Genomic DNA, 144,179 nt, shown 5'->3' with positions numbered 1-144,179 from the left:
TGACCCTAATGTTTTCGTTATTGCCCACCCCCTTCCCCTGCTTGCTTCTGTCAGGGTGTGTCTAGAGCCCCACATAATGTGGCCTAGTTGGAAAATGGAATGAAAAGTAATGGGCAAATGCCAGGAGGAGGGAGTCAGGAAATAGGGAATACCTTCCATTACCCTGTTCTCTAGAACTAGAATATGAAATATTCATTTAAGTCAAGTGAAAGACATCGCAAACTTGATGTTCTTGCTGAGTTCCAGAAGCACACTGCTGATAAGAAACAAATCAGAAATTCGAGTTTTTCCCCAAGGGCTGCCAAGATGTGTGTTTCCAGGGGGGCTGGTCTTTCCCTGCGGGTCAGTTAGGCTCTTCCTGAAGCATAAATTTGGATGGAAATGATGACTGCGTCTGATGAGGCCCTGAGAGCCCACTGTTGGGATTTGGGAAAGGTATTTGAAGTCCCGTTTATTTGAACCATGTGTAAACGCACTTTGCAGTGTGTCAGGTTGCTCTTTAGCAATGAGGGGGCCGGAAACGGATATTGACTCAGTGGATTTCAAATGTAGATCAGCTGGCCAGAGTGGTTGGTTACCCTGGATGAAAAGACTCACAGAGCTGTGGACTCACAGCAGGAAGAGCCCCTAGACATTTTCAGGAACTGTTGGTTTTTTTTTTTTTTTTTTTTCAGGTAAGGATACTAAAGCCCAGAGAAGGGCGTTTACTTGTTCAAAGTCACACAGCTTTATCCAAAAGTAAAGCACGGAAGAAATTTGGTAGGCTTTGCGGTCAGAGAGAGTTGGGTTCAAATCCTGGATCTGTCATTATGTTCCTTGGGTAAGTTACTTAATTTTTTAAAGCTTCAATTTCCTCCCTTGGGAGATGGGGCTGGTAGTTGTTCCTACTTCATAGGGTGAATACGAGGATTAAAAAAAATCCACGTAAAATAGCACAATGCTTGGTACTTAGTACTTGGTAAATATTGGTATTTTGTCGCATTGATGATAATACCTTTTTGGCACCCCAGGAGCCGATAATAGGACAATATTTCTATTGCTAACATGCCACAGGACTCTGGTTTGATCCTTATTGACCCCAAAAGATCTGTTCAAGAAATTCCCGCCACCTGTGAATGTGACCTTATTGGGACACACGGTTTTTGCAGATATAATCAAGTTAAGATGCAGTCACACTGGAGTAATGTGAGCCCTAATCCAATGGCTTTTGTTCTTTTAAGAAGAGGAAAATTTGTCCACAGACACGGGGGGGATAATGCTGTGTGAATGTCTGTGAAGACAGAGGCAGAAACTGTAGTGATGCTACCATGAACCAAGGAATGTCAGGCGTTACTGGTAACCATCAGAAGCTAGAAGAGGCAAAGGATTCTTCCCTAGAGACTTTGAAGGGAGGATGGCCCTGGCAACACTTTGATTTTGGATCTCTAGCCTCCAGAACTATGAGGCGACCAGTTTATGTTGTTTTAAGCCACCAAGGTTGTGGTAATTTGTTATGGCAGGCCTAGGAATCTAACACAGAGGGAATCAGTGGGGGTGGGGGAGGGTTCTGGGCTCCCATTTGAGCATACACGATTAGGACTAGTAGCTATAGAACATTCATTTCCTTATTTACGGATAGAACATTTACCTACTGACTTAGTGATGCTGGAGGGGTGTGTGCGTGTGTGTGCGTGGGTTAGGTGGTAAGCCCAAGTACTGAGATTAATGAGAGCTAGGAATCTTCACAATCATGAGTGGATATTCAGGATCACAGAATGCTAGGAGCATGCTCAGAAAAGACAGGAGGGGTCACGGTAGGATAGATGGCAAGGGCTGTTTTGTTTCATGTGCCCCACTTGTCCTGTTAAGTCTCCCCCCTTCCCCTTCCCTGTCATGTGAATATAGGTATTTTCTTGTTGGGCTGAGACACAGAGAAAATGGAAACTGACTTGGGAAACTGTTGGGATTTGTAAGCCCTTGGTGCATGCCTCTTTCTTCGAGTCAGGTGAGGACGAGGGGAATATTGCCAGGGGGTGTGTCTTGTGCCCATATTTCCCAGAGACGGCAGGTGGTCTCTGTCTTAATTCACGTTTCTGCAGGATGGTCTTGAGATGTGTAGGAGCCCCTTCTCATAACAGAATCCCTCTACCCCCTGTTGACCTCATTGGTCCTTCCTCTCCATCAGTCATTCCTTCTCTGCCTCTCCCATTCTGCACTCTGGCCTATCATTTTGGGCAGCTTTGAAGTTCTCTTCCTTTTTCCAACCAGAAGGGAAAACATTCCCAGGCGGGCTTGATAAATGAGTCTTACTGCTCTCTGCTGTAGCTACTATGGAAAGAACTAGCATTCATCTCGAAAGAAGAGGTGACACATTATAAGGATGTACACAGTTTTCAGGGCTCCTGTGCCAGGAGGGAAGGCAAGTGGGGGCGGAGGTGGAGGGAGGTGACAGTTCAACTGTGGGCTCATGGACTGAGGACGCCTGTAGGAGCCCAGGCTAAAAGTTGTATTTGAACTGCTGAACCCCAATAAAAAATCAGTGCTATTTGGTCTTGACCCTCTTGAGCCAAGGGAAAAAGGATCAAACCATTGGATTTCTCAGGTTATCTGCTTAGAAGGAAGCACAATCCCTGGCTCATTGATTGGGAAGGATTTTTAGAGGGAATGTGAAGGGGAGGATGGGGGAGAGGGTGGGTGGACAGTCGAGGAGAGAATAGCCAAGAGGCAGCACCATGGCAAAGTAGGAAGACAAGATGGCCGGTGAAAGAATTCTTTCCACCGTGTGCTTTGAGGACTTCTCCCTTATCTACAAAAATGAATAACTTGTGAGAGCTGCTGTCACCCATGAGAAATCTCCTACAGGTGATTTCATTTGTGTGAAATATTCAGAATAGGTAAATCTACGGGGATGGAAGGCAGATCAGTGATCACCAGAAGCTGAGGTGAGGGGGGAATGGGAAGTGAGTGCTTAATAGGGTTTCTTTTTAGGGTGATAAAAATGTTCCGGAACTATTGCGAACGTACTAACTGCCACTGAATTGTACACTTTAAGATGGTGCATTTAGGGGCACCTGGGTGGCTCAGTCGGTTAAGCGGCCGACTTCGGCTCAGGTCACGATCTTACGGTCTGTGAATTCGAGCCCCGCATCGGGCTCTGGGCTGATGGCTCAGAGCCTGGAGCCTGCTTCCGATTCTGTGTCTCCCTCTCTCTCTGCCCCTCCCCCGTTCATGCCCTGTCTCTCTCTGTCTCAAAAATAAATAAAACGTAAAAAAAAAAAAAAAAAAAAAAAAAAAAGATGGTACATTTAATGTCATGTGAATTTTGTCTAAAAACACAGAAGCCCAAAACACCCCCTCTCCACCCCAGGTCCCTTGTGACCCCGTTGATGCTGTTGGGGTGGCCTCCTGAAAGGTAAAGACTCTGGCTGGACTCCGAGTCTGGTGGCATCACCTGAGCTTAGAGGTGTGGGAGTGTGGGGGTCCTCACTCCCTCTGTCTGCCCTTCCTACCTCTCCTCAGAGGAGCTTCACCAGAGCTGAGAGGTTAGGAGCACAGGCTTTCAGGACCCTTAGTCTAACTGTGAATCTGGCCACTACCGACAGTGTGAATCCAGATGTTACAGCCCCTCCTGGGCCTCAGTTTCCTCTCTTACAAAAGGGAGGTGATGATATCTACTTCGTAGGGTTTGTTAGCATGAACGGTGTAAGGCGTTTAACACAGCACACGGTACGTTATCACTGCTTGATAAATGGTAGTGGCTATTATAAGTAATAATTCTATTATCTTTGTGTCTGCCCGAGCATAGTATTGATTGCTAAGATCCAGTGGTGGCAAGAAGTTGTGCCTTGAGCCATATGCTCTAAACAGAATCCCAACCCCCAACAGCTGACTTGTGGGGTGGGGAGAAGTGATGCAGCAACAGTGGAGGATATTATTGTCTTAGTCATGGTTTGGAAGGCGTCTGATAAATAGCATCCTTCCCTGCCTGAGTCCTACACCAGTGAAATAATAAGACAACCTAAGAAGATCAAAATATCACCTTTATACCAATTAAACTGATTTTGGAGAATAAAGGGGCTTCATATGGCTGAAACCCAGAATGAGACTTCACACGCTGTCATAGACAGACAGATAATGGCCGGGCTGCCCAGACAGGGCCCTCCCCTGCTAAACTTGCCACTTGAAGGGACACAGAGGGGCGCTGGCTCTCATGGAGGGCTCCTTCCCAAGCCCAACAATCATGGCGGGCACTCATCCTCCAGGTGGAAAGAGGCCTTCCAGCAATTCTCCTTCCTGATAGAAGTCATCAGAAGGATAGAGGCGGCTTAACAGTGGGTAGATACAGTCACCGTGAGTTATCTGCATGGAAAGGCAGAGGCTTCCCCCATGTCTAGATGGTACTCCTACCGCCTTCCTTATGTGATCTGACATAGTGATGGCCAGGGGTGCTGCCTCCTTCCTTTCCATTCCGCAAGGAGCCGTTTGTTACAAAAGGAAATAAAATAGCAAAATAACCAAGCAAGCAAACAAAAGCAAAACCTGGAAACATCCTCATTTTGTCTAACGCTTGGGGAATGGTAAAATAAATTCTAGAATATCCATTCAACAGAATGTTAAGAAGCCACTTAAAAAAGGCTATTTACAAAGGGTTTGTAATGATGTAGGAATTATGTGATAATGTCAGGTGAAAAAAGCATGATAAAAAATTGCACATACAGTTTGAACTCAGCTATATTAAAACCTCTCAAAGATTATACACAGAAAAATGAAAACATTGAGAGGAAATTTCCAAAATATTAACAATGGTTGCCTTTCTGTTTATTTTTCTGCTATAGTTTACAAATTTTCTGTAATAAGCATGCATTTTTTTTGTATTGGAAAAGCTCAACTTTATTAAAAAAAAAGTAACTACTTTTTTACAATGGCAAGGGTTATACATTATCATATTAGCAGTTAAGCCAACAATTTTGAACTTCATAGATTCGTAAGATTACAGAGCGCTAATGGTATTCATAGTACTAAATTTTCCTAGTTTCTTGTACTGAGATTTTCCTAGTTTAAGGATTAAAAAGTTTTTTGAAGATTTCCTAGAGACTATGGCTTCTCTCCTCAGAACATCTCAGATACGAATGTACTGTCATTGAAATTGCTTTTAATTTCATGTTACAGAAAGCCCTATAGAAAGCAGCTGAAATAGTAGAGGTTCATGTAACTAAAACTTTAGGGATATCAGGTGAAGCTTGATCCAGCAATTCAAGAATTTCACTAAGACTCTCATTTCTTCTGTTTCTTTTTTAAATTTTTTAAAAAAATTAGAGAGAATGAGAATGAGTTGGGGAGGGGCACAGAGGGGGAGACACAAAATCCAAATCAGGATCCAGGCTCTGAGCTGTCAAGCTCTGAGTGGGGCTTGAACTCCCAGACCATGAGATCATGACCTGAGCCAAAGTCAGACGCTTAACTGACTGGGCCACCCAGGTGCCCCTCCTTTCTTCTGTCTCTATGCTCAGTCTCCTACAGTGTCAGCCTCATCCTAGGACTGGCTACCGTGTGGGTTCCAAGATGGCTCGTGGGAGTTCCTGGTACTTCATTCTTTCTTGTTCTCATCTAGCTGGAAAGAGTGTCTCTGTTTCAGTATTCCCAGCAAATGTTACAATCCAGATGTGATTGTAAGGTTTAGGTACATAGTTCGTCTATCCTGGCCAGGAAATAGAGAGCACTGATTGGCTTAGCTAGATCACTTGTCCTGCCACCGACAAGTCCTGATCTGGAATCAGTATCCCTGGGACCATGTTATTTTCTAAATAGAAACTGGGGACATGGGTGTCCCTTATGCATATGACTTACTGTATATAATTTAGGCTTATTCTTAAATTCCTTGGACCTTGCCCATGTACCCAGCTTAAGAATTCCTGGTCTAAACCAATCCTCTTATTTTAGAGATGGGGATTCAAGACCCAGAAGTCACAAATGCCCAGAGCCTTATAGTCACCTCACTGTCCGTCTGCTGCTTGCCTCCCCACCAAACTCCCTCCAACTTCACATGCAATAGTAAGTCAGAGATGAATACGTGGGAAGTAGAACCCTTAGCAAACCTCTAAGCCCCTTTTGGACCCAGGACGGATGAATTTTGATGAAGACGACCTCATGCCAAGGGAGGCAAGTATCCAGAGTGGGAGAGGTGGCTGCATTGAGCCTCCCATCTAAGACAGCATGGAAGGGAATGATAAAAACAAGGAGAGAGGAGGTATGATTATATTATTCATGCCTATATCTTGAAGATAATCATTGTAATTTCCCTTCTAAAAACGCCGCTTGTTCCGAGGAAACAACTATATTCTAATAAGCCCTTGTTTATGAAACTCGCAGTAATTGGATTGGAATGTGAATTATTAAACTGTATGTGGGACGGCACTTCTTGCTAGGTGTTTAATGATTATGTTCAAATGTGCGGGGCTGGCCTGTCGGCTGGGAAGATAATACTCCTGGGAAGAAAATTGTTTCTTTCTGGGTCAGGGCCAGGGTGTCTCTCACAGTTCTATGAAATAGCTGGGCTGAAGACGCCCTTACAAATCCCATACATCAGCCGCCTCATTTTGGAGATGGGGAAACTGAGACTCGGCATCTGCAGGCGCTTGTTGAAGCCTGTACAGTGATCACACAGGCAATTAATTTTTCTTTTACCTGGTTTCTTGTAGTGTGTGTCCGTGACTTGTCCTTCTCCGCTGCCACTTCTTCTTCCTTCTATCTGGACAAGCTAGAAAGCTAACTGAGCTTCCTTGCAACGAGGATTCCAAATGCAAGGTAAGTTCCACCAATTAGTTGCCTTTGCACAGGTGGTAGAGATGTGTTAAAGGGTCGCCGTGGTGACTGGATTCAGTATTCCAATGGCTGGCCAGCAGCCTTCAGGACTTTAGGGCGCAGTGACAGCAGCAGGTTCCTGACTCTGGGACCGCAGCTCTGGTAGCATGTCCTTGAGCTCTATAGTCCCTGGGAGAGCCCTGACTTCTGCCTCTTCTAGCCTTCCAAAGCCTTTCTTCCCCCGTGAGTACTTAATTCCCTGCATTAAACCTCTTTCTGCTTGACGTACCTAGAGTGACCTATTTCCTTCCCTGAACTCTGACATATCCCTCTGTGTTAGCACAAATCACATTTATGACAGGTAATGATGTTCCTCTCCTGGCTCCTGTTCTTCTGCTTCCTATGTCCTAGAGAATATAGCCCCATTCGGGACACCCTAAAATATTAAGCTTATGGAATCCAAAACTAACTTTATTATTTTCCTTCCAAAACCTGCTTTCTTTATAGACTTTCATTTGTCTATCATTATCTCTACTTCCTCCCCATGACTCAGGTTTGGAGGCAGCTTTGCCTTTCTTCTTAGTGTTGTCATATATTTGTCAAATCTTACTGGTTCTAGTTTCTCTGTTTAGTTGGGGCTATTGGTTTTAAGCTATCTATCCAATTAGACTGGGCCAATGAACACAGAGAACATAATAGATAATATGTATATAATAGATTTTCTGCATCACTGGAGAGACCAATATCAGGTATGGTTGGATCCAGGGGCTCAGAGAACACCATGAGGACTTGTTCCATCTCTCCTTCCTTAGGCCTGCTTTTTGCCAGTCCCTCTCCAATGATGATGGGCCCTGATAGCTTCAGGTTTATATAATTTTTACATCAAACCTTGTGGGGATAAAGTTTAGTTTTTCTTCTTATTTCCAGAAAAAGTTCTAGAAAAAAGTCTTCTTGGATAAGATTGAACCAGCCACTTGTTATGGGTTGAATTGTGTTCTCCTGAAAGACACAGGGAAGTCCTGACCACCAGATGGTCAGAATGTGATGTTTTACGGGCATAGTTTTGTTTTGTTGTAGATGTGATTTGTCCAGTTATGATGAGGTCATGTGGAAGCAGAGCGGGCTGTGAATCCACTGTGACTGCTGCCCTAGGAAGGAGAGGAAAGTGAGGCACAGAGAACAGAAAGCCACACGAAGATGCGGAGACCCAGCAAGAAGATGGCTGTGAGGCAGAGATTGGTTTTTATGCCACCACGAGCCGGAGAATGTCTACAGCTACCAGAACTTCTTAGCTGGCCATTTTCACTGGCCTCTGAGCTTTTTCTTTATCTCCACTAAGGCATTTGTAGTAGTCAATTCTTGCTGCCATAACAAAGTACCACAGTTCTCTGGAGGCCTTTCTCTTGGGCTCGCAGATAGCCTCCCTCTTTCCGTATCCTTGCCTGGCCCTGTCTCTGTGCCTATGCTTCCCTGGTGTCTGTTCCTCTTCTAAGGACACCAGTCCTATAGGACAGGGCCCACCCTAATGTCCTCATTTTAACCTAATCACCTCTCTGAAGGCCCTATCTCCAAATAAGGTTACAATCTGAGGTGCTGTGGGTTCAGGCTTCCACATATGAATTTTGGGTAGGGGTATGCAATTTAGTCCATAGACAGTACTTAAAACTTTCTCTTTTATTTTACTGACCCTTGCGTGCTTATTTTCACTTCCTTAGAAGATGGTAAGTTTCTTGAAGGCAGGGACGATATCTTGTCTATGTCCTTTTATCTCCCATAGTGTTTAACATACTTCTTGGACTTAGGAAATGCTCAGCATTTCCTGTTGAGGGAATGAATGGCATATAAAGTAATTCTTGATTAATAAGAATTTCTTATTCTCCAAGCTTTCGGTGTAAAAAGAGTTAGATAGTGCAGGCAGCATTGGACTTGATGTCAGAGACCCAGGTTCTTTTCCCAGCTCTGTCTCTTTCTAGCTGTGTCATCTTGGACAAGACACTTAACCACTCTGGGCCTCAGTTTCCTCATTTGTAAAATGGGAACATTAACACTTTCCCGTCTGTTTTACGAGGTGGTTTATGAGTATTAATGAAAGAGTTTCACCACTCAGAAAATATTTTGGGGCACCTACTTGTAGCAGGCACTGTTCTAGGCACATGGGATACAGTGGCAAATGAGCGAAACAAGGTTCCTGTCCTCATGGTTCTTGTAGGGGAGCAGGTGATTAATCAGATCATCAGTATAGACGGTAATTTCAGAGAGTGCTAAGTTCTGTGTAGCCAATGAAGTAAGGGATGTGACCGTGAAGTCTCGCCTCCTAGCAAGAGTAGTCAGGGAAGATTTCTCTGAGGAGGTGACATGGAAAACAAGATGTGAGTAATGGGAAAGAATTGCCTATTCTTTGCCTAGGGGAGGAACATTCCAGGCAGAGGGAGCCGCAAAGGCCCTGAACTGGGAGACAGTGAGTGATGTCATTACAGCAAAGTAAGGACGTTGAAACATGAGGCTTAGTAATGGGGAAGGTTTCCAGGGCATTGCAAAATGATTCCTGGAGTTGGGACTTTATCCCTGATTCACCCACAGTGTAGACTTGGGACATCGCTTCCCACGTGCACAGCTTTGGGCACATGATTGCCTCTTCTGGCTTCCTCTTCGCTGCTCTGCCTGGCTGCCAGCACTGGGGGACCGTGCTGGTGAAGGCACTTTGAAAATGTAAAGTGCTGTACGATTTCCAGGTGGTATCATTATTTGGAAACGTGTTACCCACGATTAAGGGATTTGGACTTTGAATTCAGCAAGTAGCTCGCTGATCAAATTTTCTGAGGAGAGCGGCAGTCACCTCCATTGAGGGCTCAAAAGTGCCTGTGTCAGGCTTTTCAAAGCAAATTGATAAGAATTAAGTAGATGCTGGGGCGCCCGGGTGGCTCAGTCAGTTAAGTGTCCGACTTCAGCTCAGGTCATGATCTCATAGTCTGTGAGTTTGAGCCCCGCGTCGGGGCTCTGTGCTGACAGCTCAGAGCCTGGAGCCTGCTTCAGATTCTGTGTCTCCCTCTCTCTTTGACCCTCCCCTGCTCATGCTCTGTCTCTCTCTGTCTCAAAAATAAATTAAAAAAAAAATTAAAAAAATAAAAAAAAAAAAAGATTTAAGTAGATGCTGCAGCAGGGAACTGCAAGCTGTCCTTTGTGGGGGTTGAATTCCAACGTTCTTCCCTATCCCTTCCCTACTGAGCCTCTATACACAAAATTGGATATGGACAATCACCTTGTTGGGGCTTTTGGGTACCTATGAGTGTGTGTGTGTGCGCGTAGTATTGTGTTTATATTGCAATAGAATATTCCAGAAAAAATACCTTAAGCATTCCACTGCTGCCAGAGCTGACATGATTGAACACGATACACATATTTCTTGAGTAGTGATGTTGCAGCGAAGACACATATAAATGACATAGTAACAGAGCTTCTTTTAAGAAGAGCGGATTGCCTCAAAGTTCTTGGTAGTGAAGTGTATTGCCTTTGAACTTGTTCCCAGGTTTTTTCCGTACGCCGCATGAACGACCTTCCTTTCCCCCAGTCTCACCTGCCTTACACATAGGCTTTCATAACTTAAGCCTCCTTAAGTGTGCAGCGACTTCCCCCGTATTGCTTGCTCTAAAGGTTGCTGGGTGCTGAAGCCTTTAAAATCATGAATATGCATGCTGGAAAGGTCACTGTCAGAAAAAAGGGAGCACGTCTTCCTATTTTCATCAGTGGGAAGTGCCAGGGGAATTTTACCAAAATTGAGTTTAGAAAACAACTAGGAATGTGCTAAAAAACCTTGGGTGATGCTTGGGCTGTTGGAAGTTTGAAGAATTCATCCTCTCTCTCTCTCTCTCTCTCTCTCTCTTCTTCTCTGTGCCTATATGCTGGACTCTAGTCTCTGTCTCCATTTACGTCTCTTTCTTTCTCTTGTTCTTCCCCAACCCACCCCTCTCATCTCTTATTGATTTGCCTCATTGGAATAAATTCTATTCAACTAGTGGGGCTTCCATAATTGAAGCTCTGGGGCATATCAAATGGAACAGCTAATGGTGACTTTTTTTTCTGTTTTCCAAAGGCAGGTTATCAATTATGAATGGCTAGGCAATCAGAGATCAAAAGAGTCTTGTTTTCCCAAATGAAATAGTGGATTTTAGAATGAGATGAAATGAAATAGAGCTAATAGGCATTTTTTTTTTTTTTAATAGAAGGCTGAGTCATTTGGAACTGTAGGTATGAAACTCAGGACTGTGGAAACCTCCTTGCTTTGGTTTCAGAGCTTTGGACATCTTGTGCACAATGCCCGAGGGCTGGCAGGGTGCTCCAGGATGAGCAGGAAGCTTAGAACCTGGGAAGGTTAGCAGACTGGCAGCTGTGTGAATGGGTCTCTGCAGTTCAACGGGCTGATGTGAATCTCACACGGGCTGCCAGGGCTGTGTCCTTTCTGTACCTCACTCCTGTTAGCCATCTCCAGGCTGTCCCAGTGGCCTAGGGCTGGTGACTTCCAGAGGAGAATGGCGCCAGAAGATTCTCCAGATACCCACCAGGAGGAAACACCCAGGGTGTTATCTTTGCTGCGTTCCTGGATTTACTCTCCAGGGAAATTGCAAAAGCTCTCCGTCACTGGCTGGCTGGCTGACTCTTTGTCTCTCTCTCTCTCTTTTTCTGTCTCCCTCTGTCTGCCTCTCTCTCTCTCTCTCTCTCTCTCTCTCTCACACACACACACACAATCTCTGCACAGTAGCTTTACTTCCCAGAATAACTGGGAACCCGCATACTCTCAGCTGTGGGGACAGAAATTCTGCAGAAGTGCATTGGGCTAATTAGTTAGGGGAAGTGACCGGTGACTAAAACTTTTATAACTTTCTGAATTCACTAGAAGTGAATTACTGAGAATGTACTAACAATGGATGTTCAACATTGAAAAATTAGAAAATCTAGATCAACCACAAAAAGAAGTTCACTCTGTGTTAGGAATTTCTTATTAAATAGAAAAAGTTCTTAAATTGAAAAAGTAATCTATACACAGTAAAAAAAAAAAAGCCACTCAAACACTTCAGAAGAGCATGAAATAGAGTAACCTCTCCTCTCACTGGACTCCCAGAAAGAGAAAATTCCAGACAGAACATCCAGAAGTTTACTATGACTGTACAAATGTACATATCTCTAGGTATATGAACTTTAAAAATACCCCACAAATAAGAACATAATGTACTTATTGTTTTGTACCTTATTTTTAACTTAATATATTTTGGCCATCTTTTCGGGATAGTATGTCCAGATGAATTTTTTAATACGGCAAATATTCCTTAGCCACCATGTGCTTGGATATTATGAATACCGTGCTGATTTGTGAATATTCTGAAATAATATATTGGAACACAAAAGAGAAGCAAAAAATGGACACTCAGCACTACTGGGAAATGATACTTCACTATTCACGAATCTATCATGTTTATGCTATCTTTGTGGAAGAATCTGACACATTAATTAATTTGTCTTTCTCCAACCTGAGCCCTCTCTCCACACAAATCCCGCTTGCACTCTAAATTCCTGTCTTCGAGGTCAGCAGAGCCGCAACCCACAAACACTCAGACTCAGTCATCTTTTGTTCAAGAACTTAGGGCCAGAGCTGACGAGAACTGCTTCTCTCGGCCTGAATGGTGTTGGTCTTGAGAGCAGGTGTTTAGGGAGTGGGCCATGCTTGCTAGTGTTGAATACTGATGGACAAAGGTGTCCGTGTGTTCTTTAATGGTATATTTTTTGTGACATGTGAGGCCTTCTAAAATGTGGGGGCCAGGGGTTCCCTCCTTCCCAGGTCTGTGGGTGGTATTTTACATTGGTATGACCATAGTGGTTGTTAAAACATTAAGTCACATCCATACCATTGGTAATAGATGCTGCTCTGAGACCCAAGTGATCTTTCCCAGGATTCCTGATGCCCTGGTCCTCCTCAGAGACCCCCTCCCTGGTCTTCCCCATGATCTAACAACTAATAGGTTGATGGCAAGCACAGCAAAGGCCTCCAGAACACTCCTCTAGAGCTGCTGCCTGTACCATTCTGATTGGATGGTGGATATACCAATCTGGTTGTTAGATATCTGACTATGACCTTTGCCTACAAGTAAATAGCCAATGAAAACACTGCCCTTGCTTCTGTAGAGACAGTTTTGTGAGAAAGAGACCAGTGATGATAAGAGCAAGGTGGGTACTATGACAAGACCAAACCCAGGTGACAGGCTGGGTGCTATTGGTCACGTCCATTTGATCAGGTGGCACATTGAAGCACCTTAACCACTTTGGTTTCCCCAGAGCAGGCATCTTTGGCAGGAACCCAGCAGCAAGGCATGCTAGAGTTATGAGGGGTGAGTAACTACTGCTGGCCATATTAGTTTGAGGGTGATGCTTAGGCCCTTGAAAACGTCCTGCCCAGGACCAAGAGTAGAACATTTATAAAATCATGGGGTTGATGCCAATTTTTTCTTATTTGTCTAAAATGCTGATAAATACGTCCCTTTTGCTTTTAAAGAAATCTGACATTTAGTGTGTTGAATTTAATTGGGTGGATTAGGTAGAAGTGGAGCAAGTTGATTTTCCTTGTCCTTGATTCTGTTGTGTAACGGGACTAACTGGAACAAAACAATAGTCTGGCTAACAGGGATGATACCTTGTTAGCACAGTTTTTCATTCTAGTCTTTTTTTCTATGCATATGCATATAAGTAGGTATCTATACTTTTACAAAATTTGGATTATTATGTTTTATATAGTTTTGATTATGACTGAATTTAGCATTATATTAAAAACAATGGTCAAGTCATTAAATATTCTTCTAGGACAGGATATTTAATACCTATATAATATTTTATCAGGGGCTCCATCAAAATTTATTTAACACCTCTCTTATTTTGGACATTTAGGTGACTTTTCCTTTTTCCTAACAGTATAAATGACTGTATGATGGACCGCCATACCTTACACACATCCTTTCCTTAGAATCAGGAAACTCAGCTCCAGAGGTAGTATTCTTTGTTTAGTTCGTATGCCAGTGCTTAGTTGCCACCAGTAGAGTGAATCTTTTTTATGGTTTCTGGACTAAACACTTCCTTTACTATCTCTGAATTCCCAGAAGCTCTGTAGAAAGTCTGGAGGCTGATTAGCAACCTTAGTCCTTGGGCACCTCTGATTTATGGATTTTCCAGTCCGTGGGGCAGACAATGGCCAGTGCCAATAGCTCCTAAGTTTGTATGAATAGTACAAGCATCTAATAGCAGATGGGATCTTTCTTTTTTTTTCTTCTCCTCTTCCTTCTCTTCCCCTTCCCTCTCTCATCTCTCTCTTCCCCCACCCTATGTTTCTTTCTCCTCTCTCTTTCTCTGGAAATGACAGATAGGCAAAATCTGAGTTAGATGCCCACCTCTAGATCCATAAACTGTAGGCCAGGTATTGTAGGTTACTTTGATGGACTGTAGCAGCTTCTACTACAGCCCTGTGCATAATTGGATAAAGAAGAAATTCCTAGAAAATAAACACTGGGCGAACAAAACAACAGGGTTCGTAACAATCGGGTTTGATAAGACAGAGTTCTCAGCCAGACTCTGTCACTTGCTGTTTGAACTTGAGCCAGTCTTTCCCTTTCTTTGGGACTCAGTGTGCTCATCCCTGAAAAGAGGCACTTCGCATGATGGGTTCTAAGATTCTTTCAAGGATTCTTTAGCTTGCTTGGTGAAGCTGAGGGTCCAAACCAGACCTTCTGTCTTAGGATGCATCTACTCTCTCTTGTGGTCATCTCCAATCAATACTGTTCTTTACCATGAGTTCCCGGATCCCGCCTTTGCTCCATGGGGCCAGAATGAAGAAACTGACTTTGGCATTTCACTTCCAAGAAAGATGTGTGTGAGTGTTTCTTGATTTAGCTGCAGGTGAAATGTGAATCATCAGAACCTTGGGGACTCATTTTTCCCCATTGACTTTGTGATTGTGATCCCAGACGTGATTTTTTCTTCAGAGAATTCAGAGAATGTGAACTATTGGCAAGCCCTTAGAAGCCATTTAGTCCAGGAATTCTTAGTCTGGATCGTGTGAACTTTTGGATCTGGGAACATGCTAAAATTACAGGAAGAATGTTGTGTGTATGTACGTACAGGTATGGATCTGGTGAGAGGGTCCATTCTTAAAGCCAGATTATTTGGAATTAAGGTATACATTAAAAAATGAGCATATTAGGTATTTAATTTGATGAGTCTTCACAAATACATAATTTGAGCAACCACTATCCTATGGCTCTTCCGGAAAGGCATCTCTTGTGTCCTTTTTTAGTTAGTCTTCCCCTGTCCTCTGCCTTGGCTATGACTTTCTGATTTCTATCTCCACAGATTATTATTTCCAAATTCTAAAATTTTATGTATATGGAATTATACAGTTTTTACTTTTTGGCATAGTATTTTTTGCTCTGCACATGTTTTTGAGATTCATCCATGCTGTTTCGTCTATTAGTAATTGGTTCCTTTCTATGGCTGAGTAGTAGTCAATTGTACGAATATATAACAATTTGGTTATCATTGTCCTATTGATCGGCATTTGGGTTATTTCCATTTTACCCTATTATGAATAAGACTGCCATGAATATATTTGTATGGGTCTTCTTGTGGACATATGTTTTCACTTCTTGTGAGTAAATATCGTGAGTAAATGCCCAGGGATGGAATTGCTGGGCATTGGATAGATGTATGTTTAATTTTAAAATAAACTGGCAGTCTTCCAAAGTACATGGACCGTTATACATGCCCACCAGAAATGTACAAGAATTCCAGTTGTTCAATTTCTTAGCCAACATTTGTTGCTGTCAGCTGTTGTAATTTTAACCATTCCAAGAGATGTAAAATATCTCGTTGTGGTTTTAATTTGTATTTCTCTTACGACTAATGATATTGAGCACATTGTCATGTGCTTTTTGGCCATTTGTCAATCCTTTGTAAGGTGTCTGTTCAAATTGTTTGCCCCTTTAAAGCCAGTTTGAGTGATCTGTTATTTGCAAGTGAAAGAGTTTTGATTAAAACAAAATCCATATATGAATATGCAGATACTCTAGAGTTAGTTGACCTTGGTGTTGGGTGTTGGTAAAGGGATGGCTGTTTATCATTTGGACAAAGTATAGGTGATGCCAGGCAGAGGGAGCAGTGTGAATCAAGATACAGAAGTATTCCATTCAGTGAACGAACCATAAATAGTGGAGTATGGCTGCAAATGGAATGTTACAAGCAAGGGGTAGAGTTTCAAAGCATAGCAAGGTAGGGGGCTGGAGAGACAGGCATTGCTAACCTTACAAATCATGCTGAGGAATTTGGACTTTTTTTCCAAAATGAGTACAGAATGACTTAAGTTTTACTCAGTGGAGTGGCATGATCAGATATGCAAAATGCACACACAAAAAATATACCGACTTTATGACTATGAATAGACTGAACTATGGAAGACCCCTGGAAAGATACTCTTTATGGAACCTGAGATAGCTGTCATTGGAAGGTAATAATTTTTCCTTCTAGTGGGAAGAGATAAGTTTAACAGACTATGACTACTGTTGTCAAGCGAGCTATACTAAGGTTTTGGTGCCTCTCATTAAAGATAGGCTGCGTTTTTTTGTTTGTTTGTTTTTTTTACAATAGGGGTTAGATTACATATTTTCTGAAAAATCATCATGTAACGCTCTGTTATCTAGAAATTATGCTTATTGCATTTATGTCTTCTTAACATATTACGAAAAACGTCTTTCAGGTTTGAAGGGGGATGCCAACATGGATTCTAAATTGCTTTCAAAAGGCAAACACCAAAAAGGGGTCAGAGCAGTCCTGTCACTTGCATTTGTGGCTCTATGAGACAAGGCAGCGCAGGTGCTCAGGACAGTCTAGATGGATGAAGAATCCCATCTTCGGGCAGAGGTTGGAACAATGCCAGAAATATTGTGTATCAGCCAGTATTCTCAGTTGCAAGAAATTCAATCCACGTTTGCTGGTTTGTTCAAGAAAGGAGGTCCTTAAAGGATGTATAAGGCTCACAGAATCTCAGGGAAGTCTAGAGATGAAGCTTGAGACTGGCCATTCATTCAGAAACAAAGCCCAGATCACGTTGTGGAGGCACCACCATGAGGACCACACTACTGTTTAGCATAAATACTGGCGCTTTCTCTGATGATGTTTGGGACTGGCCCACAGAATCTGTGCTATTCTTGCCCCCCTAATCTAGATACTTTCATTACTTAGCTCCATTAAAATAGGCGTTTGGAACAGAGCTTGCTTCCTCATGTGCGTGGTTCATTTCCAGATTGAAGGTTTGCATTGATCTGATTGGCAGAGCTAGGTCACATGCTTTCTTGAGTGCAAGGGATGCTGGGAAAGTGAATTCTGGCTTCTATCTTGGAGGAGATGACTTAGGACGTGGCTCACAAGATACTGGGTGGCCAGAATGTACCTTATAGATTATGGTATTACTAAGCACTACAGTTACTTGAGATTAAAGAGAAATTGAAAACACTTTGAGCCGTCTCTGTTTCTCTGTTACTTGGAAAATTGAAAAACAAAAAATGAAACACAAAAACACAGAATGGTTTGAATAGAGAGGGGAGAAATGCCTAACTTGACTTATTTGTATGTGGTTTTATACATTTACCTACTTATCTACTTGTTCTGCAGCTGAGTTAGCAGGCTAATAACATTGCATGGTTAAAGAATCTTTTGTAGGCTGGCCTGGGAACCTACCCACCGTGTATTGAATGGGGACAGCAGCAACATACAGGGCAAGGCTTCCCACTTCATGACTGACACCTTCCTGTTACAGCCCCAGCCAGGCTGGCCTCAAGAAACATTTTGGCAGTAAAATGAAGTCACCTCTGGCTTTATGGAAGTCTTTTGGTTGCAGGATAGAGAATCCACTCAAACTAACTTGCACCAAGGAGGAAAAGTTATTGCAAAGATACGGAAGTATCTCCCGGAATTCAAGGGTAGGAAGTGCACGCTGGTCCCATAAAAGGACTGAACGAGGGCTATGAAAACACTCAGCAACCAAGGCAGAGTGTCTTGGTGTCTCTTGGCTTGTTGGTCTGTCTGTCTCAGCGTGCTCTGTGTGATTTGTTATTGCCACTTCTCTCTGAAGAGCTGCTTTGTTCTTTTTCTCTCTACAGACCGACTTCCTTTGCTTTTATATAAATGGCAGAAAATGGCCAGTCTAGCTCCTTACATGTCCTTTCTGTTCAAGAATCAACAAAAGCAAATAGGTATTTCCAACTCTTGTTTGTAAATATGTGGGACAGAGAATCTCTGTACTAGGTTGAATAGTAGCCCCTCAAGGTGCAAGTCTACTTGGAACCTCAGAATGTGACTTTTTTTTGGAAATAGGATCTTTGCAGATGTAAGTCCTTAAAATGAGGTCATACTGAATTAAGATGGGCTCTAATCCAATGACTGGGGTCATTGGAGACACAGACACAGGGGAGAATGCCATGTGAGTACAGAGGCAAGCCCTGGAATTATACTGTCATGAGCCAATGGATGCCAAGCATTGCTAGAAAACACCAGAAGCTAGGAGAGAAGAATAGAACAATTTTCCCCTAGACTTTCCAATAGAAAAGTCTGCCACCTTGATTTTAGACTTGTAGCTTCCAGAACTGTGAGAGAATAAATTTCTGTTGTCTCAAACCACCCAGTTGTGGTACTTGGTTATGGCAGCCCCAGGAAACAAATACAACGTCTTTGGCCTAGCTGGGTTAAATGTCCACACTGTCCATCCATCTGATAAACCCTGAAAAAGGCTCTCTAAGAGCGAGGTGTGAGGGAAACTGATGGACAGAAATAATAATTCTTTTCTCTGTTCCTCCTAACCAGAGTAATCTGTGGGTACGTGGCAGTGACCAGAGGGAACGGGGGAACTCTAGGAAAATGCCTGGCCATTACTCCTCTTTAGAAGATCTATCTCTTGCTATTGGTGGGAATCAGATTTTAGTAGATTGCAAAAATGGCAATAATCCTTCATTCCTCCCTGTATTCATGGCCTTACAATGTGTCTTTGTGCCTCTTCCTATCATAAAGTAGAATCTATTTCCCTTCCCCTTGATTCTGGGCTGATCTTGTCACTTGCTTTGGCCAGTAGAGTGTACTACAAGGAATACCAGTTCTGAGCCTAGGCTTCAGGAAGCACGGTGTGGTTTCACTTGCTCCCTTGGAATGGTATTGTTGCCGGGTAAAAGACTTCAGCTAGCCTACTGCATGGCCAGAGATATGTGGCCCGGTCAGTTTCTATGCCCCAGCCATCAGCCCACTGCCCAACATGTGAATGAAATCCTCCCAGACCAACTGGATCCAGTTGACCAGTCAAGTGACTGCAGACACATGAGCTAGTCTAGTGAAGATCGCTGAGTCTGGTCTAGGTCAGCAGAGTCAACCAGCTGTTCCATAGATCCCTGAGCAATATTGAGTGTTGTTTTAAGCTACTAAAACTTGCAGAGGTTCATTATGCTGTGATAGCTAACTGGTCCAGATTGGTAATCTGGATTTTGGTAAACCAGATGTTTGGCAAGTGGGGAGAATTTGTTCATAAAATTAAGGTAATTCCTAGCTAGGTTCCATGTTCATAAATGTGTCAACTTTGGCAAGTCGGTTTAACTTCCTGTGTGTCAGTTGCCTCATCTGATAACTGAAGTTATCAGTTAATAAAACCAGTTTCCCTGAGTGGGTTGCTAGGGTAGCAAAAGGGAGACAGTGTGGGGCCGCACATTATAAAGCATCAAGTAAGCTTCACTTCTCTATGCTCTGCCTTTTGTTTCTTCATCAAAACATTGATAACTTGAGTGGTTGGCAGAGTGATTGCGCTTGATAGAGTTGAAAGCAACTTGCTCCTTACTCATGGACATGGCCCTGAGGGCCCTGTGTGATCTGACCTCTTGGTTCTATTCAACCTCTTCTCCTGCCTGTTGTGGCCTCCCCTCACACATGTCTAGTGGTTCCCTCCCCTGGGATGATCTTCCCATCTCTCTCTCTCTCTCTCTCTCTCTTTCTCTCTCTCTCTTTATTTGAACAGGGTTTCAGGAACAGTTTGTTATAATCTAGATAAGATCAGATTAAGTAGCATTCTTAGTAATTAATATGTGTTCTCTGTTTTGAGTGAAAGCAATCCAAGGGGCGCTGGCCTGGGTGGCTCAGTTGGTTGAGTGTTGGACTCGTGATTTTGGCTCAGGTCATGATCCCAGGGTCATGGGATGGAGCCCCACGTCTGGCTCTGCACTGAGCGTGGAGGCTCCTTAAGATTCTCTCTTTGCCCCTCTCCCATGCTTTTATGCTCTTTCTCTCTCTAAACTAAAAAATTAAAGAAAATTAAAAAACCAACCCAAAAGATAAGTTTAAACGAATCTCTGTTCTCTCCTACCAAGTCCCTTTAATTCGGGGATCAGAATCTTGAGCAACCCAGGATAAGCACTGGAGAGTTTGGTGAGGGCTGGTCAGGGGACCCTCAGAAAAGATTGTTTCCTGGGACTTATTCTCTCTGTGTGTCAATCTGTCTCATTCCTTTACCTATCTACTTATCGATCTTTTGCTTTCTCGAGGTCAGTTGATATCATAAAATGCACCCATTTAAAATATACTGTTCAACTGAAGGTTGATGGGGGGTGGGGGGGGTGACGGGCATTGAGGAGGGCACCTGTTGGGATGAGCACTGGGTGTTGTATGGAAACTAATTTGACAATAAATTTCATATTTCAAAAACAATAAATAAATGTTAAAAAATTAAAATAAATAAAATATACTGTTCAGTGATTTAAATGTATTTACAGAGTTGTGCGATCACAGTCACAATCTAATTTTAGAACATTTCCCATCACTCCAGAAAGAAACCTCAGGCTCATTTACACTCCCTCCTTATTCCCACCCTCAGCCCCAGCCAACCCTCAGTGTACTTTCTGCATCTACAGATATGCCTTTCTGGATATTTTATATACTTGGAATTACACGATGCCACATCTCTTTTAAGGGCTTTCCTTTCTTGTTCTTTGAGGCTCAGCTAAACTGCTCCCTCTTCTTTCCTCAGACTTTACGATTATTCTCCACGTCAGCTCCTCCTTTTTCCTTGCTCGAACTTACTGCAATTAGTGTTTATTTCTTTGTCTACTTGCTTTTGTCTGTCTTTGCCACTAGCATATAACTTCTCCAGAGGATGGAATCCAAACTCCTGTGTTCTTCGCTGCTGCATATTCAGGAACTAGCTCAGTGCCCGACAGAGAGTCTAGTAAATATTTGCTGAATGAATGAAGGTTTTAAGAAGTGGTGCCTTTTGAAGGGCAGCACCAAGCTTTTCCCTGGTAGAGGTCATAAACTACGATAGGTAGCACTCACGAATTGTCCAAAGTATTTGGAAGTGGCTCTCCTGTTAGAAGGTCCAGTGTAGCACATGTCCCTGTGCTAAATGACTTGGAAAACAGAACAAAGACTGGGGATTGATTTGTAGGCAGCGTTTTCCAACCTTCTGTCATCCAGTCTGTGGTACTCTTGGTTTGGGGCTTTGTTTATTTTTCAGTTTGTGTGAGTGTTATGGTACCTCCTATTGTTCTATTATTACTGTTAGGCTATTTACTTACCCTGCTGTCAGGCTGCTCTCCTTCATCAGCCCCTGGCTTGTTTCTTCTGAGGTTTTAGTCCTGAACTAGAAGCATTTCTTTTGTTCATATGCAAACTAAGGATTAGCAGCATCTAGAGCTATTCACACGTGATCCACCAGCAGCGTGTAAAACGGAGTGAAGCTGCAGGAACCCATGGGGGTTGAGAGCAGATTAGGAATTGAACAGAAGTGGGGGTGAAGACTTTCAGGGACTTTGAATGGGATTGTGAGTGCCTCCCCTCTAGGTGGGGACCAGTCTGAGCAATTGGGTCTTTGGAGCCCCTGGTTTGATACACCTGCACTTTAAAATGAGGAGCTGTGAAGAAGCTGTGCTTCCTTGAGCCTTTACCATTTCTGGGGGTATGGCGAGGGGACCTTGGTCTGGAAATGTTACATGCAAAATGCCAATATTGTACTGACCTCTACAGCAATCTCTCACTTAATCCTTCTGACCTCTGTGGAGGTGGGAACTAATACCCTTTTTGTAAGATGAAGAAATATACGAAGAAACCCACCCAAAGTTCCTGTCAGTGAGTGGCAGGGGTGGGATTTGAACCTTCTGGTTCCAAAGCTCCTTTCTTAAAACAATTGTTTTTATTTATTAAAAATAATAATAATTTCTTAATTTTTAAAATTTTACCATTTTCAAAAAATTTTATTGTGGTAAGAAACATTTAACATGAGATCTGCTCTTTTAACAAAGTTTAAAATGTATAATACAGGATTGTTCACTATAGGTACAGTGTTGTACAGCAGATTTCTAGAATTAATTTATTTTGCTTGATTGAAACTGTATGCCCATTGATTAGCAGTAACTCCTGGCTTCTCCCTTTTCCCAGCTCCTGGCAGCCATGATTCCACTCTTTGATTCTATGAGTTTGACTATTTTCAGTACCTCATGTAGGTGGAATCATGCAGGATTTGTTTTTTGGTGACTGGCCTATTTCACTTACGATAACCTTTTCAAGTTTCATCCATGTTGTAGCATGTGTCAGAACTTCGTTTTTTAAGGCCAAATATACCATTGTAGGTGTATATCACATCTTCTTTATCCATGGACATTTAGGTTGTTTCCACATCTTGGTTATTATGAATAACGCTGCAAATGAACATAGGAATGCTAATATGTCTTTGAGATCCTGACTTCAATTCTTTTGGATAAATACCCAGAAGTGGGATTGCTGGATCTTTTGGTAGTTCTATTTTTAATATTTTGAGAAAACTCCATACTATTTTCCATAGCAGCTGTACCATTTTGCATTCCCACAAACAGTGTATAAGTTTCTTATACAATTTCTTCACATCTTCACCAACCCTATTAGCTTTTTATTTCTTTTGATAGTAACTGTCCTGACAGGTGTAAGCTAATGATATCTCATTGTGGTTTTGATTTGCATTTCCCTGATGATTAGTGACAATGATCATTTTTTCTTTTATTTGTTAGCCGTTTGTATGTTTTCTTTGGAGACATGTCTATTCATCCTTACCCCATTTTTTAATTGGCTTAGGTTTTTTTTTTTTTTTTTTTTACACTATTGAGTTTTAGGAATTCTTAATATATTTTGAAGATTAACTCCCTATCACATATATGGCTTATAACGAATTTTCTCCCATTCCATTGCCTTTTCCACTCTGTTTATTGTTTCCTTTGCTGTTCAGAAGCTTTTTAGTCTTGTCTATTTTTACTTTTATTGCCTATGCTTTTGTGTCATACCCATGAAATCACTGGTAAGACTAATGTAGCAAGGTTTTTCTCCTATGTTTTCTTCCAGGAGTTTTACAGTTTCTGGTCTTATGTTTAAATCTTTAATACATTTTAAATTGACTTTTGTTTGTGATGTAAGGTAAGGGTCCAATTTCATTCTTTTGCATGTGGATATCCAGTTTTCTTAACAGCCTTTCTCCATTGTGTATTCATGGCATCCTTGCTGAAAATCATTTGACATGTACATGGATTTATTTCTGGGTTCTCATTTTGTTCCATTGGCCTATAGGTCTATCTTTATTCCAGTACCATATTGTTTTGATTACAGCAGCTTTGTAATATACTTCAAAATCTGAAATTGTGATGCCTCCAGCTTTGTTGTGTTTGTTGATATTGACTTAGCTGTTCCTGGTCTTTTGTGGTTCCATATGAATTTTAGAATTGGCTTTCTACTACCATAAAGACTGCCTTTGGGATTTTGGTAGAAATTACATTGAATCTGTAGATTGCTTGGTGTAGTATGGATGCATTATCAACATTAAGTCTTCTTATCCATTAACAGTAGACATATTTCCATTTGTTTGTGTCTTCTTTAATTTCTTTCTTTAGTGTACAAGTCTTTCCTTAGTTAAGTTAATTCCTATATGTTTTATTCATTTTGGTGCTATTGTAAATAATGAGGCTGTTTCCTTAATTTCCTGTTCAGATAATTTGTTGTTATTGTATACAAACACAACTATTTTTTTTTGTATCCTTCAGCTTTATTTAATTTGTTTATTGGTTAGGATTGTTCTTTGGTAGCATCTTTAGGGTCTCTATTATATAGGATTATGTTATTTGCAAACAGGGACAATTTAACTTCTTCCTTTCCTCTTTGTATACCTTTTATTTATTTTTCTTGACTAACTGCTATAGCTAGGACTTCTAGCACTATATTGAGTAGAAGGGGTGAGAGTGGGCATCCTTGCTTTGTTCCTGATCTTTGAAGAAAAGCTTTCACTTTTTAACCATTGAATATGATGTTAGCTGTGGGCTTTTCATATATGTTCTTTATTCTGTTGAGGTACTTTCCTTCTATTCCTAGTTAGTTGAGAGTTTTTATCATAAAAGAGTATTCAATTTTGTCAAATGCTTTTTCTGCATCTATGGCGCTGATCATGTGATTTTTATTCTTTATTCAGTTAATGTGGTATATTGCATTAATTTTTATTTGCATGTTTAATCATCCTTCCATCCCAGGGGTAAATCCCACTTTGTCATGTGTTAGATCCTTCTAATGTGTTTTAGACTTGGTTTGCTAGGATTGTGTTAAGGATTTTTGCATTTATATTCATCAGAGATACTGCTCTGTAGTTTTCTTGGGGTGTCTTTGGCTGCCTTTGGTATAAGGATAATACCTACAGGGGCGCCTGGGTGGCGCAGTCGGTTGGGCGTCCGACTTCAGCCAGGTCACGATCTCGCGGTCCGTGAGTTCGAGCCCCGCGTCGGGCTCTGGGCTGATGGCTCGGAGCCTGGAGCCTGTTTCCGATTCTGTGTCTCCCTCTCTCTCTGCCCCTCCCCCGTTCATGCTCTGTCTCTCTCTGTCCCAAAAATAAATAAACGTTGAAAAAAAAAATTAAAAAAAAAAAAAAAAGGATAATACCTACATACCTCATAAAATGAGTTAGGAAGTGTTTCCTCATCTTCAGTTTTTTTTTTTTTTTTAAGAGTATAAGGATTGTCATTAATTCTTCTTTAAGTGTTTGGTATAATTCATGAGTGAAGCTGTCTGGTCCTGGGCTTTTGTTTTTTGGGAGGTTTTTAGTTACTGAGTCAATCTCCATAGTATTTATAGGATTGTTCAGACTTTCTATTTCTTTATGGTTTAGTCTTGGTTGGTTGTATGTTTCTAGGAATTTATTCATTTCTTCTGGCTTCATTCCATGGTCATCAGAAAAGATACTTGGTATGATTTTAATCTTCTTAAATTTAAGACATGTTTGTGACCTAACTTGTGGTCTATCCTACATTGTCAATGATAATTCTTAATAATTAGATTTTCCACTGCCTCTTCAGGGGTCAGACACTGTGATCAATTCTGTAAAGGAAGGGCCCACGGATGGAAAACATGTGGTTCAGGTCTTCAAGGAACATAAAATCACTGGAATAATTGTCAAAAGATCAGATTTTATTACAGTCATCTATATGGCCTTGGGAATGTGACCTGAAATTTTTTTAATTAAGTTTTTAATTTTGATTCCAGTGTTAACATACAGTATTATATTAGTTTCAGGTGTACAATATAGTGATTCAACAATTCTGTATATTACACAGTCCTCATCATGGTAATTGTACTCTTTAGTACCCATCACCTATTTCACCCATACTCTCTCCCATCTCTCCTCTGGTTACTCTCTGTTTGTTTTCTATAGTTAAGAGTTTGCTTCTTGGTTTATCTCTCTCTTTTTCCTTTGCTTATTCCCCCCCCCCCTTAAATTCTACATAGGAATGAAATCATATAGTATTTGTCTTTCTCTGACTGACTTATATTGCTTAGCATTATACTGTCTAAATCCAACCATGTTGTTGCAAATGGTAAGATTTCATTATTTTTTATGGCTGAATAATGTTTCATTATCTGTATATACCACATCTTCTTTATTCATTTATCTATTGATGGATACTTGGGCTACTTCTGTAATTTGGCTATTGTATATAATGCCTCAATGAACATAGGGGTGCATGTATCCCTTTGAATTGGTGTTTTTGTATTTTTGGGGTAAATACTCCATAGTGCAATTACTGGATTACAGGGTAGTTCTGTTTTTAGCTTTTTGAAGAAACTCCATACTGTTTTCCAGAGTGGCTACACCAGTTTGCATTCCCACCAGCAGTGCAAGAGATTTCTCCTTTTCTCCACATCCTCACCAACACTTGTTTCTTCTTTATGTGTGTTTTAAGTTTCTATTTAAATTCCCGTTTGCAAACATACAGTGTTGTATTAGTTTCAGGTGTACAATATAGTAATTCAACAGTTCCATACATCACCCTGTGCTCATTATGACAAGTGCACTTTTTAATCCCTATCACCCATTTAACCTATACCCTCCACCCCGCTTCCCTCTGGTAACCATCCAATTGTTCTCTGTGATTAACAGTCTGTTTCTTGCTCTCTCTCTCTCTCTCTCTCTCTCATTTTTTTTCCCCTTTGCCTGTTTGTTTTGTTTCTTAAATTCTACATTCAAGTGAAATCATATGGTATTTATCTTTGTTAACTGTTTTTGATTTTAGACATTCTGACAGTTGTGAGACAATATCTTAAAGTTTTGATTTGCATTTCCCTGATGATGAAGGATGTTGAGTATCTTTCATTGTGTATGTTGGCCATCTGTATATCTTGTTTGGAGAAATGTCTGTTCATGTCTTATGCCCATTTTTAAATTATATTATTTGTTTTTGTGTGCGTGTATTGAGTTGTATCAATTCTTTATATATTTTGGATACTAACCCTTTATTGAACATGTCATTTGCAAATATCTTCTCCTATTCAATAGGTTGCCTTTTAGTTTTGTTGATTGTTTCCTTCACTGTGCAAAAGCTTTCTATTTTGATGTAGTTCCAATAGTTTATTTTTGCTTTTATTTCCCTTGCTACAGGAGATATACTTAGAAAAATTTTGCTACGTCTGATGAAATTGCTGCCTGTGCTCTCTTCTAGGATTTTTATGATTTCAGGTCTCACATTTAAGTCTCTGATCCATTTTGAGTTTATTTTTGTATATGGTGTAAGAAAGTGGTCCAGTTTCTTTCTTTTGTATATAGCTGTTCAGTTTTCCCAATACCATTTGTTGAAGAGACTGTCTTTTTTCCACTGGATGTTCTTTCCTGCTTTGTTGAAGATTAATTGACCATATAGTAATGGGTTTATTTCAGGTTTTCTGTTCTGTTCTATTGATCTATGTGCCTATTTTTGTGCCAGTACCTTACTGTTTTGATTACTAAAGCTTTGTTTTTTATAAATTTTTTTTTCAACGTTTATTTATTTTTGGGACAGAGAGAGACAGAGCATGAACGGGGGAGGGGCAGAGAGAGAGGGAGACACAGAATCGGAAACAGGCTCCAGGCTCTGAGCCATCAGCCCAGAGCCTGACGTGGGGCTCGAACTCACGGACGGCGAGATCGTGACCTGGCTGAAGTCGGACGCTCAACCGACTGTGCCACCCAGGGGCCCCACTAAAGCTTTGTAGTATAACTTGAAGTCTGCAATTGTGATACCTCCTGTTTTGTTTTCTTTTTCAAGATTGCTTTGGCTATTCAGGGTCTTGGATGTTGGGTGGCCCAGCTTTGCCACTGGCCTTAAGTGTTGCCTGGACAAATCATTTCTCCCCTCCAGAATGCACGTGCCATGAGGACAGAGATTCTGTTTATTTTGTTCACGAGGTATCCCAAGAACCTACACAGAGGTTAGCAAATAATGATAAGTGTACAACAGCTGATAGTTGACTGACTGATTCTTTGGGCTCTCATTTTTTGCTTCTGAACACAGGGATTGGAACTGGAAGGGTATTGAACTGTTTGATCTCTAAGTGCTTTTCTGAATCTGTAGTTGAATCACTAAAAATAGTGAAATCCAAATGAAGGAGCATAGCCATGTGGTGTTGGAAAGCTTCATTAACACTTGAATGCCCAGTAAACAAGTGTCTAATTTTAAATTCTTTAGTTTTTGGCTTTAGCTTTTCAATAGAACGTACCTGTCTCACAGATGTTATTTTTCCCATTTGCCCTTTGTGGCATCTCTTGATGAGCTTCCTGAATTTGTTAGAAATAGTTTTGGAATAATAATACGAAAGGTAAGGAAATAATACACTTACTACCATTATTGCTGTTGGAACGAACAACCTAAAAGATATGACATTTACAAATAGTAGTTTCCAAGAAAAGTAAAGACAAACATATTTGAATAGATTTCTTTCCACAGTAGATGGCTGCAAACTTTGCATTAGCGTGGATGATGATGGAGTGATTATCCTTAACAAGCTTATATGTTGTTCAAAATAACATGATATGATTTAAAATTTTTTTTTAACGTTTATTTATTTTTGAGACAGAGAGAGACAGAGCATGAACGGGGGAGGGTCAGAGAGAGGGAGACACAGAATCTGAAACAGGATCCAGGCTCTGAGCTGTCAGCACAGAGCCCGACGCGGGGCTTGAACTCACTGACCGTGAGATCATGACCTGAGCTGAAGTCGGCCGCTTAACCGACTGAGCCACTCAGGCACCCCAACATGGTATGATTTTAAAAAGTGCTGAGAATCTGTAATGTTGCAGTTAGTGTATTATGTGTGATCTTATTCATCATTATTGTAGATATGGTAACTGAGGCTTAAGTGATGTGTTACAGAGGGAATAGTAGAGTGTTGAATTTGTGACATATAGGTAGTACTCAATGGCCATTAATAACTGTTATTATAATCAATAAAGTCATATCTAGTGATTGGCAAAGCTGGGCTACAAACTTGAGTCTGAATCCAATAATGGCATAAACTAATGCTGCATCCTAACACTCTATAGTGAATTAAATATATGTATATTTATTTTATATATATATCTATATATAAAATTTTCTGTTTTATATGTGGTTTCTAGAGTTTGTTTCTGTTAATAGAGATTTTTTTTAAAGCCTCTTTTCCTCTCCCTGACCCCACTGATATAACACAGAAAGATCTGTTTTACTTCATGGAATTATGCCTTGTCAGAGAAGAATGAGGTTTTTTTTTTTTTTTTTTTAATTTAAATTTTAATTAGTTAACATACAGTGCAATATTGGTTTCAGGGTTAGAATTCAGTGATTCATCACTTACATTATAACACCCAGTGCTCATCACAAGTGCCCTCCTTAGTACCCATCACCCACCCAGCCCATCTCCCACTCACCTCCCTCTATCAACCCAGTTTGTTCTCCATCATTAAGCGTCTTTTGTGGTTTGTTTCCCTCTCTTCTCTTCCTCTCCTTCCCATTTGTTCATGTGTTTTGTTTCTTAAATTCCACATATGAGTGAAATCATATGGTTTTGTCTTTCTCTGATTGACTAGTTTTGCTTAGCATAATACATTCCAGCTCCATCCACGTGGTTGCAAATGACAAGATTTCATTCTTTTTGACGGCTGAGTAATATTCCATTGTGTGTGTGTGTGTGTGTGTGTGTGTGTGTGTGTGTATCACATTATCACATTTAGAGAAGAATGAGTTTTTAAAGCTCATGTAGTTTAACTTCTTTTTTTTTCTTTTTTAAAAAAATTTTCCTAGAGACAGAGAGAGAGAGAGAGAGAGAGAGCAAGAGAGTGAGCATGAGCAGGGGAGAGGGGCAGAGGGAAAGAGAGAGAGAATCTCAAACAGCCTCCACGTTCAGCATGGAGTCTGACATGCGGCTTGATTCCATGACCCTGGGATCATGACCTGAGCCAAAATCAAGAATCAGATGCTCAACCAACTGCCCTACCCAGGAGCCCAGTGGTTTAACCTCTTTTATGTGATGGATGGGGAAACTGAGGTCCAGCTTGCATGACTTACTCTCGGTGTTGTGAAGAGTAGTGCCAGAGCTGGGGATGGGAAGCCAGTTTTCCATGATGCCACTGAGCCTCTCTGAGAGGAGGAAAGAGAGCCTTGGTCTCTGCATCGTTCCACACTATAGTCCAGCTGGGAGGCGGGGGGAAGAACTGCTGGAGGAGGGCTCATTGACCCTTGGCAGGGCTGAAGTAACTGACTCTTGTGTTGTCAGGTGCAGAAAACTAGAAGTATCAGAGAACACTGTCTGGAAAATGGTTATGATAGGCAAATTTTGTGCATTTGTATAAATACCACCGTTGTTTAGTGACATAAAATTATTAATGCGATAAGCTTCTCTCAAGGTACACATTTGTCAGTTCTAAAAAGTCCTGTAGGACAAAGTATTAGTGTTAGTTTAATCTTTATTTCCTATAGCTGAAATATCTGGGTTTTTTTTTTTCTCTCTCTGTACACTGTATTACAGCATAATCCAGCACAGAGGAGTGAAAGGAATTCCGGGTTAAATCCCATTATGGCTGGAAGAGAGAACATTATGAAGACAGACATCCCAGGTGGAGACCCAACCCTGCCACTTCCTGGCTGTGTCAAATTGGGTGAGTCACTTAACCTCCCTGAGCCTCTGTTTCCTCCTCTGCAAAACGGGATAATAATGGAATACATTGTGAGGATTAAATAAAATAATACATGTGAAGTTCTTAGCAAGGTGCCATGAGGAATAAGCTCTCAGTGAATGTTAGCTCCAGAAGAAAATAAATCCGAACTCTTTGAATGTTGCTGTGGTAAATGAGAAAAGTGAATTCGTCTTCGAAGCTCAGGCTTTTCAGGTATAAATAAGAGGGTTTGATATAGACTCTTGGTGCTTGAATATTCTATGACTTAAGGCTTGCCCTTGTCCCCCATCAGCAATAATCTCTCTTTTGCTAACTCACAGTCCTGCATTTGGGTCCCTGGTACGATACATCTTCCACTCTTTGTCTGTAATGCTTTGTCTCTATTTTTATCTGTGCCTCCTTGAGAGCCTGTTAATGCCAGTGATTTGCTCATTGCCAATGCTCAAGAAATGTTTGAGTGGATTGACAAATATTAATCTTTTTGGTCCCACTGCATCTCAGTGACTGGTCAGGTAGGTTTGTTGTGCCTTTCTTTTTTAGTCTTTTATTATGGAAAAATTTGAATATACACATAAGAGATAGACTAATAAAATTGACATCCATGGACTCATTCCCAGAAACATGAATTACCCACTCATGACTAATCTTGTTTCATCTAGCCCTCATATTTCACCACATCCTTCCAAATTTTTTGAAGTACATTATACACATAATATAAAGTTATCTCGAACAATTGCAGAATGTGCCTCTAAAAGAAGTCTTTCTTTTTAGGCATAACTACAATACCCTTATCACATCTAAAAAATTAACAATAATTCCTTAATATCACCAAATATCCAGTCTGTGTTCACATTTCCCTGATTTCTATTCATGTGTGTATGTATATATATATGTATGTATATGTATATATTTATGTATATGTATATATGTATATATGTATGTATATGTATATATATATGTATATATATGGAATATACACACATTTCAACATACACATGCCTATGTATAAATAGGCGTGTGTATATATATTTACAATATTATTATACATTATATATATAAAATATAACATTATAATTAGGACAGCCACTCTAACTGCCTTTTGGCTACTATTTGCACGAAATATCGTTTATAGTCCTTTTATTTTCAACCAATTTGTGTTTTTGAATCTGAAGTGAATCTCTTGTAAGCAGCATATAGTTGGATCATTAAAAAAAATCCACTCTGCCGGTCTCTGCCTTTTAGTTGGAGTGTTTAATTGATTTATATTTAATTCAATGACTGAGAAGGTGGGATTTATGTCTGCAATTTCACTATTTGTTTTCTATATGTCTTATTTTTTTTGTTTCTTTTGTTCCTTTGTTATTACCTTTTGTGTTAAATACAGACATTTCCTAGAGTAACTTTTTAGTTCCCTTGTTCTTTATTTTATTATATTTTTGAGTTATTTTCTCAGTGGTTTCCTGGAGATTATAATTAATATCTTAATTTATAACAACCTAGTTTGGATTAATACCAACTTAATTTCAATAGTATACAAAAACTTTGCTCCTTTGTAGCTCCATTCACTCCCTCCTCGTTTGTGCTGTTATTGTCACACAAGTTAAATCCTTATAAATTGTATGCTCAATTACACAGATTTATAATTATTACTTTATGTGGTTGCATTTTAAGTCAGAGAGAAGAAAGAAGAAATTACAAACAAAAAATCCTTTTATCTGTCTTTTATATTTACCTACGGAGTTACTTTTAGTGACGTTCTTTATTTCTTCATGTGAATTTGAGTTGCTGTTGAATCTTTTCATTTCAGCCCGAAGGATTCCCTTTGGTATTTCTTGTAGAGTGGGTCTGCTAGCAACAGATTCTCTGTTCCTATTTATCAGGGAATGCCTTTATTTTTGAAGGATAGATTTACTGAACATAGAATTCTTGTTTAATGGCCTTCCTTTCGGCTCTTTGTATATGTTATCCCGCTGCCTTCTGGCTTCCCTGGTTTCAATCGAGAGGCCAGCTATTAATATGACTGAGAACCTCTTGTGCATGCAAGTTGCTTCCTTCCTATTACTTTCAAAGACTCTTTCTTTATCTTTGGACATTGATTATGATTTGTTTAGATATGGATCTCTCTGAGTTCATCCTATTTGGAATTTGCTGAGACTTTTGGATTTGTAGATTAATATTTTTCATAAAATTTGGGAAGTTTTTGACCATTGTTTTTTCAAATACTCTTTCTGCCTCTGTTTCTTTCCCATTATGCATGTACTAGTATGTTCGATAGAGTACCAGGGTTCTCTGAGTTTTTATTTTTCTTTGTGTTTTTTTTTTTCTCTCCATTCTTCAGACTGGATAATCTCAATTACCTATCTTCAAGTTCACTGATTATGTCTTTCGGCAGCTTGCATTTGCTGTTGAGTGCTCTAGAAAATTTTTCATTTAAATTATTGTATTTTTTTAACCCCAGAATTTATACCTCATTCTCTTAAAAAATAATCTCTATCTCTTTATCAATATTCTTTATTAGGTAAGATGTCATCTCACTTTCCTTTCCTTATTATTTAAATGTAATTTACTTTAGTTGTTCGAATATGTTTAGAATACCTGGTTTGAAGTTTTTATCTAGTAAATCCAATATCTGGGCTTCCTTGGACAGTTTTTATTGATTGATTTTTTTCCCCTATGTTGGGACCATATTTTCTTACTTATTTACATGTTTCATAATTTTTTTGTTGTTGAAAACAGGACACTTAAAATCAGATTCTCTTTCCTTCCCATAGGAAGATTTGTTATTGCTGCCATTTGTTGTTTGTTTAGTATATTTGGGGAGAGAACTAATTCTGTACACTTTGTATTCTTTGTCATGTTTGGCCACTGATGTTTCTGTTTGATTAGCTTAGTGGTCAGCTAATAATCGGATAGAGATCTCCTTAAATTTCTGGAACCAATAAGTTGCCCAGTCTTTGCTGAGGGTCTCTGTGTTTGTGTCAGGGCACATGTTCAGTCCTGAGCCAGGAAGTTTAAAGCTTTCCTTAGCCTTATCTTCCTGCTTGAGTAGAGCCTCAGTATTAGCCATAGATGAGAACCTAGGACATTTTCAGGTCTTTTTTCAGCACACACACAACTCTGTAAATTTGCAGCAATGTTTTAGAGCTCTTCAAAGCCAATTATGGACATCTCATTTCTTATTTTTCCCTTTAAAGCTTTTGGTTAGCTTATTGTTTGCCTTAAACATTATCTATACTCTCCCACCTCCCCCACCTCAACAGCTGTGATGTTAAACAACTGTGTTCAACAGATGCCCGTGGGGAAAAGTCAGGCTCCAAGTCAGATCAAAGAAAGACATGCTCCTACTTTCAAGTGGAGTCTTCCAAGGAACCAGAAGATAGGTCAAATAGTGATAATTCTCTGAAAATGAGACTTTGAAGGAGCTCCAACTCCATGCTACCCTCTTCTGTGGCTGCTAGGTTGCTGCTTTCACCACTGTTTTTTAGGCATTGCTGAGCTGGGCAGAGGGGATGGGACAAGGGCAAGTTAAAATACCACAAAGCTCACTGTTCTTAATGAGATTCAATCATTTATCCCGAATAAATCTTCCCTAGATTGCTGTAAGCCTTTGGCTAATTTGCAGGTGATTTTGACAATTTTGCCACTGTTCTTTCTCACTGCTTTTATGGAGAAAATTTGCAGAGGTTCTCATTCTGCTACTCACTGACATCAGTTTCTTAAGTTTATTTTCATCTGTACACTCCTCCATTATCACATTTTTTTCTTTGCAATGTTTTGTTGATGAAACCAGGTTATTTTCTGGTATCCACTCTGGATTTTGCTGATTGTGTCCCTGTGGCGTCATTTAACATGTTCTTCTGTCCCTGTATTTCCTGTGAATCAAGAGTAGGGGGCACGATTACATTCATATTTGTCTTGCTTTTGCAAGACTCTCATAGGTGCTGTGTTCTTCTGTTGGGAGGAAAGTAAGTGTGGTTTCTTTCTTTCTTTTTCTTTCTCTTTCTTTCTTTCTTTCTTTCTTTCTTTCTTTCTTTCTTTCTTTCTTTAATGTTTATTTATTTTTGAGACAGAGAGAGACAGAGCATGAACGGGGGAGGGTCAGAGAGAGAGGGAGACACAGAATCCGAAGCAGGCTCCAGGCTCTGAGCTGTCAGCACAGAGCTCGACGTGGGGCTTGAACTCACAGGGTGTGAGATCATGACCTGAGCCAAAGTTGGAAGCTCAACCGACTGAGCCACCCAGGCGCCCCTCTTTCTTTCTTTGTTTCTCTATGATTTCAGTAGCCATTGAAAATCATTGCATAGATCCATAATTCATTAGGGAGAGCAAAATGGTGATATTCCAATTCCAAATTTCTCCACAGTTTAGTAACTGAAATTCTTGTTTAATGAAAATGTTCCTTCATCAACTATTCAATATACTGACATACAGCTTATAAAGGAAAGACATGTTAAGTTGTTATTTTTACACACTGAAAATACAGATTCATGAAGATGAGTTAATCATGTAAGCACTGGGCACAGTATCTAGAATAAATGTCATGTAGGGTGGTAAAATTATTATGATTATGTTGGGAGGTGAAATATCTTTTTAGTTGGTGCCATTGTTCCTCATCTTACTTTAGGGAAATATGCTGGAAAACCATTTGACAGGAGACATGAGATTCTAAGGTTATCGGTCACCGAAGAAGATGCATAACCTGTTTTACATTTAGATTTAATAGGAATGGGTGGGGGTGAGATTTCAGAGGCCATCACAGTTTGGATTAGGGTTAGCAGTAAGTAATAGAAAATAAAAATAATAGCCATTTAAACAAGGTAGAAAGGTATTTCTCTCATGTGTAAATGGTTGCAGTTAGGTGGTATGGTCAGATATCTATGCTCCTTCCATCTTATTTCAGGATCGCCTCTTGTTCCCAGTGACTCTTGGAGTTCCAGTCATGATACCCACACTCTAGCCAGCAGGAAGTAGAAAGGGCAGAGGAGAACGCATCTCTCCCAATATGGATATTCCTCAGGGACCATGAACAAACTATTTCCTCTTATATCTCATTGGCCAGAGTGAAGATGGCTGCACCCCATTGCCAGGGAGGCTGGAAAGTGTGACCTTACTTAGATCATGTGCCCAGGTAAAAACCAGGGGTTCTGGAAGTGAGGAGGGAGAGAGAACAAGTATTGAGAACAGCTAGTCATCTCTTCCACAAAGGGGGAGGAGGAAAGGAAGCCAAGAGATGGCATAAAGTTGGAGTGAGTGAGTTGGAATTTTCTTGAAGTGGAGTACACAAGGGCTTTTAAGAACAAAGACGTTGTCTTAATTTGTACTCCCCTAGAAAGAGGCCTTGAGGCAATAGTTTGAAGGCATGTAGTTTATTTAGGAGGTGATTCTAGGAAGCACCAGTAGGGGAGTGGGGAAGTGAGACAACAAAGGGAGGGCAAAAATAAGCTGTGTTTTTCTAAGTTAAAACTTTACATTAAATTTTTTTTTGAATTTCAGCTTTCTTGAGGTATAATTAACACATAAAGTTGTAAGATATTGTAGGTGTATGTTGTGATGATTTGATATACATGTACATTGTGAAAGGTTCCCCGTATCTAGTTCATGAACACATCTGTCATCTCACATATTTGCATAATCGTTCAAGAGCTGGAATACTAGAAAGTGGGAATCATTGGGGCCAGGTGATAAGTCTGCCTACCTCAGATGCTGCTGCTGCTGCTGCTGATGGTGTGTGTGTGTGTGTGTGTGTGTGTGTGTGCATGTGTGTGTATTGAGGCAATCTTATTTATTCAAAAATATTTGATGCAGAGTGAGAATGCACTACTCCAGGCACTGAGGATACAGCAGTGAGAAAAGAAAGGGCAAAATGCCTGCCCTAACCGAGCTTACATTCTGACTTCTCGGGATGACAAGTACGGAGAGATCCCAGCTGACATGTGAGCCACTGTTAGCTCTGAGATGTTGATTGTCTCTTCTGTAACTGGAAACATGCCGGATGTGATGTAAGATCAAAGCATGTCTTTCTAGGCAGGCGGTCAGAGGGGGAATTGGATGGAGGTTGTTGAAAGGTACACATTCTTGGCTATAAGATAAATAAGTAGTAGTACAACATGATGGCTATGGTCAATACTCTGTGGGTGTACTTGAAAGTTGTTAGAGTAAATCCTAGGAGTTCTTAACACAAGGGAAAAAGCATTTTGCTCGCTCGCTCTCTCTCTCTCTCTCTCGCTCTCGCTCTCGCTCTTGCTCTCGCCCTTTTTGTGTCTATAGGAGGTGATGGATGTTAACTAAACTTATCAACGTAATCATTTCACAATATATGTAAATCAAATCAGTATGCTGCACACCTTAAACATATCCTGTGCTGCATGTCAATTATATCTCAATAAAAACTGGAAAGAAAATAAAAAAGACAATCAGGAAAAAAATAGAGTGTATCTTTCTGTTTCTCTGACCTGTCTACGAGGATTTATTTCTCCATAGAGGAGTAGATAGTATTTGGCTGTTTTTGTTTTCTTGTGCGGAGAACCTTGAGAATTCAGGACAGACAAATGGAGAGACTGCTCACCCTGAAGCTGTGTGAGAGCCAAGCAGGAAACAGGAAATGGAAAGTGTGAGTTGATTCTTGGCAGCGGGGATGATGGCAGACAAAGGATTTCAAAGAGGTTTCCCCAAATTTATCATAAATCTCCACCTTTAGGGGCTTTAAGGCAGACATTTCCTATTGTTCCTTCCAGAAGCATTTGAAGCCTAAACTTTGATACCTCTTGCCAATTCTCTCTGCACATCTTAGATTTCTGTTTTTAAAAATCTCTAGCCACGATGATGGGATATGGATTTGTCAGCGCCTTTGTTCCAGAGCTCTGTGAACTTGCTGGACTGGGTGGCATCTGAGGTGTTCCGGGGTTAAGCCTCTTGTCTTAGGTTTCTGAAAATGGTTCCAAGAAGTCTGCAGCTGGGTTAGGAGATAATTCGGGAGTGGTGGGGTAGGTGGGGGAGGGGAGGTGAGGAAGCCAAGTTCCAGCCAGATCAGGCGGGGCCGCTGCCAGGCACATTATGAAGACAAAGACCTGTCGGTGGCTTTGCCCTTTCCTCTTTCACTGCCACTTTTATTCTCTTAAACACAAGTCAAGGGAAGCCAGCCTGCAGCTAAGAGGGTGGAATTTGGAACATGACCGTTCTGCCTTTGCTGGTTATGTGAACCAGGACTGGCTGTGTGAACCAGCTCTATCTTTCTTTCTTTTCTTTTTTTTAAACAGTTGTATCTTTTGGAACCTCAGTTTTGTCACTTATTAAAATGGGACCATCATCTCTACCTACTAGGGTTCTTTAAAATAGTATGGAAACAGGGGCACCTGGGTGGCTCAGTCAGTTAAGCATCCAGCATCAGCTCAGGTCCTGATCTCACAGTCCATGAGTTCGAGCCCCACATCCGGCTCTGTGCTGACGGCTCAGAGCCTGGAGCCTGTTTCGGATTCTGTGTCCCCGTCTCTCTCTGCTCCTCCCCTGCTCATTCTCTGTCTGTCTCTCAAAAATAAATAAAAATAAAAATAAATCTTTAAAATAATATGCAAACGTGTTTAGCACATTGCCCATGCTTGATAAATGACATCGGTTTCTAGGCAGGACAGTATGAGGATCCCAGCTTTACAGACGAGCATGCTGAGTTGCACACAGTGGTTCTCTGCTCTCTACCTTCCCACATTTGCCTCTTAAAATCCCATGTCCTCTCCAGGCTCAGCAGGGCTTAAAGCCTTGGCCATACTTGCGTGCTTTGCTCACCACCCTGAGCCAGGAGGGGCTGTTGGCAGAGAGATCCAGACTCCTGCCCACCAGAGCTGCTTCCAGCTCTCCTGGATCTGCAAGGAGCAGACTGGGTCAGAACTGAAAGGGAACCTGAATGGGGCTCCCAGGGAGGCATCCAGTGGGTAAGTGCTGACCTGCTGGTGGAAAGCATTCCAAATGATTCTCTGGAATTTCTTAAGAGCATTCATATGCAATCCAGGGCAGGTGGAAATGCATCCCTGCTGCTCTTGGGAGGGCACATTTGGCAGGCTCTTGTCCAATTAAAGTATTACAGAGCCCAGCTATTCCTCAAGGTTATTTCAGAAGAGGGAGGGGTTGATTTTTGTCTCTTTGTAGGGTGGAAATGAAGCAGAGGCCAGCACCTGACAAAGAACAACAGGATGCCTGAGTCTGTGCTCATGTAGCTGGCCTGAATTCTGTGTGTGTGTGTGTGTGTGTGTGTGTGTGTGTGTGTGTGCATGCACACATGTGCACACACCTTCCCTCAGTGTCTGTGTTTGTTCTGGATCTTTCTCTCTCTCTTATCTCTTAGTGGCTCTGAAGATTCAGACTACCTAGGTGTGAATCCTGCGTGTCCTTGAGCAACTGGAGATGATAATTGTACCTGCCTCATTGACAGCAGGTGCATGTAAAGCTCTTAGCAGGGTCCCTGGCACATAGTAGATATTCAATAAACTGTGTATGTTTTCTGATAACTTTTCTTTCTGTGTGAACATTTCTCTATAATGGGGCAAGTGTAGGGGCTACACTACAGGTCCTGCGTTGCAGATAACAAAGTGTTTGTAGGTCAGCTCCGTGGGATCAGGAATGGGTCTGTTGTGTATACCGCCATCTCTCCAGCACCAAGGGCAGCCCCTCGCTCAGCTTAGGGGCTCAGCCAATAGTTGGTTGAGTAATTCTGACTGGAGCTAACTTAAGTAGAAAAGGGCAATTAATGTAAAGGCGCCAAGTGTCACATGGAACCCACGGGTGGGCGTGAGGAAGGACTCAGGAAGAGATAAAATCGGGTCTTGAACGCCACCCGGTCAGGCTTGTCAGGCTTGTCAGTTCGCTTTCCACCTGGGCATAGTTACTTTGTTATTTTTTTCTGCTGTGGGTTAGTTTCTTCTCCTCAGGCTATCTGGTGAATTTGGACTACCTCATAATTATCAGTCTAGCTAATTTCAGATATTGACTAGATGCCTCTGAATCTTGATTTCACATTCCCAGGAGTGAATCTGATTGGCCTGGGCCAGGTCTGGTCATTCCTGGTCTAATAAGAAATGGTGGTGAGTAGTGCCAGATGGCTCCCACCCTGTCCCATGGACTGGGGTTCTTTTCTAGATGAGATAACTCTTGAGAGCTGGCAGATGACTGGTTCAGTGGCTGCCTTGCCCTGCTGAGTCTGGAAGAAGGGACCAGTCCACAGAAGGGATGAGAGTGAGCTGGGAGCACAATCTTAAACTCCAGAGCATGGGTAGGAGGAAATGTGCATGTAGAATTTAGAGGACAAATAGCTTCCCTGGTCCTGGCTGGGTGGTTTGTATGGAGTGGTATTTGGGGGGATAGAGGAGAAACTCTTCCCATTGAGGCCTGAAATTCCCTGGGCACCAGCCTTAAAACATTTGCCATTCTAATGGCAATGATGAGTATTAATAAATGTAAGACCTGTTCTTGAGCAAGTGTGCCAAAGATCCTTGCATTCTGTCCTGTAAGATAGCTGTAAGTGTACCCTAGGGAGAATGAGTTACAGACGCAAATCCCTCTTACTTTACTGTTCCTCTTGGCGCTTGTATTGAACTGTGTTTTTCATTAATCCACTGGTTCTCAGAGAATGGTCTCCCACTGACCACATCAGAATTACCTGGGAACTTGTTAGAAATGCAGATTCATGGTCCCTACCCCAGACCTACAGAAGCTTTCCCAGGAGTCCCATGCGTGTTGAAGTTGGGAAAACCATTGCCTTTATCTGTTTAGGGAGAGGCGTGTCCCTTGGTTCAAAGCTTCATAGGATATATCTCTCTGAAGCCTTTTCTGAGCCAGGCTTTTGAGATTAAGCCCTGAGGAGGCTTTGAGTAGATATTGCCATTAGTTCCAACGATTGCTTCTCTCAGCCTTGGGAAAAGTTACAATTCCTGAAGAGACGTTGGCCTGCAAACTCCTTTTAGAGTCTCAGCTAAAGAAGTTGACATTGCTCTCTGATCTTTCAGAAGAATAAGTGATGTCAGCATGAGGTTCATGCTGAGACAGTGGACATTTTCCACCTTTAGGCAGAGGTGGTGTGTAAAGCACTCTGAATTGAATTACAATGGGTCACTGTCAAGTTTCAGCCTTTATTTGTAAGTGGAGGGGGAAGGAAAAGACTGATTCAGTACCTGTATCCCTTTATCTCACTGACTTCCCACAATGGCCCACGAAGGGAGATAGGATGATAGCTCATCCTTGAAGAAAAGTGGAATTATTTGACCACTGCTAGCAAGTGCTAAAACGTGAATTCAGACCTAGACAATCATATGTCAATCACCAAACCTTTAACTCCAATGCTACCACATTTGCACGTGGCAGTTAGCCGCTTCCTTTTTCCCCTTCTCTTTTCCCTCTTCCCCATCCCTGCAGCCTGCCTGTCCCTGCTCAGCACTGAGCTTCCTCACCTCAGGGGAGGAGGGTGAGGCGGAGCTTCTAGGTTTTTGTGCTCCCCTCCACTGACTTCGGGGAGTTTGGGAAGACAGAGGGATTTACATCTGCCCCCAGGAGCCCTATCCAGACTGGAAAGATGTCCTGTGGCATGGAGAAGCGATAAGAGCAGTGTGCTCTGTGGGTCTGGGAAAGAGACGTCCTGCCCCCTGCCCCCTGGGCTCAGTGCCAGGAAGGGAGGAGCAGGGGAGCCACTGGGGCAGCTAGGCTTGTTGGAGAGGCAGGGCAGGCCGTGCAGAGAGGGCCCTACTGGGAAGCAAGGGGGAGGTTGCAGGGCCTGAAGAAGCTGAGGGCGAAGCCCCAGGCATCTTGAGGAATCCTGTGTGGACCTGATCCCACTCCCAGCACCTTGGCCCACGGAGACCCCACCCGTGAACTTTGGCATGATCCTGGTGTTATTTGTGGGTAAACCGTGCGTATTGGGAGTGATGGTGAAGATAGAGCCAGGGGTACTGTGTTGACGGAAAGTAAGTTTCTGTTATCTTGGCAGAGTAAGAACTCAAAATGCAAGTTTAGCTGAGTTATAAAAATAAAAGAGGGGCACCTGGGTGGCTCAGTAAGTTAAGCCTCTGACTTTGGCTCAGGTCATGATCTCAGTTTGTGAGTTGGAGCCTTGAGTCGGGCTCTGTGCTGACAGCTCAGAGCCTGGAACCTGCTTCTGATTCTGTGTCTCCCTCTCTCTCTGCCCCTCCCCCACTCCTGCTCTGTCTCTCTCTGTCTCAGAAATAAATAAACGTTAAAAAAATAATAAAAGAAATTGTGTTTCTTGCACACATGAGTGCATGAACTGGGAATCATAGCCTCTACACATACTCAGCTCAGTTTCTTCTCTCAATGACCCGTGAGGTAAGCAGGGCTCTCTAGGGCCCCTTTTGTCACTAGTCATTGTGCGGCATTTAGCTATGAAGTCCGTCACATGCGTCCTCCTTTTGCAAAATGGTATTTCTCTAATGGTTTGGGTGCCTGACATTCACCCGTCTGCCACTAGGTGGGGTTATAAATCGCAGATGCTTGGGGTCTTGCAGGGGCGCGTTGGAGATTGTGGGATAAGCCTATTAAAATGACAAGAAGTGAGGGTGACTCACTCCTACTTGGTGGTCAGAAATAGCCCTCTCTTCTTCCCCAGTCGGAGCATTTAGTGCTCTTTATTTTGCTAAACTGGGTTTTCAAAATTACAAAAATAATGAATGTTAGTTTACAAACAGTTCAGAAGTTTGTCAATTTAAACCATCCTTGTTCTACTCTTCAGAGAGATCCACTGACAACAGTTTGGTCTGTATCCTTGTTTGTTTTTTTCCCCTTTGAGTTTACTATGTACACATTCATTGTACATACATGCCTGTGTAGGTATATCCACATATCTTTGTACACAGATATGTCCAGTGTATACATTGTTTTCCAAATTGCTTGTTTTCACTTAGCATATATACACATATATATTTTTTTAATTTTATTTATTTATTTTTGAGAGAGTGAGAGAGAGAGAGCAGGAGTGAGTGAAGTGCAGAGGGTAGAGGGAGGGACAGAGGGAGAGTGTGGAGCCTGGAGTGGGGCTTGTGTTCACCCGACACCGGGCTTGAACACACAGACTGTGAGATCATGACCTGAGCCAAAGTCGGATGCTTACCTGACTGAGTCACCCAGGCGCCCTCACTTAGCCTATTTTATAAACATTTTCTCAAGTCAATACAGATAGATGCCTCATATTTATTGACTCCCTAGCAATCAATGGTATAAACGTACCATAATATTTTAAACCATCGTCCTCCTCTTTTGTTTTCTTCCTCTCTCCTTGCCCTTCCTTCTTCTTCTTTTTTTTTTTTTTGCTATTACTGACAATGTTGAAACGAATATTTTTATACTGATAACTTTCTGCCCTTGCATTAGTATCTGCTGTTTTAGTGTAGTTTGCTTTGTTTTCATCTGCTGGGGTCCTCAGCTATTCACATTTAAAATTTCCATAGCCACTGCCAGAATTGCTCTTCATAAAGGTTGTACTATTTTAAACTCCCACCAACAGGGTTACAAAGAGCAATGTTTCTAAATCCTGCCCTGTACTTACCTGTTTAATAAGCCTATGAAACATGTAAGACGCCCTGAGGACAGGGATCTTGCCAGCCTGGTTCTCAGCACTTAGCACAGCACCTTCCCACTGCAGGTGCTCCGTGGGCATCTGCATAAGTGAAAGAGGTGTAGAGTAGACACCTGCCAAGAGCTCAGTCTTGAAATTATGCTTGGGAGGGTTGCCTGGGGGGCTCAGTCAGTCAAGGGTCTGATTTTGGCTCAGGTCATGATCTCACAGTTTGTGGGTTTGAGCCCCACGTCAGGCTCTGAGCTGACAGCTCGGAGCCTGCTTGGGATTCTCTCTCTCCCTCTCTCTCTTCCCCTCCCTCAGCCTCACTCTCTCTCTCTCTCTCTCTCTCTGTCTCAAAACAAAAAGAATAAAACTTAAAAAAATATGCTTGGGAAGATTTTAAAGCAAGAAATTTAACTGACAAGAAAAATATTCCATTTTGCAGGATGATAATTCCCTAAGTTCACTTGGGATGGTGAAGTTAAAAAAAAAATCTGTTGTTTTATTTCAAAATTTTCATCTGTTGCTTTGGCTTGATAGCAATACAAAGAGGAGGGAAAAAAAACCCCCCAACTTTGGCTTCTCCAGGTGTGTTCGATGTGGATAATAAATTTGCAAGAGGTGCAGACATGAGCTTCCTCTGGGAGACCGGTCATTCCTGCTGTGATGCCCAGGCAATCCCCCCAGGGCAGGACCTGGATCGCTTGTCCTACTAAGTATAAGGCACACTGTCAAGGCATGGCTGAGAGGCAGCGAGTGGGGCCATTTTGTGGCAGAGAGGGCCTGGCTTATGTCCTGCCCGGTTTGCTCTGTGACCTTGGGCAAGTCACTGTGCCGCCGTGGGCCTCAGTGCCCTTGCTTCGAGAGGCAGTGCCTGCCTCTCGGCTGGTTGTGGGCTCCAGAAGCAGGTCGTAAATTACAGTGCTATGCAAATGTGAAATGTTAGGTGCAGACTCGTTTGCTGGCCTCTTGGGAAGACTAGACATAAGCAGGTAAGAAGTTCGGTGGGAAGAGCGAGAGTCATCTGATTCTGAAGGAGAACAGTGCGCCATGGGCCACTAGAGAGAACATGTTAGGTGACCAGAAGGAGAGATTGAGAGGAGACTGAGGGCAGGGTGGGCACTGAGGACTGAAGCCTCCGGGGGGAGAGAGGGATGCAGCCCAGCCTTTCAGGGACACAAAGGACCTTCCCTGCATCTCACAGGGACCTGTCTCCTTGGGGCTGCTTTGGCTTGATTTGCTGTGTTGTTAACCTTTGCTCAGCCCCAGGCTGTGTTTAACCTGGGGCCACGGGCAGGGGGAGAAGGTCACAACAAATTCAGTGGGAGGCATTTTAAGTACCTCAAAGCCGTAAATCCTCATGTACCTCGAGCCTGCCCAGGCTTCCCCAAACCTGGGAATTCAATTTTGTGCAGTGCACACAGTTTGCCAAGCACGCTAAGTCACCGGGAGAACAGCTTGATGTATTGCTGTGGGGAAAAAAATGGCCGTGTCCCTTTCTTCATTCAAATTAACACCTTTTCATACCGGGCTGACAGGTGACTGATCACCTGAGAATACATCCTGGCTTCAAGTGATTCGATAGCTCTTCCTTCTCTGTTTCCCCGTCTTTATTTTCACGCCTTAAAAAAGTCAGGAGAAAACATTATTATTATTATTGCTATAGAATCAGGACCTGATTCATAAGCCCTAAGCCCTGGGGCCTGGCATATGGTAGGCATTAATAAATGATGAACAAATAAATGACTAGATTTGGTTGATGTCTGCAGAATGCCCTTTTTCCTTCCCAGAGGGTCAGAGGAAGCTTTTGCTTTGTTTTCTGTTTTGTTTTCTTTTTTTTTTTTGATTCTTTTTTTTTTTTTTGTATGATGGACACCGCATGTCAGTGCGTGGGTGCCCTGCTCAGACGCCCCTCTGAGGAGGTAGAGGACTTGTCCCAGCTGTTGGCAGTGCTGGCGGCCCCTTGAGGGACTGACTGCCTGAGTTGTGAGGAGTCCTCTTGCCCAAGGTGAGGCCTTCCTTGGGGTGACCCATATCTAGTGATTGATCCACATGGGGTTATAAAGGCCCAGTCTTCCCAGCCCAACCGGGGACGGTTCTGAAGAGTCAGTTTAGCTCTGCATCTCTCCCCGTGGGGCTGGCTGTTGTTGGGCCACATCACAGCTCTGCCGTCTCTCCCTTCCCACCCCTCCCTTCCCTTCTACAGATGTCGGCCTCAGGAGCACTCCTCGATAAACCTCCTGTGCTCGAAACTCCATTTTGAAGTCTGCTTCCTGTGGAGCCCAACCTGTGATGCTTTGTTCTGTTTTTAAATAGATTCTACTCTGACCTTCCTCCTCACTGGCAATAATGCCAGTCACCATTTATCGAGTGCCCATATGAGGTAGGTCCCGCTGCCTCCTTTCACCCAGTCTTCCTGAGAGCCCGAGGGGACAGGCCCTGCTAGAATCTGCGTGTTACAGGCAGGGAAGTGAGGCTGGGGGGCTCAGTGACTCACCCAAGGCCACAGCTAGTAAGCCAGTAAGTGCTGGAGCCAGAACTTGAACCCACTTGGATCCTAGAGCCCCTGCTCTTAACTAGCCTGCTGTCCTTCTAGCGCCCCTGCTGGTAACTTTAGATGAATGTGGGGAGAGGAGTCATTTCCTAAAAGGCAAACATTTCCTAAAAGGTTATGGAGGACTCAAATGCTTTTTGTTAAAGGGGTTCTAGAGTCAAATAGGGAGGAAGTATTTCATGTTGAAGGCGCTCTGTGCAGTTCACCAAGTGCGTTAGTGTCGTAGAAGCTTCCGAGAAGTCCTACCGTAGGGACACCTGGTGATGTTTTCCAAATTTACTCGATCACAAAAAACCACGGTGTTCTGGGGGGGGGGGGGGGGGGTAGGAAACACTGGCCTAGACCTGAATTGCTTGTTTTGCTTTATGGGGGATTGGTTAATGTTTGCTGAGTTACCTTTTCTGGTCCTGTCTAATCATTATGCTACTAAACGAATTGTTTCAAAGCTGTAAAGTAGAAGTAACTCGTTACCTCATGAAACCCACATTGTCATCAGATGAGGAACGAGATACAAAACCTTTGAAAATCGTTAGTTACTGTACAGATGCCAGGAGTTTTAAAGATGTTAATATTTTCAGGTTCAGAAACGTTAGGTGGTTGGTCTATCGAAAGCCATCCCTCATACAAATTCTAGCTTTGGAAAAACTTCTGAGGGGAGTCTGGTCTACACATATGTGTATTTTTTTTTTAATGTTTATTTATTTTTGAGACAGAGAGAGACAGATCATGAATGGGGGAGGGTCAGAGAGAGGGAGACCCAGAATCTGAAACAGGCTCCAGGCTCTGAGCTGTCAGCACAGAGCCCGACACAGGACTCGAACTCACAAACCGCGAGATCATGACCTGAGTGGAAGTCGGATGCTTTACTGACTGAGCGACCCAGGCGCCCCTACACATATGTGTATTAAGAACTGTTTGAAAGAATTATAATTAGAATACATATGATGAATGCATTAAAGTTAGGTCATTGTTAAAATGGGAAATAGTCTTCAAATAATTTTCGGCATGCTTTGTGTGCCTATGCAAATGTTCCTGGGAACATGAGCAAGTTTTCATTATGGACTTGTACATTACTGTATATAGCAAAGAGGGCAGACATATGCCATATATTTTCCTTCTCCACCTGGCCATGCCTGTGGCAAGACTTTGCTAATCAATAATTACACTTTTTTTTTTTCTTTTTTCCTCTTTTTAGAGAGAGGGTGTATGAATGGGGGAGAGAGGCAGAGGGAAAGAGAGAGAGAGAATCCTAATCAGGCTCCACACCCAGCGCTGAGCCCGATGCGGGGCTCAGTCCCAGGACCATGGGATCATGACCTGAGCTGAAATCAAGAGGTGGACACTTAACCAACTGAGCTATCTGGTGCCCCAGTTTACACTCTTTTTTTTTAAGTTTATTTATTTATTTTGAGAGAGAGTGCAAGCAGGGAGGGAGAGAGAGAGAGGTAGAGAGAGAGAGAGAGAGAGAGAGAGAGAGAGAATGCTTGAGGGGCAGAGAAAGAGAGGGAGAATACCAAGCAGGCTCCACACCATCAGGACAGAGCCCAGTGCAGGGCTCTAACTCACAAACCGTGAAATCATGTCCTGAGCTGAAACCAAGAGTTGAACTCTTAACCGGCTGAGCCACGCAGGTGCCCCTAAATTAGACTCTTAACCACTGAGCTCAGATGCAGGCTGAGAGTTGTTGCTGTGGCCCTCTAGGGCAGCCACTACTAATTGATCAGTGGCAGGTGACATGAAACCTATGTCTACAGAAACATGATCTATAGAGTCCAGACCTGCATACATGAAGAGTATGCGCCAGGTGAGAATGTGAAAGGTGCCAGTATAATTGTAGTCAGAGCATACAGTACACATGTCTGGGCTAGGGTAGTCAGGGAGGGCTTCCTGGAAGAAGCAGCAATTAAACTGGGTCGTGAAGGATGGCAGGGACATGGATGGTGATGAGGATAGGGGAGGGTATCCCAGGACACCGCAAAGGGGAGGTAAGTCCCAAATACCCAAAAGGCAGCCTGAGTCTAAAATCTTTGCTGATGGTTTCAGTGCTGAGTGTGGGCATTGCTGTTTCTTACCCTAGATTCTAGAAGACTGATACATTTCAGAGTCACTTTGACCTTCTGATTGGCTGCCAGGCTCCAGATTGTGATTTTGGTCTGTTGCCGAGTGGGAGACAGAGAACCCAAATTCCAGGTGCCCGTAAATTACTTCTAGTTATTGCAATGACAAAAGGCCTCTTCGAAGGTGATTTGCTCACTCCCTGTTTTATAGCCTCATACATCAAAGAGGAAGATGGAGTGGAGTCAGTTACTGCAAGGAAATCCAGACTGCAGGAGAAACGGGTGGCAACTGTCTGCGAAATTGAGCCCTTTCTGTCAAAACTTAATTAAATTAGCCTCGACTCTATAAATAACGGAACAGGTTTCCCTCCGCTCCCCCTCCGGACCCCCCTCGACGTCTCCCGCTATCTCCTGAGAAGACGCAGTTCTGCGTGCGTTGCACGAGGAGACAGTTTGTAAAAATGAGGCGATGATGAGTTTAATTCAGACTTGGCATTAATTTACAGAAGCAGAATGTGCTTCAGGTTAGAGGGGCAGTGACCTGCGAGATGTGTGACGTGCTCGGTCAGGTCTAAAGGAAAGACGACTTGATGGGAAGCGGTGGGGGGTGGGGGGGCGTGGCTCGGAATCTTGCCCCTGGGTTCTTGTAGGTAGCCAGCTCTGTGATGCTGGGCAGATCTCTTTCCTTTTGGCTCCTCGGTTTCCCTATCCAGATCACATTTAAGGCTTTGTGTCAGCCAGGTTTGTGTCTCATTCATGCCGCATGTCCACTGTGGGTCAGCACAGGCTCCTTTCTGTGTCTCCTTGCTCTGGGGCTCGGGGAGACGGCGTAGCCAGTTTCTGTTGCTGCAGAGTGCTGGGATGGAAAGTGACAGAGGAGAGCACTCTGGGTGGGGGGGTCTCTCACTGGCAGTCACGTGGCCTGGGAGTGACAGGTGCCATGTCCTCTCACGGTTCCCCTCACGATTCCTTCCAGGCCCATGCAGGCACAGGGGGCCAGGGAGTACCGCGGACCTGGCATTCGGTGAGCAGCCCTGATGTCCCAGGCCTCTTCCAACACGGACATTTCAGAATTCTCTAATTTTCATCAAGCTCTGAGTTTTTATTTCTACATTTCACTTTGATTAGGATTCTTGTCCACTCACTTTCATCCACCAAGTGCTGATTGATCATGCTTTAATTTCCTCAGGAATGGTGGGACGCCTGGGTGGCTCAGTCGGTTGAGCATCCCACTTCAGCTCAGGTCATGATCTCATGGTTTGTGGGTTTGAGCCCCATGTTGGGCTCTGTGCTGACAGTGCAGAGCCTGGAGCCTGTTTTGGATTCTGTTTGTCTGTCTGTCTCTCTGCCTCACCCCTGCTGTGTCTGTGTCTGTCTCTCAAAAATGAATAAATGTTAAAAAAATTAATTTCCTCAGGAATGGGTCTACTTTCTTTAAAAAAAATTTTTTTTAATGTTTGTTCATTTTTGAGAGACAGAGAGAGACAGCGTGAGCAGGGGAGGGTCAGAGAGAGAGGGAGATTACAGAATTCGAAGGAGGCTCCAGGCTCTGAGCTGTCAGCACAGAGCCCGATGCAGGGCTCGAACTCATGCATCAGGAGATCATGACCTGAGCCAAAGTTGGCTGCTTAACCAACTGAGCCACCCACGCATCCCCTGAGTCTACTTTCCCTTTATGGTTCAATTAGCCTGTGATCCTGGGCAACTGTGCTGTGATCCAGTTGTCCCATCTCTGCAACAGGGGTAATAAAGGTACTCTCTCTAAGAAGGTTCTTGTGAGGATGAAGTCAGAATGCAGAGCAGTGCCTGACATATATTGAGTGCTCAAAAAATGTCAGACATTAATGAGGAAGACAGTACAGTCTGGTGGTCGTAAGTGCCAGCTGTGAAGTTAGACTGCCTGGCTTTGTATCCCTACACTGCCTCTTACGAGCCATGGGATGGGGACAGGCTAGTTTTCTTATTTGTCAAGTGGAGATAGTGTCTACCTCATGGGAACTTTGTAAGGATTCTGTGAACTAGTATCCCCAAAGCTTTTAGAATAGTACATAGCACTTAATAAGTGCTTGGAAATATTAGCCTCTATTATTGGATACGTAACACTTGGCACCACTAAATTTATGTGTGTGTGTATGTGTGCATATGTATTTATTTATTTTTTTAAAGACCCTTCTAGCCTTTAAATTTTTTTTTTCAACGTTTTTATTTATTTTTGAGACAGAGAGAGACAGAGCATGAACGGGGGAGGGGCAGAGAGAGAGGGAGACACAGAATCGGAAACAGGCTCCAGGCTCTGAGCCATCAGCCCAGAGCCCGACGCGGGGCTCGAACTCACGGACCGCGAGATCGTGACCTGGCTGAAGTCGGACGCTTAACCGACTGCGCCACCCAGGCGCCCCCCTTCTAGCCTTTAAATGTTGAGGCTCCCCAGGGTTCATGGATTTCAGGGCTGCTGCTCCAAGCATTCTCTCCTTAAGTTTGTTTGTTCTCATGGCATCAGCTTTCACCGGCTCACAGATGGCTTCTATAGCTCATCTTTACCCCAGCCGTTCTCCATGTTTACTGGATTCGTCCGTCTGGATATCCCATGGCATTCCACATTTCCGGAAGTGAACTCATGCTCTCCCTCTGTTGTCGTCCTCATCATCCATTTAGCCATCACCTTTTATTTAAATTTTTTTGTCTTAGCATTTATTTATTTTTGAGAGACAGAACATGAGCAGGGGAGGGGCAGAGAGAGAGGGAGACACAGAATCTGAAGCAGGCTCCAGGCTCTCAGCTGTCAGCACAGAGACCGATGCGGGGCTCGAACTCATGAGGTGTGAGATCATGACCTGAGCCAAAGGTGGACGCTTAACCGACTGAGCCACCCAGCTGTCCTTATCTCTATGTCTTCTTTGGAAAAATGTCTGTTTATGTCTTCTGCCCATTTTTTTTTCTGCCCATTTTTAATTGGATTATTTGTTTTTTTGGTGTGTGTGTGTGTGTGTGTATGTGTTGAGTTGTGTAAGTTCTTCATATATTTTGGATATTAACCCTTATTAGATGTATCATTTGCAAATACTTTCTCCTATTCGGTGGGTTGCCGTTTTGTTGATGGTTTCTTCTGCTGTCTAGAACCTTTTTATTCTTTTTTTATTTTTATTGATGTAGGCCCAGTAGTTTAATTTTCCTTTTGTTTCTCTTGCCAAAGGAGACATAGCTAGAAAAATATTTCTACAACTGACATCAAAATTACTGCCTGAGCTCTCTTCTAGGAATTTTATGGTTTCAGGCCTCACATTTAGGTCTTTACTCCATTTTGAGTTAATTTTTGTGCATGGTGTAAGAAAGTGATTCAGTTTTACATTCTTTTGCATGTAGCTGTCCAGTTTTCTGAGCACCATTTGTTGAAGAGATTGTCTTTTTCCCATTGCATATTCTTGCCTCCTATGTTATGGACTTGTAAATACATTGTGGATTTATTGCTGGGCTCTATTTTTGTTCTATTAATCCGTTTGTCTATTTTTGTGCCAGTACCATACCGTTTTGATTACTATAGCTTTGTCGTGTATCTTGAGATCTGTGATTGTGATACTTTTAGCTTTTCTTTTCTTTTTCAAGATTGCTTTGGCTATTCAAGGTTTTTTGTGGTTCCATACAAACTTTATTAAGTGTTCTAATTCTGTGAAAACATGCTGTTGGTATTTTGATAGGGATTGCATTAAATCTGTAGACTGCTTTGGGTTGTATAGGAATTTTAGTAATATTTGTTCTTCCAACCCATAAGTATGGAATATCTTTCGATTTGTTTGTGTCATCTTTAATTTCTTTAATCAGTGTTTTATAGTTTTCAGAGTACAGGTCTTTCACCTCCTTGGTTACGTTTATTCCTAGGTATTTTAGTCTACGGTGCAATTGTAAATTAGACTGTTTTCTTAATTTTTCTTTCTGTTACTTCACTATTAGTGTATAGAAATGCAACAGATTTCTGTATAATGATTTTGTACCCTGTGACTTTATTGAATTCATTCATCAGTTCGAGTAATTTTTTGATGGAGTCTTTAGGGTTTTCTGTATATAGTATCATGTCATCTGCAAACAGTTAATGTTTTACTTCTTCCTGACTGCTTTGGATGCCTTTTATTTCTTTTTGTTGTCTGATTGCCGTGGCTAGGACTTCCAGTACAATGTTGAATAAAAGTGATGAGAGTAGACATCCTTGTCTTGTTCCCAATCTTAGAGGAAAAGCTCTCAGTTTTTCACCATTGAGTAGTGTTAACTGTGGGTTTTTCATATATGGCCTTTATTATGTTGAGGTATGTTTCTTCTAAACCTACTTTGTTGAGAATTTTTATCATGAATGGATGTTATATTTTGTCAGATGCTTTTTCTGGATTTATTGAAATGATTATATGATTTTTATCCTTTTGATGTATCATGTTGATTGATTTGTGAATATTGAACCACCTTGCGTCCCAGGAATAAATCCCATTTGATCTTGGTGAATGATTTTTTAATGTATTGTTGGATTTGGTTTGCTAATATCTTGTTGAGGATTTTTGCATCTGTCTTTATCAGAATTATTGGCTGGTAGTTTTCTTTTTTGTAGTTTCTTTATCTGGTTTTGGTACCAGGGTAATGCAGGCTTCATAGAATGAATTGAGAAACTTTCCTTCCTCTTCTACATTTTGGAATCGTTTCAGAACAGGTTTGACTCTTCTTTAATTGAATTCTTGCTAGAATTCACCTGTTAAGCCATCTGGTCCTGGACTTTTGTTGGTTGGGAGTTTTTTGATTACTGATTCAATTTCATTGCTGGTAATTGTTCTGTTCAAATTTTCTATTTCTTCCTGATTCAGTTTTAGGAGGTTGTATGTTTCTAGGAATTTACCCATTTCTTCTAGGTTGTCCAATTTGTTGGCATATAATTTTTTGTAATATTTTCTTATAATCATTTGTATCTCTGGGGTGTCAGAGATACTGTTATTTCACCTCTTTCATTTCTGAATTTTATTTACTTGAGTTCCCCGCCCCCCCCCTTCTTTTTTATGAGTCTAGCTAAAGATTTCTCAATTTTGCTCATCTTTTTTTTTTTTTTTAATTTTTTTTTTTCAACGTTTATTTATTTTTGGGACAGAGAGAGACAGAGCATGAACGGGGGAGGGGCAGAGAGAGAGGGAGACACAGAATCGGAAACAGGCTCCAGGCTCTGAGCCATCAGCCCAGAGCCTGACGCGGGGCTCGAACTCACGGACCGCAAGATCGTGACCTGGCTGAAGTCGGACGCTTAACCGACTGCGCCACCCAGTCGTCCTTTTTTTTTTTTTTTAATTTTTTTTTTTTTTTTTTTTTTTTTTTTGCTCATCTTTTAAAAGAGCCAGCTCCTGGTTTCATTGATGTATGTATATATGTATGTATGTATGTATGTATGTATGTATTTTAATCTCTATTTTATTGATTTCTGCTCTAATCTTTCTTATTTCCTTCCTTCTGTTTTGAGTTTTGTTTGTTTTTCTTTTTCTAGCTCTGTTAGGGGTAACTTTAGGTTGTTTGAGATTTTTCTTGCTTCTTGAGATAGACCTGTATTGCTATAAACTTCCCTCATAGAACAGCTGTTGCTGTATCCCAAAGATTTTGGACTGTTGTGTTTTCATTTTCATTTGTCTCCGTGTATTTTTGGATTTCCTCTTTGATTTCTTGGTTGACCCATTCATTGTTTAGTAGCATGTTATTTAACCTCCATGTATTTGTGCTCTTTCCAGACTTTTTCTTATGGTTGATTTCTAGTTTTATAGTGTTGTGGTTGGAAAAGATGCATGATATAATTTCAGTGTTTTTTGAAATTTTTGAGACTTGTTTTGTGGCCTAACATGTGATCTAGTTTGGAGAATGTTCCACATGCACTTGAAAAGAATATGTTTTCTGCTGGTTTTGGATGGAATGCTCTGAGTACATTGGTTAGATCTATCTAGTCCAATATGTCATTCAAAGCTGCTATTTCCTTGTTGATTTTCTGTCTGGATGCTCTATCCACTGATAGAAGTGGGGTGTTAAAGTCCCCTACTATTATTGTATTACTGTTGATTTCTTCCTTTATGTTTGTGAATAGTCGCCTTATAGATTTGGGTGCTTTCATAGTTGGGTGCATACATATTTACAATTGTTATATCTTTTTGTTGGATTGTTCTCTTTGTGATTATGTAGTGTCTTTCTTTGTCTCAGTCTGTACTTTAAAATCTATTTTGTTCATTATAAGTATTGCTACCTTGGCTTTCTTTTCACTTCCATTTGTAAGGTAAATGTTTTTCCATCCCTTCACTTTCAATCTGCCTGTGTCTTTAGGTCTGAAATGGGTTTCTTGTAGGCAACAGATAGATGGGTCTTGCTTTTTTATCCATTCTGTCACCTTATGCCTTTGGATTGGAGTGTTTAGTCTATTAACATTCAAAGTAATTATGGATAGGTATGTACTTATTGCCATTTTGTTGCTTGTTTTATGGTTGTTTTTGTAATTCTTTTCTGTTCCTTTCTTGTTCTGTTCTCTTACAGTTTGACGGCTTTCATTAGCGATATGCTTGAATTCCTTTATCTTTATTTTTGTGCATATCTATTACAGGTTTCTGATTTGTGGTTACTATTAGACTTACATATAATATCCTATTCATAAAGCAGTCTATATTAAGCTGATTAGCCAGCTACCTTCTTTTATTCATTTTTAGCATGATGGCTCAGTGATGAGATTTGAAGTTTCATGGGTTGAAGTTGAAATCGTTGCCACACGGTTGCTGTGTGACCTTGGGCAGGTGACCTAACTCTTCTGAACCCTAACCTCAGAAATGGGGATAAAAACAGTACAGACCTCACAGGCTTACTTTGAAATTGAATGGGGCCATTATGTAAATCACTAAGAAAGCATATGGCTGTGCCTTAGTTTAAGCATTTATTTTTCCCATCCAGCTGATTGTAATTGCCTGTTAACTCATTGATCTCCCTGCTTCCTCTGGTCTTGCTCACCTCCACTGATTCTTATTTCTACCAGAATTTTCTTTCTAAAATATAGCTCTGATCACATCATTCTACTGCTTAGGACCTTCAAATATCTCTTTATTGCCTAAAGGAGAAAGGCCAAGCTTATCAGCTTCAGGTGCCTCAACAACGTTAACCTCTAAATAAATATCTGTTGAATACAAATCTGCTTATTTTACCTGTGATCCACTCCTGACATAGGCTGGCTAATTCGTGTAGGAGGAGCTGTGGCTATCCAGTAAGGTTTTGAGCAGGACTGGGCACTGCACACCTCCAGGGGCCACTTTTTACATTATATCCTATTGAACGGCACCCCTAGAATCCAGCAACGTTCCCTGGAGTCGCGCAGGGCAGTGACTGGAAGAATCCTGGATTCTTGTATAATCTCTTGGGCAAGTCCCTTATCGGCTTTGAGTCTTGATTGTCAAGTGGGGGTAGCAAGGCCTATACTACCTTCCTTCACGCTTGTGGGGAGGCTTGTGTATACGAAAGGGCTTATAAACTGGGAAGTGATGTCTCTCCCAAATTCTCTTGCTGTTATTATCATTGGTAGGGACTATAGCAGTAAAGACTAAAAAGAACCTTATCGCCTGCAGTTAGTTTCTAAGATAAAAGCCCCATTATGTGCAGTGGGTGGATGATAGGCCCAAGCATATTATTTATTTATAATTTAAACTACCTTGTTTTTCTTATTTCAACAGCAGTACTCCTAATAGCAGAAAATGATAGTCTGGCAGAAAAGAGAAAATAAAAACATCCATAATCCCACCCACAGAGGAGCCACCGTTAATTAATTCCTTGATATATTTTCTTCTAGAGTCTTTCCCAGGCATATGTGGTGTATGTACCATTTTATAACCCGCTTTTTTCCCTCACTTAATGTACCACAAACCTCTTTCCATATTAATAAATACACCTTCATGGTGTGATTATTAATGGATGCATATTATTCTGATGTGAGGCCGCACTTTAATTTATTTAACTAACACGCTATTGCTGGCATTTAGGCTAATTTTCACTTTTTCCTGTTAAAAATGGGCTGCAAGGAACATCTTTGTAGCTAAATCTGTGTGCATATCCATGCTTATTTCCTCAGGTTAAATCACAGAAGTAGAATTACAGGGTCAAAGAGTAGGCATATTTTTTTTTTTTAAAAGGATTTTGCAAAGAACTGTCAGTTGCCTCTAGAAAGATTGTATGCTCAATTGGATTTTGAAGGTCATTTCTGTCTAATAGTGGAACATGCAAAATAAATAAACTTTGAACTTTCAAATGGAATTAGTCTCTGCTGGGTTGCAATATGGGTTTAGTCGGAAATGTGAGGGTGGTGTTTAGTGATGGGGTAGTAGGAAAGCCCTGTTAATAGGTGATAGGCTACTTTCTTTTCTATAGATCTTTTAAAAAAATGTTTATTTATTTATTTTGAGAGAGAGAGAGAGAGAGAGAGAGAGAGAGAGAGAGAGAGAGAAAGCAGGGGAGGGGGAGAGAGAGAGGGAGACAGACAATCCCAAGCAAGTTGAGTGCTGTCAGCACAGAGACCGATGCAGGACTCAAACTCACACACTGTGAAATCATGACCAGAGCCAAAATCAAGAGTTGGATGCTTAACTGACTGAGCCACCCAGGCGCCCCTAGATGATGAAGAAGATGATGATGATGATGGTGGTGATGTTCTTCTTCTCTTCCTTCTCCTCCCTCTCCCCCCTCCCCTCCTCCTGTTTATTTATTTTGAGAGAGGCAGAGAAAGCATGAGTGGGGGAGAGGTAGAGAGAGAGAGGGGGGGAGAGAGAGAATCTCAAGCAGGCTCCACGCTGTCAGCACAGAGCCCAACATGGGGCTTGAAGTCATGAAACTGTGAGATCATGACCTGAGCCGAAACCAAGAGTCGGAGGCTTAACCGACTGAGCCACTCAGGTGCCCCTAGATCTTAATTTTTAAAAATGGGGGTATAATTTTCATAGAATATAGTTTTATTTTAATTGAATTTGGTAGAGATGGCTAGAGGTCACACATATATGATTCTCTTCTCCTTCCAAACCTGTGGAAGATGACATTCTCCAATTTTTGTAGTAGGTGGCGTTGGTGATGTGGTCTAGCCAGGGGGCTATGAGCAGAATGATATGGGTCACTACTGGAGCAAAGGACTTAATTGCCAGTAGGAGACCCCCTCCTCCCCTCAGAGCTCACCCTCCCCAGAGCTCTCTCTTTTCCATGTTGATTGAGGAGACCCTGTGTGACACCACAGGATGGTAGGGCCTCTATCGACCTGGGTCTCGGAGCATCTTCTTAGGACAGTTGCAGTGGGCTTTGTATGAGTGAGAAACAACCTTATGCTGAATCACTAAGATTTGGGAGGTTATTTTTTAACTGAAGCATAATCTCGTTCATTCCAGCTAATACAGTACATAATTTGATTCCAGAGCTGAGTTATTAGTCACTTCACAAACACTCCTTAGAGGGCCTGTTCTATGCTGGGCGCTGTGGAGGATAGAAGAAAGATAATCTTAATCTCTGTTTGCAAAATCTATACAATTTATGGTTCATCTCTATTGTTTGTCGAATAATGTGTACCTGTTGAATATTATAGATCTGCAGAGGTAGTGTATACTCTTTAAAGGGACTTTGTTCAGGGGCGCCTGGGTGACTCAGTTGGTTAAGTGTCTGACTTCGGCTCAGGTCGTGATCTCACAGTTCGTGGGTTTGAGCCCCGCGTCGGGCTCTGTGCTGACAGTTCGGAGCCTGGAGCCTGCTTCGGATTCTGTGTTTCCCTCTCTCTCTGCCCTTCCCCTGCTCACACTCTGTCTTTCTCTCTCAAAAATAAACATAAAAAAAATTTATAAAAAGAAAAGTAAATAAAGGGACTTTGTTCGTAACAAGCTGGTTTACGATAATAGGTAGAATGAGCAGATATTGTTCTAGCTCTGTCCAGTGCAGTGCAGCTTTCTTCCTTTGGAACACTTCTGTCCTGCCCCAGATGTTTCTAATGGGGTAGACAATTGTAGCCTCCACTTCCCTAGCCTCTGGAAAGGCATAGGACCTCCCTGGAGTTTTTTGAGTTGATGGTGGAAGTGGTAGCTCTATCCTGTCCCCTGTGTCATAAGCTGTAGGAATTGATCCCTGAGGAGCCTGAGGCAGTGAGGCCAACTCGTAGACCAAGGCTGAGATGAAATCCAGAATGTTGAACAGAGAGCGATTCTTTTAATGTTTATTTATTTTTGAGAGAGGGAGAGAGAGAGAACGAGTGGGGGAGGGGCAGAGAGAGAGAGGGAGACACAGAATCCGAAGCAGGCTCCAGGCTTGGAGCTGTCAGCACAGAGCCTGACGCGGGGCTCGAACCCACGAACTGTGAGATCATGACCCGAGCTGAAGTCGGATGCCCAACCGACTGAGCCACCCAGGCGCCCCAAAGGGAGCGACTCTAATGTTGTTTGAGCTCTGGATCCTGACTAGCCTGGGGCCAGTACCACTTGTGTACCTCCAGATGTGTCAGCGAATACCTTCCCTTTCTTTCTTCCTTTAAACTAATTTCAGCTGGTTTCTGTCTCTTCCAGTAGAATTCTCATCAATTTAACAAACATCATATTTGTGGACAAAAACTAACCACATGCTGATAACTACCAGCATTTATTAAAAAGCTTTACATAGATAATCTCATTTAATTCCGATAACAATCCCGTGACATTGATATGCTTATTAATGTCATTCCCACTTTACAGAGGAAGAGAATAAAGCTGGCCAAGGCAGGTCACTTGCCCAAGGTCATACAGTTTCTAAGTGTTAGGACAAGAATAAAACCCAGGCAGCCCAACTCCCAAGCTCATAAACTTAGCACTACTCCATGAGCGTGAGTCTTAATATCAAGGTTTATAGAAAGTGTTTTCTATCTTTTCCTTCTCTATCTGACATTATCTTCAAAGGATGACAATATAATTTGTGGCTGGTTTGTAGAAGTATGTATAATTTCTTCTGTTTTGTGGAAGAGAAATACAAATCCATATATATATATATATATATATATATATTTTCATTTTTAAAGAATCTAGAAGAAACATTTGATTATTTGGTGTAATTCTAGAATCTTTGTTTAGAAGTATTTGAGTTTGGGAAGGTGAGAGATTGTGATAATAACAATCTTCAATGAATGAATTAATGTTTTCAATGGAATAAAACCCCCATTTTTTTCTGCTGTATTATCTCTCATCACCCATGATTTTTATTTTATTGCTTTCACTCCTTTTGAATGTCAGGCCAGCTTGGAGAAACCCCTGGGTCTTTCTGGTGAACTGGCCACAGGGTGAGGGCGGCGGTTGCTGAGTGGTTTTTAAGGCTTTCTTGCAGTAGATGAAGGAGGCTGTCTGCGCTCTCCAGTCAAGCATGAAGCCGAGGGGAGGCTGTGGGAGGCAGCCACTCTCACAGGCACTGGTGGCATGGGGGCTGAGGCTGCAAGCATGGCTGTCATTATGCTAATGACATCTGTGGACCCAGAGCCAGTGACCCTTTGAGGGAAGCAAGAACTCTTGAAGGTCCATTCGAAGTCTTTGTGCTATCAGTTTGAAGGCTTGTGACACCTGTAGCTGGCATCTCCTGACAGATTTTATTTTATGCTCGTATAGTGAGCATTGCTCCATTAAGGTGCAAAGACCTTGCAGACCTAACAGAAGTTTAAGGAGAGCCTGTGCATTGGAGGTGGCAGTCAAGTGCAGGGGTTCGGACTGTGGACTCTGAGACACCCTGCCTGTATTTGGATCTCAGCCTTTGGCCTCATTGGTTGTGTGAGTTCAGGCAGGAGACTTGACCTCTTTGCTTTCCTTCCCCCATCTCCAAAGTAAGGGTGATAGTAATCCGCCCTCCCCCACCCCCCATCCCCGCCAAAGAGGGTTCTTCAAAGTATAAAATGAATTAGTACATGTAAAACACTTAATTCACACTGTATATATACTTTGGCTCCCTAAATGGTAGGGAGCAAGCTTCAGAGGGGACTGGTACTTACATAGAAAATGGAACAGTCCTGAGTGAGGCTTAAGTTCTTAGCAGCCAGGTGACCTTGGGCAAGTCATATGTTCTTTCTGCCCTCAAAGGCAACATGGTCACCTGAGAAAGCATCTTAAGAGCTGTTTGGCATATCAGATGTGCTTAGTATACAGACAGTGCTTTTCTTTCCTTCTGGGCCTCAGTTTCCCCATCTGTAAAGCGAAGGCAGTTGGAGTCTTTTATATCTTTAACTGTTTAAGAATTTCAATCTGCTATTAGATGTCCTGATTAAAAAGGGTCCCCTTAAATACAAATCAAAACCACACAGAGATACCGTCTCACACCAGTCAGAGTGGCTAAAATGAACAAATCAGGAGACTATAGATGCTGGTGAGGATATGGAGAAACGGGAACCCTCTTGCACTGTTGGTGGGAACGCAAACTGGTGCAGCCACTCTGGAAAACAGCGTGGAGGTTCCTCAAAAAACTGAAAATAGATTCACCCTATGACCCAGCAATAGTACTGCTAGGAATTTACCCAAGGGATACAGAAGTGCTGATGCATAGGGGCACTTGTACTCCAATGTTTATAGCAGCACTCTCAACAATAGCCAAACTATGGAAAGAGCCTAAATATCCATCAACTGATGAATGGATAAAGAAATTGTGGTTTATATACACACTGGAATACTACTTGACAATGAGAAAGAATGAAATCTGGCCTTTTTTTTTTTTTTTTAAATTAACCCAGACTATTTTATTTTATTTTTTTTTAATTTTTTTTTTCAACGTTTATTTATTTTTGGGACAGAGAGAGACAGAGCATGAATGGGGGAGGGGCAGAGAGAGAGGGAGACACAGAATCGGAAACAGGCTCCAGGCTCTGAGCCATCAGCCCAGAGCCTGACGCGGGGCTCGAACTCACGGACCGCGAGATCGTGACCTGGCTGAAGTCGGACGCTCAACCGACTGCGCCACCCAGGCGCCCCAAATCTGGCCTTTTTGTAAAAAAAAAAAAAAAAAAAAAAATTTAGAAACATGGATGGAACTGGAGAGTGTTATGCTAAGTGAAATAAGTCATACAGAGAAAGACAGATACCATATGGTTTCACTCTTATGTGGATCCTGAGAAACTTGACAGAAGACCATGGGGGAGGGGAAGAAAAAAAAAAAAAAGAGGTTAGAGAGGGAGGGAGCCAAAACATGAGAGACTCTTAAAAACTGAGAACAAAAAAAAAAAAAAAAAAAAAAAAAAAAAAAAATTTAGAAGGGGCGCCTGGGTGGCGCAGTCGGTTAAGCGTCCGACTTCAGCCAGGTCACGATCTCGCGGTCCGTGAGTTCGAGCCCCGCGTCGGGCTCTGGGCTGATGGCTCAGAGCCTGGAGCCTGTTTCCGATTCTGTGTCTCCCTCTCTCTCTGCCCCTCCCCCGTTCATGCTCTGTCTCTCTCTGTCCCAAAAATAAATAAACGTTGAAAAAAAAACAAAAAAAAAAAAAACAAAAAACTGAGAACAGAGGGTTGATGGGGGTGGAAGGGAGGGGAGGGTGGGTGAGGGGTTTTGAGGAGGGCACCTGTTGGGATGAGCACTGGGTGTTGTATGGAAACCAATTTGACAATAAATTTCATATAAAATAAAATAAAATAAAATAAAATAAAATAAAATAAAAAGGGTCCCCTTTTTGGGACCTGGCTAGATGAACCAAAACATCAAGGTAGAGTAGGGTTCCCTCAGGATTCAGGATCGCCACCCAAGAGAGTTGCCGTCCACCGTCACCCAAGCTGGAGGGCAGGCTTCCGAGGAATAGGCACAGGGAGGGCACAGGGAGTGCCACATTGCCACTAATTAGTCGTGTGGTCTTCTGTCTCCCAGCCTTCAGCTTCCCCCCGTGGAAAAAACAAGAGGGCCTCTTTTGAGGAGTCTGAGGAGTGGAGGGTGATGAGGCACGGAGGCAGAGCAGTCTAGCAAATTCAGGAGATGATGGTGGTTAGGGATGGAGGAGTGCCCCATGCCTCACACAAGCTTCATCTGTTTCATAGCTCTCTTACCTTAGCATACTGTTGGTGCAAGTGCTGTCATCCCAATTCGACCCAAGAGGAAAGTGAGAGAGACTCTCAGTGCTTGTAAGGTCTGGCAGTGAGTCAGCAGCAGAATTGGGTCTTAAATCCAGATCTGCCAACTCCCAGCCCAGGGATCTTTCTCCAGAAGACTGGGTTAAGTGTCAGGGTAGCTGGATACTGATACCAGTTCTGCCCAAAATGGAGCCTTGTAAGCTAGGGAACAACATGTTGGCTTCCCCAAGCCTCTGTTCTCTCTTCTGTGAAATGGGGGTTTTCATGAGATCGCCTCTAAGGTCCTTTCCAAGTCTCAAGTCCTAGAAACCTCCATCTGCCCATCAGACTCACCTCTGTTGCCTTCCAAAGAACAATGTTGAACTTGACAAACACTCTCCATCAGGCCCCGTGTGCTTACCACTTTCTTGACGACGCTGTGTGAAAATTGCTTTTATTGCCAGATAGGGAAGTTGGTAATAAAAGCCAACTCCTTGGGTGCCCTAATTCCACTTTAGGAAGAATGAACATATTGTTTTAATTAATCATATGAAAGCAAAATTAGCATGATTGTGTGAAAGGTGTTGTAAATCATCCTGATCCACATCATTGAGCAAAGAGCATTTAGTTATTCCGGAGTTGTTAAAGATTTTATCTACCCAAGTGAAAATTCAATTAGTACTAGCTCCAGCTTATATAAAACTAAGGATTTTCAACTATGGGAAAATACTCTTTGTGTGTGTGAATACCACCTTATGCCACTTTGATAAATTACTGTAATTAACTGTATCCTACGCAAGCTAAACAAAATTTACTGAACTGTTGTTGTATAAAAGGGATATCTTCTCTTCCCTTGTTTGGGAGATTAATCTATACATGATATTGCCTCAAATATCATACTTTTTATGCTGAGGTTTGAAAATATCTACAGAATTCTGGCTGGCACCCGTAAGGCACAGTTGGTTTTCATCACAATCCACCTTTTCCCCTCTGGGTGTAGAGACATCAGCTATGGGCTTCACTATGATTCAATTAAATGTGCTGTGTTTAATTAGCTAGCTGGGGAAACACTGCGAGCAGAACCAATGTGGAACATCCTGATAGCTTAGCCAAAGGGCTGAGTTATTTTGGGAAGGGAAGAGGATGATGGAGAAGGCAAGGAAACTTCTCGTCACAGCCCTCTGGCACACACACTCTGCTTTAACTATAGGTCCCTCATTGTGCTGGACACTGGGCTCTGCCCTGCCTCTCACACGCAAATCTTACCTGTACGTCCAGGCTGCCCCCATCCTCCTTTCGGAAGCTCTCCAAAGAGATCTGTATGTATATTTTGCTTGCAAATGTTTGCCGGGCTTGCCAAGTTCTCTCCCCTGATTTATCAATATATTTCTTTATGGGTTCTTTGACCTTTTCTCCTTCTTCACCCTCTATGGGGTCTCCTTCTCAACACGAGAACACCACAGAAACTGGCAGGAGTTTTGCTGGGATGGTCCCGTTTCATCCTGAACTTCATCATATCAACTCCGTGGCAAACTCCAAGTGTCAACTCCGTGGGCAAAACTCTGGGAACAAGGTCATTCAGCCAGAGTTGATCCTAGGGTGTTACGGTTTTGGAAAGATTTTTCAAGTAAAATTTAGCAGCATTATGGCTGCTATAATTGGTTGACACTTAACTGAATGCATGCTATATGCCAAGCCTATTGCAAAGAGTTTTGTATGAATTATCTTATTTATCCATATGGGGACCCTATAAGATGGAATTATTATTCCCAATTTATAAAAACTGAGGCTCAGAGAGATAAATAAGCTTGCTTAGGGTCACATGGCTAGAAAGAGAACAGTACTCAGGGAACACACTTATGTTTACCAGCTTATTAAGGAACATGATAAAGGGTCCAGATGAAGATATACATAGGGTGACATGTGGGAGGGTCCTGAGTGCAAGAACATCTGTCCCTGTGGATTTGGAGTATATCACCCTCCCAGTGTGGAGCTCTCTGAACCTTGTACTATTGGGATTTCATGGAGGTTTCCTCATGTAGGCACAATTGATTACTAACTCCATTTCTGGCTCCTCTCTTTTGGAGAATGGGGGGAGAGGGGGTGCTGAAAATTCCAAGCTTTTTAAAAAAAATTTTTTTTAATGTTCATTTTATTTTTGAGAGAGAGAGAGAGAGAGAGAGAGAGAGAGAGACACTGAGTGTGAGTGGGGGAGGGGCAGAGAGAGAGGGAGACAGAGTCTGAAGCAGGCTCCAGGCTCTGAGCTGTCAGCACAGAGCCCAACGTGGGGCTTGAACTCACAAACTGTGAGATCGTGACCTGAGCCAAAGCTGGATGCTTAACCAACTGAGCCACCCAGGTGCCCCCAAAATCCCAAGCTTCTAATCATGGCTCGGTCTTTGTGGTGACCAGACCCCCTGCGAGAGCTCACCCAGAGTAGCCTCATTAGAACAAAAGACGCTCCTAGTACTCTTGTCACTCAGGGAGTAAGGTTTTGGGGAGCTCTGCATCAGAAACTGGGAACAGTGACCAATAGAGATACTTTCTCTGATCTCACAATACAAATAATAAAGTGCTCTAGAGCCATTCAAAATTGTCATCATATTATAATAAAATATTTCACATTTGAATGATGTTTATACACTTTCATTGTGTGTTGATATCCCTATGTCATTATAATATGCACCCCATTAGTTACTATCTCTACTTTATAGATGAGGAAACTGGGGCCCAGAGAAGTTAAACGCCATCTCTGAAGTTCTGTCACAGATCAGCACGGGGGCAAGGAACGAAGACCAAGGTCTACACTGCGCCTTTGCTTTCTTTGCCAATTCGCTGTGTGTTTCTCCAAATGAATCTTTTGATACTCTATTGGTCTCTGTCCAGAGGTTTATCCTTCCATACTACACAGTGTCCTTCGGTAGCCAACTGGTGTGTTAAGGAGATTGTAAGGGGGTGGGGGAGACAGGAGAGCACGTAAACCCAGCTTCATTAAAACTGCAGAAACGATCACCTGGTTGTTGTCTCAGAGAGTCAACGGGCACTATCAAGCTGGAAACCCAGTAGGGTTTCCAACTGGTCAATAGAACACAGCACAGCCTTGAGGGGTAGCTGTGAGGGAACAGGATTTTAAACGGAAAGAAAGAACTAGGCAGAACTGAAGGACAAGAGGAGGTTGCTCTGCCAGTTTTGCAGAATCACCACCAAATGACTACCAAACTTCTGCCCCAGTGGCTCCAGGGTCAGGAAGCCACTGCGTCTGGAGGCAGCCTATTTCAACAGCCATTCACGCCATCAACAAATATTAACGAAGCACCGAATTGCAACTGAACACCTGCCAGGCACCGGACTAGATGCTGGGTGCAGTGAGCTGACTGACATTGACTCAGTCCTTGCTCTGGTGACACCAACAGCCTAGTGGGGCTTATAGGTGCTAACCAATTCAACACGGGGTGAAATAAGTATAATTTACAGTGCCTTCTGTGGGTTGAATTGTCTTCCCCAAAGTTCATGCCTGGAAGTTCTAACCCCCCGGTTCCACAGAATGTGACCTTATTGGACACAGGGTCTTTACAGAGGTAAGCAAGTTAAAGTGAGCTCATTAGGGCAGGCCCTCATCCAATATGACCGGTGTCCTGAGAAAAAGGAGGAAATTTAGACACAGCGACAGGCAGAGAAGGAAGAGGATGTGAAGAGACATAGAGGAGAAGATGGTCGTCAGTAAGCCAAGGAGAGAGAGGCTGGAACCCGTCTTTCCCTCACAGCCACCAGAAGGAACTGGCACCTTGGTCTCAGACTTGTAGCCTCCAGAGGTGGCTGTGCTTGCGAGGTGATGTGCTTGTGTTGATAAGGCTCCCCAGTTGGTGGTACTTTGTTGAGGCAGCCCTGGCAGATGAATATAATGTCACACAAGACAAATGTGCTGTGAGAGAAAACAATGAGATTGAGGGAGGGAAAGGGAGTTCAGATTTGGGGATTCACGAAGACCTCCCTGAGGAGATGTCTGTTAATCTGAAGCCTCAGTTGCCCCTGATGCCTCTCTCATCTCCTCTCTGACTACACCCCCTCTGGCTCACTGCACTCCATACCGGCTACTTTGCTGTTCTCAGAACATACTCGAGATGCTTTTGTCTCCAGGCCCTTGCTTTGCCTGGAATGTTCTACACCCCCCCCCCCATGTATTCTTTGACAAATTTTCTCACCTCCTTCAAGTTATTGGCTGGATATCAACTTCTCAATGAGGTCTACTATCACTATGCCACTGTACTTAAAATGTCAGCTTGTCCATTACCACCCCTACCTCTTGCACCGGAACTCCTACTCTTCCCTTCTTTGTTGGAGCTTTCTTTTTATTCCATAGCACTTACTCATTTATTATGGTCATTGTTTACAGTGTTTATCTCTGGCTAAAATTGAAGTGCCACGAGAGCAGTGATTTTTGTCTGTTTTGTTTGTTGGTTTGTATCCCAAGTACCCGGACTAGTGCCTGGCATGGAGTGGGCATGGAACAATACACAGATGTTGAATGAATATATGAATAAGGCCTGTGAAGAGCCAGGGAGAGTGTTTGAGGCCAAGAAATCTAATGCTCAGAGGCAAGAGAGAGCCCATGATACTCACGGATCTGAAGGAAGGGTGGGTAGCCAAGGGGAGTGGGGTGGGAGGTAAGATCAGAGGTTCGGCGGGAACCAGATCTTTGGACATCACTGATTCTTAGGAACTTTTTTCCTTATACTGGGTTATGATCAGTCTCCCTACAAATACTAGCCCTGGTCTTAGTTCCTTCCTCTGGAGTCACATCAGGAAATTTTTTAACTTACGGTGGCCCGTCAGGTGTTTGAGGTAGGATATCACGATTCCTGTACACTTCTGAGTTTCCTTCAGGCTAATGGTTCCAGTTGGCTTTGGCAAGAATATCTTAAAAGGAAGATGAAACTTTTCTACATACAAGTTACTTCTTGCTCGTTTGAAGCTTATTCAGTGTTTTTGATTAGTGGGGGACTCGTCCCCAAGCAGTAATATAGAGACCCAGCTCCTTCTGCCTTGTGGCTCTGCTATCTCCAACAAATGGCATCTGTGGGCCCTTTGGAAGGAGAAATGGCATGAAGGATTGCACATGGGAGATTTCTAGGGACCAAGCCTGGCCGTACAAGGGTAGCCTTTGGATCTCTTCCCTGTCTACTCATTCCCTTGTGTTTATGCATGGATTTGTCAGCACTTCTTGGAAAATGTCATTTCCAGAACTGAATGTGGCACCCAGGAGCGGTCTGAGCTGGGTGGAACTGGTAAGTAAGGCCGTTGGAACTTAGACACTCCACTGTCATCCCTTAGGACCCTAACAGAGTGTTAGAGATCTACCCCTCTCCATTCCTCTGCCTCTCTGCCTGCTCAGAAGTTCTTGGAACCTGCCTCAGGAAAGAGACATCTTCTTTTCCAGCCAGGCCCCTGCCTGTCACACAAATTTAGAGGTGATGTACTGCAGTACTTACGGCATGGGCTTCAGGATCTGATAGCCCTGGGTTGGAGTTCCAGCCCCTTTTCTTACCAGCTGTGTGACCTTGAAACAGTGTTTTCAACTTTCTAAACCACAGTCTCCTCCCATGTAAAAAGGAGGTGATGATGACGGTATAGGATTTCTCTGAAGAGTCACTGAGATAATTGACTTAAAGAGTTTAGCATAGAGCCTGGCATGTGGTAAGTGCCCAGTAAGTAGTGGCTAATAATGATACTAGGGAACAACTTTGTCCTCCAGCCGAACGGCCCGACTCACTGCTTTTCAAATAGTTCTCGTTTCCTTGTCATATATATTTGTTCCCGGGTTCCCATTACCCACGCCGTCTTCCGTCTCCTCTCTGTCAACCCAACTCCTCCTCGGATTCCCAACTGGATTTTTGATCTTTTTAACTCAAAACTGCACAGCTGCCCTAGCTCGCCCCTGTTGAGAGATGAGCAAGAGTAGACACTCAAGAATTAAGGGGAAACACGTGGCACAGGCTTTGCCGGGACCCCTTTCTCCTCCTCTCTAGGAGCTGCCGGAAATGTTTTACTCATGAGGCTGATCCCAGGCTTTCCAACCCTTCTCTGTTGCAAACCCAAGACTCCCTCCATTTTCGGAGAGAACAGACAGCACAGACAATTTTCCGGTCTGACAGGCTGCTGTGGAGTATATTTGGCGAGTCATTTTCTGTTTTCCAAAACTAATTAGAGATGGATAAATTTAAATGGTTGTGGAAGCCAACAACAAAACATTATGTCCTCATTAGCTGAAATAATGCTGTGGCTTCCCCTCTCTTATGAAGGCTCTTGACTCAGAAAAATGAGGCTCTGGCCGACTGGCCTGCTGGAGCTGGTACCTGCTCGTGCCTGCTCATGTGAGCCAACTGCACGCACCCCTTCCCACGCCACGTTCAGGGACGTCGCCTCAGTGGCGTGGGATTGGCTCCGGTTAGAGCATTTACTCCACGGAAACTGACAATTGCTACAAATCAGGGCTCCACCCCAAGGTGCTTATTAAACCTTTACCAACACCCCATTGCTCTCTGGCTGTTGTAGAGGGACCGGGTCCAGCTACCCTTGAGGCTGACACACAGAAACCACCAAGTGCCAGGCATTATTTTGAGTAATAAATGTGTCCTTGGAGATAGGTTTTCTCCTCTTGGGCCCCAAGGCTCCTGTGAATATGACAGAGCGCTTTGCTTTGGGGGAAGAGACCGGAAGTGGGGGCAGAGATTGGGGACGGCGATGTCCATAGCAGCACGGGTTGGGAGTGGGGCTGGGGAGTCATTTGTAAAGCAGCGCTTCTCAAATTGTGATGTGCAGGTGAGTCACCTGGGCATCCTGTTAAAGTGCAGATTTTGATTCAGGAAGCCTGGGGTGGTGCCTGAGATCCTTCATTTCTGACGGGTGCTCCTGCTGCTCTAGTGTCCAAGTTGATAGTAGACAGAAGAATCTAGCACTTTGAGAAGACTTATCAAACGTTAAATCCACTGAAGCTTTTGAGGACAGGTGCTTCTCTTGAGTTAGCCTCAGTCTTGCCAGTTTAGAGGGGAAAAGGGTGTTTTAACGATACCATCGTAGGATTATGCAGAGCTGGATTCAAATCTCACCTCTCCCCAAAGTGTGGCTTCAGCAAATTGCTAACCTTCTACGAGTCTCAGTTTTCTAAGGTATAAAATGGGGCTATCACCTCCTGGGAGGGTTGCGCCGATTAAAGGAGAGAAAACAAGAAAGGTGCTTTGTGGTATGAGGTGAGAACCCCACGAATGTAAGCTGCCCTCACCCCACTTCCTCATGGGCCTCAAGCATCGGGTCAAAAAACCTTTAGCCAACAAACCATCTTTTAACCCCAAAACATCATTCCTAAATTATGAAAATTAAAAAGTACATTTGTACCATTGCAAAAAAACCTAAAAATTATAGAAAAGAAAATAGAGATACCCATGTTCCCCCTACCCAGTGATTACACAGTTTTTGGTATATTTCTGACCAGACTTTCTATATGTATTCGTTTTGTTTTGCAACGAAAGTGGGATTGTATTCAATATATTGTTTTGTAACCTGCTTTTTAATTTAAAAATACAGGTTTCCTTCACCCTCCAAAAGTTCACTTTATGCCAATTCACTTTTACAAAAGAACTGCAGTCTTACCTGTTTTTGCTAACTGAAAGAAATCCAAAGGGGATATTCCCTTCTACGAAATGGTAATTGCTTCTTCGTCAGATGCTGTTTCGATTTAAGAAAGGTTTCATAGAAACACTCTACTTTCAGATATTGAGGGAACCTGTATATCATTGGTAGAGATCACTATTATTATTTTAATGGCTGCACATTTAAAGCAGCCTTCTAAAGATATGACTGGAGACAAAATCACCTGCTGGGTTCAGTTCACCTTTCAGGAAAGAATGGATGTGCCAGGCTGAGAGGAGCAGCGTTCTGGAGACTCCCTCTTGGTTTCTGCAGGTGTCTACGTCTCCAAACACCTCTGTGCAATCTAGAAGGAGGGATGCCAAAGGTCAGCAATGTCTTGGGCTGGAGGAGGTCCCAGCTAGCTGAATCTGGAGGAGCTCCCTCTGGGGAGATGCCAAAATAAGGTTTTGATCCAAGGACAGTCTGAGACCAGAAAACATCCAAGGAATCTGCAGTCATGGATCTGCAGATTGAGTCATGGAATGAAAAATATTGTTCCAGGGAGAAGGCCCAGGAGGCAGGAGATAATGTAGCCAACTCTGCAACCTCTTTTCCCAGGAGTATCACACAATGCTTTCCCAGGTCTCCTTAAGAATGGTTTTCCATCACCTTTTTTTTTTTAATGTTTCTTTGTTTTTGAGAGAGAGGGAGAGAGAGAGAGCAAGCAGTGGAGGAACAGAGAGAGAGGGAGACGGAGAATCCCAAACAGGTTCTACACTGTCAGCGCAGAGCCTGATGTAGGGCTCGAGCTCACAAAATGTGAGATCATGACCCGAACCAAACTTGGGTTGGACACTAAGAGTTGGACACTTAACTGACTGAACCACCCAGGTGCCTTTCTTCATGACCTTTTAAGGCTGGAAGCTACTGTGGGGAGGAAGGCATTCATTTATCCATTCACTCCATTTGTCAGAGAGTATTTATTGAGCTCTTACTGTGTGCCAGACCCCTGGCGCCATCCCAGGATGTTATGGTGAATACCCGTAGGACATAGGATACCCAGAATCCCTCCTCTTACAGATGGTACAGTGGTCTGGAAGGCAGCATAGGCTTCGGTGAAAACCGGGGCAACTCTGACTAGCATCAGGTGCAAGGAAAAGAATGCAACAGGGTGACATGGCGGAGGGTGACTGAGCTCTTCAGACCTCGTAGGTGGGTCTAGCTTCTGCCTGGAGGAAGATGTCAGCTGACCAGTGAAGGATATGAGGATTTCTTTTGAATCAAAGCCTGCCTTTCCTTCTGGAGCTATGTTGTTGGAAACGCCACCTCCTGGCAGGAGCAAGACCTTCACATATCACACCCTGCACGGTGGATGTGTCCTTTGGACTCTCAGTCTTCTCTTCCCCGGACGAGTGTCCCCAGTTCTTTCAGCTGTTGTCATGTGACCCATTTTGGCTTTGCTCCCATCCTTCTCAATCATAATTGATGATTGATTAAGATATATATAGATATCTTGAATCTGGTGCCCAGAATGAAACATTGTATATGACCAGCATAAAGAGACTCTATTATGCCCTTTGCACTGCACTCAACATTTTTATTCATTCAGCCAGTGGAGTAAGAACTTTTTTTTTTTTTTTTTTGGTTGGGTGCACCACATTGTTTTCTTAATTAAGCTTGAAGTCAAATAAATCACCCAAGTCCTTTATATATCTTGTAACTTGTGCCATGGAATTTTGGAAAGTGAATGCAGAAGCTTACATTTATTTGTATTAAATTTAGCCCTGTTATTTTTGGCCTAATTCTTCAAGCCAGTCTACGTATTTTTGTCTCCTGGTTCTGTCAGTCAGTGGTTTTTTTTTTTAATTCCTTCAGCAAATTTACTGAGGAAGCTAAGTGAACAGCCCACGTAAGAGATGGTGGCAGTTTGGCCTAAGGTGGCAAGAATGGCAACAGAAAGACAAGGCTGGAATCAGGATATATTTGGAAATTGAGCTGATGGGTGGAGGTATAAAGAGAAGAGAGGAGCCAAGCATAATTCCTGGGTTTGGGGCCTAAGCAACGGGGCCAATACGGTATCAATAACTGAAATAGGTCGGAATATGATAGACTGAATATTTGTATCCCCTCCAGCTTCATATGCTGAAACTTTATCCCCCCACTGTGATCTTATTAGGAGCGGAGGCCTTTGGGAGGTGATTAAGATTAGATGCGAGCATGAGGGTGGGGCCCTCGTGGGGAGATTAATGCCCTTAAAAGAGTCATGGAGAGCTTGCTTCTCTCTGTTCTCTGTCAAGTAAGCTTACAACAGGAAGTTGCCAGCCTTCCACCCAGAAGAGGGCGCTCACCAGACCCCAACAACGCTGCTACCCTGATCTTGGACTTCCAGCCTCCAGAATGTGAGAAAATAAATGTATATTTATAAGCCACCCAGGATATGACACGTTGTTATAGCAGCCCGAACAAAGACCATTGGGGAGGGGGCATATTTGTGAAGAAAAATGATTTCAGTAGGGGGATGATAGTAATTTTTTATTTTCTTCTTCCTATTCTATTTCCAAGTTTTATTTATTTTTTATTAGTTTAAAAAAAGTGTTTTTTAATGTTTGTTTATTTTTGAGAGAGAGAGAGAGAGAGAGACAGACACAGAGACAGAGTGTCAGCTGGGGAGTGGCAGAGAGAGAAGGAGACACAGAATCCGAAGCAGGCTCCAGGCTCTGAACTGTCAGCTTAGAGCCCAGCACGGGGCTCAGACTCATGGACCATGAGATCGTGACCTGAGCCAAAGTGGGAGGCTTAACTGACTGAGCCACCCAGGTGCTCTTCTGTTTCCAAGTTTTGTTTTTTTTTTTTTTTTTTTCAACGTTTATTTATTTTTGGGACAGAGAGAGACAGAGCATGAACGGGGGAGGGGCAGAGAGAGAGGGAGACACAGAATCGGAAACAGGCTCCAGGCTCTGAGCCATCAGCCCAGAGCCCGACGCGGGGCTCGAACTCCCGGACCGCGAGATCGTGACCTGGCTGAAGTCGGACGCTTAACCGACTGCGCCACCCAGGTGCCCCTGTTTCCAAGTTTTAAAACAATGCTATTTGGGGGCAAGAAAGAGAAGACTGTGAGTGTCAGTTCTGATTATTGCATTCAGAACAAGACATGAGGATAAGGCAGGAGTAGCTCTGCATGCATAGAATGAGACAGATTATTTTCTCTTACACCAGACTGTAAAAACCATATCTGTATTCCTTGCAAAAACAGAGACTCAGAGGTGACCCTATTGAGCTACACAACTTTCTGTTGGGAATTGAAACGAAAGATGTTCTCAGCCTCTTTCAGCTTTTATCAAATACAAAAACCAGAGGGCATGATCCAAGCTAAGTAAGGATTGAGCCCCAAGGAGCTGTGGATGAGTGTGCTAACCAGGGAGCAGTTAATCCTTGGAATATACTTATAGAGGGTAGCAATAAAATAGCATAAATGCTTTTAAAATAGATTTTGTATTTAGAAAACAGAGAGCTGGGGCACAGACATCATTTTTATTGCCAGGTTCTGGCCTTTGGTTTGCTGTAGGACCTTTGCCAGGAGATTTTCCCTATAGTCACAGAATCCCAGTCTATTAACTTGAAGAAACTTCAGAGATCCATCTTGTGTAAGGGTTTTCGCCGGAGTACGTATCAGAATCATCTGGCAAGTGTTTTTCCCCAACACTTATTTATGCCAGGGTTTTACTGCCTTTGATTTTGCTGTTGGGTTGGGCACATTATTTTGGAAAAGTTTCCCGTGTCATTCAATGCTCACGGCTCATCAAGGATCTCTGATCTGGTGTAACCCTCTCGTTATACAGTTGAAGAAACCGAGACTTGGAGAGATGAAGAGATTTGTTCAGTGGCTCACAGAGAAGGACAATAATTACCCTGGGAGCCATCTTCCTCAGTGGAAAAAATATAATAAAATGAGACCATTTAATCTCCTTATGCCACATTTGAGAGGCTAAACATTAAACAGTTAATAGCTAGATATATTAATATGTGCGGAGGTGAAAAACACAGAATTGAGTAAAAATTTGAAGAAAGCCCAAAAGAGGCACATCTTGACTGATGACAAGAGTGTGCTGTGAACTGAGGTTTGAGATCTGGCAGTTCTCTGCCCTCAAAGAATTTAAGACAAAACAAAACCGAACAAACCTATAATCAATAGATGAATGAATAAACAAAATGTGGTCTATACATAGAATGGAATATTTGTCAGCCGTAAAAAGGCATGGAATTTCATACATGCTACAACATAGATGAAGCTTGAAAAAAAAGATGCCAAGTGGAGGGAACCAGACACAAAAGAACAAATATTTTACAATTCCACCTAAAAATGGCAAATTTTGTAATACATATATTTTCCCACAATTAAACAATTAATAATATATACCACTGATTTTTGCACTTTAAATGAGTATATGATGTGTGAATTACATTTCAGTAAAGATGTTAAACATTTACAAATATAACTTTCCTTCCCCTTTAAGTCCTTCTTTGGAAAAATGGAAGAATTTAAGAAGAAGGGAAATAGCGTGTCCTTAGGTAGGCACGGCAACAGCTGTAGCAATTGTGTTCTCTTCTCTAAAGCACCCTGAATGTTTAGGGTAAGGTTCTCTGTTGGACATTTTGGGCATCTTGACATTTGCTGGCAATGGAAAGATTTGACAAGGGAGAACTGGGAATTTGTTACATAAATAGTAGCTATTATTAAATACTCTAATTTGGTGTCTACTTGGCACGGGACATTGTTGTCCATGCTATTTGAACAAAAGTGTGAACAGGTCTGCCTTCCTTCCATTTTCGCTTTTGGCAGCCAGTGACTTTGGCATGAGGACAGCGTGTGGTGTATGTAAGATTTGAGTTTTATGCAACAAGGGCATTTGAAAAATGCAGCTGGGAAGGAACAGATCCTTGAAGAGTCATCCATTAATTATATTGAAAATTTCAGAAGTTCCCTCAAGTTTCTTATATTCTTGCCATCTCCTGCCTTCAGTCCTGGAAAATAAGTTGAGAACTGTTAATCTCTCAGACCTCTGGTCTCAGGAGGAAGGAAGTGAAGTTGATAACTTTTATTGTTTTAATTGGCACGACAAGTTTAAGTGAGCTCTTTCAGATTTGAAAATAAGTTTGATTTGCGTAGGTTAAGATCAGTTCCTACTTCATTTAAACTGTTTTCATCCAATCTTCATTATATCCATGTGTCTTACAGAGGCCCATCTTCTGGTCTTGTGGAATTATTCCAGCCAAAAGGGTGGGTGAGAACTGCCATTCCCAGTGACTGACAAAAGAAAGGAGTATTTGTCCTATTGCCTCGCCCAGTAATAAGCAAGGGGCCCAGCCACTATGGGTCATTTGCATGCATAGTGGACCATTTCATTAAGAATTTCATTAAGATGGTAATGTTTAATGTTTCCTGGGAAAAATGAGTTTTTGCCTTGTTCAATTATATAATTAAAGTCGGAGAATTAGGGGAGATTGCAAACTGCTTGCATAATGTGGGCAAGCATAATGATAAAACTTGTAAATAAGTTCAAAAGAGTCAACTTCTGCACGAATCCTGATGCTGAATCAGATTAGGGGGGTAGGTGTGTGGAAAATGTGGGCTGAAAAGTTCACTAGAGTTTAACTCTGGTGTCTACTAGCTGAGCGCCTGGCTCTCTGGGCCCTCTAAGGGAGACAGATGGTAGAACAGAGTTAGAGCTGAGGGTTGGCTGTTCAGGTTCCAGAAATTTCCAGGAACACATTTCTTCACTTTTTCTATAGGCCATAACTTCCTATAGAGGAATGAAAACCAATGGCATAGGTTTACAAGATTTTTTAACCGCTGACCGGGGTCCTCTCACGGCGTTTTTCTTTCCTTGTTTCTGAGGTGACACCATCTTTGTCCTGCATTTCTTTTTGCATAGAAGACAGAAAGTTTCACCATTTTGAAAGAATTAGGAAAGCTGTTTCTGACCTTGCTTCTAATCTTTTCAGTTACTTTTCTCTAGGGAAGGAAAGGTGATTAGTGGGTTAGGGAGGTCAAGCTAACTTTCCTAAAGAGTTGGGGAGGAGGGAACACTTAAAAGTGCAGTAAGTACCTCATGTGATTCATATGTAAGCATGGACGTATTTCTGTTACTTACGAGTATTCCCTGAGCCATATATGCCCACAGAGGCTCCAGCTCCCTCCTACCTCTACCTCTCTACTATTCCTCTAACAAGAAGAATTCCTTTCACTTTATTATGCACAGCAGTTAGGTCCTCTCTAGCTCCTGCTTCCAAACTTGGTTCTGAGTGCTCTTTGCCTAACCCAAGGCCCAAGAGCTCTTCTCTTTCTCCCATTAGTCACACACCTCAAGGCCTGTGTCAGGAAGATGGGTTGGTGTAATCTGTGTGAGTTTGACCTATATGTATGTGCACTTGAGGATTGTTTATGTGGCTGGATCCTAGGAAATCTAACACGCATGGAGAAGTAGCGAAGGAAATGTGAAATATACTTGTCTCTAGTCTCTGGTAACTTTTAAAAACCCAATATCAGTAGATTACTCACTTTTTGCAAAATACATGTTTTTACCAGCTCTAGGACCCCATTTTAAATAGAAAACTTTAGGGTTCTAGAGTAACATAAGAAGGGCATACATAGATCTGACTTTCTGCATCTTAAGTTTATTGACCTTTGATATCTGGGACATGTCATGGGAGTCAAAACTGAGAGGCTTGAGAGAATCAGACCACTGCTTAGGTTCTGGTTCTCCACTTCTTACTGTGCACCAAGATCCCTCCATATGTGAATATGAAGGTGATATTTCCTTCCTCCCAAGGGTCTTAAGAGGATTAAGTGAGATAATATATGTAGCACATAGCAGGGCAATTGATATTTCAACGGATTTGTTCTCGTGATTGCATTCTAAACAAGGCTTACGTAAAAAAGAATGAGATTGCCTCTTCCCACTGTGCCCTTTCTTGGAGCCCTCCTGGTGTCAACCCCCTCCCATTGCCAGAACAAGGGGTTTAAATTGGGAGGAGCTGGAGTGCCACTAGGACCCTTGCCTCTAATGCAGAGGTATTCATCTTGTCCAGGGTCTTTTTTTCTGGGAGCTCTTGGCCTTCAGGTTGACATTGATAGGTGTATTGCTTTGAGCCTACCTCTTCTGAAAGGAGTGTACTATTAGATGATAAGACATAAAAGTTGTATAGATTCTTCATATGTGACAAGGGAAAGATGAGAAACAATCTAAGTCAAGAAGTATGCAGGTCTCTCCAATAACATATAGAAATAGATAAGCATAAGGGTGACATCAGGAAGATGGCAGAATAGAAGGTCCCTAGCTCTAGTTCCCTCACAAAAATATGGATTAGTGTCTCTTCACAAACAAGAATGTATTTTTGAAAGCCCCGGAACCCCAGGAATGAGGCCGAGACACTGAGAAAAGCTGCATTAAAGGGTTAAGAAGAGCAGTTTCATTTTGACCAGCTTCCCCGCCCATGCCAGGCTAGCACAGAACCACACTGAGAGGGTTTTCCTGGGCCTACAGTTTCTCCAATGGCTAAAAGAAAGCCTGAGACAGACATCAGCTTCCCCAGTGTTCTGGAGCACTTATAGGAAACACTGGGGGAGTCAGTAGGGCTTACTCACCTGGAGTCCCCTAGGAACGAAAAAGGGGGTGGGGCTCACAGAAAAATAGAACTGAGATCTTGGTGGTAGTATCACCTCCTTACCTGTGACTCTCTAACCAGAGAGCCCAGCCAGCAGCTTTGCCCACTTCTGCTGCCAAGTCAGTGGCTCCATCTGCCTAGGAAGAATGGCCAGTAGTTCTGTCTGTCTGGGGTTCTCAGCCAACATGTGGCCAGCTGAGACGAGAGGCAAGCCAGCAGCCCTGATGAACTGTCACACTCAGCCTGCGGCCCTACCCAACCAGGGATGATTATGGAACCTAGCCTGTGGCGCCATCCAATCACAGAGTTCAGTCAGTGCCATTGTCCGTAGGGAGCACACCCTACAGCTTGTGGCAAAGGCAATTGCAGAGCTCAGACAGCAGCTTCACCTGATTGCAGAGCCTAACCGGAACACTGTCTGACTGAAGAGTCCAGCCAGTTGCACTGCTCAGTCAAGGAGCTCAGCCTACAGCCCCACCCAGCCAGGGAGCCCAGCTAACCCCTCTTCCCAGCTGTGAAACCCAGTCAGCAGACCTGCCCAGCTGTAGAATCCAGCCAGGGGCCTCACCTGGCTTTAAGTGTCCCCACCCAAACAAGACCCCGACAAAAGGCCCTGCCTGCCTGGGGGTGCTACCAATGGCCTGTTCAGAACTCCAGGCTGAATGACTGGTAAAGTCATTTTCTTGCCTAGCGAACCTATAAAAACTGGAAGAGCTGACCACTTCCTCAAATGCACAGACACCAAAACGAGGATACAAGGATCGTGAATAATCAGAGAAATAAGAAACCATTAAAGGAAACTGATGAAGTTCTAGTAACTGACCCTAAAGAAATGAACATGTATGAACTGACTAAAGAATTCAGAAAAAAATCCTCTTAAAGATGTTCAGTGAGCTACAAAATAAACTGAACAAAATTAGAAAGAACTAAACAAAATTAGAAAAACAACACACGAACAAATAAGAATTCAACAAAGAAATAGAAACTATCAAATAGTCCAAACAGTAATACTACAGCTGAAGAATGCCACTGAATTGAAAAATTCAACAACAGACTTGATCAAGCAGAAGAAAGAATCAATGAAATCAAAGGCAAGTCATTTGAAATTACCTGGTCAGAGAAACAAAAAGGGAAAAGAATGAAAAAGAGTAAAGAGGGGCACCTGGGTGGCTCAGTCAGTTAAGCGTCCAACTTTGGCTCAGATCATGATCTCATGGCTTGTGGGTTCAAGCCCTGCATCTGGCTCTGTGCTGACAGATCAGAGTCTGGAGCCTGCTTTGGATTCTGTCTCCATCTCTCTCTGCCCCTCCCTTTCTCCCTCTCTCTCTCTCAAATATAAATAAGCATTAAAAAAATGAAAAAAAAGAGTAAGGAAAGCCTATAGGACTTATGGTAAATAATTCATTGAAACAATTCATGCATTATGGGAGTCCCAGAAGGAGAAGAGAGAGAGAAAGGGGAAACAAGGTCTATTTTAAAAAAATTATGGCTGAAACTCCCTAAATTTGGAGAGAGATATGAACATGCATGTTCATGAAACACAAAGAACCCCAAACATATGAATCCAAAAAGGACCTCATTAAGATACACTAATCAACTGTACAATACCAAAGACAGAGATTTTTAAAAGCAATAAGAGAAAACAGACTTGTCACAAGGGAAACCCTATAAGGCTATCAGTGTATTTCTCAGGAGAAAATTTGTAGGACAGGAGAGAGTGGGATCATATATTCAAAGTATAAAAAACAAACAAAACAAAACAAAAAAAAAACACTGCCAATACAAAATACTGTACTTAGCAAAGTTGTCCTTCATGAATGGAAGAGAGAAAAAAGATTTTCCCAAACAAAAGAGGAGGGGATTTAGCAACACTAAACCTGCCATACAAGAAATGTTAAAGGGAGTTCTTTAAACTGAAATAAAAGGATGCTAATAACATTAAAACATATGAATGTATAAAACTCAGTAGTAAAGGTAAATATATAGTCAAATTCAGAATTCTCCAGTATTGTAATGGTGATGCATAATCACTTTTAACTCTGGCATTAAGTTCAAAGAGAAACTTATTAAAAATAATTACAACTACAATAACTTGTTAATGGATACACAGTATAAAAAGAGGTAAATTATGACATCAAAAACCTAGTACATGGGAGGATAAAAGAGTGGAGTTTTTGTATGCAGGTCAACATTAAGTTGTTATCAGCTTTAAATAGACTGTTTACAAGATGTTTAATGTAAACCTCATGGTAATCACAAAGGAAATACTGTAGTAAATATAGAAAATATAAAGAGAAAGGAATCAAAACATACCACCACAAAAGGTTATCAAATCACAGAGAACTACAGCAAGAGAGAAACAAAGGAACAAAGAAACTATAAAAGTCAGGAAACAATCAACAAAATGGCAATAGTAAGTCTTTATCTGTCAATAATCACTTTAAATGTAAATGAATTAAATTCTCCAATCAAAAGGCATACAGCAACTGAATGGATTCAAAAAATAAGATCTAACTATGCTGCCACTAGGAGACTCACATTAGTTTTAAGGACATATATAGGTTGAAAGCAAAGAGATATTCCATGCAAATGGTAATCAAAAGAGAATATGGTGGCTATATGTCTATCAGAAAAAATAGACAGTAGGTCAAAAACTGTCACAGGAGACAAAGAAGGCCATTATGTAATGATAATGGGGCCAATTCTTCAAGGGGATATAGTAATTGTAAATATTTACATACCCAACATCAGAGTACCTTTATATATAAAGCAAATATTAATGGAACTGAAAGAAGAAATACACAACAACACAATAAGTGTAGGGGGCTTTAATTCTCTACTGTCTATAGTAGATAGATCGTTCAGACTGAAAACCAACAGGGACCCAGTGCTCTTGAACAACACTGTAGACCGAATGGACCTAACAGACATATACAGAACATTCCATCCAATGGTAGTAAAATGCACAGTCTTCTCAAGTGCACATGGAATATTCTTTAGGATAGATCGTATTTTAAGCCACAAAAAAGTCTTAAATTCCAGAACACTGAAATGGTATCAAGTATCTTTTCTGACCACAGTGGTCTGAAACTAGAAATCAATAGCAGGAAGAAAATTACAAAACTCACAAATAGATGAAAATTAAATAACACACTCCTGAACAACGAATGGATCAAAAAGGAAATAGAAACGTATCTGGAGACAAATGAAAATGGAAACCCAGCATACCTAAACTTATGGGGTGTAGCAGAAGAAGTTCTATAAGGAAAGTTTATAGTGATGTATGATTATATTAAGAAATAATAAAGATCTCAAATAAAGAACCTAAATTTACACTGCAAGGAACTAAAAAAAGAAGAATAAGCTAAGCCCAAAGTTAATAGAAGGAAGGAAATTAGAAAGATTAGAGCAGAAATAATGAAATAGAGTAGAAAAGCAATAGAAAAGATCAATGAAACTAAGAGTTGGTTTTTTGAAAAGATAACCACAACTGACAAATTTTTAGCCAAACTTACCAAGAAAAACAGAGAGAGAGGACTTGAACAAATAAAAGTATAAATGAAAGAAAAGACATTGCAACTGATACCACAGAAATACAAGAGATCATGAGACTCCCATGAATGATTAAAGCACCAATGAATTGGATAACTTAGGAGAAATGGATAAATTTCTAGAAACTTACAACTTACCAAGTTTGAATCATGAAGACACAGAAAATCTAAACAGACCAATAATGAGTAAGGAGATTGAATTAGTAATCAAAAACCTCCCAACAAAGAAGAGCCCAGGACCAGATGGGGGGAAAAAACACAAGCAATATGACAGAGGTTGTAACTAGTTCAGTAAAGAAGCTATTTCAGTTCAGTTGCTACTTCTGGAGACTCATGAGGAGAATTAGTACAGAATAAAATAACTTTAATTCCATGAGAAGATTTCAAGATGGACCAAATTTGGATTTTTTTTTTTTACAGTCTTTCTCTTTAATGTCCAATCTTTTATTTCAAGGGATAGAGATGGTATTTAACAGATACTTTATGTTAGTGATACAATCAGAAGTTGATACTCAACGAGATAAAAATGATACTTTTACCTCTTTTTCTCATAATACTTAAGCTACAATTAATAACTGAATGAAGATGATTACCGGGTCAGTACTCAAGTATTTTAGAGTGAACTCAATGATGGCTATTAAGAAATTGGATGGAAAATTTAGCGATTCAATCAATTGAAGGAATGATTAATATTTTTTGGGTGAACAGGAAAAAAGTGCTCATAAAAATACTAAAATCCAGCACCTGATCTTTATTGAGACTAAAAATATGTCTTTGAAACTGTTCCCTGTACACACTGACACTAACTTGGCAGCCTTCTGTAACACGATGTGCTCATGTCCTCTCTACACCATCACTTTGGCTATTTTGGAATCATCTTTGTGGAACCTGAGCTATAGGATAGGACACCAAATTATTTGGGAACCTGTGAAACAACAACTATGGTAATAAAAGATGCTTGAAGTCTTACAAATCTTCATCCCAATCATATTCTATCAGATTGTCACTTCTTAGACCCCATGTCAGAATTGTAAATATGAAAGGATGTGAAAAAATAGGGTAGCCCTTCGTTGCTTCTGATTGTGGAAGTAAATGAAAACGTTTAAGAAAAATGCTTGTGTCCCTAGCTCTGATTCTTTCAAAAGGTGAGTCTTGGATTTCAGATGTGTAGACTTCGACTTTGCGCCCTAGGATTGGGCTGAATGCTGCTCAAGCAATAATTCAAGTATGGGGTGAAGTGGCACCAGTCAGTAGGGTTCATTGATGGCAGCAAAAAGGGAGAAGAAGCATGAATTGAGAGGGAGAGTGAGGGAAGTGACAGAGTTTGATGTTCTTTTTTTTAGAGGTGTAATTTACTAGAGTTCTATCATTTTACTTTTTAAATAGTTGATGTGGGCAACAGCATACAGTTTAAAATTGGATTAACTGAAGTTGTTAGCTCACAACAATGGGCTGATAAGTGAATTATTGTAGAACTGGAAACAGAAAGAATATTTTTCTAAAGAACGGACACTGATATAGAAGCCCACATAACAACACATAGACAAATCCAGGTCAATATACCGTTTTTGCTGCTTCGTACTACTTGTGACCTGGTGGACAAAGTGGAGAAAGAGTTCTCAGTACCCGAAGTCAGAGGCATATGATGTTAGCATTCAAAGGTCCTATGAGGCCATCTTCTAGACCAGAGGACAGCAAGCCTTTTTCTGTAAAAGAACAGATAGCAAATATTTTAAAGTTTTCAGGCCGTATGGTTTTAGGTGCAACTCTGAGCCCTGCTCTGGTAGTGGGAAAGCAGTCATACGCAATTTATAAACGAGTGGGCATGGCTATGTTCCAATAAAACCTCATCTACAAAACTGGTATTTTGATTTAGCCCATGGGCTATAGTTTGCCAATCTCTGCTCTACATACATTTCTTCATTTTGCACGTGAGAAAACGGACTCAAATGAGTATATTTGAAGTAGTTAGCATGGTGTCTCTCCCACAGTATATATTCAACAAATGGTAGCTATAAAAGTACCACCAATCCAAAGAAGACATCCGGATGGCTAATACAGACATGAAAAAAATGCTCAGCATCACCCATCATCAGGGAAGTACAAATCAAAACCATGAGATACCACCTCACACCAGTCAGAATGGCTAAAATTAACAACTCAGGCAACAACATATGTTGGCAGGGATGTGAAGAGAGAGGAACCCTTCTGCACTGCTGATGGGAATGCAAACTGGTGCAGCCACTCTGGAAAACAGTATGGAGGTTCCTAAAAAATTAAAAATAGAACTACCCTATGACGCAGCAATTGCACTACTAGGTGTTTATCCAAAGGATACAGGTGTGCTGTTTTGAAGGGGCACATGCTCCCCAATGTTTATAGCAGTGGTATTGATAGTAGCCAAAGTATGGAAAGAGCCCAAATGTCCATCAACAGATGAATGGATAAAGAAAATATGGTGTATATATACAATGCATATTACTCAGCAATCAAAAAGAATGAAATCTTGCCATTTGCAACAATGTGGATGGAACTCAAGTGCATTATGCTAAGCAAAATTAGAGAAAGACAAATATCCTATGACTTCACTCAAATGTGGAATTTAAGATACAAAACAGATAAACATAAGGGAAGCAAAAATAATATAAAAATGGAGGGTGACACACCATGAGAGACTCTTAAATATAGAGAACAAACTGACAGCTGTTGGAGGGGTGGTGGGTGGAGAGATGGGCTAAATGGGCAAGGGGCATTAAGGAAGACACTCGCTGGGAGGAGCCCTGGGTGATATATGTAGGGGATGAATCACTGGACTCTACTCTTGACATCATTGTTGCACTACATGCTCACTACCTGGATGTAAATTTAAAAAAATATATAATCAACAATGATAACAATGGTAGTATGCCTTTTGTTCGTGTTAAATCCATATACTCACTGTGCCCCCCAAATTTTTCTTACAATTTGGAGGAACATTTCTCTGCTAGGAGGGATTTGGAAACTTTTGCCTTAGAAAAAATAAACTCAGCATAATACTATTCAAAATGTAGTTATGTCCTTCAGCTCACTATTCCACGTATAAATCCACAGGCTGTCTCCTTGGAGTTGTAGGTAGGCTTCTGAGATCTCTGTTATTTTAGAATATGACATTTCCCCCTCCTTCCTCCCTTCTTACCTTCCTACCTTAAACCAGGTTCAAACTAGGCTCTGGAGTGTAGTGTATCATTTTGAGAGACAATGAATGCTACCAAAGTGACTACAAAATTATAGGGCCATTTCTGACTCTCTCTCTTTGCAGTTAACGTAGTGAAATTGTATAGTTAATGTTCCTAAAGAGTGATGGAGATGAAAAGCAATATCTGAGCGCTAAGTGTTATTACTAAGAAGAAGGAGAATAACTCTTTTTATATGTGTCCTTAGCCACCCCATCCTAAACCTAATATGAGCATAGAATTTCATAACTTTAACAGTTCTTTTAATAATGTTCAATCAAATATGAAATTAGGAAAACGAGGCTCACTGACTGCTCCCACTCTGCCTGAGCTGACGTCTTAGGCAGAGTGTGGCTAATATTCTCTCGTTCCCATGAAGCTGACTGAGCCAACAATATGAGAATTTCTTCAGTTCTGTCTGAGCTGTGGGGATAAATGGGGCACCACTGAGGAAAATTAATAGGCAGTAACTAAAATAGGTGTGAACAAGATAAAGCTTGGATGGGAATCCATGGTTTATTGCAGGCATGTTTTAAATTGTAAGCATTTGGAATGTCCCAGAGGAAAAGCAAGATATTTTTGAGCCCTCTTTGGTTTTTAAGAAAGCCTGACAATGTGAGTTCTGAGCAGGCCATAATCTCTGACTCTCTGAGTGGTTTATGACCATGGTAATTCTAACACTTTGAACTTGTCAGGGCTAAAGGCAACAGGTAGGCAGAAACAGTCTTCACTAGGAGGGTATGGTAGTGGTAAAGTTATTTCAAGGTCGAGTTTTCACCTATGTACAATAAGCTGTTCGTGTCTCATTTTTATGCCCAGATAGAAAGAGATGTTTTTCCAGCTGATACATACAGAACAGTCCCACAGTCACTTAAATTATGCACAACACACTGAGGTCTGCTTTGCTGATCATAATTGCAACTCCCACCTGGTTCTTTTATGATTTAAATGCATCCTTTTGAGTCCCCCTCTGAAGACTGATTTACCGTGTTGGGTCCTGCCAGTGCTGTGTAGCTTGAGGGAATGTGGCTGGGGTCGTTGGAAACACTGCATGAGGAGCTTGAAGATTTTCAGTGGGAAAGACAGAGTAAATTGAGAAGAGATATTCAAGTTTAGATATCAAATTTAGATACGAATACTTGTGGCCCAGGATGTGTGATTCTCTTTTTTGGTAGCCATCAGAAAATAGGAGCCATTTGGTGGTGACGTTGGAGATGCCACGCATTTGTTGGTCAGCTATTAATTGAGTGCCTGCTATGTGCAAGGATCCATTTTATGGTACAGCAAATGTGACTAGAGTAGATTTTAGAAACCCAAATGTATAAAATGAACTATTATCCAGGTGCTAATGAGAAGGAAAGGGTCATTGTTTACACTGTCATAGGATTCTTGTTTTCTTTACATAAGAATCTCAGTCCTGTGATTTCCTATCCATGGCTTGCCCGACACCCTGGATAGTGAGTTATTGCAAGAAGTCCACAAATCCACATGTTCACCAAGAATAAGTAATAAACATAAATGTATTTACATGTAGGTGTTTACACATGAATAGATGGCTATTATTAAACATATGTGGATAATATTATAAAATTAAAAAATATCCATTGAAAACTGTTACCGAATTTAATTGCTTTTTAGCAATTGAACATTCTTTTCAATTCATCGGTAATTAAAGTATTTATATGTTGCCATCACATATTTGCATAATACTTTTATAGTGCAATCAATCCTCATACTTTTTTATTTAAATATTTTTATTTTTTTAAAAGTTTTTTTTTTTTTTTTCAACGTTTATTTATTTTTGGGACAGAGAGAGACAGAGCATGAACGGGGGAGGGACAGAGAGAGAGAGGGAGACACAGAATCAGAAACAGGCTCCAGGCTCTGAGCCATCAGCCCAGAGCCCGACGCGGGGCTCGAACTCACGGACCGCAAGATCGTGACCTGGCTGAAGTCGGACGCTTAACCGACTGCGCCACCCAGGCGCCCCTATTTAAATATTTTTAAAGTGATGTATAAATAAGAACAAATTATTATATACTTACCTACATATTTACCATTTCCAATGCTTTTAATTCCTTCGTGTAGTTTGTGATATCTGTTTGGTACCGTTTTCCTTCTGCCTGATGGACTTCATTTTATGTCTTTTTATTTTTTTTTTTGTTTTTAAATTAAAAATAAGTTTATTTATTTTTGAGAGAGAGAGAGAGCACAAATGGGAGAGGAGCAGAGAGAGAGGGAGACACAGAATCTGAAGCAGGCTCCAGGCTCCAAGCTGTCAGCACAGAGCCTGATGTAGGCTCGAACCCATGAACTGGGAGATCATGGCCTGAGCTGAAGTCGGACCCTTAACCAACTGAGCCACCCAGGCACCCCTATATTTCTTTCTTTCTTTCTTTCTTTCTTTCTTTCTTTCTTTCTTTCTTTCGAGAGAAAAAGAGAGGGGGGAGGAGCAGAGAGAGAGGGAGAGAGAGAATCTTAAGAAGGCTCCATACCCAGCATGGAGCCCAACGTGGGGCTTGATTTCACGACTGTGAAATAATGACCTGAGTGAAAAATCAAGATTCAGAGGCTTAATCAACTAAGCCACCCAGGTACCCCCATTTTACATTTCTTATAGCATGTGACTGCTGGTAATGAATTCTTACAGGTTTTTTTTTTTTTTCCAATAAAGTTTTTATGTTGCCTTTGTTTTCAAAAGATATCTTCACTGGGTATAGAATTCAAGATCGACTTTTCCTCTTTCAGTGCTTGAAAGATGTTGCTCTACCTTTGTTCTGGTTTTCTGTTGTTGTTTCACAACCCTCTTAGGCACTTCCTAGCTATAACCTGAAACTGGTCCCTGTACATGGAGGTCTAGAGATGAAAGAAAGACGCAGGCCATACACAAAGGGAACTTATATATAAGGCTTATCTTGGGCAGCAGCAAGTAAAGTAGATCCCCATGCCCACCTGCCAAATCTTAAAAGTTTCTACAGCAGCCTTAACTGGGTTCAGTCACATATACCATCTAGATGTTCTCATCACCACATCACTATCTCAAGGCTATGTCCTTGGGACAAATTCTGGGAGCAGGGAAGGGAAGTGGAACCCACATTCCTAGGATAGGGGAAGAGGTGAGGAGCCTCCAATTGCCAGGATCCAGCTCAAGGGTCAACCAGTGGTCATGTCTTTTTGATGACTTCTCCAACATCTGTCAACCATCATTTTTATCTTTCTTCCTTTGTACTTCATGTACTTTTTGTTCTCTGAGTGCTGTTAAGGTTTTTCTCCTTATCATTGGTTTTAGGGAGTTTGATTATGATGTGCCTTGGTGTTCTTGTTTGGGGTTCATTGAACTTGTTGGATCTGTGGGTTTATTGTTTTCATCAAATTTGGGGAATTTTTGATTGTTTTTTCTTTAAGTACATTTTTCTTTTCTCCTTCCTTCTAGAACTCCAATTACACATAGATTAGACTGCTTAAAGTTATTTCAGGGTTACTGGTGCTCTGTTCATTTGTTGCTCCCAGTATGATGTCTGTGCTGCATTTGGAATAATTTCTATTGCTGTCTTTAAGTTCATGAATATTTTCTTCTGCGGTGTCTAATTTACTGGCAAAATGGTGTATAGTAATCCCTCTTCTAACTCAGCATGCCTGTCTTCTGGTTCCCCTGTGCTAAGGCAACTACCGTTACCAGTTTATTGGGTACTTTTTCAGTGATAATGTATACATTTAAAAACATAGAGATAAGTACTCCTCCCCCTCCTCCCATAGTAGCATACCATGTATACTACTGTGCACTGTGCTTTCATCTTTATATAGGGTACTTAAAGATGTTTCCATATAGATATGCTGCATTCTTTTGAAATGACTGTATAATGTCTCTTTTGTAGACACATCATCATTTATTTAAATTCAGGTTTTAGGGTTTTTGTTTGTTTTGTCTTGTTTTTATTTGCTTTGAAGAGAGACAATTAGTTTAAAGTCCATATGTGAGTGAGTTTTTAGGCTCATTAATAGCAGAATCCTCAGTTTTAGTAGTTTTTACCTTCTTTTCTCTGATGAGTTTCAGGGAGGCTACCATATGTCTACTCTCATCATATGATTTCATGCTTCATCTTTCTCTTGGTATCATAAAGTGGAGCGTGTCTTATGCTGGAACAAAAGGTGGGGAGGCATATGGTAGACAGCTCTGGAAGCTGGGAAGCCTTGATTACTCCTTTCATGTAGCACTGAGAGTCTTACTGCTCTCCCTAAGCAGGTGTGTGGAACTCAGCCAGTTCTAGCTTCATTCCCCTCAACATGACCATAAATCACTGGGAGACTGATGTATTGCACTGTGAGAGAGGTAAGGTAATGCTCAGCATGGTAGCTCTGGAAAGAATGAAGGCAAACCCCAGAGAGAATCAGAGATGTGTGAAAGAGAGAAGCAATGTGTGTTTGCATGTCGTCGAACCCCAGTCCTAGTCACTGACATTCCCGAAGTTGGATTGTCATGCTGCTCTTTCTTTAATTCTCGAGCTTTTCATCATTTGCTTAAGTAGGTGTAATTTACTTTTATCTCATTTTATTTCTAAAAATGACTTTAGCAGCAAGGGGCTCATCTATTATGGTCTGAATTGTGTTCCCCCCACCTCCAAATGTATGTTTTGAAGGTCTAACCCTCAGTATCTTGGAATGTGACTGGATTTGGAGATGGAGTCTTTGAAATGCTAAGTTAAATTGAGGTCATTATGGTGCACCCTGATCCAATCTAATTGGTGTCCTTGTAAGAAAGGAAAATTGGACACACAGAGAGAGACACCAGGGATACATGTGCATAGATGAAAGGCCATGTGAGGACATAGCAAGAAGGTGGCCGTTTGTAAAAAATGAGAGGGGTGTCATTAGTTAACCCTGCCAACATCTTGATCTTTGACTTCCAGCATTCAGAACTGTGAGAAAATAAATTTCTGTTGTTTAAGATACCCGATCTGTGGTATTTTCTTATGGCAGACTCAGCAGGCTAATACACCATTTAAAAGGGCTTAAACTCTAGAGAAAGTAATTAGCTTGCATAACCAGCAGCCCAGAGACAAGGCAGTTCCAGGGTTGGTTAATTTAACCACTTGGTGTTGCCATCAAGGAGACAGGTTTTTCCATCTTTTTTCTTTGCCCTTTGTCTCAGTTACTTTTGCTCTCTGAACAATCTCCTTCAAAATGTAGTGGTGTGTAAATCCATTTTATTATGCTCATGGATTCTGTGGGTTAGGACTTTTGACAAGGCATAGCAGGGATGGTTTTTTTCTGCTCCATGATTCTGGGCCTTCAGCTGGGTCCCATGAAAGGCTGGAGGTGACTTAAACAATGGAAGGTGACTCTCACAGCTTGGAGCTGGGACAGCAGGGGCTGGAAACCCCACGTCCGAGATGGCTGGAAACTTGGGATGCTGGAGGACACCTTTGCTGAGATTGTCAGTTGGGAAATGTACACTTGGCTTCTTTAGCATGATGGTCTCAGAGTAGTCAGACATCTTACATGGTGAATGCCTTTCCTCAGAAGTAGCATGCCAAGAGGTCATTTCAAGAGAAATAGGCAGAAGTTGCATGGCCTTTTATGACCCGGTGTCACTCCTGTCATATTCTATTGGCTGAAGTATTCAAAAGCCCTCCTGGGTTCCAGAAAAGATTGCATAGATATCATCTCTTCTGAGAGGAATGTCAAAGAATTTTCAGTCATTAAAAAAAAAATTCCACTCCACACTCAACATGTGAGCTAGTTCCCCTGATGGCTGTTAAGAGAGCAGTGACATTTCTAAACATCCTGATCTTATGCGTCAACCTCCAGAGGCAGAAAAATAGAACATTTTCCAATGGCTCCATCAACAGGCTTCTTCTCATGTCTCGTGGCCAGAATTGTGTCAAATGTCCCTTCCCAGGTCAGCCATTACCAAAAAGAACATAATTAGCTGTAATCAGCTCAGCCAAGTCAAGATATACCCCTCCTGGGCTAAAGATAAGATAATTTTTCTTGTGCATCAGGTCTCATGGATGTAGGCAAATATTCCTCAACCTGGGGTTCTGCCACCACAGAAGGGCCTCAGGAGAGAATGAATTTGGATGAGTGACTGACAGTGTTTGTCTAAACTTCCAGTAAGGATAGTCTGGCCCAATTAGGAAGCATAGAAGAAAGAACATAAAGATGGCTTTTATTATTTCCATAGACTGAGACCCCCCAAAAAGACCACACTTAGAAGTCTTTATTACTCTTGCCTGCTCTCCAATTTTCTCACTCTTGTATTTGGTCCTTCTCTCCCCTTACCACTCCACAGAGATCCATTACAATTTTTAGTACCAAGAGCAAATGACTCTGTTCTTGGGAAATCAGATGATGGCACAAATAGCATGTTCCTAAAGCAAATGTGACAGTTCCAATAGGGATCCAGCCCCCAGATGGGGTCATGAGAACCCAATGTGACAGTGACAATGCATCTCTGATTCCCCATAATAAGTATAACAGCCTCTGAGAATATCTCAACAAGGACTAGGTTATAAATGATTGATTAATAAGTGAATGAGTGCTGTACAGATCTCCACAGGCCACTGCTAAGTTCTGCTAGGAGCCATAATATCCCATCTAACATGCTCTTATCACTGAGCTCACAGAGGGAGGCCTGATTTTTATGGAACAAGGTCAGGGACTGTGATGTTCTCCATGACTCACATTGGTAAAGTCCCACAGAAAAATGGGATTTTCTAACCTGGGCCTATGAAATGAAAGTTTTTAGTGTGTGTGTGTGTGTGTGTGTGTGTATGGGTGTGTGTGTGTCTGTATGTGTCTGCCTCTGTGTCTGTGTTTGTAAGTGCCTGTGTGTGGGTTGCTATGTGTGTATGTGTCCCTGTGTGTGTCTCTTTGTGTGTCTGTGTGTATGCATCTATGTGTGTGCATCTCTTTGTGTCTCTCTGTGTGCCCTTCTGAGTCTGTGCCTCTGTATCTCTCGTTGTATGTCTTTCTCTCACTCTCTGTTAAAGTGTGTGTGTACATGTGTATGCATCTCTTTCTTTGTGGATATCTCTTTCTACATGTAGGTTTCTTTTTTTTTTTTTTTGAGCTTATTTATTTTGAGAGGGAGTGTAAGCTGGGGAAGGGCAGAGACAGAGGGAGAGGGAGAATCCCACACAAGCTCCACACTGTCTGCATGGAACCTTATGCAGGGATTGATCCCACAAACTGGGAGATCATGACCTGAGCTGAAATCAAGAGTCGGATGCTTAACCAACAGAGCCACCCAGGTGCCCCTCTGTGTGTAGGTTTCTGTGTGCAGTACATCCTGTTCCGCATGAGTATATGTATAAGTGCAGATGCATCTTTGTGTATCTCTTTCTGTGTGCGTGTATGTATCCTGGTCTGCATGAGTGGGTATGTATATGTACGCATGCACGTGTGCAAGTGTGTATGCGTGTGCATGCACATGTGTGTGTGAGCTCCAGTGGGGCTAAGGGAGGAAGCATTATATCTTGAAACTAAGGCTCTGTCACCCTGGGAGATGTAGATGAATAGGATGCAGTGTGGCGTTGGCCACAGAAGGGTGTGGAATGACAGCGAGGCAACCTGGATGTGCAACCCAGTTTTTCCTTTCACCCGCTGGGTGATTTTCTGTGATTCATTTCAACTCTCTGGGCCTTCGTTCTCTTGGAGCTAATACTACTTGCTTAACTTAGCTCACAGGGATTTTCTGAAAATGAAATAGTAATGCAATTTAGAATGCTTTCAAAAAAGTTAAAAGCACAATAAAAAGGAAGGCATTAAATGGATTAACATTTGACTTGATTCAGAGAAGGCCTCTATGTTCAAGATATGCATGGAAAGGGCACTTTGATTCAAATCTAAATCTTTGGTTGATAGATCACAGGACTTGAGCCAAACGTGCAGCTACATGGGAAGAAGGGAGAAAAATCTGCTTAATTTAAGAAGGGCACTGTGTTGTAAGTGAGTATAGGCAAAGAAGGGTCATTTTGAATGCTGATCCTGGTCAAGTAAAGGTGGCTGCCCAGAACGTGATGTGGACGAGCTTTCAGAAGTCACATCCTGGTTGTGGAGAAATGGGAACACTCTTGCACTGTTGGTGAGAATGCAAACTGGTGCAGCCACTCTGGAAAACAGTGTGGAGGTTCCTCAAAAAATTAAAAATAGATCTACCCTATGACCTATCAATAGCACTGCTAGGAATTTACCCAAGGGATACAGGAATGCTGATGCATAGGGCCCCTTGTACCCCAATGTTTATAGCAGCACTTTCAACAATAGCCAAATTATGGAAAGAGTCTAAATGTCCATCAACTGACAAACGGATAAAGAAGATCTGGTTTGTATATACAATGGAAAACTATGTGGCAATGAGAAAGAATGAAATATGGCCTTTTGTAGCAACGTGGATGGAACTGGAGAGTGTTATGCTAAGTGAAATAAGTCATACAGAGAAAGACAGATACCATATGTTTACACTCTTATGTGGATCCTGAGAAACTTAACAGAAGACCATGGGGGAGGGGAAGGGGGAAAAAAGTTAGAGAGGGAAGGAGGCAAACCATAAGAGACTCTTAAAAACTGAGAATACACTGAGGGTTGATGGGGGGTGGGAGGGAGGGGAAAGTGGGTGATGGGCACTGAAGAGGGCACCTGTTGGGATGAGCACTGGGTGTTGTATGGAAACCAATTTGACAATAAATTTCATATTAAAATAAATTTAAAAAAAAGTCACATCCTGGTAAGAGCGATGAGAGCATTAGTGGTACCTGAGGAAGAGGGACATGCAGCTTGCTGGCCACGGGCTTATCACCCCTCCCAGCGCTGGAAGGAGTCCGTAGCAGACTTGGAGCCTGACACAGGCTGGTGTCTTGCATTTGCTGAAAGTTTTGCAAGTTTTGAAGTCAGTAAGCTTCCTTTCTCTCACGCCACCTTGGTGTCCCTTCCTAGCTGTATTTGACGAAAATTTAATTTATTTCTGTTATGTGAAAGTGTCAGTAACTTTATGTTAATTCATGGATAGATTTATGCAAAATGGTATAAATTCGGGACCTTACTGGGATTGGGGAAAAAGTGATGAGTTAGGTTGTCACCATGAGTGCGAGACATCTTCCTCACTCTGCCACTTGAATGTCACCTCTCTGTGGCTGGGTTTTGTCACAAGTTAAAAAAAAATTCTCTGATTTTTCACTTGCTCCCCAGAGTCCAACTGAGCTCTTAAGAAAGTTAGAGACAAATGGCACTGGAGAAACCCCTAACACTTCTGTGTTTGTTCCCTGTGTGTTAAATATTTCCTTGCCTCCCCATTCCTTACTTCTTGAACTCCATAGGTCTTCCCACGATGCCTTCATGACTCAGCACATGCTGCAGGGACTTAATTTTCTTTTCTGATGCTCCTTCACCTAGACCTGTTGACTTGAGTGTATAAATTCCTTCTCCCTTTTTCTGAATGAATAATTGTTGTTCTTTTGTGTAGGTGAGCATGCGTGTGTGTGTTGGCCCCAGCGATCAGTCACCTCTATTATTGATTCCTTACAAAAGTCAATAAGGAGAGAAATGCTGTTCAAATAGATTTCATGCGTCTTTCTTTTTTTTTTTTTCAATTTTGGGGATCTAGAGGCAGAAATGTAGGCTGGATGACAGTATAATTAGGAAATTGAACATCGTTTTTTAGTCGAGTGATTGATTTCATTCAGTACTTTATCTGGGCACTGCTCTAGGCACTAGGGATATGGGGAGAACCATGACAAACCTGATCCCTCGTCTTGTTTTGTTGGAGAGAGATACAACTTAACACACAACTGCAAATGGATATGGCACTGGGCTATGAGCATGCACAGCAGGGGCATGTAAAGTAGCTAAGGCTGGGGGTGGGGTGGGTGATGGGCAAGGATGGCTTGTAGAAAAGAGTACTGTTTAAGCTAAGGCTGAAGGAATGAGGAAGGCGTTGCTAATACAAAAGGAGCATAGGAAGGGCAGAGACAGCATGTGGGAAACACTGGAGCATGGAAAGAATTGGCACATGCAAGAAACATGGACATGTTCAGAGAGGCTTGAGTGTGAGGTGTGATAGATAGGAAATGTGGCTGTAGAGGTAGCCAGGTCATATGACCTTGAAAGTTTCCTTAAAGACTTGAGATCCATGCTTCTCAAACTTTAATGTGTTTATGAATCACCTGGAGATCTTGTGAAAATGCAGATTTGGATTCAGAAGGTCTAGAGTGAAACCTGAGATTCTGCATTTCTTTTTTTTTTTTTAAGTTTATTTTATTTGAGAGAGAGAGAGAGAGAGAGAGCAAGAGAACACCTGCATGTGAGCCAGGGAAGGAGGGTAGAGAGAGAAGGGAGGGGAGAGAGAATCCCAAGCAGGCTTTGCACTGTCTGTGCAGAGCCCAATGCGGGGCTCAATTCCATGAATTGTGAGACCATGACCTGAGCCGAAACCAAGAGTCAGGTGGGTAACCAATTTAGCCATCCGGGCGCCCCAGATTCTGCATTTCTAACAAGCTTCTTTCTAGGAGCTACTGGCACCCCCGCTCTACGGATCACACTTTGAGTAGCAAGGCTGCTGACTCTCTCCTACGGGCAGTGGCAAGATCGTGGAAGAGTTTTAGGTGGGAGAATGAAATGACCTAATTGTGTGGTAGGAATATCCCGTTTCCAGCAGCGTGATGAATGGATATCAAGTGAACAAACCTAGAAAATGGAAATCAGTGAAGCAGTGGTGGGCGCTGCCTGTGACTCATTCCTTAACCCTGTCCTGCTCAAGGGCCTGCAGTAACAGTGCTGTCCATTTCTGCCTTTTCCATTGGGCAGTAGCTCCTTTGTGGTGGGGTTTGGGCAGTGTAGGGCATGCCAGCACAGCATCGTGCCTCACAACTTGGTCCTTGGGGTAGCCTGAGTCTGGATTCAAGTCCTGACTCCATTACTCCCTCATTGCTTAACTTCTCAGAGACTCCAATGTCACATTGGCTGCAGATGGAGAATGATGTCTGCCACATTGTTGAGAGGACTAAATGAGATAATGTGGATCAAGTGCTTAGCCCTACACCGGACATTCACTGATTATCAAAAAATCTATAATGAGCGCTTGCTCCAGTGCGTTAGGCTTTGGGGATTCAGCCATGAACAAAGTGGATTCGGTCCCTGCCCTCTTGAAACACTTGATAGATGGTAGTAGTAACTGCTTATTATTCTCAGCAATAACTCTCTGCCGTTAGTACATTCGTTTTGTGCTTGGAGACTGAGCATGAAGCTCCAGCGGCGACTTGTACGGACAGTAAGCCCTCAGCACCTTCTAGAACAAGTTGTGGAGATAAATACTCTATTCCATACCTTCAGTTTAATTGATCCTTCAAGCCGTGGCAGCACTTTCAGCTTAATTACCCACAACACTGGAGCAAGGATACTTGAGGTCTAACATCATTTTCCAGCTCAGTAATCTATATGTGGCTGACCCTGCAACATTATATTTAACTGTTTTCAAAGGCTTGGGAGGGTGTATGCATGGCTCATCCTTAACCAGTGGCTAGATATGGCCCCAAATACCCATGTGAAAGAACTTCTTGGGTTTTGAGGCTGTAGATTTTCAAGTGAGGAATTGAACTGCTGAACCCTTGAGACGGAGGACAAAAGATAAGAGGAGTGTAAAGGTGGCAATGGAAGGAAGAATGGCTGGTAGTCTTTGGCATGGCGGATGTGACCTGAACCAGGGAAAGCTTTGGTGGGCCCTCGAGCCTTCCACAACAGGTCCAGCTGCAAAGGATCTTTTGTTGTAGACTCCAGCTACTTAAGGAAATGGGAATTTACTGGAAGGTTATGGGAACTGGATTCTATATGAGAAACTATGGGAAGTTCTCAGGTTACAAGATAGGCTGTTGGAACAGCTTTGGGAAAGGGCAGGAACCAAGCAGGACTCAAGAAGCCTGGGCAGTAGGAACATCAATGCTTTGTGGCAATAAGAGGCTGATGTACCATCAACTCTTCCTTCTCTGCAGGGAGGGAAGGACTCCACAGTCTAGATGTTGTTCTAAACTCAAAGTCCCAGAAGAAGGTCTACCTGGTTGAGCACAGGCTGTGGGTCTGCTCCCTGGCTGTTTTGAGAGCAGGGGCAGGGCGGGGGGGGGGGGGGGGGGGGGGGGGAGGGTTCTGGTGACTTCAGCTTTTGTATTGGGAGGTGGGGGCCTGGAATTACCTTCCCTCCATTATACACAAGGGTGTGGTGATAAAGGAAATTGCATTGTGATGAAGATGGAGGAAATGGGTGTAGGCACCTGTAGCATGTAGAATGACAAGGTTGATTACTTATTAGTGAAGAGTCACCTTGACACTATTTTTTCCTTTGAGGTTTGTGGAAATATACCTTGCCTTTCTGGGATCTCCCAGGCAGCTCCTCCATTATCCATGTTCCTTTCATGCTTTATTTCCCATTGTTAGCTCTTTCACACTGTATTGTGGGTATTTGTTCATGATCCCACTTCCGAAACAGCACGGGACAAGGGACTGGGACTGACCTGATATGTGTCTGCATTTGTAGGCTTGGCCAAGAGCTTAATAGATAGAAAATATTTGATGAATTATAGCTTGTGGAAACAGATACCTGTGGGTATCTTACTGGGCATAAAATCATAAGAAGCTAGGAGTTTTAAGGGATACATTTTTTGTGTGGAAAACTGTTAACCATCATTTTGTAGCATGTACGTGTTTAAAACTGACTCCACTTGGGGTGCCTGGGTGGCTTAGTTGGTTAAGTGTCTGACTTCGGCTCAGGTCATGGTCTTATGGTTCTTAAGCTTGAGCCCCCACATCAGGCTCTGTCCTGACAGCTCAGATCCTGGAGCCTGCTTCTAACTCTGCGTCTCCCTCTCTCTCTGTCCTTCCCCCACTCACACTGTCTCTGTCTCTCTCACTTTCTCAAAAAGATAAATAAACATTAGAAAAAAATTTAAAACTCACTCCACATAAGTATGCTGCTTTGAAAGTGCAGAGTCATAGAGAGTAAAGCACTGGGACTTATACATCCTGCATATTTCAGCTTTTATTCACTTGATGATTGAAGAATGTTCTCTTTCACAAAAACCATCTTCACATAGGAAAGTTCTTTGCCTTGTTTAGATTAGTTTCCTTGTCTTGTTTAGTATCAGTTGAATATTTTCTCTTTAATCTATTTAATATTATCCCGCTCTCCAGGATATTTTGTATTTTTGCGAATCCTGTGGTCTTTGCTGGGGTCCAGCTCCATACTTCTAAGAAAAGACTTGAATTGTTTGGGGGCATTTGCAGGCGTGGTAAATTTAGCCGCAGTGGCCAAGTACAAATAAATTATTTCAGAGTCAACTTTCACTCGTAGATAGATAATCTCATTTATAGGTAGAGGAATTTCAGATTCTGGATTTTATCATATCATTAGATCCTCCTATCCCTTCCCCTCCCCTCTAGTGAGATGATTGGTGAAGGGTTGTGCAGAATTGAGACATATGTGATCCTAGACTTCTGCCTTCTTGGTCTAGTCAGAGCAGGCAATGAAAACTGACTGTTACAAGTGGAGAAGAAATGTGTTGAAAGAGCATAGAGAAATCCCCGCAGTGGCCTGAAAGCCTGCAGAACTGGGGAGCCAGAACTAAGGTTAGAATTGCAGCCACAGAACTAACTTGGCGAGTCCCCAAGGCTGCTGTCCCTGCCCCTGGACACCACAGACCCGTATGGTTGTGGCTAATGCACCAACACCACTGACCCTGCTTCCCCTGAGAACGTGGTAGTTTTTGCTACCACTTGCCTGCAGGAGGGATTTTTCACAATCGCGGCTTTTCTACACCCGTAGCTGCTGTTTCAAAGTCCTAGGTGGGACTGTTGGAGCAGATGGGCCTAGACCATGTCCCATATCCTGCCTTCAAAGAAGGTTGGGAAGGCAAGCTTCACATTTTCAGGCTGTGCCTCGTAACAGGATGCTTATAGTGGAGGAAATTGCCCAAACACAGGAAAGAATTTCATTGCTGGGCCACCAAAATAAAAATGCTCATGATGTTTTCATTTGAAGCCATTTTTGGTAATAAAAAAATCACTTCCTTGATGTTTTAGGTTCGGATATTAGATTCTGATATTTAGATTCTGGTGACTTTAGCTTTTGTATAGGGAGGCGGGCACCTCAAATTACTTTCCCTCTGTTATACACAATGGGGGGGCCTGGGTGGCTCAGTCAGTTGAGCATCCATTTCTTGATTTCAGTGATTAGGGTCATGGGATCGAGCCCCATGTCTGGCTCTGTGCTGAGTGTGGAGCCTATTTAAGATTCTCTCTCTCTCTCTCTCTCTCTCTCTCTCTCAAATCAAGTAAGATTAAAAAAAAAAATGTTTGGTTGGTTCAGCACAATGACACGGGTGGATGGAAGACCATGATGGATTCCACCATCTCTGTCATTTCCTTGAGTATCTGAATGAAATGTCTATGGCTGCGAGGCAAGGTTACGTAGAATTTAGGACAGAAGGCTTTAATCCAGGCTTTGCCATTTACTAGACTTCAAAGACATTATTTAATCTCTCTCATGCCTCAGTTTCCTCTTTTGTAAACTGGGGATTACCTTATCATATACCTCATACTTCGGGTTCTTATGAGAGGACATCCGTACATCTCTTGGGACTGTGCTAAGTATATTCTAGTCCTTATGACCAACTTAGAGAAGTCGGGTTTGAGGACTGGCCAGAAGAGTAAAAGTGCAAGGCCTGCTGATGTCCAGAATGTACCAGATGTATGCCTTCAAGGCTAATCTGGGGAAAGGAGGTCATAGTGAAAGTTGAAGTGAGTGACCTCCATCCAACAAGAGGGGCAAATTATCAGATGTACCTGGCCACAGGTGCCTGAGAATACAATCTGCTCTCAGAGTAAATTAGATGGGAAAAGACCCAGTGATCTCAAGTTGTAGACCCATCTTGAGGCCCCTCTGCTCAGTTTAGAAACAGATTAGAGATGAGGCAGTATAGGGGAAAGGGTTTAATCCCAGTTTATAGACTTCTTGTCGGGAAACTTCTTTGCAGAATTAAAAAGGCGAATGTTGTCAGATACAGATGATCTCAACAACCTTTATTTAGGTTGGAATTCTGGGGAAGTCATCAATCTTTGGATCTATGCATACTTCTATTTTTGTTCCAGTTACCCAGCAAATAATAAAGAGTTTTATTTCTGCTAGGTGCTAATTTAAGAAGCATCTCTTTTAAAAGCTTTTTTTTGGGGGTGAAAATATGAAAGATACAGTCAGTGCATCTAATGGATGCACATTTTCTAATGGGAAATGATCTGTTGATGTTGGATGACTCACCTCTTCAGGTATGTTATCAGTTTTATTATTATTTAGCATTTTTTGCTAAATTAGGAATGAGAATGAATCACCCAAAAAAGTAAGATTCTAAGAGATGCACCTACATTTGTTTCCCCATAACTGAGGATCATTTGAGTTTATGTAAGATGTTATTTCAGTGTTAGCACGTCACCTCTAAAGGTGCTGCACTTAAAACTGGGTTGATTGTAAAAAGCACCATTTAGATGTTTCCATGGAGGGATTAAAGGCAGAATATGTACATACTGGTCACCCAGGGAGAGGTTGATATAGTCATTTACCTTTTTAATGGAAGCAGGGGATGTAATTAACAACCATTTGCATGTAACAGTTGAATATTTCATGGTAGTGACAATGATTCATCCCTGCTTCCTACAGCAACTAGAGGAAAATTAAACCCAGATCTTATGACTCTCAGGCAACTATAGAATATGCAATTCAAAACGTATCCCATCTACTGTCCCACTAGCTCACATTCCTGTGTTCCTCTAATGCTCATCCTTCTGTCTCAAGCAGCAGTTTTCACTCTGCATTGCTTTTCACCAGGGGCCCCCTAATTTACAGAGGGAGCTTGGTTAGTGTACTGAAGGCAAATAGGTTTCAACTCTTAGGTTTAACCTGACATCCATTGATAGTGGCTTCTAAATAAGGTGAGATGGAGGGCAGTGGTTGATTAGTAATGCCTGCTGTGGATTAGAGAGGGCAGAGAGTCATCACTTTGCCAACCTCAACCAAGGTGAGGATTGCAAGATGAGCAATTGGGTCTGGACTTGCCTTAGCCATAATGTACTATAAGACTTTGGACAAATCTCAGCATTACGGTTTTCTTAAATGCCACTTTGGGGAAGGGAGATAAATAGTCTATCATACAAAATTCACAAGTCTGTCATAAAGATCAAAACAGATATAAAAGTATAGAAATCTCTATAATGCATTGTTACCTTCCCATTCTGAAGGACATATAGATCTAGGTAAATAAGATTTGGACCTACTGTAAACAAATTTATCTATTTCTCTTACTAGTGTGAAAGGAATAAGGAGAGTTTGGAATCCTTGAGAGGCAATGGGAAAGCTATAGGAGGTTAGAAATGGAAGGGCCTTAGGTATTATCTAGAAAAACAATTTCACATTTTTGAAAAATATGTGGAACTCCCTTTTCTAAAAACCCCTATGGCACCCAATACAGTAAACCAATAAATGGTGCTATCCTGTTGGAAGCTCCTTTTTCCTTGCTAGGCTTCCCAGATTCTTAGTGTAGAGTAAGCACTATTAAATATGTGTGAATTCAATTAGGTGCCCCACATATCTTTAGAAAGTGGTAATTAAAATGTTCCTAGCCTTACCAATGGTGTCTTGGACCTTGACCTCCAGTGTATGTGTGACCAAATTCCCCTCCTTGAGGAGGAGAAGCAGATGTATTTGTGTGAGATATGAATGACAGAGTGCCTGGTATGGGGGCAAAAAAAAAAAAAAAAAGATTTATGTGTGAGAGGAAACCCACTCATAATTGTTTGATAAACACGAGGGCATAAAGATCAGCTATTCCATTTGAAAAGCCTTGAGTGGATTGAGTTGTTTGTAGTGCACCTTTGTCTTTTGCCCTTCATCCATCCGACAAATATTTATTGGGCATCTAATGTGTATCAGGCATTCTTTACTGAGGATATAACTCTGGGCAAAACCAATGAGGTCCTTGTTTTCACGGAACATGTATTTTGTTGGGAGAGGCCGAATAAACACAGATTAAAACAATTTCAGATGGTGATATGTGTAATAAGAATAGCGCTTTCTTACAAAGAAACTGAGCGTACAGCTTATAGATAGCAAGTGCTCCATACTTGTTAAATGAATCAATAAAGGCTTTTTATTGGTCACTAGTGGCCCCAGACCACAGGATGACAGTAGGTGCTCTTAAGAATGTGAGGAGTAGAACCATATCAATTGTAATCTTAGAGTTCCCAGAGGGCACAAGAGAAACTTCATTTGCCTGATTGAATGGGAGTTTGGCTCAGAGGATTGTGGCTAGAGCTTTTTATTTCCTTATGTTTCTGAGCTCTTTGGCAATGTTTCCACACCTATAGCAATGTCGTAAAAGCTACTCTGTCTTCACGATAACGGAGCACAGAGGAGTTGCCTCAGGAATTTATAGCCACTGGAGAAGGGGCACTGGTATAGCCAACTTATAACAAAATAACTTTAATAAATTTTGTTGACTGAGGAAAAGCAAAGCATTTTCCAGATCTAGAAAACAAATCAGAATGGGTAGGACTCAGAGCTGGGAGAAGGTGGTTATAGGAGAGAACTCAAAGTTGAGAAGAGAAGGGGGAGAAGCAGCCAAACAAACAAAGGAGCCGGAGCAGCCAAACAGGATGCAAAGCGGGTTTCATCTGGACCGTGATTACCCACCCCCATATGGGAATGAAAAGGGGAATAAAATACCCCATGTGAAATGTGTTTCAAAAATGCAGAGTGCACAAAAAGAACCATCAATCTGACCCCAAAAAGAGATGCCTTCGAAATGAGGCATTTCTCATTTGTGCTCTTTGAAAAATTGACTCATGACGTCCACAGAAACAGTGTTATAGAATTGTGAAGCATCTGTCCTGTGCCCAGTGCCCACCATCCCTTTCTTCCAGGCCTGAGCATATCTCTGTAGGTCCAGGCCTTCAGTTGAGAGGGAAGACAAGAAATAAACACCTTTTTCCTCTTTGTGTCAGCTGGGCGAGCTGCATGGCCCCCTCCACCCTGGCCTGTCCTGGCTGTCGTACAGGAAGGGAGGCTGGTGGGGAGGTCTTGGGACTTGTGTGTTCAGCCTTGTCTGGGTTGCCAGGCGAGGCAAACCAGAAGGTCAGCGGGAGGCATATGACAGGAGGAAAAAATGGAGCAGCTGTTCTGGCTTCTCCTTACCTTTCAAATGTGGTCAAATCTCATTATATCTCCCCCCAACACTGTGAAACTCCAGAACATTCTGAAACCCCAGGAGCCTGTGGAATATGAAAGTGTTTGGATTTACCAAACCATTTCCCATCTTGTTTAGAGGTCTCCTGTATCCTGCTGTGTTGGCTTTGCATGCCTTTGCTCATCGTTCTCTCCACTTCGTTGCCTGCCTTGTGTCCTTGGATCATCCTGTGGAGCATACCCCCCTAGGGTCAAAATCTTTGCTTGGCTGCCTCCCATTCACCCCTTGGGATCCTCAACCAGGTTTGATGCTTCTCCCATTGTTTCCCCAATCTTAGCACTTACCACACGTGTCTGTTTAATTTTTGTTTTCTCCTCCCTCAGGGTTGCGGAAACAGAGAAGTTCTGTCTTGCTCACCATTGCCTCTGCAGGACTTGGCACAGTACTTGCCATTCATTCATTTGCCCAGTGGATGAATCGATGGCCAGCCCATTCCATGACGAGCCATCTTCTGTTTCATTTCCTCATCTGTGAAATCAAGCACCTTCTTTCCTTGGGTCACAGAGTTTCCTTGAGAGCCAAATAAAGTGAGGAACACTTTTTTTTTTAAGAGTACAAAAGCCTATGTAAAGTGGTAAGGTTGTGTTAAATGTTATTCTGAGTGGGAAGATGACGTGTGAGGCACCCCTTTTGTTTGCTGTTCATTCCTGCTCTTCAGACATAAATACGGGTCAGTGTCTAAATGCTGTCTTTTCAGAGGGAAGATTGACAGAGACAATCTCTCCTCTGCTCCTGTCAGGGTAATGGGTGCCTACTGAGGCACTCATCTTAATTTATCTAATAGAGGGCATTTGCCTCCTGCACACTTATTGTTTTGATTTATTCAACAGGCTTGCCATGATTAAGGCGTCCTCTTTGTTATTAAGATAAAGACCGACCTTTTCTTTTTCGAGGTGAGTGACTGATGAAAGATATATATATTAATTTAATTTAATTTAATTATTATTTTTTGCCACCCATTTGGGTTCATTGTATGGTTTCTATCCAGAGACCAACATGTTCTGATTTAATATCAAAATCTTTTTGCAAAAGGCTCAATGGTACTGAGATTAAATCTAGAACTAACCAATGCGCCCAAGGGATGAGGAGAGAGATTATTTAAACAGACTCATTATAAAGTAGAGCTACTTCACAGAGGGGCCTGGAGGTGAGGGGGTGTGTTTTACACTGGAAATGTTCATGCAGAGGTTGGATGATCACTGAGCTAGATGCTTGGAGGAGCAGATGTGGGTTCTAGTCTTGTTTCCATGAAAACAACAGCAACACAAAAGTAGGAGTTAATTCTTACCAGTTGCTTACTTTGTGCCAACAGGGAGGGCGCCATTTTATGTGCGCTTCCTTACTCTTCAAAGAGGCACAGCTAGGTGTTCTTTCCTCCCTTTGCCACTCTGTTGCTGTGTGATTTTGGACTGGTCTTTCCTTTACCTCTCTGAGCATCAGTTTCCTCACTTAAAAGAGCCGAATTAGATAGCTCCTCCAGCTTGGTCGTGTGATTTTCCCCACCCACCCATCCTTCCTTTTTTAACTACATATAAAAACCAAATAGAGGCCTTAGAGGTCAAGCTTCAAGGTTAAGGAAATAGGCCCACTGAGTAACATTAAAAAAGGGGCAGTGAAAGAGGAGAACAGAGTTCTGATAATTGGGCCCGTTATTCTGGGCTGGGCCTGTTTACACACTTACTGGCCTAGAATCACTTTATCTCTTATTCTCACACTGTGCTTTTCTCAAGATGGTTTGAAACGAAAAGGCTTAAGGGTAGATACATTCAGACAAAGATCTAGGAGTATCTCTGGTCCCTGGATGAATCCAGGAGTTTGGCTTCTGACCCATCCAGATGGAGGGTGAGGCCAGGCAAGGACTCAGCCAAGACGTGGTGCATAATCCTTGAGTGACACAGTGGGTGATGGGGGTGGGGAGGAGTATTTTATCACTGACACTGTTTAGAAGCACTGATGCGTGATGATAATAAGATCAGACTGACTTTCATTGGTTTTAAATTCTCTAAAGAAAATGTTCCCCTTTAATTCCTGCACAGGGCTGATGGCTCCTACTGCCTGCCCTAATATGCCTCTAAACACAGGTCTAGGATCTGGGAGTCTGGGGCCTGGGGATTGGGGGCAAGGAGGAGATGGTTATGGGATCCAGGGACTGAGCAAGCTGCCCTTGGAGAATCCACGATTTGCCTGGATTTTTTTAACTAGGAGTCTGAATGAGGGAATTCGTTATCTAACGTTCCACAATATTTGTTGAGCACCTACCTGATAATAGACACTGTATATGTAGCATTGTTTACTTTAATCATTGTATCTAGTCCTTAAATATGGGTGACATGCCTGCAGATGAGGAATTCAAGCTCAGAGATGTGGAGTACTTTGCACAGTTGAGCTTGGATCTGTATTGCTCCCAAATGTGTGTATATCTGGTCAGTGATGCTGGCCCCCATCTAGGCTCTGTGACACTCTAGGTCTGCACTGGCCTAGTTGTGCATAGTGAAAGTTCAGTGCATTCCTCAGATTGAGGTAAGACTGGAATACGGTAGTCAGGAAGGTGGGTCTGCCTGTGTTGTCATGAATACCTTGCCACTGGGGACATCAGTGGAAAGAAAAGAGCTAAGGCCAAATGTTGTAGCCTTGGAAATGGGAACTAAGGCCCTGAACTTGGCTTTTCATGTGTGATCTGAGGGGAAGTTCTTAAAGAGAAGATGGGAACAAATAAATTATGTTTTTGCTCAGGAATAGCATTATTAACAGTTTTCCAGTGGTTTAGTCTAGCTGAGTCAGGCGCATGGGAAATGTTTTCTTTTACTTTGTGTGATTTCTCCTGTGTCCCTTCCTGACATGCCTCAGAGCCTCCTCAGTTTCTCTTCTCAATTTCATTCACTCTCTGGAAGCTCATCTTGTCCCTAGGCTCAGGGTGTGTAAGTAGCTACATGCTGTCAGACATAAATTCCTGGGCAAACTGAATAGCACTAGATTAACAGTTTGATTTCGTGTGTGTGTGTGTGTGTGTGTGTGTGTGAGAGAGAGAGAGAGAGAGAGAGAGGTGTTTATCTGCTGGTTTGAGTAAACTATTTCCAAACACAATCTAATTGCTGAGGAACTATTTGGAAAGTTCCCAAGGTAGAAAAAGATCAACCACAAACAACAGCCTTGAGGAAGTTGGTAGAAAAGTTTGATTGTTTTCTCTTGGCAGTAATTTCTTCCTTGCCTAAGAAGGGTGTAGGGGAGACAGCAGTTCTCAGGAAGAGCTCTGGGCCAACATTTTCTAAGTGGTCTCAGGAGGGGGCTGAGGCTTTCGGCCAAGTAGCTGGTTGTCACTGAAAGCCAAACATTTGGTTTTGAGTTCAGCTCCCATTTGGAATTCATTTCCCAGACCTCAAAGTACGAGATGTCACTGTTGTTATTTATTTATTTTTCTTTATTCTTAAGCTTGTTTGTTTTCTGGCAGGAAGCCAAAGTAGTGTCTGTGAAGGCTACAGTCCTTAGGTATTTGTAAGATGAGGAAAATGCCACGGATGGTGTGTGAAGAGGATGTACAGAAATTGGACAAGAGGGAATTAAGCCAACTCTGCCTGAATTACCTTGTTTTTCTTCTGTTTCAGGAAATCAGAAAGTCAGAAGCAGTGTGATCTGTCATTGTCAGACTGACTCTTCCCCCTTCCCTCCCTCCCTACTCCCCCATCCATTTTTTCTTCTCCATCTGCCTTTTTTCCATCCATCCATCCATCCATCCATCCATTGTTTCTTCTATCCACGTATGAAAACTGAATTCAGCATCTATTATAAGCTAAGTAATACAAAGGTAAACTAAACACAGTCCCTGGCTTCCAGAAATTTATGATTGAATGGGGAAGACAGGCAAGCAGGACACTGCAATATAGCAAAGCTCTTACTACAACAGAAGTTTTACACCATAGTGAAGAGGGCTGTTGTTGCCTCAGTCTGGCATGGGTTGAGGGCCAGGAAAGTCTCAGAGCAGTGTTTCCAGCTGAATCTTGAAGGGCAAGGAAGAAGGGTAGGCTGTTTAAGAACCAGGTTTATATGATGGGTGGACAAGAAATGGATGGAAAGGGATAAATTAAAGGGGTACCCTGGAGAAGAAACTAAGTGATCTTGAAAGACAGGAGGAGTGAATGACAATGCCCTTTCTGGAGGCTTCTGCAGTGATAGACCCAAGCTGTCTGTATCCACTGTGGGGTGGGGTGGGCAGGGTTCTGTGTCAGAACCAAAGTGGCTTGATTCTGTTAACAAGAGCAATCAAATGAACACTTATCCAGTCACTTCATGACAGACCTAGTGACAAGTGCCTTGAATTCATTATCTCAGTGTACCTTGAATGTGGCATACATGTTATGAGTGTTTTAGGTGATACCCAGTTGAAGCCCTGAATAACACTGAATCCCGTACAAAGTTTCCTTTTTAATTCTCTTTTGAGATTTCTGAAGTTGCTGTGTTTTTAACTATTCTTATGCATAGTCATCTCCATTTTAACACAGCCTCAGGCCCACAGCCTTCAGCAGGAAATAGTACTTCACTTGAATGTAACAAAAAATGTAATTGTTATTACTGAGACATAATTTTCAATATGATTTTTATTGGCATTATTCTTATGGTTACTATCAATTTATGGTGATAGCAATTTTCTATTTATGGTAGCAATTTAAAGTTTCCTGTTACAGTATATTAATTTAAGTAAAAACATAGACTGATTTAAAGAAAAATATTATTTAACTAATATTGCAGGTTTTATGCAGATATGGCAAAGATCAAGAAGGAATATGCCAATGACTAAAGTTTGTATTATTTCACTCCTTCCAACAACTCTGTCAGGAAAATGTTATTTTAATCCCAATTGATTACAAAATTACGATTTATAGAGGTTAAGTAATTTGACCATGGGCATTCATCTGGCAAGTGCCAGAGCTGGGATTTGAACCCAGGTCCGTCTGACTCCGAATCCAATGTTTTTAACCTCAAGGACATAGCCCTTTTTATGTGAAAATAGGATTCTGGAATGTTAGCCGGAATGGCCTTTTGAAACCAGTTGGTCCAGTGTGGTCAGACTTCTTCACTACCAGTCCCCCTTTTATTACATATTTTTCAATTTTTTGGAAGAACAAACAAACAAATTAACGTCGTCTCCCAGTGATTATGAATCAATTAAAGATGTACGATGCCAACTGGAGCTTAGGATCAGCTTAAAGAATTAGCATTGCCTTGGGGTCTTAAAAATAGTATGTTGACAATCGAATATGAACCTCTCTTAGCATCTTCAAGGATTCTTAGATGTCTGTGGTTCCTAGGTTGAAAACAACCCAAGCTAGGCCACTCCCCTATTTACCAAGACATGGAGAAAGGGAGTGGTCTGTCACACGTGAGTAAGTGGTAGGGTCAGAAGCAGAGTCTTGATAAGGTACTTTTTCCTTCTGCTACATTATTCAAATGGGTCCAATCACTTCTCTAAGAGCTTTGGTCCAGGGCGTGGCTACCTTCTTATTTCCTAGCACTCCTGACACCTCCTGGCTACTTCCTTGTAGCTCTGAGTTCAATCTCATCTTCATTGTTTCCCCCTGTGGAAAGCACATGCTTCTCAAGAAGGTATGTATGAGGTGGTTGGCAAGTCATTCCTGTGACCATAGTGCCCTGCTCTGGACTTTGTGTCTTGTCGAGTAACACTACTCTGCAACCTATTGACCAGAGGTAATATTAGAAGAGCCTCCCCAATCTTACCTCTGCTTCCCCCTCCAGGCTCAGCATTTACTGTTCCTCTGAGACACATCGTTCATTCGGCAACACTGAACTACTTCCCTTGAACTTGCCATGTTCTTTCATACCTTGTAGCCTTGGCATATGCTGTTTCTTCTCAGAAATAAAGCGTTACCATCCACTTAGCATGTACCATTGCCAGTCACGGTGCCAAGAGCTTTGTTAATTTATTTACTTTGGTTCTTACCATAGCTCTCTACAAGGAAGGAATTATTATGCCCACTTAATGTATATGGACAACAAGACAGAAAGTGAATTAGTAACTTGTCACAGGAACTGGCAAATGTCAGAGCCAGGATGTGAATCTGCAACTCAGAAATTTGACTCAGGGTATATGCCTTGAATCACTTCCTCTCGTAATCTCCCATTCACATGGCTTATTTTTATACCGGACCTCTTAGGTTTCAACCTTATTACTGACTCCACTGGGAAATCCTCTTGACTGTGGTAGAATTGTCCTGTAGCTGTATCCACAGCATCATCTTGCTTCTCCCACTTTGTTGTGATTTCCTATTTACTTGTCTGTCATGATTACCAGAGTGCAAGCAACATGAAGTCTCCCTCACAGTTGTAACCTCCATGCCCGGCACAATGTGGAAAATTTAGTGGGCACATGTGTCTAATTGTTGACTGAGGAGAAGGCACCATCTTCTTTTTTTCTTCTCTTTCTTAATCTCTGTGCTGAGTCATCATATATTATAATGCCTGCCTCCCAAGTGCCCTCTCTTCCCATCTCAGTGCACACCCCCCATTTCCTTGCCTCTATCTTACTTAACTCTGTTTGATGATCTCTTGTGTGGGTAGTAAAGTTCTCAAGTGTTTGTTCCTGCAAAGAAACAGTTTATTGAGTGCTGAAACAGCAAGATTGTTCTGTGAAATAAGGTTGATCACTTTCAGTGACTATGGTTCATCTTTCTGTAAGCAATCTTTGAATCTGGAAGCAAAGATTCTCTGATAGGGTGTTACAACCTCACTGAATGCCTCAAACAGCCATTCAGGAAAATGGAAAGTTGACCGTGAATTAGAATAAACTGTGGTCTGTTGGTGCTAGGTCTGTGTTCTAGGCTGGATGAGGCTGAACTTTGACTCCTGAATTTTCTGTAAGTTCATGTGGGCACTGGCACACTGGAGGAATACATCTTTCCAGTTTATCAAAGCCAAATAGCAATCTTTCAAAACTCCTCGTTCAGAGAAACATGTCGTATTCACAACCCAACCACATGGAACAAATGTAAGCTGGAGTACCTCTTTGAAGTTCCAACGCATGGCCTCCATCACCTTCTTCCTGGTGAAACTACAGATGAAGTTTTTCATGCTGTCCTGCATTTTGACCCTACTTCCACCTTCAACTTCACAGACTTTTTGGGTTACTGGCTTCTCACACAAGTGCCCCCTACACGTCATACCCCCCAAGAAGAAAGCATAAGCACTTGAAATCAATTTTGCCATCAAGCATTCTGGATGCCAGTTAGCTTAAAACCAATGAAATGGATAAAGAGATATGCTGTCATGGGTGCCTTGACACACATTTCAAGGTGATACCAAACATGCTCATCATACAATATAACTTTCATGTTGACAACTTAGCATGAACCAAATGTTTACTTTTTGGGAAGAGACTTTTGAAACACCCGATATTTCAATGACTTCTCAACCACTGACCCTGCCTGTCAGCTCTTTCTCTTCATTTTCATTCTCTTGCTGCCATCTTAAGCAAAACTCTGGCTGGCTTTCCTTTGCTGGGCATCAAGACCTTCTACAAATTGGGCCAAACAACCTTTCTGGTGTTCTCTGCCCTGTAGTCACTATTCAGCCATGTTGGATTGTTCACCCTGAAGATGCCACCTTGTTTCATGCCATTCTGCTTCAGCTATTTCTTTTGCATCTCCCAGGGGGATCTTCTCTTCATATAGCCTCCTATTTTGTTTTTCAGTCCTTCACAGCCCTACTGAAATGGCTTCATTGCCACATTTTCCTAGACGTCCCCAGTCAGGGATTTTTTTCTTCCCTGGATTTCCAGATGTGTTGATTTCCATATTTTATCTTAAATTTCTCAGTAAGCTCTTCTTTATTAAAAAATTAAAAGCTCTTTTATTCATATTCAAAAGTATATGGAAGAAATTTTAAAAAGGCTCATAATTTACTTACCAGGTAATATTTCTTTTTTTAAGGAGTTTATTTATTTTTTGAGAGAGAGAGAGAGAGAGAGATTGAAGATCCCAAGCAGGCTCCACACCATCAGTGCAGAACCTGACATGGGGCTTGAAGTCACAAACTGTGAGATCTTGACCTGAGCTGAAATCAAGTCAGGTGCTTAACCGACTGAGCCACCCGGGCGCCACCCAGAAAATACTTATTGATATCACATATTATGCATGCATTTTGCTGGAAAAGTCTGAATAGTACAGAAAGGAAGGAAAGAAAAAAATAAAAGCTCCCCCCCGCCTCCCAGTATCTTTAACTGTAGCATATGACAATCTGCTGTGTTTTATGTGACTGTGTTTACTTGCTCTACTACTGGACTTTCTACATCCCTTCAGTGTTGCCACCACAGCTATGCATCCAGTACTATACGTTGTACACAGGGAGCACACAATAAATGTTTGCATTGTTGTTGCCACATGCTACCCTTTCTAAGTTTTTTATTTAGACTTTATAATGTATATAGTATCTATCATATACATCTGTGCACACACACACACACACACACACACATGGCAAACCCAGTTGAAAAAGTCTACATTTGGAGTAGCGTGGAAATATATGACTGCTCTCCAAGAGGAAAGCCACTAAAAAGAGCGTTTCTAGCCCAACGTTTTAGGATTAAAAGGGATAGAGGTTTTCTCAATTTTCCTCATCCTTTATTGAAAGGCTGAAGATCCCTGGGGTCCCAGAAAAGCTACAACTCAAGTCTTGGGATAGGAATGAATGGCCCTTCTCTCATCTCCATATTACCTGCTCCTGGGGCCTCTGCTTCTCTCTGTATCTGTTTTAATATTCTGTCTTTCCTAAAATGCTTCCTTCTTTTGCTTAGTCATCCTGCTCCTGGCCTCAAATGGCCACTCCTGCCCTGACTCTGCCTAACCCTGCAGCTTGATGGCCCACATTTGAATGACAACAGTCTCTCAGCTACCAAGGTCCCAGTTTTCAGGTACTTAACCTGATTGGCCCAGCTCATCGTTTCTTGCCAGACTGATGATGCAGGATGGTGAAGGATGGCTGTGCATATGCCAGATGCCCACCCCTGGACCAATCACACAGGACAAGGAGGTGGGGTCACATGGTATGGAACCTGATCAGGCTGCCTCAGCAGGGCTCTGGTGGGGGAACAGGTTCCCTGAGGAAAAGATGTGCACATGCTAAGGGCAGAAATTTGAGATTAAATCAAGTAGTGAGTAGTTAAGTACTTGGGAGATATTTAAAGAAATAAAGATTTGGGGGGACTTGAGAGTATCTTTAATTATTTCAAAAGGATTATCCTATGGATAAAGAGGCCCTTTTGTTTCTGCATAACTCCAAAGGGTATAACCAATTAAGTTACATATAACCACTTACAAGTGATATATGTATACATATATATATATAAATACGTACATAAATATAAACATATATAGATATATAAAAATGTTTTATAAAATATACTATGTAGGGGCACCTGGGTGGCTCAGTCAGTTGAGCGTCCGACTTCAGCTCAGGTCACGATCTCACAGTCCGTGAGTTCGAGCCCTGCGTCGGGCTCTGTGCTGACAGCTCCGAGCCTGGAGCCTGCTTCGGATTCTGTGTCTCTCTCTCTCTCTGCCCCTCCCTTGCTCATGCTCTGTCTCCCTCTGTATCAAAAATAAATTTAAAAAAATTAAAAAATTAAAAAAAATATATACTATGTATACATATGTTTATAAATGTGTGTGTGTATGCGTGTGTGTGTGTGTGTGTGTGTGTATAAAACCAGAGAATATAACCAGTAAGTGGGAATCAGTAAGTGGGAGTTGGAGTAAAGAGCTGAGCATATTAGGAAAAACAAACTCTAATAATAACTGTCCCAAAATGGACTCCTCCTGAGGTCATGAATTTCCTTTATGGAAAGTTTGAAACAGAATTTGCGTGAACCCTTTTGATGACGGTTTTTTAAAAATTTATTTATTTATTTTGAGAGACAGAGACAGAGACAGAGACAGAGAGAGAGAAAGAGAATCCCAAGCAGGTTCTGCACTGCCAGCGTGGAGCCCGATGTGGGTCTTGAACTCACAAACCATAAGATCATGACCTGAGCTGAAATCAAGAGTCAGATGCTTAACTGACTGAGCTACCCAGGTGCCCAGAGGCATTTGTGTATTTAGAAAGGTCTAGATTAGATGACCTTGAAAAGTTCTTTCCAACATTTACAATTCCAAGGACTTAACTTGTAAGGGTTTCTTCTCACCCACATTCACAAAAAAGACTAGACAAACACATGTGCACCTCTGAGTTCCACACCTTGTACGTGGCATTTGTACAACTGGGGAGCATTCCCTGATTTGTGTCTCCCAATTTGACTGCAGTATCATCAGAGGCTACTTAGCCATCTGGCTGTTGCTACCTCCTGTCTCCTGGAGCGCTTGCTGTTTTCAGCTAGGTTTGGTAGTCTTGAGCTCATTTCATTTTCTAAACAGCTAGGCAATTATAATACAGGAAGCAAAAGCAAGGCTGATGACAAAGCCTCCCTGTTGGTAGTGAGAGCAGAAAAAAAACTCGACTGCCTGGAAAGAATCTACTAGTGATTTTGAATCACTGAGCTCGTTGCTAACTAACATTGTAATTAGAGTTAAACCACGAAAGCCAAGATTTAGGAGACCATCTGGTCTGCTGTTTGGAGAGAGGGAGAGAACATTCCAACCTTGGAGAATGGAGTTGCTGGGGCTCCTGCAAATGACCTTGTACTTTGCTTGACTTCTTTCTGTTTCAATCTCCTCTATGATGGATGGCAAATGCTGCACTGAAAAAACACAGATGTTTTCCAAGACCTTGACAGAATGGGTTCCCTCCATTCTCTGGCTTGCATCCAGCAGCACCAGATCTGTGGACATTTACTGAAGGCCTGTTAAATGCAAGAGACTGTGCTAGTCCCTGTGGATTAAAAGCATATAGCGTCTTCCTTTAAGGAGACTAGAATCTAACTGTAGGGCAGAACATAAATACTTGAACAGCTGAAATGACAAGTCCAAAGAGGTCAAAGCAGAGGGACCCTGGCGATGAGTTTTGAAGAATGCAGGGATAATTATGGCCCACAGGGGCCTATGGACATTTGATTATAGAGAGGTTAGCTGGGCCTTGTGGACTTGAATAGTTCAAAAGTGCACTCAAAGTAAGAAGAGCTGTTAGGAACGGGGCAAGTTGCCGACAAGCCAAGGCCCATTCAAAGGGCCACAAGTCTGTCAATTTGAGAAGAGCACTCAGAGGATGTTAGCTTTAGCCTTCACTGAACTAAGTGATTCAGTTAAGTATCCTTAGCATGAATATCCAGCATTGTCTCTGTGAACTTGTAAAGCAGCATTGCAAAGGCACTTCTGTTTGGTGTTACTACCTTTGACCTTGAGTTACAAACTTGCATCGTTTATAATAATTTCCTGACTTGTGTCTCTTCCATTGAGCCAGGAACCTACCTTTCTCTAAGGCCCACCTGTGGGGTCTAGCTTTGACCTTGAAAGGCTTTAAGTCTTTTATCTTCCATATGTTGGTCATTGTCATATCTGAAGTCAGCTATTCCATCCTTCCTGAACATTGTCTCTTTTTTTTTTTTTTTTAATTTTTTTTTTTTTCAACGTTTATTTATTTTTTGGGACAGAGAGACAGAGCATGAACGGGGAAGGGGCAGAGAGAGAGGGAGACACAGAATCGGAAACATGCTCCAGGCTCTGAGCCATAAGCCCAGAGCCCGACGCGGGGCTCGAACTCACGGACCGCGAGATCGTGACCTGGCTGAAGTCGGACGCTTAACCGACTGCGCCACCCAGGCGCCCCGAACATTGTCTCTTTTGAGCTAGTTAGTCATCTCCGGTTCCTTCCCGTGTTTCTCAGAATATGGCCCTCACCATTTGGGTATTCCTTGTTAACACAAGCTACTTCACCAGTTTTGCCCTTTGGTACCTTGTGATAAGATAAATGGGGGGAAGGGAAGACTTGTGTCTTTGGTAGCCTTCAGTAAATGCAATTACTTGTCTTAGGAAGAACTCTTAGTCTGTTGGAACCCTATGAGCTGTGAGATTCTTGCGGGGGGGAGCTCTGAGGCATCTGTGTTAGAGATATATCTTCATCAGAGAGAGCTTTGAAGAAACAGCTCCCTACTTCCTGTACCTGTCCCCTTTCACCTCTAGTGTATTCGCTGTAGAAAGGCCACATGGGCAAAGGTAGCGCACATCTCTGTTCAGTTTTGCAAAGCATGAAGCCTCGGTGAACATTTACTTTCTAGACGATCTTCCTTATTTTATTGGCATTTGCTGATGAAACTACTCAGGCCATTAAATCATTTGCTCACCTGCTTACTTGTTGAGCACCGTATATAACAGATTTGTGCTGCAGATGCATATTCAGAGTAGCATCTCTGTCCTCAAGGAGATTACAGGTTAACTGAGACAGTCTCCCAAGGTGAGTGAATACAGTTCAGAGGGATAAATGCTAAAATGGGGGTGACAGGGCACAGAACAAGGAGTCAGGAAGTGGGCAGTGTTGGGGGAGGTTAAGGGAACTCACCACCAGATCATAATGATTAGATTGTGTGCTATCTGAAAGCAGGGATGGTGCCTTGTTCATCCACTTTAGCATCTGTTCCTGGCATGGTGCCTGGACAATTACAAATGCTCCATGAATATTTATGGGATTAGTTGACTAAGCTGTCATCCTCCATCAGAGCCAGAGCAGCTCTTCTTCGAAGTTGCATTCAGTAAGCAGAAGACTGAAGAGAAAAAAACCCTGAAAGGTGATCCATGACCACTGGATTTTTACCAAGAGATGGCAGAAAGAGTCCACCACGTTGTGTTATTCACTACAAAAAATGTCATGTCTGCCAATAACTTCATGTTTCCATTTGCATCTTTCTCACTCCTGCTGGGAGCTGGTGTTGGGAGGCCACCTGTTTCCCCACATTTGGTCTTGGGGAAAGAAGAAGCAATGTCCCATTCTTGTGGCATTCCCCCCACTTCTCCCGCCATGGTGACTCTCCTCCTCCACTCCAGAGGCCCAAGCCTCACATCACTGGGTGGTGACCACTGTCAATGTTCCTGTCGAAATGCACAGGATCCAGTTGCTCAAGCTGTCAGCTCCTGTGGTATTTGCAAATTACACAACCACTGGGCAAATGCCCATTACCCTACACACTGGTCCATCTCACATGCCAAAACACCCAAAGCATAATCTTATTATTCCATTAATTCTTCTACAGATAGTCTGGGCAGGTGTCCTCACTGCCATTTATAGTGAAGAGGCTCTGAAGAGCTGACTGAAGTTTCCCAAGATCAAACGTTTTTAAGAGTCGAGACTCAAACCTTGGCTACAGCAACTGCTTACTCAACATGTCTCTGGAGGCAAGGGAAACAAAAACAGAAATGAACTAATGGGACCTCATCAAAATAAAATCCTCTGCACAGCGAAAGAAACAATCAGCAAAACTAAAAGGCAACCCACGGAATGGGAGAAGATATTTGCAAACGACATATCAGATAAAGGGTTAGTAACCAAAATCTATAAAGAACTTATCAAACTCAAAACCTGAAAAGCAAATAATCCAGGGAAGAAATGGGCAAAAGACATGAATAGACGCTTCTCCAAAGAAGACATATAGATGGTGAACAGACACACGAAAAAATGCTCACCATCGCTCATCAGCAGGGAAATACAAATCAAAACCACAATGAGATACCACCTCACACCTGTCAGAATGGCTCGCATTAACAACTCAGGCAACAACAGATGTTGGTGAGGATGTGGAGAAAGAGGATCTCTTTTGCATCGCTAATGGGAATGCCAATTGGTACAGCCACTCTGGAAAACAGTATGGCTGTTCCTCAAAGAACTAAAAGTAGAACTACCCTACGACTCAGAAATTTCAGTACTAGGTATTTATTCAAGGGATACAGGTGTGCTGTTTCGAAGGGGCACATGCACCCCCATGTTTATAGCAGCACTATCAACAATAGCCAAAGTATGGACAGAGCCCAAATGCCCATCGATGGATGAAGGGATAAAGAAGATGTGGTATATCTATACAATGGAGTATTACTTGGCAATCAAAAAGAATGAAATCTTGCCATTTGCAACTACATGGATGGAACTGGAGGGTATGATGCTACGTGAAATTAGTCAGAGAAAGACAAAAATCATATGACTTCACTCATATGAGGACTGTAAGAGACAAAACAGATGCACATAAGGGAAGGGAAACAAAAATAATATAAAAACAGGGAGGGGGACAAAGCATAAGAGACTCATAAATATGGAGAACAAACTGAGGGTTGCTGGAGGGGATGTGGGAGGGGAGATGGGCTAAATGGGTAAGGGGCACTAAGGAATCCGGTCCTGAAATCATTGTTGCACTATATGCTGACTTAGATGTAAATTAAAAAAATAAATTAAACAAAAATTTTAAAAAAGAGACTCAAACCCAGGGCTTTTGTTATTATTATTTTTTTTGAAATAAATTTCCTCCTGATTTTGAAAGGTGGATATCTTCCCTGTAGAAAATCGGAAAAAAAGAAGGAAAGTAAGATTATGACACAGAGGCAGTTGCTATTAACAGCTTGGATTTTCCTCTGGCCTTTTTAATTTCTTTGCCCAGATGTTAGAATTATATGTGCATACACATTGATATTGAAATCCTATTACACATACCATTTTATAACCTGCCTTTTACAGATTGAGATATAATTGACATACAATATTATGTTAGTTTCAGGTGTGCCACATAATGACTTGATATTTGTACTTATTGTGAAATGATCACCACAACACATCTAGTAAACACCTGTCACCTCACATAGTTACAATTTTTTTTCCTTATGATGAGATCTTTTAAAATCTGCTTCTCTTAGCAACTTTTAAATATACAATGCAAGGGTATTAGCTATAGTCACCATGCTGTATCTTACATCCCCAGGACTTATTGTTTTTTGACCAACTTCACCCATTTTGCCCCCACCCCCACCCCCGCCTCCGTCAATCTGTTTTCTGTAACTGTGGGTTCGTCTTTTTTCTTTCTTTCTTTTTTTAGATTCTACCTATAAGTGAGATCATATGGTATTTGTCTTTCTCTGACTTCTTTCAGTAGAACCTGGCTTTTATGAATTACAATGTCATTCATTTATTCAGCCTGCATTTATGGGGCATCTCCCTCATGCCTGGTGTGAGATAAGTCCTGCAGGGAGGTGGGGAGACTGGCACTTCAAAATGATCCCAGTAATAAATGCAGAGTCAGAGACTGAGAAGTCATGGGGAGGAAAAGAGGAGATACCGGGACACAAGGAAACCTGATTTAGACTGAGGGGTTAGGAAATGGCTTTCCGGGGAAGGTGCACTTAACATGAGCCTTCTGGAATGAGGAGGCCTTTGCCAGAAAAAAAGCCGGGTACCGGCATCATCCTAAAAGAGTGATATGAATGAAGAGCCAGGAAGATCTTTCCAGGGCTGTGGGCCTGAAAGAGGGTGCCTGTGGCTGGTGGGAGAGTAGCAAGGGAAAGGAGCCTGGCGGGAGGTGAAGCTGGAGAGAAAGGCAGGTCCAGACCCCAGGGGCCATATGTGGATTAGGGGCTTCATGCTAATACCAAGTGAAGGCAGTGAGGGTTTTAAACAGAAGAGTGATATAGTTGGCTTCACGATAAAAAGATCACACATGCTGAATTGGAGAGTATGGATGGAGGAGGGGGAGGGAGATCTTATCATTAAGTATTCTGTTGCACAATTTTTGAAAGTTACCCTCTAGAAAGGCTGTGTAAACGTCAACTCTCCCAGGCAGGGAATAAATACACTGATTTCCATATACCCTCACTAACTCTGACTATAATTAAAAAAAAAAAAAAAAAAGCCCGTGTCCTGATAGACTGCAAATGAGATCTCAGGTTGTAATTTCGATTTCTTTGATTACCAGCATCAGATAACATTTTCACAAGCGCACTGGTTATTTGTAGTGCTTCTTTAGTTGCTGCTGACCCCCTCTAATTATATCTCTGAACCAGAGCACCTCTCTCAGATGCCTTCTAGAGAAGGTTTCACGAAGTTTCCCAGGCAGGCTGGCTCTAGCTCTGGGGAGGCCGTCCTCAAGACTCCCAAGTGCCGACAGACAAAAGTGACCATCCTACGATGCTGCTGATACATAAGATAACTGTGTGCTTTAAACGTTCAACTGTGTAGAGTGGAGCTATCCGGTGGAAATATGACGTGAACCATATGTACAGTTTAAAATGATCTAGGGTCACAATTATAAATTAAGGAGAAACTGGAGGAATGAATTTTAAATTTTTTTTCAACATTTTTTATTTATTTTTGGGACAGAGAGAGACAGAGCATGAACAGGGGAGGGGCAGAGAGAGAGGGAGACACAGAATCGGAAACAGGCTCCAGGCTCTGAGCCATCAGCCCAGAGCCGGACGCGGGGCTCGAACTCACAGACCGCGAGATCGTGACCTGGCTGAAGTCGGACGCTTAACCGACTGCGCCACCCAGGCGCCCCTGGAGGAATGAATTTTAATAACATTTTTATTGTAACCCAATATAATCAACATATTATCATAACAATATGTAGTCAATATAAAAATATGAAAATAAAAAAAATTTTCATACTAGGTCTTTGAAATTCAGTATACATTCTATATTTACAGCACATCTCAGATTGTTTTGCTACATTTCAAGGTCTCAACGGCCACACATGGCTATGGCTTCCTATAGCGGACAGTATGAGTTTGGATGGTGACTGGGAAGCCTCACCCTAATACAGGCACCCCTCGGAGAGACCACAGGGACAGTTCTAGAATGCTACAAAACAGTGAATCTCGTTACAAAGCAACGCAAATGAATTTTTTGGTTTCCTAGTGCATGCGTTTACCCTCTCCTGTAGTCTATTCGGTGTGTAATAGCATAGGTTTAAAAACATGTATGTATCTTAACTAAAGAATATTTTTTGCTAGAAAGTGCTAACCATCATCTGAGCTTTCAGTGAATTGTAGTCACTGATCTTAGAGCACCATCACAAATATAGTCATAATAACAAAGTTGAAAATGTTGTGAGAATTACCGGAATATGACCCAGAAACATGAAGGGTGCCAATGCTGTTGGAAAAAAAATGGCACCGTTAGGCTTGCTCCGTGCAGGGTTGATACAAACTTTCAATTTGTAAACAAGGGGGTGTCTGTGAAGTGCAATAAAATGAAGTGTGCGTGTAGTCACAGTTTCATAGGATTATTGTAGGACTGGAGAGGAATTCGGCGTTGGCAAGCCAGCCCTGGCTAAAGGCACTGAAGGAAGAAGCGCCTTTATCAAGGCCACGTGGCTGAGGGGCAGTCTGTGAGGACGTGGACTCAGGTGTCTGCCTTTTAAAAACAATTTTTTTTTAATGTTTACTTATTTTTGAGAGAGAGAGAGAGAGAGAGAGAGAGACAGACAGACAAAGTGCGAGTGGGGGAGGTGCAGAGAGAAAAGGAGACACAGAATCCGAAGCAGGCTGTCTGTGCTGGGAGCACAGAGCCCCACCCTGCGCTTGAACTCACGGACTTCGAGATAATGACCTGAGCCGAAGTCGGATGCTTAACGGACTGGCCACCCAGACGCCCCATCTCTGCCCTTCCAGTAGAACACCTTCCATTTTGGGGCTGTTGTGAGGTCATGCAGTGTGGACCACACTCTCACTGGATGGGGAAGGGAGTGACATAGTTGTGGTTGTTCACACACACACACAACAGCGGCGGTATTTATTAAAAGAACAACAAAACACGAGTTTTGACCCTAGAAAGCAGAGGAAGTGTAAGCAGAGACATTCTTGGGAAGAACTGCCCGTTGTGTCCGTCGGAACCTTTGACTGTTAGCCTCAAAAGGATGTTTCTGCTCCTCAAGGAAGACGGATTCTGGTTCACCTTTTGGGACCTGATCTTTGTTATTCGTTGTGTCCCATGGATGCACTGAGTGGCCAGCAGGTGGTGCCAGAGACAGTTGGTAACCGCAGGAAGTGTTCTTGTCCCAGGTTTCCACAGTGGGCCTCCTGCAGCTGGGGCTCAGATGCTGATCTGATGGGAAACTAGGTGTGGAAATCTGCTCCATCCTTGAAATATGAAACGAGGGTAATTGGAAAGTTACTTATTCTTTAAAATAGCAGAAGAATAGGGGGTGCCTGGGTGACTCAGTCAGTAAAGTGTCTGACTTCAGCTCAGGTCATGATCTCACAGTTCGTGGGTTTGAGCCCCAGGTCGGGCTCTGTGCTGACTGCTCAGAGTCTGGAGCCTGCTTCGGATTCTGTGTCTCCCTTTCTTTCTCTCTCTGCCCCTCCCCCGCTCAAGCTCTCTCTCTCTCTCTCTCTCTCTCTCTCAAAAAGTAAATAAACATGAAAAAAAATTTAAAATAGCAGAATACTTCTTGCTTTAATAAATATTGATCAAAAGCCAATTCTGGACCTGACCAGGAAAAAAAACAGAGAAAATCCTCAAGGAGGAATTTTGAAGGCTTGATGTGAAAAATATAAAACATTGTGTTAGTAAATTGTATATTGAGCATATCTTAATACAATACCCAGAGTGGAAGATAATAAGAGAGTTGAAAGAAAGATGGCAGCGAAGCGGTTTGTAGAAGGAAAGATACAAAATAGGCCTAGTAACATTGGCCCTGAGACAACCTGGGGGCTGGGGTTGAGGAGGACTTTAGTCAGTGGTCAGGAATGCAGGTGGGAGATTCTCAAGTGGAGGGACAGGGTCAAGGAAGCTGAGATCTCACCTGGGAGGGGCTGCAAAGGTGTTATGGTCCGACCCTCACCTCCTACATTTGATGCTCAAAGCCACTCCTCAGAATTCCTACAGAGTGAGTGTGTCCCTGAGGTGTGAGGGGAGAGCCTGTACGGGTCTGCTTAAGAAAAATCTAGTTTTGCAGGGTTTGTTAACGCAGAGGGTATTAGCTAGCAACTCCTGGGCTGAATCTAGTCCACATGTGTGTGCTGCATGACTTGCACCATGGTTTCAAAAATTTCCAAATTAGTTGCTAATGTGTAAGCATCTGGATTATTGCTGAAATATCCAGATTTCCATTTATTTCTTTAAAAATTTTTTAATTTTATTATTTTATTTTGTTTTTTTAATTTACATCCAAATTAGTTAGCATGTAGTGCAACAATGATTTCAGGAGTGGATCTTAGTGCCCCTTAACCCATTTAGCCCATCCCCCTTCCCACAGCCCCTCCAGTACCCCTCAGTTTGTTCTCCATATTTGTGAGTCTCTTATGTTTTGTCCCCCTCCCTGTTTTTGTATTATTTTTGTTTCCCTTCCCTTATGTTCATCTGTTTTGTCTCTTAAAGTCCTCATATGAGTGAAGTCATATGATATTTGTCTTTCTCTGACTAATTTCACTTAGCATAATACCCTCCAGTTCCATCCACATAGTTGCAAATGGTAAGATTTCATTCTTTTTGATTGCCAAGTGATATTCCATTGTGTGTGTGTGTATATATATATATATATATATATATCACATCTTCTTTATCCCTTCATCCATCGATGGACATTTGGGCTCTTTCCATAGTTTGGCTATTGTTGATCGTGCTGCTATAAACATGGGGGTGCATGTGCCCCTTCGAAACAGCACACCTGTATCCCTTGGATAAATACCTAGTAGTGCAATTGCTGGGTCGTAGGGTAGTTCTACTTTTAGTTTTTTGAGGAGCCTCCATACTGCTTTCCAGAGTGGCTTCACCAGCTTGCATTCCCACCAACAATGCAAAATAGATCCTCTTTCTCCTCATCCTCGCCAACATCTGTTGTTGCCTGAGTTGTTAATGTGAGCCATTCTGACAGGTGTAAGGTGGTATCTCATTGTGGTTTTGATTTTGTATTTCCCTGATGATGAGAGATGTTGAGCATTTTTTCATGGGTCAGTTGGCCATCTGGATGTCTTCTTTGGAGAAGTGTCTATTCATGTCTTTTGCCCATTTCTTCACTGGATTATTTGTTTTTTGGGTGTTGAGTTTGATAAGTTCTTTATAGATTTTGGTTACTAACCCTTTATCTGATATGCTGTGAAACATCCAGATTTCTGACTAGAGCTGAGTAGTAGCCCCTTTGGTCAGGACATATGTCTGTCTGCTTCCTTCTTTTCAACTCCCTGCCTGACCTTGTGGACATTTCAAGTTTGGAAACTTTTATTTAGCTTTGTAGGGGAAGCAAAATTTTACCTCCACTTTCTTTAGGGTTTTTTGGCTGGACCTGAGAATTATATTGACATAAGACAGATTAACAGGAGAAAAGCATGCAAATGTACTTAATACAAGTTTTATGTGACAAGGGAATCCTCACAAGGAAATGACCCGATAAAGTGGCAAAACCTAAATGTTTTTATAGTAGGTTGAATAAAGAGAGGCAATTGGGGACAAGGAAACTGTGTAGAGAGGCTAAAAGAGGGTAAGAACTATTTTAACAAGGTCCGTTGGTATAGGATTTTCTCTGCTATGATTCCCCATTGAAAAAATGTTTCTTTTTTCCTGGTACAGTGAGGGCGTCTTTCACCTGGGAGTTTTTATCTCCTGTTTTCAGGAAGAAAAGGAGAGATTAGAATTTCCTTCTTGCTTTTTAAAGAGACTTTAGCCCCAAATAATCCTTATGCCAAAGTGGCATATTTTGGGGAGGCATTTCCTGCCACTTCTCAAGCTGAACTACTTTATCACACTAAGATTTCCATGTTGTCTGTGAGCACAGGGTTTAAGAAAAGTAAGAATGTATATATATTAAAAAGAAAAACCCGAATGAAAAAAACTCTACTTGTTCCAAGCAGAACCTGAGAAAGATCAAGACCGTGCAAATACCCATGGAACTGTCCCCAAATACACAGCATGAGGGTAGGAGAGTCAAGTGTCAGAGATGCAGAAGAAAGTTCTCTTGAAATAAACTTTCTAGGGCACCTGGGTGGGTCAGTCGGTTGAGTGTCTGACTTCAGCTCAGGTCATGATCTCACGGTTCGTGGGTTCAAGCCCCATGTGGGGCTCTGTGCTGACATTTCAGAGCCTGGAGCCTGCTTCAGATTCTGTGCCTCCCTCCCTCTCTGTCCCTCCCTTGGTTGAGCTCTGTCTCTCAAAAATAAACATTAAAAAGAAAAAATTTTTAAAAAGGTTAAACAGGAAACTCAGTTATCACTTAAAAAAAAAAAAGGAAAAAAACTTTCCAGTGAACTGAAGCAAAATTTAGGAGGTAATTGATCCTGGATAAGATAGAGGATGTAATTTCTTAAAAATATTTAGGATCGGGGTGCCTGGGTGGCGCAGTCGGTTAAGCGTCCGACTTCAGCCAGGTCACGATCTTGCGGTCCGTGAGTTCGAGCCCCGCGTCAGGCTCTGGGCTGATGGCTCAGAGCCTGGAGCCTGTTTCCCATTCTGTGTCTCCCTCTCTCTCTGCCCCTCCCCCGTTCATGCTCTGTCTCTCTCTCTGTCCCAAAAGTAAATAAACGTTGAAAAAAAAAAAAAATTAAAAAAAAAAAAATATTTAGGATGAAAGAAAGTACAACAAAATGAAAGTCCAACCAGGATTATTGATTGGAAACAGGGAAAATGGAGTCTACACTGTAAAAAAATTCATCAGGAACAGGGGACACATTTTAGAAAGTTCTTCCGAATGCAGAGAAAGGTGATAAAGATGAAAGGCAGGGAAAGATACAGCAGCCAGAGGGGACAAGTGTAACTTGCAAATGATAGGAATATTGAAAGAAAAATATAGAGCAAACAGATTATCTGCAATGATCGAGGGAATAACCGAAGGAAGCTTTCCAAGGTAAAAAAACAACAAAAAACAAAAAAACAAAAAAACCCTTGGATAGAAAGTGAACGTTTTCCCAGTTTACCGAGCAAATCGTAAATAGAATCTATTACCAAGACAAATCCCGGTAAGGATTTCAAGCTTCAGGGACAAGCTTCCACACAAAAAAATTAGAGAAAACAAAAGAAGAGAGGCCATTTTAAAAGGAGATACATCAAATTAGTTTCAGATTTTTACTTTAAATAACTAACATCAGAAGGACACAGATAAGTCCCACCGAGTATGCAAGAGATCTTGGCTGTGATCCCAAGATTTTAGATCCAGAGAAGACGGTATTCTCTGACCGAGGGATCCAAAGAAAATGCAAAAATCGCAGAAAATATACCTCTCAAATAAGCCCATTTATGTAAAGTAACTGTAAACGTTTCTTACCAAAAATAGTAAAATCAGAAGCAACTAACAAATGAGAAAATTGCAGGATGAAAACAGGGCAGCGGCAGAACGGCTAGCTAAAGTACTGAGTGAACAAAAATACCAACAAGGAGAAAAAAGTGATCGAGCCCATGATTGCCACCTGCAGACAGGAAGCTATTTGAGCCACCTAAAAGCCTCATACCTCTGAGGGCAGGTTTGTGTATTCACAACAGTTTGTTTATAAAGCAACTTTTAATACTATTGAAATGTCCAGCCTAGCAGCAGCCCCTGGAACATGGCCTCTCTGTGGTATTTCATACAAGATTCCAAACAAAGTATCCCAACCAAGTTCACAGCCACAAAAACACTGAAAGGACTCATGCTAGGGCTTTCTCCTCTTGGTGACTATTTCAGAAATGACTCTTCAGTAATAACTGCTCATCGCTGACCTACTAATCTAGTTTAGATGAAGATGGCTCCCATCCCTTTGGTTAAATTAAATCAGATGACTCAAGAACAGGCAGGGGTGCGTATTTATTTAAAAATCTTTCCCAGCACCGTAAAGATTGATAATTGTATGAAACAAGATATGGGCATTGTGCTCAGCTTTTGGTAAGGTAAATGTTTCCATTGGGTATTGAACCGTAAATTGCCACATCAGGACTTGAGCAGGAACCAGCCTGCGCTAAATATTTCCGCAATGGATGTCACCCGACTCAGTGCATTTTTTATGTTTTCCTTTTGATTCACGATTAATAATGTGCCTGTTCAGCAGGCTGCCTGCATCTGGTCTTTACTTCCCTAGTGTTTATGAGACTTTAATGAATCCTAACAGCAGCCAGTGGTTTTCCTTTTCTTTTCTCTTTATTTTCTTCTCTTTCTTTCTTTTTTCTCTAAAAGCAGAACACAGATGTATCTATTTCAAACAGTATCTTAAATTGATTTTCTTTCTGCTAGTTGCAAGATGATAGTATCCTCAAGTTAGATTTGGAAGCTTTCTAAGGAGTTGATCAACTTTAATTCTCCACCTGGGGCAGAAATCTCTAGAATGTCTGGACAGTGATGATTTAGCTCCTTCATGTTCATCTGCAGTGCCAGGGAACTCACTATTTCAGCTTGGGACAGCTCACTCAGGAGAACACTCTACCAGTTCTTGAGGGTGAGTGATACTGGCTTTCTCAGTGTGGTCTTCTGACTCTGAAAGGAGCAGCTTTGTCTGTCCAAGTAATGGAGGTCCCCATGTCCTTGATGATGAGGAACACTTTTTTATTCCAACTGTATGCAGGCAACTTGGGTAGGTTGCACTTTGAATGCACATGATGCACTGAAATAGAATTTTTTTGCTACGCTGCGCTTAGATAATGACCACACTGCAGGCAGATCTTAGCTTATAAATGGAAAAATACATGGTGAGATCCAAAGGACCCATGGATGGACCCATAGGTAGGACCTCTCTCTGCTTCTGCTCTACTTATGAGTAGAGTATAGTGATGAAGAGTTTGGTTCTGGAGTCAGAATTCCTGGCTTAAACACTGTCCCTGCCCCTGAATACTTCTGTGGCTTTGGCAAGTACCTACCTTGTAGAATTGTTAAGAGGATTAGGTGAGATAATGTAGGTAAGATGCTTAGCATAATTCCTGGCACATAGGAAGAACACAGTACATAGTTGGTTTTTTTAAAAAATTTTTTTCTATGTTTTTATTTACTTTTGAAGGAGAGAGAGACAGAGCATGAGCGGGGGAGGAGCAGAGAGAGAGGAAGACATAGAATTTGAAGCAGGCTCCAGGCTCTAAGCTGTCAGCACAGAGCCCGATGTGGGGCTTGAACCCACGAACTGTGAGATCATGACCTGAGCTGAAGTCGGATGCTCAACCGACCGAGCCACCCAGGCGCCCCAGTACATAGTTGTTTTTAGAGCTGTTATTACTGCTACTATATTTCAATGCCTGAAATTTTACCACTAGGCAAAATTTTATGTACAGAGGTTCTGATTCAGTAAGTTATGACTAGGGCTGGAATCTGCCTTTTTTAGTAAGCTTGCAGAGTGATGCTCATACAGGTCATTCTCAGATTATGTTTTGAGAAATGCTGTATTGGAGGAATACATTGCTTTTAGGATGTGAAGGTTTTAGGGACTTAGGAAGCCCCCAGCCAAAGTGTAAGCATCTTTGTAAGGGGCTATCACTCTTACCAGTTTGTTAACAAGTATTCATTCAGGAAACGGTTCTGGAGAACCTGCTGTTCACAGTGCATTGTTCTCTAGCGGGTGAAGTAGAAATGAGACCACCGTTGTTACACTTAGAGAGCTCACAGCCCAGTGGAAGAGGAAAAAAAGTCAATATGGGTGCTCCTGGTGGTGTCCAAGAGGATTTTAGGTCCCATGTGACTAACCATGTAAAAATGTTAACTGTTACATATTACCTTCCTGCTTTGATGTGGGATACTGGCTTTCCCTTATTGTAGTGTTACCACCTTTATTTGCAAGGGAAAACTATTTTACTTATGTAAGTTGATCCAAACAAACCTATTCAGTAAATAGAAGCAATAGTGTGAAATTTGAAAGTGGTACATGGATGTCTGAAGTTTGGGAAATGCAGTATTTTGGTGGGACAGTAAATGCCATAGTGTGATTCATTAGAGGAGAGGCCAGTGAACTCAGGAGAAGGCAGGCAGTGTTTCATGGATGAGGCAGTAGTCTTTCTTCATCTTCTCTTCCTGTTCCTAATATAATAATTACCACAGAAAGAGTCTTCACCTGTAAGGAGAGTGTACTCACTCTCCTTTATGTGCCTGATCTCATTTAATCCTTGTAACAGCCCTGTGAGGTTGGTGAATGTTAGGCAGATGAGGAGATCCAGGTCACAAAAACTCATAAGGAGAAGGAGTGTTTGAACCCAGCGGCCCACTCTGAACTTCAGCTCTGAAAAGTGTTCCGCCATTTTGATCTAGTGGACGTTAGGACAAGTGGGTATGATGAGGTCCTGGGGAAGATGTCTGAGGAGTGTGTGTGTGTGTGTGTGTGTGTGTGTAGTGGGGAGTCTTGGCAGGATTGGCTTCGTAATTTGTGTGCCCCAGTGAAAAATGAAAGCATGGGGCCCTTTGTTAAAAAATTACTCAGAATTTAAAGACAGCAACAGCAGAACATTAAATCCCTCATGGGGCCCTTCCCAGCCCAGTGCTCTGTGCACAAGCCGACCGATGAAGCTGGCCTTTGGACATGAGGTCTATGGAGAGGGGCTGAGAAGGGCCAAAAGAGGGATCCCAAGACCCTGCACCTCCTTTTTCTTTTTCTAACATGTGGCCAGAGGAGCTGTTGTTATAAAGCAATTTATTCCTGGTTTTTATGCCTTCTGGGGAGAAGAAAAACCTCCCCAAACACTAAACCAGATAAGGAAGTTTCCATTGCCCTGTGATGACTTCAGAGACCTTAACACACCTCCAAATGTCAATATTCCTTCAATGGGTTCTGCAAATAAGAGTCTTGTGGGTAATTACATTTTTAATAAATTACAGTCTGCAGGTTGATAGTCAAATAGATTTCCTGTTCTGGAAGCTGGCCTTTCTTCCCAGCCCTGTTACCATGTCCTACTCATGCTGCTCCCTTCTCGTAAATCCTTCATAATTAGGACAAGAGTTGTTCATTGACTTAAACCTTCCTGTAGTCTCAGTGCCTGCTAATTCATTGTGTGAAAGAGCTAAATGTTACTAAAATTGCCGTTTATTGCCTCATATTCATAATGTGCCTGTTTAATGAAATGAAGTAGAAATGAATTATTTTTGGACTTCGTTGGTGGCTGCAGACCACAATGACAAATAATCATGTGCGTGGAAGGTTTAAACGGAATTTTCTTGAAAACGTGCATTTAACTTGTTTTATTAGGCAACCTTGATACATGACAGTCTAAATTTATAAAATATATTTCAGTACTCATTTTTACTTTTCGAGATTATTTCTAGCATTGCAAAAGCATTTGCTGTAGTTTTCACTTAAAGAATAACTACTTTAGGTATATTTGTTTTTGTTTTTGTTTTTTGTAATATGAAATTTATTGTCAAATTGGTTTCCATACAACACCAAGTGCTCAACCCAACAGGTGCCCTCCTCAATGCCCATCACCCACTTTCCTCTCCCATACCCCCCCATCAACCCTCAGTTTATTCTCAGTTTTTCAGAGTCTCTTATGGTTTGCCTCCTTCCCTCTCTAACTTTTTCCCCTCTTCCCCTCCCCCATGGTCTTCTGTTAAGTTTCTCAGGATCCACATAAGAGTGAAAACATATGGTATCTGTCTTTCTCTGTATGACTTATTTCACTCAGCATAACACTCTCCAGTTCCATCCACGTTGCTACAAAAGGCCATATTTCATTCTTTCTCATTGCCATGTAGTATTCCATTGTGTATATAAACCACAACTTCTTTATCCATTTGTCAGTTGATGGACATTTAGGCTCTTTCCATAATTTGGCTATTGTTGAAAGTGCTGCTATAAACATCGGGGTACAAGCGCCCCTATGCATCAGCATTCCTATATCCCTTGGGTAAATTCCTAGCAGTGCTATTGCTGGGTCAGAGGGTAGATCTATTTTTAATTTTTTGAGGAACCTCCACATTGTTTTCCAGAGCGGCTGCACCAGTTTGCATTCCCACCAACAGTGCAAGAGGGTTCCCGTTTCTCCACATCCTCGCCAGCATCTATAGTCTCCTGATTTGTTCATTTTGGCCACTCTGACTGGTGTGAGGTGATATCTGAGTGTGGTTTTGATTTGTATTTCCCTGATGAGGAGCGACATTGAGCATCTTTTCATGTGCCTGTTGGCCATCCAGATGTCTTCTTTAGAGAAGTGTCTATTCATGTTTTCTGCCCATTTCTTCAGTGGATTATTTGTTTTTCGGGTGTGGAGTTTGGTGAGTTCTTTATAGATTTTGGATACTAGCCCTTTGTCCGATATGTCATTTGCAAACATCTTTTCCCATTCCGTTGGTTGCCTTTTTGTTTTGTTGATTGTTTCCTTTGCCGTGCAGAAGTTTTTATCTTGATGAGGTCCCAATAGTTCATTTTTGCTTTTAATTCCCTTGCCTTTGGAGATGTGTCAAGTAAGAAATTGCCGCAGCTGAGGTCAGAGAGGTCTTTTCCTGCTTTTCTCCTCTAAGGTTTTGATGGTTTCCTGTCTCACATTCAGGTCCTTCATCCATTTTGAGTTTATTTTTGTGAATGGTGTAAGAAAGTGGTCTAGCTTCATTCTTCTTACATGTTGCTGTCCAGTTCTCCCAGCACCATTTGTTAAAGAGTCTGTCTTTTCCATTGGATATTCTTTTCTGCGTTGTCAAAGATTAGTTGGCCATACTTTTGTGGGTCCAATTTGAAGGAAATTGAAGAAGATACCAAGAAATGGAAAAACATTCTGTGCTCATGGAGTGGAAGAATAAATATTGTTGAAATGTCAATACTACCCAAAGCAATCTACACAGTCAATGCAATCCCAATCAAAATTGCACCAGCATTCTTCTCAAAGCTAGAACAAGCAATCCTAAAATTTGTATGGAGTGACAAAAGACCCCAAATAGCCAAAGTAATATTGAAGAAGAAGACCAAAGCAGGAGGCATCACAATCCCAGACTTTAGCCTCTACTACAAAGCTGTAATCATCAAGACAGCATGGTATTGGCACAAAAACAGACACATAGACCAATGGAATAGAATACAGACCCCAGAATAGGTATATTTGAAGTGGACTTCCATTTAAGGAGTAATCAATTTGCACACAATTGTTCAGGATGCCGTCTCTGTGGAGAGGGAGGCCCACCCGCTGTCCCCTGGAAAATAAGTAAGGTGCTTCTGAATTCTGTGTTGTTTTCTGTTTAGAACTGGTATTGGCCTTGGCTTCTAACTCCATTTCATTAATTCTGCATTTATAGGTCTTATTATGAGAAGCTTCTAATCTGAACAAATATGCAGCATTGCCAAATTAATGCCTGACTTAAATTTTTTTCCCTTACAAAACATGCAATCTGGGGGACAATATGGAGCTTCTCTGATAAGTCCTTCTAGCCAAATGGTGATTGTCAGAAGTGGATAAACATTCACAGACATTAAAAGAGCAACACTACTTTTTGAAAGGATCTGCCCTTGTTCCTTAGTGCCTCTTTCAGGAAAAAATATGCACACTTCTATATACAGGATAATTGTCAGGTTCCTTGGATGCTCATGTCCTGCCTAACAAGGTGTCTGGCTCATGCAAGGTTGGCAATAATGGATGAATGCATGGCTGAGTCAAGAAGACACTTCTACAAAGGGACGCCTGAGTGGCTCAGTTGGTTAAGCTTCTGACTTCAGCTCAGAGGCTTGTGGTCCATGAGTTCGAGCCCCATGTCGGGCTCTGTGCTGACAGCTCAGAGCCTGGAGCCTGCTTTGGATTCTGTGTCTCCCTCTCTCTCTGCCCCTCTCCCATTCACACTCTCTCTGTGTCTTTCAAAAATGAATAAACATTAAACAAAAGTTTAAGAAAACACTTCTACATGAACATTCCAGAGGGTGAGATAGTAACCATCTAATTATTTGGAACCAACCAATTATTTCAAAGGAATTTCTAACAGCCAGTTTTCTGTTATATGTGGTCATATATGGGCTCAGAGTATCAGAAAAAGCTGGTCATGAGCTTAAAGTTCATTTAATTGCACTTTGAGACCATAATAAGTCATGATGATGATGATGATAATTATGAAGTAGATGGCATTCTTTGAGCGTCAACTATTTTAGACCCTTCACACATTTAATCTTCAAAATAACTTTTCAAGAGGCATATATTGTTATCCTATTTTCCAGGTGGGGAAATTGGGGTTCAGAGAGGTGAAATAATGTCATCAGGGCCACAGTTAGTAGCTGGCTTGAACTCATGTCTTTTTGGCTTCAAAGCCCACATTCTCTTCTGCCTTGGTTTTATCTCTCCACAAAGTCCGAAAGCTTGTCATTGCCGGAGGCAGGATCAGAATACAAGTCTCTCCACTCTTCTGTCAGCGTTCTTGGCTCTGTGGCAAGCTTCTCCCAGAACTCAGACAAAAGGATAAAGAAAATGCTAATCAAAGTGTTTCAAAAGGCATATTTTAACTCTAACCAGGGGTCATAAAATGGGGGCCAAAGGCCATCCTTGGTAAGTCTGTTGCAAATTGGTCAAATGGATTAGGGTTACTCAGGGGATATTTAGAGTAATCAGGGTGAGATGTGCCAATGTAGCAGAAAAATCACACAATTTGTGATTAGACAAAGAACATGAACTTGGTTTTAGGTCATGATTTGATCTTATTACTCATGTGGTCTTGAGCACTTATCCTTGTTGAACTTGCCTCCTCATTTAACAAAATAGAAGCAATCCAAACACCTGACAGCGTGGTTGTGATACTACATGGAACCAGGTTTAGGAGAGTTCTCTAGACTAAAACATAGTTAATATATCTTCATTTTCAGTCACTTACATTCCTCTTTTCCTTATTTTGCAGTTTGTTTGTTTTGTTTTATAGACATTGTTTTATAGATACATTATAAACATTTTAATGTCACTTTTTCTTATGTGCTTCTTTGACTGTTAATAGTGATTTCTTCTATAATGAGGGCAAGTGTAATTTTTTATAAAGTTCATTAAAGTTGGAAAATTATGTTCAGCATCTGGGCTACAAAAACTATTTGCACAGAAGAGGTTCGAGGGAATAAGCTTCACCGTAGTAAATGCAAAAATATCTCCAGAATGTCAGCTGATGACCTGATGACCAAGTTGGTAGGAGTCAGGATAAAGTCCAGATGGATTAATGAATGGATGCTGAAGGCCCAGAACAGAGGAGATAACTGTACCTGGAGCCAATCAACCAACACAATGGGTTGTATATGTAACTGAAGAGTCTCCCTTTGAAAGGAGTGTTGTTTGGCATTCTTGCCAACACTCAGAGTCATCAGTCTTTTTAATTATACCTATTTCACTGCGTGTGAAGTGGTATCTCTCTGTGGTTGTAATTGCATTTCCCTGAAAAATTAAATATACACCTACCCCGTGAACCCAGTTATTTCACTCCTGGGTATTTACCCAAGAGAAATAGAAAGATACATCCAAACAAAAACTTGTTTAAGAATATTCATAGGAACTTTATCGAAAGAGCCCCAAACTGGAAATAATCAAATGTCCATCAAGAGGGGAATGGACAAAAAAAATTATGGTATATTCCTGCTATGAAATACTACTCAGCAATAAAAATGGAATGTATTACTGTAATTTACAACACAATGAATTCCAAAAATATTATGCTGAATTAAAGAAGCCAAATGCAAAAAAAATACTTATTGTGTGATTGTAGGTAATATTACTCTATGGTGATAGGAATCAGATCAGAGGTTCTCTTGGGTGGGAATGGGCAGGTGAGTCCCTGGCAAAAGACACCAGAGAACTTTCTGAGGTGATGGAGATAGTCTATATTTTTTTTTTAAAAATTTTTTTTTTTCAACGTTTATTTATTTTTGGGACAGAGAGAGACAGAGCATGAACGGGGGAGGGGCAGAGAGAGAGGGAGACACAGAATCGGAAACAGGCTCCAGGCTCTGAGCCATCAGCCCAGAGCCTGACGTGGGGCTCGAACTCACAGACTGCGAGATCGTGACCTGGCTGAAGTCGGACGCTTAACCGACTGCGCCACCCAGGCGCCCCGAGATAGTCTATATTTTAATAAAGGCATGGATGTCATAGGCGCTTTTGTCAAAACCCATTAAATTGTAACATTTAAAGTCTATGTTCTTCATTGTATGCAAGTTATACGTAATAGAGTTGATTTATAACATAAAAAATCCAAGGAGGTGTTGAAATGAAGCCCTTTTGGATGTTGAGGAATCTTGGAATATTTGCACAGGAAGACTTAAGGACTGAGCCAGAAGAGGAGAGAGGGGGCAAAGGGCAGGAGAGTTGACTCCAGCGACTGGAAGGACTGTCTTGTGATGGAGGAAATGCCCATTGTATGTCACTCCAGAGGAGAGAAAAAGGGAATGTCAGGGAAGCAGATGGTTTGAGCTCCCTGGAAAGAAGAGCTTTTTAAAAAAAGAATCAGAGTTTTCTTGTGATGGAATAGTATGTCTCAGGAGATTGTGAGCTCCTTGTCACTCAGCAGAAGCTGGGTAGCTTCTTGTCAAGTATGTTGTCGAGTGGGTCCTGTAGTGATTGAAAGATTTAACTCGAAGGCCTGAAGATTTTCTCCTGTTCAAAGATTCTGCAGTTACAGGTGGTGTTGGGTAATGGGGAGAGCATGAGCTTTGGAGTCAGGCTGCCCATGTTTGAATCTGGAGGTCACTAATGAGATTATCTTATGCAGGATGACATCTTTAAATTTCAGTTTGTGTGTGTGTGTGTGTGTGTGTGTGTGTGTATCTTCCTTCCTTCTAATTTGTAACCCACTCAACATGCTGCAGAACTTCAAAGAATTGTAACTGAGACTGAAATTGAAATGATTGATGTAAAGGGCATAGCAAAGCACCTAGTACATGTCCTAAACACATGATAAGTGGTCAATACATTTTAGCTATGCTTATTATTATTATCACTCCTATTATGATTTTAAGAATTTTAGGTATTATTAACACATGCCAAAGGTAGATTTGGGGGCAGAGTCTAAGAGCTCAGACAGACCCTGAAAGTGGCTATCTTATTACCTCCAACAGAAAGAATGATCCACACTCTACAGGTTAATTTCATTTGAATGGCTACATTTTATTCCATTGTATGTATATCAAACTCCACTTAACCAATTTGGTATTGAGGGATATTTAGGTTTTCCCCAGCTTTTGCTAAAAAAAAATATAAGGCTTCCATAAATAATTTGGTTCATAGATCATTTGACACATGTGCAAACATATCTGTAGGATAAATTTCTGGAAGTGGAATTGTTGGGTGAAATGGTGCATGCATTTTAAAAACATTTTGATAGCTCTTGATAGTTTTCCCTCCATTAAGGTTATACCAATTTACATTTTGTCAGCAGTGTATTAGTGTCTGTTGACTTCAAATCCTCACCAACATGATACATTCTCAGACTCTTTTGCCTTTGCCAATCCAATGAGTATAAAAGTGGGGTTGAGCATATCTTCATATATTTAAGAGTAATTTATGTTTTCTATTCTGTGAATTGTCTTTATATCCTTTACCCATTTGGGATTGGTTAAGATATGTAATAGTTTTCAGTTATCAAATGTATTAAATATGTTTGTAACATTGCTTTATAATACTGTTCCATGCAGACTTTAAGCTTTATTTAAAAATTAACATTTAGTCAAATGTATTTTCTCTGGTGTACAGTTCTATGACTTTAATACATATATAGATTCTTGTAACCACCCCCCCACAATCAGGACATGGAGAGGTTCCATCATCCAGAAAATTCCCTCGTACTGCCCGTTTGTCCAATCCCCCCATCCCCAAACTTTGGTAACCATTGCTCTGTTCTCTATTGCTGTAGTCGTGCCTTTTCCCAAGTGTAATATAAACGGAATCATGTAGTATGAAACTTTGGGAGACTGGTTTCTTTCTCTCAGCATAATGCCTTTGAAAGTCATCCTTATTGCTGTAAGTATCTAATAGTTCATTTCTTTCTCTTGCTAAGTGGCATTCCTTTGGATGGATGTGCAAAAATTTGTTTATCCATTCATCTGTTGAAGGACATTTGAATTGTTTTCAGTTTCTTGTGATTATAAATAGAGCTGTCTTGAGCATGTGTATGCAGGGTTTTTGTGTGAATGTAAGTTTTAATTTCTGTTGGGTAAATACCTTGGTCAGTTTCTCCTGACTAATTTTTTTCTTCACTACAGTTGTGTGTGTGTGTGTGTGTGTGTGTACCTCTTGTAATATTTTATTGTGTACTGCTCATTTGGTGATATTTTGTAGATTCTGGATTCTGTAATCTTCCCCTGAAGATGATTTATTTTTGTTTGGTAGACAGTTTAATTACTGAATGATCACCTAATAATTGTGTAGACTTGTTTTTATTTTTTGTTATGCCATATCTTTTTTTTTTTAAATTTTTTTTCAACGTTTTTTATTTATTTTTGGGACAGAGAGAGACAGAGCATGAACGGGGGAGGGGCAGAGAGAGAGGGAGACACAGAATCGGAAACAGGCTCCAGGCTCCGAGCCATCAGCCCAGAGCCTGACGCGGGGCTCGAACTCACGGACCGCGAGATCGTGACCTGGCTGAAGTCGGACGCTTAACCGACTGCGCCACCCAGGCGCCCCAGTTATGCCATATCTTTGAAAGGCCCAAGGTAATTCACAAGCCCCTCTAATTTGGTGGGACTCAAGTTCTAAGCATTTTCCTTTGTGGATATAGTCAGGGGATCCCTAACATGGGGGAACCTCATGGGTTTGGGAACCCTAACATGAACTTCTAGGGTACTTCTCTGTTACAGTTATCTCCTCTCCATTGCCCTGTGTCAGCTGCCCCACACTTTGATCTTTGCCACTTTGGCTCAGCAAGACCACCCTGCCCTGTTTGGACTTCAGCTCATTGTCCCCAGGCATATTGCTGGGGGGATTTTGCAGCTCAGCTCATGAGTTCCCTGTGTCTCAGAGATGCAGTTCTTGTGCTGTCTATTGTCCAGTGCCTGAACACAGTGGCTTCTTTGATGTATCAGTTTTTATGGTTGTTTTCAGTATAGGGAAAGCCTGGTACCAGATATTTTTATCACAAGCTTACTTGAATGACAGATCCAGCATGATTTATTAAGGGCCACCAGGGTCTTTTGCCTGCAACCTAACTTTTCATCAGGGTAACTTTGTTTTTTCAACTGCCAAAGAACTCTGCTGAAAGGTACTAGGGATCTGACCTGGTTTGATAATTTTTGTGTTCTTATGTTTGCTATATTGAGTGGATTGGGAACCTTTTCCAAGGAGCTGAAACATAGCTTCTGTAAACTACACAAAGTAATGAATTTTTAATTTTCGGTCCAGTTTTATCGTAGTAGTAAAAACAGGTTCAATTACATGCTTATTGGGAATTCCTGCTTCTTATAAATTCTATAGAGTTTTATAATAGCAGAGATTATATTTTTCCCCTAACACAGTATGCCTTCAGGACAATCCTGCCCTTCTCAAAAGAGGACTTTTGTATTTATAGGATGGAGACGAGGTCAGTGAGAAAAAGAGAGTATATAACAAAATTGGAAAATTCTGTCCCTTTGTTTAACCTGATGTTAAATAGTAACAAATTATAGGCCATGTCTACTAACTTTTCAGATGTGGCCATGGTACTCATATGCTTTCATACCCAGTTGAAGGAGAAACAGGTATTGAAATAATTCTCTAGTGTTGAATGACCTGGTTTCTTTCTCTTTACTCTCTAGGAGATAACTAATTGGTGAATGACAGTACTGAAGTCCTGGTGCTTATTTATTTATCAGGGGTTGGCTGATAGAAGCTCAGTAGGGGCCATTGAATTCTACTCCCCATATTTCCTATACTCGTTCTGAGACTGGAATGCTAGCCTAGAAATTCTCTTCTCATGGTTATGCCAGAGGTCCAGGAGAGCAGGAGCACATTTTCAGCCTTGGCTGTATTGCATGTGTTAGCAGCTTATTGTCTAAACCAAGTCACATGGCCCAGCCCAAATCAGAAACATGTTACTCCTAAGAGAGCAAAAAAGAGGAAGTAAATATTACTGAACAATAATCCAATTCCCATAAGCTCTTATTATACGCTAGTCACTAAGACTGCAAAGATGAGTAAGACATCTTAGGAACACTAAAAAAAAATTGATCCTGAACCATAAGTATAGTGATCTTACAGCTAAAGGAATGGCAAAGAAGGAGTTAAACTCTAGTTCAAATGAACAGAAACTCTCAGGCTTTTAGAATTCTTTTTTCCTTTTAATTTCACACCCTGGAGGATGTTAAACTTGGATTGCTGGCAGTCTACCAGAGCATTGTGTTGAGCTGAAATCCCCTGCTATTAATAACTAGGTATACTGTGATTTTGAGATTTAAAGTCATGATCTCATGTTAGAAGCTGCAGTGGGCCAGGAAGTTGTTTGGGTTCATACCACTTCTAAAAGCACTTGGGCAAAAATTCTGGGGATTAGAGAGAAAACTCATAAGCAGGTCTGTACACAGGGACTTGGAGCTTCATGGCCTTGTTTCAGGAACTCTTAGTAAGAAAGGCTCAGTAGAAAACTGAAATATGCAGGCCATCCAAACACTTGAAACGACAATCTAGTATTATTGAAATGGATGAATATAGGGACCAAGGAAGATCTTGATGGATTGCAGAGAGCAGGGCAATGACATGGAAATACTGATGCCTCATGCCTCCTTCCCTCTTTTGAGGGTCTCTCCTTCACCACTTACTGTTGAGATTGTAGTTGGACCTGAGAAAGGCTCGGAAAACTTGGACCATTAGGATGCTGAGAATTTCAGGTTTGTTTTTTGGTGTGTGTGTGTACAGAGAGGGGGTCATCCAAAATTCATGACACTAGAGTCAGGGGTCCTGAACTGATTTCTGGGTGTCCAGGATCCCCAGACTCTTCCACCTCTGACTCTTGACCACATCCAAGGATGACTCAACAAAGGAACAGAAGTTAAATAGGAAAAAATTGATTGGGACACAGGAAGGAAGATTTCAGGTTTTGTGGATCCCACTTTAGAAATATCTATTCCAGTCCAGCTCTCTTGTTTCCAGGTGAGGAAGTAAAAGGCCTGTCTTGAGGTCACATGAGTTTATGGCAGGACTAGGATAGAACCAGTTCTCTTGCCTCATGGTGGCAGCTAACAGCTGACATTACTAAGGACATTTATGTGCTAGGCTCTTCTGAGCACTACATGCAGATTATAGTTTTTTGTCTTCACCAAAGTTTTATAAAGTAGGTACTGATTGTTCTCATGTAACAGAGGAGGTAACTGAGACAATAAGATACCACACAACTTGTCTAATGTCACACAGCTGGTAAGTGGAGGAGCCAGGACTCTGGACCCAGAATAATCTGACCCAGAGACTGGACTCTTAAGTTCATTGTTACTCTTCAGTGAGAGAACTGGTTAGAAAATCACATACATTCAAGATCCCTAATAGACAAGAATGTTCCTCTTTCTGGAGACTGGAAAATTCTTTAATTTGTTTATTTATTTATATGTAGAGAGAGACAGAAACAGAGACAGAGACATAGAGAGAGGGAGAGAGAGAATCCCAAGCAGGCTCTGGGCTGTCAGTGCAAAGCCTGATGCAGGGCTGGGTCTCACGAACCCTGAGATCATGACCTGAGCCTAAATTGGCTCCTAAGGGTTGAACGTTTAACCAGCTGAGCCAGCCAGATGCCCCTAGATTCCATACCTGTAAGGCAGAGAGCCTTATCCTTACAGAGAAGTGAGGGTGGAAAATATCTTGGGCTGTGTCAGAGCTGCAGCAGGAATGCTGCTAAAACCTGAGCTGTCCAAGGTTCTGAGTTCCAATTTCATCTCAAGTATCTTTTGTCTGTTGCACCCATCACCAATATTTAATGACTTTTACCCTAGAGGTCTAGAATTTTAGAGCTTGATAGATTGCAATGAATAGTCATTGATTCTACTGGATTCTAGGCAGCTTAGATTTGTTATTTTACTATATCCCTACATAGATTCAGTAGCCTTGCTTTCTTTTGAGGAAGACAGAAGCAGATAAGCTGCTACCCATGTTACAAGGCAAATGAAGCAATTACTTGTTGGAAGTATGAAAATTGGGATATAGAAAGGGGTAACGAGGAAGTATTTATGGAGGCTTTGCATTGTAAATATAGGGCTGATTTCAGTAAGGTTAAGGGAACAGTATGAGTGAAGGAATGGTCTGATGGATTAAGGAAAAGTAAATCTGTATGGCTATGTTGAGACAATCAAAGATAGAACATACATTTCCAATCTGCTTCCTACATGCACAATACACATCTTTGAACAGTCATCTTATTTTTACACTTACTGATCTGAAAGATCTCAGAATCCTTCCCAACACAGAGCTTCAGGCAGGCACTACCAATTGACTAGTTTGAACATGTGAGGTAGGCTTTTTTCATCCTCCTGGAGTGGCACATTTGTGAGTGGAATATGCAGTAAAAAGTTAGATCATCTACACCTTCCTCCTTCACTGGACGGTGATACAACTGAGAGTCAGGAAAATAGTTATTCAAGGTCATACAACAAGTGAATGCCAGAGCCAGAAGAAACAGAACCCAAATCTCATGACCATTACCACATAGTGGTTACCTATCTCAGGTTTTCTCAAAACTAGAGTCATGGACCAGTTACATGAGCTGCATCAGCAACACCCAGGTGCTTAATAAAAATGTATGGTACTGAACACCATGCAAGACCCAGTGGAATAGAATTCCTGAAGGGCAGAGCTAGAGAATCTGGATTTTTTACAAGCTATCTAACTTATTATCAGAGAACACTGATAGTCTATTAGATGTTAATAAGATTCCACTGGGAATTTGATGCTAGCAATATTCTTCCTTTTACCATTGACTTAAAGAATATATCAAAAAATAATTTATTTTATTATTATTTTTTTAAATATGAAATTTATTGTCAAATTGGTTTCCATATAACACCCAGTGCTCATCCCAACAGGTGCCCTCCTCAATGTCCATCACCCACTTTCCCTTCCCTTCCACCCCCCATCAACCCTCAGTTTATTCTCAGTTTTTAAGAGTCTCTTATGGTTTGGCTCCCTCCATCTCTAACTTTTTTTTCCCTTCCCCTCCTCCATGGTCTTCTGGTAAGTTTCTCAGGATCCACATAAGAGTGAAAACATATGGTATCTGTCTTTCTCTCTATGACTTATTTCACTTAGCATAACACTCTCCAGTTCCATCCATGTTGCTACAAAAGGCCACATTTCATTATTTCTCATTGCTATGTAGTATTCCATTGTGTATATAAACCACAACTTCTTTATCCATTCGTCAGTTGATGGACATTTAGGCTCTTTCCATAATTTGGCTATTGTTGAAAGTGCTGCTATAAACATTGGGGTACAAGGGGCCCTATGCATCAGCACTCCTGTATCCCTTGGATAAATTCCTAGCAGTGCTATTGTTGGGTCATAGGGTAGATCTAGCTGTAATCATCAAGACAGCATGGTATTGGCACAAAAACAGATGCATAGACCAATAGAATAGAATAGAAACTTCAGAATTGGACCCACAAAAGTGTGGTCAACTAGTCTTTGACAAAGCAGGAAAGAATATCCAGTGGAAAAAAGACAGTCTCTTTAACAAATGGTGCTGGGAGAACTGGACAGCAACATGCAAGAAGAATGAAACTAGACCACTTTCTTACACCATTCACAAAAATAAACTCAAAATGGATAAAGGCCCTGAATGTGAGACAGGAAACCATCAAAACTCTAGAGGAGAAAGCAGGAAAAGACCTCTCTGACCTCAGCCGCGGCAATTTCTTACTTGACACATCTCCAAAGGCAAGGGAATTAAAAGCAAAAATGAACTATTGGGACCTCATCAAGATAAAAAGCTTCTGCACGGCAAAGGAAACAATCAACAAAACAAAAAGGCAACCAACAGAATGGGAAAAGATGTTTGCAAATGACATATCGGACAAAGGGCTAGTATCCAAAATCTATGAAGAACTCACCAAACTCCACACCCGAAAAACAAATAATCCACTGAAGAAATGGGCAGAAAACATGAATAGACACTTCTCTAAAGAAGACATCTGGATGGCCAACAGGCACATGAAAAGATGCTCAATGTTGCTCCTCATCAGGGAAATACAAATCAAAACCACACTCAGATATCACCTCACACCAGTCAGAGTGGCCAAAATGAACAAATCAGGAGACTATAGATGCTGGCGAGGATGTGGAGAAACGGGAACCCTCTTGCACTGTTGGTGGGAACGCAAATTGGTGCAGCCACTTGGGAAAACAGTGTGGAGATTCCTTAAAAAATTAAAAATAGACCTACCCTATGACCCAGGAATAGCACTGCTAGGAATTTACCCAAGGGATACAGGAGTCCTGATGCATAGGGGCACTTGTAGCCCAATGTTTATAGCAGCACTCTCAACAATAGCCAAATTATGGAAAGAGCCTAAATGTCCATCAACTGAAGAATGGATAAAGAAATTGTGGTTTATATACACAATGGAGTACTACGTGGCAATGAGAAAGAATGAAATATGGCCCTTTGTAGCAACATGGATGGAACTGGAGAGTGTTATGCTAAGTGAAATAAGTCATACAGAGAAAGACAGATACCATATGTTTTCACTCTTATGTGGATCCTGAGAAACTTAACAGAAACCAATGGGGGAGGGGAAGGATAAAAAAAAAGAGGTTAGAGTGGGAGAGAGCCAAACCATAAGAGACTCTTGAAATCTGAGAATAAACTGAGGGTTGATGGGGGGTCGGAGGGAGGGTGGGTGATGGGTATTGAAGAGGGCACCTGTTGGGGTGAGCTCTGGGTGTTGTATGGAAACCACTTAGACAATAAATCTCATACATTGAAAAAAAAAAGAAAATATGGTCCTTATTTAAAAATAGACTTCATGGCATTTGAATTTTTGCACTGTATTTATTGGCTGAATGATTTTGAATACACGCCTCAGCCCCTCAACACTGCAGTTTTCCCACATGTAAATAACACCTACCTTATGACATTGCTGTAATATTTATATAGACAATACTAGCAGAACATTCAGAACATTGGCATATAATAAGCATTTTGTACATGACAGTTATTTTTAGCATTGCTTGTTTTAACATTATGGCCATAAAAATCTTCTTGCAACATTTTTGGTAATTTTTAATTGCTATACATATTCTCTATTCAAGCATGCATTATATCTATTGATTTTATTTAAAAATCAGTATAAAAATATTTCCCTCGGTCAAATACTATTGTAATGCATGTGGTGGTCAAACGGGAAAGGTAAGAAGGCATCAGATCATGACGTGCCTCATATATCATGCTGAACAGTTTAGATTTTATCTTGCAGACAGTGGTCAGCTATTGAGGATTTTGATCTGGAGAGTGATGAGGCACAATGTCTTGGGAAAATTAATTTGGCATAGGACACATTGGAGACAAGTAGGCTAGTTTAAAAAATTAAAGCAGTGACTCATGTAGGAGGTGATACTCTTTTGTATTGAGTTTGGCCAGTGGGATTATGAAGTCAGGAAGAGATCAGAGAAGTCATTATTAGGGAAAATAGAAAGTATTTCATTAATGGCTAGAAGGTAGAGGAAAAGTGAGGATAATTGTAGGAGTTTCAAGCTTTGTGATGAGAAAGTTGACAGTATACTTGACAGAAGTGGAGATTATCTAGAGGGAGACCAAGATATGAGTGGGAAATCAGTCTAGATCTTGATCCTGTTTTATAAATTGTGAAAATGTGATAATAGCCAGAGGTATTGACTCCTTTCTACATGAGTCAGTTTGAGATTTTCCATCAAGTACATTTCAATATAATTTTTAAAGAAATTCTACCTCATCTCATCCCTCTTATTTTTCTTACATTTTAATTTTATTCATTGATGTTTCAGGGTTCTTAGTTGCAAGCAAAAGAAAGTGCCCCTGGATGGCTTACACAGGAAAGAAGTTTATTAAAGTGATATTGGTTTGGTCAAAGAATCCCTGGGAAGTTTGGAGGTTCAGGCTCAGAACATGGACAGAAGCAAGGGATAATGTGCAGAAGCTATAACCACCACCAAAATCATGCTTACAATCAGTTTGTGAAGACAACGCTGTCCCCTCTGTGGAATGTTGGATGCCATGGCTCTCTCTGCCACAGCCATAGGCAGAGGATTCCTGAGTCGGATGTCTTTGGAAATCAGCAGCTTCTGCTGCTGTTGTGGCTCCCATTACCAGCACAGATTCTCGTCTGTTCTTGCTTATTTGTGTCACTATTTCCTTACTCAAAGTCCGGGATAGAGGCATCTGATTGATCAAGCCCAGGTTTTATCCCTTAGTTGCAAGGGAGGCTGGGAGAGGAGTGTCTTGCCTTTTCAGCCTCTGTGATGGGACGTGGATACTGCCTCCAACCAAGATTCTTAAGATGAGATATTTGCAGTGGCAGGAAGGACATTCGATAATTGGCAGCCAAAATGAAGCATAGCAAACTAAGAAACCATGAGCAAACATTGTCCATCACACATGCCTGTAGGTTATATTTTATATCATGAGAGCAGAGTTTCTAGAAACAGCTTTTTTAGTTAGTTTCAAATATATATATAGAATGTCCCAAGAATCAAAGCACTTACAGCCACAGCTAAAAAGGTCAGGAAATTGCCAGGTATTTCATGGCTGGGGCCGCTCAAATTGCAGCCTATTATGGACTGACACAGAGCATCATTTGACCTTTTCATGTGGCAAGATGTTGTATTATCAGAGCTCCCTCTTTCTATGATTTTTTTGCCCTTTCACCTTTTCCTGCTTATTTGAATTCAGGCCCAAGAGGGAAAAAAAATGAAGATAAAATTTATGATCTGCAATTTTAGGTTGGTGATGAGCTGATTCTAATTTTGAATTTAGTAAGGATAGCGTTTTCTCTTATTTATCTGAGTGGAACATTGCATTGGGAATCGGGAAGTTAATCCTAAATTTGGGCAAGTCTTTGCCTTTCTTGGACTTGAAATTCCTCATTGATGGGCCCCACTAATTTGGATTCAGGAAGACCCATATCTGAGCTTCCATTTGCTGGCTGGTGTAAATTTGAGGGTATCTTTTTCTTAGCTTCATTTTTCTCATGGGAGAAATGTAGATAATAATAGTACCTTCCTCATGGGTTTATTATGTGAATTAAATAAAACAATGTTTGTAAAACTTGAGGAAAAAAATAGGGCGGTTGAACTTTAGGTGATCTTTAAAGACTTCCTAAGTATCAGAGATTCCAATATTTTACATAATTTGCAGAGTGATCCACACAATGTGTGTGTATATATATATCTTATAGTTCATATAATGTAAAAGTTAGAGTAGGTCTTAGAGCAACAGGTGTTCTCAGAAAATAGAGAAAAATTCCTTCCTTCTTGTCTCCATTCCATGACCCATGACTATAGCTCCATTTAAAATACTGTGAAAGATACTCAGAAATCATGTGTATGATAAATAGTTAATACTTTCTGGGAGCCAATGACCCAGATGAGGAGACCAGAAAAAGTTCTATATTGGTATGGGTTGAAATATGGAATAACCATCAAAGCATTGTCATGATGAGAGAGTGGGTGCTGT

This window comes from Lynx canadensis, chromosome A1 (assembly GCF_007474595.2).
Source record: "Lynx canadensis isolate LIC74 chromosome A1, mLynCan4.pri.v2, whole genome shotgun sequence".
NCBI lineage: Eukaryota > Metazoa > Chordata > Mammalia > Carnivora > Felidae > Lynx > Lynx canadensis.
The sequence above is the reverse complement of the archived record's forward strand: the minus strand, read 5'-3'. Positions refer to the sequence as shown.